Here is a 143,329-nt window from a genome sequence, read left to right on the forward strand (position 1 = left end):
AGACCAGCAAGCCTGAACTTGATCTCTGGCTTCTGCAGGAAGGCTACAACAGTGACCTCAGGAGCCCTTCCCCCAACTCCCCATAGTCTGTATCCACCCAGTTTCTCCTGCTTTGGTCCAGCCTGGTCCACACTCTACCCCTGTTGCCGGCTCCATCTCTCCATCATTCCAGGTTCTTCCTTCCTGTTGTGGACCTGCTTGACCCAACCCATACCTCCCTCACTCCTGCACCCAACCTAGGGGCTATGGTCAGAGCCAGCCTTGACCATTTTCCCCCTTAACCTCTTGTGCCAAGCCCACTTTTGCTCTCCCTCCAAAGCTTCAGTCTCTTGGTGCTCCCCCAGATATCAGGCCATCTAACCCCCAGAGATAGGGCTCAGTTTCTCCTGGACCCTGTGGCTTTTCCCCTGGCCACTGTGGGGACAGATAGCAGGGTCCTCTGGTCTGGTTGCATGGGACAGAGGGCAGAACTGAGAAGAAGGAAGATGGAGAGAGAGTGAATCATGGGGAGAGAGAGAGGCCTGTGAAAAGGAAATGAATGCATACATTTTGGTGAGCGCCAGGATTCTGTGATTCGAGGGTCCCAGAAAGCTCTCCTTACTTTAGTACAGTTTTAGCAGCCTGAGTTAGTACAGGATCTTCATGCAAATAAACACAGTAAAATTGCAAACCCATTAAACTCTAGACACTGTTATTTGCATTGGTTTATCAGTAAGACCTAACAAAGAGCCAGCACAAAGAGGGATAAGACAAAGAGGATAAGATGTTTTATTTACTTTTGTTTTATTTATTTTGGGCTGTGCTGGGTGATGGTTGCTGTGTGCGGGCTTCTCACTGCAGTGGCTTCTCTTATTGCAGAGCTCAGGCTCTAGGGTGTGCGGACTTCAGTATCTGCAGCATGTAGGCTCGGGCTTAGTGTTCCATTATAGGGATATGCCACATCTGGAAGGGCTGGTGAAAGCCTGGCCTGGGCAAGAAGAAGTGGGGGTGATTTTAAGGAACAGGAGGCAGAAGTGTTTGGGGAGATGGGTTGATGAGAGAGGAAAGTGACTTGGGAGAGGGGAGGAAAGGGTGGAAGCCGGTTGTTGACAAGCTGTTCTCTGGGCTTTGACAGTCTCCAGCTCCGTCTGCAGAATGGGTCCAGGCAGGCAAACAGAGCAACGGCTGTGCGGGGTAACTTGGAAGAGAAGCCGGGTGGAGAAGCCAGAGAGGTAGCCCCTCACCCACCTCTCGTCCCCAAAGTGTCCCGCCTTCCAGCCCAACCAGCGGCTCCGGGGAAACAGACAGTGAGCCCTGTGCAGGCGCTCTGGGTTTTCCTTCCTTCCCGTCTATCCTCCTGCATTTCAGGGAGAGTAAAGACCCAGCCGACCCGCAGAGCATGAAGGCCAATCTGGCTGTAAAGTGTGTGCTCACTCGCTAAGTCGTGTGGGACTCTTTGCAATTCCATGGACTGTAGCCCACCAGTCTCTTCTGTCCATGGGATTTCCCAGGCAAGAATACTGGAGTGGGTTGCCATTTCCTTCTCCAGGGGATCTTCCTGACCCAGGGATTGAACTCGCAGCTCCTGCATTGCAGGCAGATTCTTTACAGCTGAGCCACTGGGGAAGCCCAGGGACTTAAATAGATTCATTTGTTGATATACCTATCTAAGTATTTACACATCTTTATAACAGCGTCATTCGTAAGAGCCAAAAGGTGGAAACATCCAAATATCCATGAACAGATGAATGGATAAACAAAATGTGGCATATCCCTATATCGGAATGCTATTCATCCATACAAAGGGGTGAAATTCCAGCAACTAAAAAGTAAAAATGGGTAGATATAACAAAACAAAAATGGATTCAGAGAAACCAGATTTAGATACAGAGAACAAACAAGCGGTTACTAGTGGGGAGCGGCAAAATAGGGGTAGGGAATTAAGAGGTACAAACTGTTAAGTATGACATAAATAAGATACAAGCATGTTATATATAGCACAGGGAATATAGCCAACATTTTATACTAACTTTAAATGGAGAATAATCTATAAAAATATTGACTCATGATATTGTACTCCTGAAACTAATATAATGCTACAGATCCACTTTAGGGGAAAAAAGTGTTATGGTATAAAGTCCTCAGGCTTGGTCATATAAAGTTTTACAGTATAAAAAAGGGGAAAAATTCTGACACATGCACCAATGTGGATGAACCTTGAACAAATTATGAGAGAAATAAGCCAGACATAAAAGGACACATATTGTATGTTTCCATTTACATGCAGTACACAGAATAGGCACATTTGTAAAGACAGAAAACAGGAGCATGGTTTTCAGGGGTTGAGGGCCGGAAGAGGTGAGGAGTTATTGTTTAATGGGTACAGGGTTTCATTTTGGGAAGATGAAGCGTTCTGATAATCATGATAATTACATAACACTGTGAATATATTTAATGCCACTGAACTGTACATTTAAAAGTGGAAATTTTATATTATGTGTATTTACCCATAATGAAAACAAAATAATATGTGGAATATTGTTCAGTTGCTAAATCATGTCCAACTCTTTGTGACCCCATGGACTGCAGCATGGTAGGCTTCCCTGTGCTTCACTATCTCCCAGAGTTTGCTCAAACTCATGTCCATTGACTTGGTGATGCCATATAACCATCTCATCCTCTGTCGCCCTCTTCTCCTCCTGCCCTCAATCTTTCCCAGCATCAGGGTCTTTTCCAATGAGCTGGCTCTTCGCATCAGGTGGCCAAAGTGTCGGAGCTTCAGCTTCAGTGTCAGTCCTTCCAATTAATATTCAGAGTTGATTTCCTTTAGGATTGACTGGTTTGATCTTGCTGTCCAAGGGACTGTCAAGAATCTAACACAATCTGTTCAAAAGACTAATGTTTTCTAATCGGTCTTCCCCATCTCTTCTCCTTGTCCCCATTCTTGGTGTCACTCCTGACCCTAACTCATCATTGGCAGATATCACTGGATCCTTCCAGACATATTTTATAGACATGCTTGTCCTTAATCATATTTCAACTTTAAACAAATAGAATTACAGTGTTTACTATGCTGCAACTTTTTTCACTTGCTAATATCATAGCCATCTTTTTGGTATTTTAGAAAATTATTTATTTACTTTTGGCTGCATTGCGTCTTAGTTGTGATGCACAGGCTCTCTAGTTGAGGCACAAGTGCTCAGTAATTGTGGCCCATGGGCTTAGTTGTCCCACAGCACGTGGGATCTTAGTTCCCTGACCATGGAGCAAACCCATGTCCCCTGTGTTGGAGGGTGGATTCTTAACCACTGGACCACCACGGAAGTCTCCCGTCTTTTTGTTTCTGTATAGACTTCATTCTGTAGAGGGTTGCATTTTGGGACACCTCATCATTTAACTAGTTTTCTCTTAGTAAACATTTATTTTGCCCTATAAACTATGCTGCATAAAAATCTTTATAAGGCACATTAATCATCTTTTATATACCTGTGGGAATATATCTGTTGAGTAAATTCCCAGAGAAGGGAATTCTGGGTCAGAGGACATGTGTGTTAAAAGTGTTTATAGATATTACAAAATTATTGTGCAAAAAGCATTCACCTATTTACATTCCTATCTATGGATTCATTGCTCCTCCCTTTGGCCCTTCCTCATTTCCTTCCTTGCCTTTCCCCTCTCTCCCACTCCCTCTTTCCTTTCTTCCACCTAATGAACAGGCAAGCAAAAGCTTTACCTTTTCCATTGTAACATGGCAAGAATAAAAATAAAATATATATTACAATTTCTCATAGCTTGTTGGTCTAGCTGGTTTTCTGGCATCCAACTCTCGGCTATATTCATCTTTTTGCTTTAATTCATATCATGTTACTACTGTAGGACTTAAGGTATCTTGAAATGTTTGGGGCTTGTGCATTCCTTTTGTCTTGCTGATGCAAGTTTTTATTTAAAATTTTTATTGGAGTATAATTGTTTTACAATATTGTGTTAGTTTTTACTGTACAGCAAAGTGAATCAGCTTTATGTATACATAAAGTGTACATAGAGTGAGTGAAAGTCGTTCAGTCATGTCCAACTCTTTGCGACCCCATGGACTATACAACTCTTGGAATTCTCCAGGCCAGAATACTGGAGCAGGTAGCCTTTCCCTTCTCCAGGGGATCTTCCCAACCCAGGGATCGAACCCAGGTCTCCCGCATTACTGGCAAATTCTTTACCATATGAACCACCAGGGAAGCCCCTCTTTTTTTGGATTTCCTTTCCATTTAGGTGACCACAGAGCACTGAGTAGAGTTCCCTGTGTTCTACAGTAGATTCTTATAAAGTTTAAAATACATCTTTCATCCTAAACAATGACTGCTTTGCTCAGGATATAATTTATTTTTATTTTATTTTTGGCTGCGTGGGGTCTTCGTTGCTGTGCCCAGGCTTTTTCTATTTGCAGCGAGTGGGGGCTACTCTCTTGTTGCGGTGCTGGGGCTCTAGGCACTCAGGCTCAGTAGCTGCGGTTCTTTAGAGTGAGAGCTCTAGAATGCTGGCTCAGTGGTTGTGGCCCATGGGATTACTTGCTCTGAGGCATGTGAGATCTTTCCAGATCAGGGATCAAACCCATGTCCCTTGCACTGGCAGGAGGATTCTTAACCATTGGACCACCGAGGGCGTTCACTCGGGGTATAATTTTTGTTTGGACTTACAATCACACCTTCTTTGTACGAAAATTGCCCTTTAAAACTATTTAGAATAGTTTTAAATTTAGTTTTATGAATAAGTGATACATTTACATGGCTCATAATCCAAAAATATAAGTCGGTGTTAAAAGTCTGTCTTTGTTCCTTATTTTGCATCTGCTATTTCTACCACCTTTCCTATCCTCTGAAACCTTGTGTTTAGTTTCTTATATATCCTTCCAGTGTTTCTTTATGAAAATACAAGGAAATAAATATAGATTCTTATCCCTCTCTTTTTACACAGAATATAGTTTATTATTTCTGCAACATTTTTTCCCTGCTAGTTATTGGCATACCTTGGAGAAGATGGAGAGTTTTCTCATTCGTTTTCATGGTTGTGTATGTATATATGATATTCTATTATGGAGGAACCTTATTTATTTAACTAGTCCTCTATTGATGAGTTTCTCCGATTTAGACTGAGTGGCTGAAATGATACACAATGTGGCAGTGTGGTCCATGCCCGTGCCCAGGTGGCCGTTTGGATGTATACAGGCCAATCTGCAGTGTCAGAGTGGAACTGCTGGGTCAAAAGAGTTCTCTTAATTTTGAAGATGCTGCCAAATTGCCTTCCCAGAGGGGCTGTACCCATTTACAGCATTGTGAAGGATGTGTGAAGTTTCCTCTTTCTCCACAACCTCACCAATTGCATGTATTATCAACTTGTTGGAGTTTTGCCAATCCAATAGGTGAAAATTGATGTCTGTAGCTTTAATTTGCACTTCTCTTGTGAGTGAGTTTGATGATCTTTTAAATCTAATTTTAAAAATTTATTATTATTTACTGAAGTATAGTTGATTTGAATATTACATTGACAATCTTTTTTTTTTTTTTTACATTTGAAAGTCATTTGTATTTCTGTTCTTTGAAGTATTTGCTCATTTTTCTCTTTGGGGTTATTGATAGTCTTCTAGAAGCTCTTTCTGTATTAGGGAGGTTTGACCTTTGTCTGTGATATGAATTGCAAGCCTCCTTCCCTACAGTTTGCCATGTGTCTTTTGGCTTCCCGCATGGTGTATTTTATTGTGGCTTTTTTTTTTTTTTTTTGGTCATTGCTTTAATTTAAAATTTTTTTGGAAATAATTTTAAACTTCAAGTTACAAAGGTAATATGGAGACATTCTTATGCGTGTTTCCCAGCTTCTTCCAATACTGACTTCTTTCATAATCATTATATAATTACTGAACCCAGAAAATTTATATTGACCAACTACTGTTAACAAGTCTATGGAGTTTATTCAGGCTTTCCTAGTTTCTCACCTAATGTTCTTGTTCTGTGGCTTTGTAGTGTATTTCTTTTTAGCACTGAATAATATTTCTTTGTCTGGACAAAGGAAGAGACTGTTTATCTGTTCATGTACTGAAGGACCTCTTGGTTGCTTCCAAGTATTGGCAATTATAAAAAAAGCTGTAATGCACATCCATGTGCAGGTTTCGGTGTGGACACAAATGTTCAATTCATTTGGGCAAACACTAAGAAGCATGATTCCTGGATTGTATGCTAAGTATGTTTAGTTTTACACAAAACTGACAAACTGTCTTCTGAAGTGGCTGTACCATGTGGCATTCCCACCAGCAATGAATGAGAGTTCCCTCTGCTCCACAACCTTGCCAGCATTCGGTGGTATTAGTGTTTTGGATTTTGGTCATTCTATTTGATGTGTAGTCATATCTCTTTGTTTTATTTATTTATTATAATTTTTGGCTGCATCACATGGCCTGTGGGGGTCTTAGTTCCCTAACCAGGGATCAGACCTGGGCCCCCAGCAGTGGATCCTAATCACTGGACTGCTATGGAAGTCCCTTTTCTTGTTGTTTTAATTTGCAATTCTTCATGACATATCAGAATTGCAAATTAAAACAGCAACAACAAAAAAGGGACAGTTAGAACCAGACATGGACAGTTAGAACTGGACTTGGAACAATGGACTGGTTCAAAATTGGGAAAGGAGTACTTCAAGGCTATATATTATCACCCTGCTTATTTAACTTCTATGCAGAGTACATCACTCTAAATGCCAGGCTGGATGAAGCACAAGGTGGAATCAAGATTGCTGGGAGAAATATCAATAACCTCAGATATGCAGATGATACCACCCTTATGGCAGAAAGCAAAGAGGAACTAAAGAAACTCTTGATGAAGGTGAAAGAGGAGAGTGAAAAAGCTGGCTTAAAACTCAACACTGAAAAAAAAGGAAGATCATGGCATCTGATCCCTTCACTTCATGGCAAATAGATGGGGAAACAAAGGAAACAGTGACAGACTTTATTTTCTTGGGCTCTGAAATCATTGCAGATGGTGACTACAGCCATGGAATTAAAAGATGCTTGATCCTTGGAAGAAAAGCTATGACAAACCTAGACAGCATATTAAAAAGCAGAGACATTACTTTGCCAACACAGGTCCATCCAGTCATGTGGACTGAATGTGAGAGCTGCACTGTAAAGAAGGCTGAGAGCCAAAGAATTGATGCTTTGAACTGTGTGGCGCTGAAGAAGACTCGTGAGAGTCCCTTGGACTGCAAGGAGATCAAAGCAGTCAAGAAAATCAATCCTGAATATTCACTGGAGGGACTGATGCTGAAGCTGAAGCTCCAATACTTTGGCCACCTGATGTGAAGAACTGACTCATAGGAAAAGACCCCGATGCTGGGAAAGATTGAGGGCAGGAGGAGGAGACAACTGGGGATGAGATGGTTGGATGGCATCACTGACTCAATGGACATGAGTTTAAGCAAACTCCAGGAGACAGCGAAGGACAGAGAAGCCTGATGTGCTGCAGTCCATGGGGTCGCAAAGAGTTGGATATGACTTTGCAACTGAACAACAAGAAGCTTGGTTCGGACTCCAAAGTCCATGCCTTCTAGAAAGCTGAAGTACTCCCCAGGATCTCCATTGTTTCTCTGGAAATTATATTCTCATATTATCTCTGATGTAAGCTATTGTTTCTATGGATGCTGCCCTGTTCCATGGTTCCAGATGGTAAATTTCAGCCCTTTAGGTATCTACAAAGGGACTAGCTTGCACCAAGCATGTGCGGTAGGGGGGGCTTTACAGAAGATTTTGAGCAGACTTGGGGATGTCAGGAGGACAGAGCATGGGTTAGGGCAGCCGGTGGCACACAGGCAGCTCCGTCGTTAGAGTGTCCTGACTTGGGGGCACCACTAGCTTCCTTCACACACTTTATTGCCTTCCTTCTATTACCTTTTCTCCCTATCTCTCTAGCTCCCTCCTGGGTGCAAGACTCCTGACTCCTGCAAGAGAATTATCCCCATCCTTCAACCTCACCTTGCTCCAAGGGGCTTAGCTGGCCGCCCATAACAGAGCATGACCTGCACAACTAGATTCAGGGGCCTGTTGCTATTTGCTTTTCTGGATTTTCCAGTGCTTTCTGGGAACTCTGCTCTCTAAAACTGAGGTATGGGAATTAGGGCATTTCCTGGTGTGGGAGAGATGAAGGAAGAACAGATGGGGAGTCCGTGTGACATGTGTGGGAGCAGATTGAGAAAGGACAATTTTAAAAGATTCTAATTAAAAAAAATCTGGAGGGACTTCCCTGGTGGTCCAGTGGTTAAGACTCTGCGCTGCCAATGCAGGGGGTGTGATTAGATTCCTGGTTGGGCAACTAGGATCCCCCATGCCATGCAATATAGCCAGAAGATTTTTTTAAAAAGTTTGGAGACGGGGAGGCAATATAAACACAAGGAAAAAAAATCAAATTGTAAATAAGAGTATATAGTGAAGAGTCTCCCCTCTCCACTCTCAGTCCTTTAGTTCACTTTCTTAAAATAACCACTGCTACTGGCTTCTTATTGACTTTTGGGAAATGTTTTGTGCATATATAAGCATAAATTGTATGTATTAAGTGTAAGCATGCTCCCTCTTTAAAAAAGAAATAGTAGCCTGTTATACATAAGGCTTTTCTTTTAACTTTTGAAAATATAACAGTATATCTTTACTATTTTTAATGGAGCCACTTATAAGTATATTATATAAATACACACACATACAAGCACATATGTATTTTCTTGTATTTGAAACCTAGGTGACCCCCTTCATGCACCACCGGTGATGCTTTCTAGGGCATGGGAGTTTCCACAGGGAGAGGGATTCTGGTTGCCAAACATTCCTTTTTTGTTTTTGGCCACACTGCCTGGCTTTTGGGGATCTTAGTTCCCCAGCTGGGGTTGAACCTGGGTCCCTGGCACTGGAGGCGTGGAGTCTTAATCACTGAACCACTGGGGAAATTCCCTGCGAAACATTCTGGAGGTCACATCCCAGGATGTGATGGCAAGCTGGGAGCATTGTTTCTGAGAGCTCAGAGCTGTGGTTGGCTTTATAATTTTTATTTTTAAGTTTTCTTGGCTGTGCCACACAGCACGATTTATGCTTTGGTCCCCTGGCCATGAGGCATGTGGGTGCCTAGATCCCCCACCAGGGATTGAACCTGTGCCCCTTGCATTGGAAGTTCGAAGTCTTAACCACTGGACTGCCAGGGAAGTCCCTGGTCAGTTGTATTCTTGCTCCCAGTTATTTCCTGTCTACTCTGCAGAGGGTTCTGCACACTTGGATGTGAGCTGTGTCCCCGTGGGAGGAATATATTGGTATTTCTTCCTCTCACTGGCTCTGGATTGATCACCTTCCTGGGCTAACGGAAGTGAGAGTGATGCTCACCATGTCTATGTCAAAGCCTCAAAAGCCAAGGTGGGCTTCTTTGCTCTGCCTCTTTGTCCTTGACCATGAGAATGGAGTCAGGGGTGGCTCCTTCAGCCTGGGTCCTGGAACAAGATGGCATATGGAAGACAGCCACAGTTGAGTCACATCTGGTGAGTAATTCGGGCAAGAGGGAAAGCTTCCTCATTGTAAGTCCCTAAAATTCTAGGACTGTTTGTTACAGCAGCCTCACCTAGTGAAAGCTGACTTACGCCAGGATTGTGCTTTGTTACAAAATCCAGGTGACTCTGAGGAAATGATACCTGCTGACACTGGCCTCTGGGTTGGATCTGAGTCTACCACCACTTAATAAAGGAGTTCTGGTTGTTATTACAAGAATCAAGACATGCCACAGGCACAATGATGGCTCTAACTTTGCTCATAGCAGTGCCAATGGCTTCAAACGTTCAGAAAGCCCTTTGGTCATGTATAATGAGGGTCCTAAATAAATTTTACTTCTGGAAATCTAGCCCAAGAAAAAAATTCGAGATATACACAGAGGTCTACTGTAAAGTTATTTGAAAAACTGGAAACAATGTCAATAGCCCATCACAAGGGAAGAGTCTATACATTATTCTATATGATGGACACTATGCACTCATTAAAAATCAAGTAGCTGTGGACTTCCTGGCAGTCCAGTGGTTGGGACTTTGCCTTCCAATGCAGGGGGTGTGGGCTCAATCCCTGCTCAGGGAGCTAGGATCCCACATACCTCAGGATTAAGGGACCACAACATAAATCGGAAGCAGTCTCATAACAAAATCAATAAACACTTTAAAAATGGTTCACACACACAAAAATCTAAAACTAAATCAAGTAGCTGAATATTTAATGAGACAGAGGAGATGTTTGTATTTTAGTACTGAGTGAAAGAAACAAGATAGGAAACTATATCCCTATGACAATTCTAACAAATTTAGGATCACACTGTTTATTTTTGTCTCTTTTTTTCACTTACATTATGTGAATACATATTCCCCCCAAAAGTCAAACATGTAAATATTTCCATACCCATGAGGAAATAAGGAAAAACAGTGGCTATCTCTGGGTATCATTTTCTTGTCTGTATTTTCTGTATTTTCCAAACGTGCTCTGATGAATATGTGCTAGTTTTATAATCAGAAGTAAGTAACTGCTGTTTAAAAATAAGAATTATTCCGGTCACTTCTAGGGCTGTGCCTTTGCGCTGTGGCTGCCCAGAGGCCTTAATTGGGGCTCCTCATCTAAGAATAAGCCTGTGTGTTTAATTAGGTCACTCTCCTGCCGACCTAGAATCTTTGCACAGGGCTTAGCTTGTGCTGCCCGAACTCCTGGGATGCACCCTGCCTGAACTTGGAGCCTCACAGCCAGGAGCTGGGTTGCTGCCTGCCTTTAGCTTAGTCTGAATTTGAGAAATGTATGATGCCTGTCTAACGTATCTTCCTTAAAAATTAACTGGGACCTAGTTATTTTATTGAAGAGAAAATGAAGACTCAGGAAGTAAGTGTCCTACCCGTTTTTGAAAGAAAGTGAAAGTATGAAAGTGAAGTTGCTCAGTCGTTCCGACTCTTTGCGACCCCATGAATTATACAGTCCATGGAATTCTCCAGGTCAGAATACCGGAGTGGGTAGCCTTTCCCTACTCCAGGGGATCTTCCCAACCCAGCGATCAAACCCAGGTCTCCCACATGGCAGGCAAATTCTTTACCAGCTGAGCCCCAAGGTAAGCCCAACAGTTGAGACGTGGCTAGAGTCCAAGCCAATTCGTCCCTGGGTGGGCTCGAACCACGAACCTTTTGATTAATAGCCAAATGCGCTAACCGATTGCGCCACAGAGACTATCCATTTTTGGATGGATATAATCTTGGCTTCCCAGGTGGTTCAGTGATAAAGAACCACTACCAAGCAGGTTTGATCCCTGAGTTAGGAGGATCCCCTGGAAAAGGGCATGGCAACCTACTTCAGTATTCTTGCCTGGAGAATCCCATGGACAGAGGAGCCTGGTGGGCTACAGTCCATGGGGTCAAAGAGAGTTGGACACAACTTAGTGACTAAAACAACAGTCTTGGCTGAGGATAACTGCTGTGTCTGGCAGCTATTGTTCATGGTCCCCTGTGGCCTGCAGGGTCTGTCCTGGGTCACGTACATGGAGGTCCCGAGAGACTGGTGAGCAGACAGGGGACATTGAATGTGCCTGAGAGCCGGAAGTCCCTTAGAGAGGAGCTCAGTTCAGAGGAAAAGGAGCCCAGTGTGACCAGGCTGGTCCTAGAGGACCTCAGCTGTCAGTGGGCCAGCCAGGGCTACTCCACTGATATAGTGTCACTAAAGCCTTTATCCAGGTTTGGTCCTTGTGAGAGTGTGCCATGTGGTGTGCGGTGTGTGTGTGCATTGTGTGTGTGGGGAGGTGTCCACAGTGTTGCCCAACAGAAGCTTCAGTGGATTTGGGGGCCAGACCTCCGCCAGACAGGGACAAAGCAGCTGGAACTGATAGTTTCATTGAATAAACCATTAATAATACGGTTTTTCCTGTGGTCATGTATGGATGTGAGAGTTGGACTGTGAAGAAGGCTGAGCACCGAAGAATTGATGCTTTTGAACTGTGGTGTTGGAGAAGACTCTTGAGAGTCCCTTGGACTGCAAGGAGATCCAACCAGTCCATTCTGAAGGAGATCAGCCCCGGGATTTCTTTGGAAGGAACGATGCTAAAGCTGAAACTCCAGCACTTTGGCCACCTCATGCGAAGAGTTGACTCATTGGAAAAGACTCTGATGCTGGGAGGGATTGGGGGCAAGAGGAGAAGGGGACGACAGAGGATGAGATGGCTGGATGGCATCACCGACTCGATGGATGTGAGTCTGAGTGAACTCTGGGAGATGGTGATGGACAGGGAGGCCTGGCGTGCTGCGATTCATGGGGTTGCAAAGAGTCGGACACGACTGAGCGACTGAACTGAACTGAACTGAATACAGTGCCACCCACTTTGCAAAGTAGGTTTTCATAGTCGTTTCACATCATGTCACTGTTTTATTTTTTGCTTTTGTTTTTTGTAAATTTTTGTTTATGCCACAGGGCATGTGGGATCTTGGGATCTTAGCTCCCCAACCGGGAATCAACCCCATGCCCCCTGCATTTGACTCTCAGAGTCTTAGGCACTGGGCCACCTGGGAAGTCCCTACAATCATGTCACTGTTGAGGGGCTCAGTTGTCCAGGGGGCATGTGGTTCCCTCCCTTCTCAGACTCCATCAGCCTCCCTGGGATCTGCTTCAGCCCTGGATTGCAGGGCCTGGTCCTCTCCTACACTGCTTCTCATCTGAAACCCTCAAGTCCATCATCCTTAACTTTTTTCCTTGAGGTGTAATGTACAGACAGTAAAATACATGAGTTCCTTCTCTTTTTAAAATTTTTATTTATTTATTTATTCCTGGCTGCTCTGGGTCTTTGTTGCTGCACTCCGGCTTTCTTTAGTTTCTGCAGCTGGGGCCCACTCTCAAGTTGCAGTGCATGGGCTTCCCTTTACACTAGCCTTTCCTGCTGCAGAGCACAGGCTCTAGGTGCACAGGCTCCAGTAGTTGTGGAGCACGGGCCTAGCTGCCCCAGGGCATGTGGAATCCTCCTGCCCCAGGGATCAAAACTGTGTCCCCTGCATTGGCAGGCAGATTTTTATCCAGTGCACCACCAGAGGAGTCCCAATACATGAGTTCTTATGCTTGATATTGTGTCCGTGAAATTCCCAAGTTATTGTGGGCAATACAGTTTATTCTCCTTCTAACCCCATTGGATGGATAAGTCACTGTTTATTTATCTCTTCTGGTCTTGATGGGCCTTCGTGTTGTTTCCAGCTTGGGGATTATTGTGAATAAAGATGCCACAAACATTGTTATACATGTCTTTCAGTGGATGCCATGTGAAATTTTTTTTATTGGAGTATAATTGCTTTACTATGTTGTATTAGTTTCTACTATACAGTGAAGTGAATCAGCTACTGCTGTTGTTCAGCCATTCCTTTGTGTCTGACTCTTTGGACCCCATGGACAGCAGCATGCCAGGCTTCCCTGTCTCACAGTTATATGTATACATATATCTACTTCCTCTTGGACTTCTCTCCCACCCCCATCCCACCCCTCTAGGTCATCACAGAGCACAGAGCTGGGCACTCTGGGCTATACAACAGCTTCCCACTAGCTATCTATTTTACACATGGTAATGTCTAAATGAGTTTCCCTAGTGGCTCAGATGGCAAAGAATCTGCCTGCAATGCAGGAGACCTGGGTTTAGTCTCTGTGTTGGGAAGATCCCCTGGAGGAGGGCATGACAACCCACTCCAGTATTCTTGCCTGGAGAATCCAATGGCCAGAGGAGCCTGGTGGGCTACAGTCTATGGGATTGCAAAGAGTTGGACATAACTGAGCGACTAAGCATGCACGCAGTGTCTATGTGTAAATGCTCATCTCCCAGCTCATCCCACCTTCCCCTCGTCCACATATTTGTTCTCTACATCTGTGTCATTATTCCTGCCCTGCAAATAGGTTCATCTGTACCATTTTTCTAGATTCTGCACATTATGCGTTAATACACAATATTTGTTTTTCTTTTTCTGACTTACTTCACTCTGTATGACAGACTCCAGGTCCATCCACATCTCTACAAATGACCCAATTTCATTTCTTTTAATAGCTGAGTGATATTCCATTGTACATATGTACCACATCTTCTTTATCCGTTCATCTGTCAATGGACACCCAGGTTGCTACCATGTCTTGGCTATTGTAAATAGTGCTGCAGTGTCTTTGAACTCACTTCCTGTCCTTCATCTTCTCTGTCACTCATCGAGACCCCAGGTCCTGCAGCCCCACCATCAGTCTAATTCTGTAACCCAATCTCATTGCTTTTTTGGCCAGATCAGATCAGATCAGATCAGTCGCTCAGTCATGTCCGACTCTTTGCAACCCCATGAATCGTAGCACGCCAGGCCTCCCTGTCCATCACCAACTCCCAGAGTTCACTCAGACTCATGTCCATCGAGTCAGTGATGCCATCCAGCCATCTCATCCTCTGTCGTCCCCTTCTCCTCTTGCTCCCAATCCCTCCCAGCATCAGAGTCTTTTCCAATGAGTCAACTCTTCGCATGAGGTGGCCAAAGTGCTGGAGTTTCAGCTTTAGCATCATTCCTTCCAAAGAAATCCCAAGGCTGATCTCCTTCAGAATGGACTGGTTGGATCTCCTTGCAGTCCAAGGGACTCTCAAGAGTCTTCTCCAACACCATAGTTCAAAAGCATCAATTCTTCGGCGCTCAGCCTTCTTCACAGTCCAACTCTCACATCCATACATGACCACTGGAAAAACCATAGCCTTGACTAGATGAACCTTTGTTGGCAAAGTAATGTCTCTGCTTTTGAATATGCTATCTAGGTTGGTCATAACCTTCCTTCCAAGGAGTAAGCGTCTTTTAATTTCATGGCTGCAGTCACCATCTGCAGTGATTTTGGAGCCCAGAAAAATAAAGTCTGACACTGTTTCCCCATCTATTTCCCATGAAGTGATGGGACCACAACAAAGATGCCATGATCTTTGTTTTCTGAATGTTGAGCTTTAAGCCAACTTTTTCACTCTCCACTTTCACTTTCATCAAGAGGCTTTTGAGTTCCTCTTCACTTTCTGCCATAAGGGTGGTGTCATCTGCATATCTGAGGTTACTGATATTTCTCCTGGCAATCTTGATTCCAGCTTGTGTTTCTTCCAGTCCAGCGTTTCTCATGATGTACTCTGCATATAAGTTAAATAAACAGGGTGACAATATACAGCCTTGACGTACTCCTTTTCCTATTTGGAACCAGTCTGTTGTTCCATGTCCAGTTGGTTCCTGCAAAAGGAGGTCTTCACCTGTGGCTCCCCCTTCCCTGCCCTCTGCCCCCATTCTACTGCTACTACCTCTTGCCACTGATATCCCACAGGGTCCAAGTCTCCAGTCCTGTGACCTTGGGCCTCTTCTGACCCTGGTTTTTCTGTAGCACTGTCACTGCTCATGGTTCCTTCTTTCCTCCTGGGGTTGCTGGGACAGCCCTTCCTCCTACTTCTTCCCTGTAAATCTGGCTGCTCCCTCTCAGCTTCTTTTGCTGAGTCCTCTCCTGCCTCGGCCCCCACATGGTTGTTGCCAGGACTCTGTGCTCAGCTTTCTTCTGCTCCTGTCTCTCTGAGGGGCCCACCTGCCACTGGGTCTTCAGCTACCATAGTTGCTCAAGCAACATCCCTCATCCTCAATCTCACGTCCCCAAACCCAAAGGATTTCAAACTCATTTGGTGGCAGCCTTGATTGACCTGACCTGAGGTTGTTTATTGTCTTTGTGGATCTACTTCGTGTGAATGAATATTCATGGCTTGGCAGCAGGAATGCTAATGTATTAGATTATGGGCTGTTGCACCAGACCCCAGCAAGTGTGTGATCATGCATATATACAGTAAATCATGTGTTACCTCCTCAGACTCAGAAAATACTGACTTCTGAGATATATCAGGCTCCAAGGGTGTCAGGTCAGCGCTGGTGGAGCCTGAATGCTCTCTGTAGTTTGTGGACGAAGGCTTTGTCTTAACAAGGCCCTCCCCTTCTTGCTAATATTTCTGGTTTGGTGGTCATATACTCCCTGGTTTCTCAGTGTCTCATCCTCATTTTCCTCCAGGATCCCCTTTGGTTAATCAGTCCCCAGGTCCTGATGAGCCCAGCGACTCCCTGGCCAGCCCTCCCTTACCCTCTCCTCATGAATCCAGGCACTCACAGCTCCTGCCTGGGCCATGGAGGTCAGCTTGGCAGCTCCCCTCATCCTAGCCTGCCCAGCCTCCCCTGCTCTGACACCAGAGAGGCTTTGACACCTCATCCTGCTCAAAACGCTGCCAGGGCTCCCCACCACCTGCGGAGTCCAGGTCAAGCTCTTTTATTAGGGCACAGGAACGTTCCTAATCTGGTCTTGCCCCCTCCCCCACCCGCTGTGGGCCCTGAGAACAGTTGTGGGTTCATGACCCCTCTTTCCCCCTTTTACATCTGCAGTTGCTCGGCCAGGAATTTTTCGTGTGATCTCCGGGGAAGCTCCTGCTCACTTTTCAAGAGGCTGGTGGGCATCACTGTCTGGAATTGCCCTTATCCCAACAGACGTGCTTTCCTGTCCCTCTGGATGGCTGTGTCTGGACATTGTTGGCAGTATTGATTGGCTTGTGTGGGAGGTTGTAGGGGGAGGTGAATGTGGAGGGGTTGGGGGGGATGGGTGTGGTGGGGATGGGAATGGTGGGGGTAGGGTGAATGGTACAGTCAGCACCAATGGGCTCATCCCTTAATGCCCCAAGGCAGTTCAAGGCAGGTGCTCACAATATGCATAAAGGAAAAAAAAAAGAGGTTTTACTTAACAGAGAATCTTAATGTATACATCATTTTCTGTTCTTTTTTCAGTTAGCATAAACATTTCTTGAAATTTCTATGTCATTTTATGTAGTTGAAATTTTATTATCGAAATAAAGATACCAAAGATAAAAAATTAAATATGGTCCTGCATTTTACCCAGACTGTCCCCTGGGTGATTCATATGCATGTTAAGCCACTCTTCATTTGAATTATTTTTTTCATCCTTTGTGTATGTGATTTGTTAATGGTTGACAAGCCTGTGCAAATGCAATTTGGGGTTCTGATTTTCTTTTCCCCATGTGGGAAAAGCATTTTCACATTTTCTGAGTTAATCTTCTTGACCACAATTAGCAAAGTTTGTGTAATAATTTATAAATAACAGAGTCTCCTCTTCTCTAGATGGACATTGAAGGAGCCTCTGATTTTTCATGAATTCTCTCTCTCTTTTTTTTAAATTAAGGTAGAGTTGGTTTACAATGTTATTTAGTTCCAGGTGTACAGCAAAGTGATTCTTTCTCAGTTTCTTTTCCCTGATAGGTTATTGCAAAATATTGAGTATAGTTCCCTGGGTTATACAGTAGCTCCTTATTGCTTATCTATTTTCTGTTGTATATATAGCAAAGTGTGTATGGAGCTTCTCTGGTGATTCAGATGGTAAAGAATCTGCCTGCAATGTGGGAGACCTGGTTTGACCCCTGGGTTGGGGAGATCCCCTGGAGAAGGGCATGGCAACCCACTCCTGTTGTTTGCCCGAAAATTTTCCTTACTAGGAAAATTCCAGACAGAGAAGCCTGGTGGGCTACAGTTCATGGGGTCGCAAAGAGTTGGACACGACTGAGCAATTCTCACACACCCACACACAGTGTGTATATGTTAATCTCAAACTCTTAATTTATCTGTCCCCCATCCAAGAATCTTCTTCTTGCATTTAGCTTTTTCTGTTTTCTGTATACTTTTAGGATGGATTCTCAGAACAGGATGGTTCCAAGGAAATGTACATTTTCATGACTTGATCTGCAAAACCAAGTAGTTTTCTAAAGCAAGTCTCATTTCCCTGGGGGACTGGTTGATGGCACAAAACACTGTGTGCGGGAGGGGTGGTCATTCTAGGAACACGGCCCATTAGACAAGCTGACCTCCCATCCACTCGAGTCCTGCCTGATTCTGTTGCAGGAAGGCAGACCCCTTCCACGGCCCAAAACTGGGCTCTTGTCTAACACTTGGAAATGAATTGTCCAAGGAGACACAACTGCTGACAAAGCAAGAGATTTTATTGGGAAAGGGTGCCCGGGTGGAGAGCAGTAGGGTAAGGGAACCCAGGAGAACTGCTCTGCTGTGTGGCTCACAGTCTTAGGTTTTATGGTGATGGGATTAGTTTCTGGGTGGTCTTAGGTCAATCATTCTAACTCAGAGTCTTTCCTGGTGGCGCATGCATCACTCAGCCAAGATGGATGCTAGCGGGAGGGATTCTGGGAAGTGGATGGACACGCGTTGTCTCCTTTTGACCTTTCCCGGACTCTTCTGGTTGGTGGTGGCTTATTAGTTCCGTATTCCTTATCAGGATCTCCTGTCATAAAACAGCTCATGCAAATGGTTACTATGGTGCCTGGCCAGGGTGGGCGGTTTCAATCAGTGTGCTTCCCCTAACAATTCTATATGAGATGTGGGGCCTGGCCAGGCTTCAGAAGGATTTACCAGATGATAAAACAATAAAACATTGGGATATGACCCTTCTCTCCTACCCTCTGCTCATTTCTACCTTGGGCTGAACTCCTGACAATTCCTGGGCATTTCTGTTCTTACCCCTGAAGTGCATCTGGCTAATGGGTCAAGTGTAAGAGGGACCAGTAGCCCCAGAAGGGAGGTGACTGTTTTCCTCCTTTGCCCCCACAAACTGCGATGGAGTGGTGACTGATTCCCAAGGGCAGGCTACAGAGAACGTGCTAGGAAGTGAATCTCCCCCCACCCCTGCTGCTAAATCTTCCTACCAACCCACTGCTGGTGGGCTTCTCTGGTGGTCCAGTAACTAAGACTCCATCTGCATTCCCAATGCAGGGGGCCAGGGTTTGATCCCTGGTCCAGAGACTAGATCCCAAATGCTGCAACTAAGAGTTTTAATGTCACAACTAAAGATCCTGAGTGCTGCAATGAAGATCAGAGATCCCGTGTGCTGCACCTAAGACCTGGTGCACAGAATAAATAAATATTAAAAAAAAACAGACGGTGCTCATGTTGTCTGTGGTGGTGGCTGACCTTTAGAAGGAGGGGCGATGAAAGGACAGGTGAAGCCTCCAAGGAGTGAGTGAGGTTCTAGAGCAAGTCCTTCACGCAGCCCAGCCTTTGTTTGCCTCTCTAGAAAGAGAGGATAATAATAATGGTGATAATATCTACATCACAGAGCTGAGGTGAGAAGCAAATGAGAAAATGAATTTGGGACACAGTCAGTCCTATACAGACACTGGATATTTCCAGAGGCATGAGACTCCCAAGGCCTGGGGTAGGGTGATCTCAACTTCCTCTTGCACTCATTACATCTATCATTGGCTGGATGTGTCGAATGACTTTTAAAAGCTGAGGTCCTGAAATTTTGTTATATATTAGAGTCACCTTGGTGGCTCAGAAGGTAAAGAACCTGCCTACAATGCAGGAGACCTGAGTTCAATCCCTGGGTCGGGAAGATCTCCTGGAGAAGGAAATGGCTACCCACTCCATTATTCTTGCCTGGACGATCCCATGCACAGAGGAACCTGGAGGGCTAAAGTCCTGGCGGGCTACTCTTTGGGGTTGCAGAGTCGGACATTACTAAGCAACTAACACACAGAGTCACCCAGGGAGCAAAAATGCCCCATGGCTGAATCCTACCCTAGACCAGTTCCATGAGACTCTCAGAGAGGGAGGGGTCCCCCCACTAGGCTGTTACTCAGCACTGGCTTTGGCCATCCTTGGCTTCAATGTGCCCACCTGCCCTTGCCTGACTGCTTCCCATTCACCAGAGACTTCATTTTAATTTATTTATTTTTCTTTTGGCTCCTCTGGGTCTTGTTGTGGCACATGGGCTTCTCTGGTTGTGGCATGCAGGCTTAGTTGCCCTGTGGCATGTGGGATCTTTGTTCCTTGACCAGGGATTGAACCCACATCCCCTGCATTGGTAGGCAGATTCTCAACCACTGGACCACCAGGTAAGTCATATGTCAGAGGTTTTAAAACTCCCTTAGTCATTCCAACTTGCCAGCTAAGGCTCACTCTTGTCACTGAAATATAGTGAGATGGGCATCATGCAACTATCTGAGCCCTTGTGAGCAATGCAGACACCTGGGACCTACTCCAGACCTCCTGAGTCAGAAGCTGCATTTTATTTATTTATTTATTTTCTTTTTTATTTTTTAAAAATTTATTTATTTTAATTGGAAGCTAATTACTTTACAATATTGTAGTGGTTTTGCCATTGACATGAATCAGTCTTGGGTGTACATGTGTTCCCTATCCTGAACCCCCTACCCCCTAGAAGTTGCATTTTAACTAGACTCCTGGATGATTCACATGCATATTGAAGTTTGAGAAGCACTGAACTGGCCTCTGACTCCTGGCTGACCCTTCTTATGTGTCCTCCTCCACCCTGAGCCGTGGCGATCCACCCCTGGGAACATGGGACCAGATCATTCTTCTCTTACACTCCTTTGCACTCATCACCTCCCAGAGAAAGTCTCCACCTGTTAGTGTGGCCTGGAAAGCTGGCCACAGTGAGCCCCAGCTGACACCCCAACTCTGTACCCCAATCAAGCATGTCTGTGACTCCCACATGCTTGCCAGGCTGTCGATCAGCACCCTTGGAGGCAGCCCTTGAGTGGCTAATTCCTCCTCCAGGAAGCCTTCCCTGACCTCCCCTGGGTTCTCTGGGCATGTTTAGTTACTAAGTCGTGTCCGACTCTTTTGTGATCCCATGGACTGCAACCAGCCAGGCTCCTCTGTCCATGGAATTTCCCAGGTAAGATACTGGAGTGGGTAGCTATTTCCATTTCCAGGAGATCTTCCTGACCCAGGGATCGAAACCAAGTCTCTGACATTGCAGTTGGATTCTTTACCACTGAGCCAGCAGGTTTCTCGTTTCACTGTTTCCTATTAACGAGCATTATTTGTCTTCTTTCTTGGACTGTCAGCTACTTAAGGGCAGGTAACACTTTATAGTTTCTCTAAAATTTTTATTTTATTTCTGGCTACACTGAGTCTTCACTGCTGTGCGCGGGCTTTCTCTAGTTGCTGCTATGCTATGCTATGCTAAGTCACTTCAGTCGTGTCTGACTCTGTGTGACCCCATAGACGGCAGCGCACCAGGCTCCCCCGTCCCTGGGACTCTCCAGGCAAGAACACTGGAGTGGGTTGCCATTTCCTTCTCCAATGCATGAAAGTGAAAAGTGAAAGTGAAGTCGCTCAGTCGTGTCCGACTCTTAGCGACCCCATGAACTGCAGCCTACCAGGCTCCTCCGTCCATGGGATTTTCCAGGCAAGAGTACTGGAGTGGGGTGCCATTGCCTTCCAGTTGCTGAGAGCAGGTCTAATCTCTAGTTGCGGTATGAGGGCTTCTCATTGCAGTGTCTTCTCATTGCAGTGTCTTCTCTTGCTGCGGTTCTCAGCCTCTAGGCCACAAGGGCTGCAATAGTTACAATGCTCAGGCTTAGTTGCTCTGTGGCATGTGGGATCTTCCTGGACCAGGGATTGAACTTGTGTCCCTTGCATTGGCAGGTGGATTCTTGAGCTCTGGACCACCAAGGAAGTCCTCTTCATAGTTTAAAATCCAGCTTCTAGCAGAAGCTTGGCATGAAGTAGACACTTAATGAATGCGCGGTGTCTGACTAGATGGATTTATGTGCAAGAAAATATGGCACGTAATACTGAAATGCACCATATCTCTGACTCTCGTGCAGCTTCCCTTTGCCCTGACTCTCTGTGCAAGCCGGCACTCATCCTACCTAGTCCCCTCCTGTCTCTCCTGATCCCAGCAAGGAGAGGTGTGGGTCTCTGTCAGGGATGGAGCCTGCCCCTGCCTGTGGCTCTCAAGCCCCGTGACCTGGCCTCAGGCGTATCTGGCAGGTCTCAGATGACCTTCCAACATGCCCCAGGATGTCACCACCCTTATGACCTAAAGCGAAGAGGAATTAAAGAGCCTCTTCATGAAGGTGAAAGATGAGAGTGAAAAAGCTGGCTTAAAACTCAACACTCAGAAAACTGAGATCAAGGCATCCAGTCCCATCACTTCACAGCAAATAGACGGGGAAACAAAGGAAACAGTGACAGACTATTTTCTTGAAGATGGTGTTTGGCAGCCATGAAATTAAAAGATGCTTGCTTGGAAGAAAAGCTGTGACAAACCTAGACAGCATATTAAAAAGCAGAAACATTACTTTGCCAACAAAGGTCCATTTAGTCAAACTATGGTTTTTCCAGTAGTCATATATGAATGTAAGAGTTGGAGCATAAAGAAGGCTGAGCACTGAAGAATCGATGCTTTTGAACTGTGGTGTTGGAGAAGACTCTTGAGAATCCCTTGGACTGCAAGGAGATCAAAGCAGTCAATCCTAATGGAAATCAACCCTGAATATTCATTGGAAGGACTGATGTTAAAGCTGAAACTCCAATACTTTGGCCCCCTGATGCAAAAGACTGACTCATAGGGAAAGACCCTGATGCTGGGAAAGATTGAAGGCAGGAGGAGGGGATGACAGAGGACAAGTTGGTTAGATGGCATCACCAACTCGATGGACATGCGTCTGAGCAAGCTCTGGGAGTTGGTGATGGACAGGAGAGCCAGGGGTGCCGCAGTCCATGGGGTCATAAAGAGTTGGACGTGACTGAGCAACTGAACAACAAACCTGCCCCAGACCTGTCTTGGGGCCCTCCTGTAGCACCTCAGCCTCTGCCCATCAGGATCACCAAGCTACATGGTTTACATTGAGTCTTGCCCCAAGGCCACAGGTGCGAGGCCTTGTACCATGGCCAAGAAGAGGAGCCCAGAACCAACGTCACCTCTGAAGCTAAATGAGCCCCTTTGTAACTCTTGCCAAAAGCCCCGATCATCACTAACAAGTCTTATGATGAAAATTAGGCAAAGATGCCCACTCCAGTAATCACGCTGCATACTAAGTTGCTTCATTCATGTCTGACTCTTTGCGACCTCATGGACTATAGCCTGCCAGGCTCCTCTGTCCCTCAATCAAGAATACTGGAGTGGGTTATCCTAACCAATCACCTAATGTCAACCTTCTGGCAGGAATTTTCTTTGTCTTGAGGCTATAAAAATTGGCAATTAACCCACAAAAACTGGTCTGTCAGGAGGTTGGCCCACTGCACTCACAGCGCCCTTGTTATCTCTGTTCTTTGTTCTTTTTAAACTCCTTCCCTTCCGAAATGCTCTTTGTCTGGAAATTCTTTTCCAACCCGGGCTCAGACTGCCTCATCAGTTTAGGGACAGGAGGGCACTATCTCCCAGGCCGTGGCTTCTTCTACCTCCTGCCAGCCTCAGATCCTGTGGGGACCCTGGGTCTGCAAGATTGTGTTGGGGTAGACGAGGCCTCACCTCACTCCCTCAAGGGCCAATTTTACCTAAAAGAGGGGCCCCAAACTGCTGTATGATGTCCTGAGGGGGAATGTTGGCCCCTCGCCTCCCTACCCCCATCCTGTGCTCTTGTAGGGTGGTCAGAATGGCTGAGTGGCCAGTCAGTACGCACGCATACACTCACGCCCACTTTCACATCTGCACTCACACCCACACCACAAACTCCCAGACACTTCCTTTATTTTGATGGTGAAAGAGACAGGATCTTGCAAGTTTCCTAACCTCTTACCCCAAATGTCTCCCTCCATGGTCCCCCACCCATTTAGGGGACTGGCCTTTGCCCTGGCTGGGGCAGGATTGGGGCAGAATTCTTTGTGGGCCCTGACTCAGCCCCAGGCCCTTCTTGCAAGTGGAGTCACGTCCCTCCTTATTCACCCGGGGGTGACGGGTGACGTGTCCTTTGGCTGTTGTGGCCACATCAGAGGGGAGGAGCCCCCTTGGGCCAGCCCGGGCTCCCATGGCCAATGGCCTGTAGGCAGAGCCCAGCCTCCACTGTCCTCATGGGTCAATTTCTTTTCAGCCCCTAAGCACTGTGCACACTGTGGGCTACCTGAAATCTCTTTCTCTTCTAAACTAATACAAATCCTACATTTCCAGAAGATCTCATTCAGGATGCCCCTTTGTTTAAAAAAAAAAAAAACAACTTCCTGGGATTTCCCTGGTGGTCCAGTGGTTAAAATTACATGCTTCCAATGTAGGGGGAGCGGGTTCGATCCTTGTTCAGCGAACTAAGATCCCACGTGCCGCATAGTGCTGCCAAGAAAAACAAACAAACAAAAAGTCTTCCTGATGGCTCTTTCCCTTTGGCACGCCCACTGAAGATCCTGCTGTTGCCATGAGCTTCTGCCCTGCCTGGTGTTACTGGTAACATGAAAACAAGCCGAACCCAGAGTCTCACTTCTGCTGAAATGTCCCTGATGCCAAGATCCGCATCTTTGACCTAGGGTAGAAGAAGGCAAAAGTGGATGAGTTCCCACTCTGTGGGCACACAGTGTCTGATGAGGATAGGCAGCTGTCCTCCGAGGCCCCAGAGGCTGCCTCTGTGTGTGCCAACACGTACATGGTGAAAAGCTGTGGCAAAGATAGCTTTCACATCCAAGTGTGGCTCCACCCCTTCACATCACCTGCATCAACAAGATGCTGTTCTGTGCTCTTAGGCTCTGATAGGCTCCAGACAGGTATGCACGGTGCCTTTGGAAAGCCCCAGGACCCAGTGACCAGGGTCCACACTGGCCAAATTATAATGTCCATCTGTACCAAGCTGCAGAGCAAGGAGCATGTGATTGAGGCCCTGGTGTGTGCTAAGTTGCTCAGATGTGTCCAAATCTTTTTGACCCCATGGACTGTAGCCTGCCAGGATCCTCTGTCCATGGGATTCTCTAGGCAAGAATACTGCAGTGGGTTGCCATGTTCTCCTCCAGGGGATCTTTCCTAGCCAGGGATCGAACCCATGTCTCCTGTGGCTTCTGCTTTGCAGGCAGATTCTTTGCTGCTGAGCCACCAGGGAAGCCCTGAGACTCTATTTATGGCCAGATTCAAGTTCCCTGGCCACCAGAAGATCCCTGTCTCCAAGAAGTGGGGGGTTTACTGAGTTTATTAATTATTTTTTAAAAATCTATTTATTTGCCTGCATCGGGCAGGTCTTAGTTGTGGCATTCGAGATCTTTAGTTGTAGCATGTGAACTGTTAGTTGTGTTATGTGGGATCTCAGTTCCCTGACCAGAGATTGAACCCAGGTCCCCTGTCTTGGGAGTGCCGAGTCTTAGCCACTGGACCATTGGAGAAGTCCCGGGACGTATTAAGTTTAATGTAGATGAATTCAAAAACATGGTGACAGAAAAGTGGCTCATCCCAGATGACTGTGGTCAAACACATCCCTAATTGTTGCCCCTGGGCAAATGGTGGGCCTTGTGCTCAGGAGAGCCTTGGCGCTGTCCCCTTCTTATCACACTCACCAATAAATTCTACTTTCCTGTTAAAACAGAATAAAGGCCTTCCTGATGTATTGCTCCACTTCCCATCTCGATCCCTCCACGTACCAGCCACCCCTGTGTGAGGAAGCCTGGTCTACAGGAAGTTTCTGGTGATTTTGAGAGGGTTTCTCCAAACTCAGGGGAACAAAAGGCCCCTCAAACTCTGTACTGCAGTGGACCAACTGTGTGATCTGGAATAATGCCTCCGGCTGAAGGTGGAAGTGAAGTGTGAGTGGTGACTGACCTACCCCATGCCCCGGGCGCCCCAGATCTGGTCACCTTTCTGAGTGTCAGGTGGCCATGGGGAACAAGGTCATCACATGCTGGGCTTGGACACCTTCCAAACAGGCACAGCCTGGGTGTGAGGGTCAACAGGATTGCAGGCTGAATGGTCCTGTTTTTACACTGCCTCTGGGTGGATGGGAGGGGCCCGGCTGGGAGCTCAGAAGAAAGTGGGAGCAGAAGTGACCATTCTAGGTGGTAATGTGGCCACCTTGGACCTCCTTAATTAAAATATATATTTTTAAAAGTTGGAAATAATTCCAACTTTTATGAAAAGTTGTAAAAATAAAACATAGTTCAAAGAACATCTTTATTCTTTTTGCCAAGATTTACCTATTGTGGGGAATTCCCTGGCAGTCCAGTGGTGGTGTTGTTGCTGTTCAGTCACTTCAGCCGTGTCCGACTTTTTGTGATCCCATGGACTGTAGCCTGCCAGGCTCCTCTGTCTGTGGAATTTTCCAGGCAAGGTTACTGGAGTGGGTAGCCATTTCCTTCTCCAGGGGATCTTACCGACCCAGGGATTGAATCTGAGTCTCCTGCGTTTCCTGTATTGCAGGCGGCTTCTTTACTGCTAAGCCAGCAGGAAAACCCCCAGTGGTTAGGACTCCACATTTTTCACTGTTGAGTCCCCAGGTTTAATCCCTGGTGCAGAAACTAAAATTCCACAAGCTGTGTGCCTCCCCCACCACCGAAAATAAAAAAGATTTACCTATTGCTAACATTTTACTCTGTTTGTTTTACCGTTTTATCATCTGTCCCTGCCAGTATGCACACACACAAATGGACACACACACACATATGTGTACATGCATAATTTTTTCCCTAAACAATCTGAAGGTAAGTTACACATGTCATGACCTTCACCCTGAATACTTCGATATTTTCCAAGAATATTTTTCTTGTGGTGTCAACTTTAGAAATTGACCTTGAGCCAGTGCTTTAAGCTGCCGTTGATCGTCTAGTCTTATTCGTTGATCTTATTATGTCCTTGGGTTAAATCCCCTTCCCTGATTGAATATCTGAGAGTAGATACTACAGTTAGTTGGCATGTCTCTTTAGCCTCCTCCTCTGAAACATTCCTTCTGCCTTTGTCTTCCACGCTGTTGAAAAGTCTTGGTGAGGGCTCTAAGCAGAGGTGGGTGAAAATGAGCTAACGTACCTCCTGCAGCCTCCATACTCTTGCCTCACCATCTAACTGTTGTTCATTTGGAATTACCAAGGATGGGACTATTTCACTGAAATATTTTCTTCCCCCCAGATAATTTCTATCCCTTCAACAGTGCCTAACTTCATTTAGTTTGGCCATTTTGGAGAGAACAAACTTGTGTTCCTTTTTAAAAGAGGACATGCTACATCCTTTAAGTCTTTCTGGATGATCCACATCAAAACTCTAAATGGAAATCATCGTGCTTTGTTGCAAAACCAGCAATTATGAACCCTTAGGGCCTGTCTGGGTTTCCCTGGTGGCTCAGATGGTAAAGAATCCATCTGCAATGCGGACACCTGGGTTTGATCCCTGGGTTGGGAAGATACCTTGGAGGAGGGCATGGTAAACCACTCCAGTATTCTAACCTGAGGATTTTCCATGGACAGAGGAGTCTGGTGGGCTACAGTTAATGGAGTCACAAAGAGTCGGACATGACTGACGGACTAAGCACAGCGCAGCACAGGGCCTGTTTACAGCTCTGCACTAAATGATCACAATTACTCTGCTCTTGGGTACTCATTTTTGTATTTTTTTTTTTTTCCTGATTCTGAGATTCTAGTCATCTGCCATTTCTTATAGCTCCTGATACACTTCTAGGGCTTTCCTGATAGTTCAGAGGGTAAAGAATCCACCTGCAGGGCAGGAGACACAGGAGATGTGGGTTTGATCCCTGGGTCAGGAAGATCCTCTGGAGAAGGAAGTAGCAACCCACTCCAGTATTTTTGCCTGGAGAATTCCGTGGACAGGGGAACCTGGCAGGCTACAGTCCATGGGGTTGCAAAGAGTCAGACACAACTGAGCAACTACGCACACTTCTAGCAATTCTTTTTTTCTTTTTACAGTTTATTTTTATTTATTTGGCTGTGTCAGGTCTTGGTTGTGACATGCAGGATCTTTCTTTGTGCTCGGACTCCAGAATGCATGACTCAGTAGTCGCAGCTCAGTACTCCATGGCATGTGGGATCTTAGTTCCCTGGCCAGGTCACCTGCATCTCAAGGTGGATTTTTAACCCCTGAGCCACCAAGGAAGTCTCCAGAAATGACTTCTTTAAATGGCCTTGGGCTAGGAAGATTGATAACCCAACATGCAAGAATTGTTTGTAAAGCAAGAATCCTAAGTGCTTTTTTTCTTTATTAGACACTTTTATTTATTTATTTAAAAAAATCTTTTAAAGAAAATTCACATTTTATTTAGGTTGAAATTAACTATGCAAAATTGATTTCCTTCACTAAAAATACCCACAATATTTTGTGTATTATTCCTAGGTAAACCACAAAACACTTATATTTTTAGGTTTTCTAGGTTTTGCCTGTAAATCAAGATGAGGCAGCAGACACAGTCATGTCTTCTGCACAGCTAATAGCTTGATTGTCATGCCGCATTCAGTAAGTGAAGTGATGGAAAATATCGAAGTTTATCATGAATTTTGGTTTGAGGAAGCCACAAATGTGGCAAGCAAACTTGACATTGAGATGACACTCCAAGGGAAATTTTGCAGAGTTCAGCACAGTAACCTGGAATCTCAGTTTGCCTTTCAGAGCTACGGTAAAGAAACTCTAAGTCTTCTAACAGTGGACTGCATTACTCAGGAACAGAAAGATATATTCTCAGAACAGTACCTCAAAGCTCTTAAAATGCTTATCTCTGGTACCCTCTGTCATGGGGCAGTTTTTTATTTTTAAAGCACACGAGTCTCCTGCTTTTGCAACCCTATGCTTGTTGCAGTCTGAGTTCTCTGCTACATTCTAGGTCGTTGTGGTCCTTGGATGCATAAATCCAAGAAGTGAAGAGGGTATAATATAGACGATTTGTTCTTCCTTGATTATTACTGCTTTCTCTCTTAAAAAAACAGGGGCTTCCCTGATGGCTCAGCTGGTAAAGAACTAGTCTGCCAATGCAAAAGATACAAGAGATGTGGGTTCGATCCCTGAGTTGAGAAAATCCCCTGAAGGAGGAAATGGCAACCCATTCCAGTATTCTTGCCTGGAAAATCCCATGGATAGAGGAGCCTGGAGGGCTGCAGTCCCTGGAGTCTCAGTTGGACACAACTGAGCACCCAGGCACATGCACTTAAAGAACAGAAGGGACACCAGAGACTGTCCTGGCTGACTCCTCCCTCAAATGAGGAGGAGATGGGGACCCAGGGTGGGGCCAGCAGGGTCAGCAGTGGTGTCTGAAGGTTTGAGGGAGAGGGGAGCTGCTGGACACCACTGATAGTGGGCAGGTAACTGCAGAAGGAACCACTGCCTTCTCACTCCTGGTGGCGATGGCCAGTGTGGACAGGGGAGAGCTAAGGGAGCCCAGAGGGGAGCCGCAGGCCCTGGAGCCGGACTGGCATCAGCGGTGAGATGGATGGGGGAGGTGAGGGGATCATGATAAACACCCCATTTCCTGACATACCCCACACAACACAGCAGCCCCGGGACTGACTCCTTCAAATACACAGAGATGATGACACTCAAAACACAGGCAAGCCCCTGCTCTCAAAAGGGAACATCCTCTTGTAGGTGGGCAGTGGCTGACCACATGGAAAACTGACTGTGTACGCTCAGTGGGGGGAGGGGCTCTCCCCCTCCCCCACCCCCAGACATGGTGCTTTGTGCTGCCCACTTGGGACAAACACAACATCTCTGAGCTTGGACACAGTGACCTCGATCAGGAAAGTGACAACCCCACTGATCAGGGCACATCCTTGCTCTTGGGGATGCCCCCAGCACACTCCCACCGTGAGAGGAGCCCTGCACACGCTGGCACTCGTGTTCAGATACACACATGTGCTCAGACACACACAGGCCCAGGGAAGCCCTGGCCCTTGGAGTTTGGGGACATTCTCCTCTTTCCAGGATTTTTGTCAACCGCAGCCTGGCGATGGGGAAGATTGGCTGCAGCTTTGACATGGACTACACTCTGGCTGGTAGCGGAGAGGGGGAGGGGTGGGGGTGGGGGAGTGAGGAATTGGGTGCCAGGGGTGCCGGCTGGGGAATGGGCACCAACGGCCTTGGGTCTGCCCGGCCTGCAGCTTACAAGTCCCCGGCTTATGAGACACTGGCATTTAAGTTGCTGCTGGAGCCCCTGCTGTGCATAGGGTACCTGCACGAGATCCTGCGCTACACCTATGATCCCACCTTCCCCACCAGGTGAGCAGGGCCCGGGGGGCAGGATGCTGAGCCAAGTCCCGGCCCCGGCACCCCATTCACAGCCTCTGTGCCCTCACCCAGGGGGCTGGTGTTCAACGTGCTCTATGGAGACCTGCTGAAGGTGGATGCCCACAGGAACGTGCTGCTGGGCACCCACGGCTTCTCCTCCCTCTCGGAGTAAGGCACCAGCTGGGGGGCAAGGATGCTGCAGGAAAGACGTTGGGGCTGGGGGGTGAGTCAAGCACACAGCAGGGACTTGGCAATGCCAGCTGGAGAAAGAGGGACAGGAGGATGGGGAGAGGTGCGAAGGAGTGGCAGGGCCTGGCCGACCACTGGCGGGCGCTGTGGAGGAGGTGGCATCATGGCACAATGCTCACTTCCTCCCCAGGGCGGAGGTCTGGAGCTTCTACCCCAGCAAGTTCATTCAGAGGGATGACCTGCAGCGGTTTCACATCCTCAACTCGCTCTTCAACCTGCCTGGTGAGGGCTGATGGGGTGAGGGCTGATGGTGAGGTAGTCCCGAGACTGACCGCTCTCCCCACCCCCAGAAACCTACCTCTATGCCTGCCTGGTAGACTTCTCTGGCTGCTCCCGCTACATCAAGTGCGTTCTGTGCCCCTCCCTTCCCCCGCCCTGGGTGACCCAGCAGGATAGTGCTCCCCTTAGGGGCCAAGCCATGAAGTGGGGGCCCCAGCAAGAGGCAGCAGCTCCTCCTGAGGGGTTCCAAGGGCTTCAAGAACTCAGTGGGAAGGCCTTAGATGTGGGCGCCCTCAACTCTATAACTGATAGCCCCAAGGGGTGACACTCAGAGCAGGGTGACACCCCTCCCAAGAGGGCTGGGATGTGAACCCAGTGTCCTGCTCACTGTGGGTGGAAGGAGTCCCGCTGGTAAGGCTCCAGGGTGGTGGTCACCTCAGGGGCCCTTATCAGCCTCCCTCTTGCCTTGACTCAGCTGTGATATGGGCTATCAGCAAGGGAACCTCTTCATGTCCTTCTGAAGCCTCTTCCAGGATGTGATGGATGCCATGGATTATGTCCACCTTTCGGTGAGTGTCCCAGGACCCCAGGCCACACCCAGGTCCCCAGACCCCATAAGGTTTTACTCTGCTTCCGGTTGAGGATGGTGGTCTGGGTTCCTCCATCTTGGATGTATGCGTGTGCACGCATGCCTGTGTGCACATACACACATACACATATGAGCACGTGAACTCACAGCTCTGCTCCCTCCTGCAGGGCTGTCTCAAGGAGAAGAACTTGGAGGACTTAGAGAAATTCTGGAGAAGGATGTGAGTGGCCTTAGGCTAGGGTCATGACTAAACCTTGTCCCCCGCTCCCCCAGGGCAGTGGGGCTGCTCCTCCTTTCCCTGGCTCCTTCTTCAAGATGTAGACGGAGCTCTGCACCCTGGCCTTGTTCCTTGCCTTCCTGCCTGACCTGGGGCCCCCTGCCCAGCCATGGGGCTGAAACCTGAGAACAGGCTCCCAGGGCAGCTCCGGGGAGGCCCCACTGCTGGAGGTGGCTCCTCTCTCTGCCCCAGGCATGAATCCTCATCCTTCTGGACAAGATGCAGGAGGTGGGAAAAGTGTTCCTGGCCACTAACAGCAGCTACAACTACACAGATGTGAGTGTGTAAATGGAGGTGGGTGGAGGGGCGGAGCTCAGCCTCTGGGCCAGAGAACTTTCTTTTCTGGCTCTGGGGAAACTGAGGCCCTGCAGAAACAGTGGGGGTGAAACCCTCACTGCCTGGTTGGTATCTTGGGTTCCATTTCTTGGCCTTTTAAGGTCTCAGTGAAATGTTAGTCACTCAGCCGTGTCTGACTCTTTGTGACCCCGTGGACTGTAGCCAGGCTTCTCTGTCCATGGGATTTCCCAGGCAAGAACACTGGAATGGGTTGCCATTTCCTTCTCCAGGGGATCTTCCTGACCCAGAGATCAAACCTGCCTCTCCTGCACTGCAGGCAGATTCTTTACCCCTGAGCCACCAGGGAAGCCTAGAGTCTCTGTGAAATTATCCATTTCCCCTCCATCTTGCTCCTGTGCTGCCTGGTGTGTCCTGTGGGCTGAGGGCCTTGGCAGCCCCTGGTCCGACCCAGCTAGGTGCCCTAACTCCTGCCTTGTCCTTGCCAGACTATCATGACCTACCTGTTAGGTGCTGGTGAGGTGAGTGCCATGGGCCTAGCTGGTGGAGGCTGTGTCTAGGGCAGGGAGGCCAGGCCACCTTGCTGCAGGTCCCTCCCATGTCCAGCTCTCTCCTCCAGGAGTAACCAAGGGTATGCGAGGGATCGTTTCACCTGAGTGGGCCCGTTGGAATCTCCCCAGTGGGTGCTGGAACTTCCCCAGTGGGTAGAGACTGGTGACTTCAGCCAGGCTATGGGAGGAGCCTGGAGGGGTGGGGAGACCTTGGAAAAGTGACTAGATATTTGGGGAGGGGCTGGATGGGGCAGAAGGGGGTGAGGGAGGGGGTGAGAAGTGGCTTTGGCAGGACTGGGGGTGGGGAGTGCGACATACCTTGTAGGGACCTGGCCGGCTAATGGGTAAGCAGGGCTCCAGCTGGGGGGTGGGGTGGGGAGGAACCTGTGCTCTCGTCCTGTGTCCCTGGGTCTCTGACTCTGTGCTATAAGGGACTCCAGGGGCTGACACAGGCCACTCGACATCCAACGCTGGCCTCTGCTAATAGCTTTTGAGCACTTCCTGCCAGTGTGGCTGGGGATGTTGGGTGGTCAGAGGCCCTGGTTCCTGAGCCTCGGGATGTCCCATCTGGCTGAGAGGCCAGGGCTGAGATGGGGAGCTGGCGAGTTTTCACCAGTCCAGAGCCAGGCATCCCGGTCAGGTGTGGGTGGGGCAGCTGTGGGTGAGGACCTGGCTGAGAGCCTGAATCAGATTTTCCAGGCTGAGCGCATGTGTTGGCACGTGCCTCTCCATGTGCCCCACCACGTCTCGTCCTCCCACCTGCAGGCTGCAGCCAGGCCCTGGAGGTCCTACTCTGATCTGATCGTGGTGAACACACAGAAGCCCCACTTCTTCGTGGAGGCCACAGTGCTGAGACAGGTCAACATGGTAATACAGGGGTCGAGGCCTGTCCTCTGTGACCCATGGACCACACCGTGGGGAGGGAGCCTGCCTCTCAGGCTTGACCTGCCCTTGGTGGTGGCTGCTCTGCTGTCTGTCTGTCCCTGGAGGCAGGGATCCAGGGAGGGGACTCCTTCAGGGCCCTCTGTGGCCCCCTTCTCTCCTCACCCCATAGCTACCCCTGCCAGTCCCAACCCCCCACCGTCTCTGACCAGGGCACCCCTCTGCCCCCTCCAGGACATGGGCAAGCTCTGTGTTGGTACCTACACCGGCCCCCAACAGCACTGAGCTGTCTACTCTGGAGGTACCAGCTCCCCCTTCTCCCTCACTCCCTCCCATTCCTCCTTAGCAACCCACCTTTAACTAGAAGCCCACATCCCAGGCCTGCCCGCCAGGACGGGACTAGGAGCCCCTGTCCTCAGCCTGCTCGCTAGGACAGGAAGGACTGTGAGTGGGCCTGTCCTCCCCTGGTCCGGCAGGGTCATCGAACGTGGTATGTGAGCTGCTCGGGGTGCGGGGGAAGGACATCCTATGCATCGGCGATCACATCTTTGGGGACATCCTCAAGTCCAAGAAACTGCAGGGCTGGCGGATTTGTCTGGTGGTTCCTGAGCTGTCCTGGGAGCTGGGGATCTGGGCCCGAGAGAAGGATGAGTTGTAGGGGGCAGACCAGCAGGGGGCACTGGCCAGCGATGCTAAAGCCTGCAGCATGGTCATCCTCCCCTCTCTCCTATGTGGGGTCAGTAGTGACCATGATCATACTGTCTGCTCTGTGGTTTATAAGAGTGGATCTATTTATTCATGAGGAAACAGAGACCCAGAGAAGTTAAATGTCTTGCCCAAAGTCACACAGCCTGAAGGCATCTGTCCCACAGGGCTCTCCCTGCTCTGCCCTGGGCAGAGTCTCCCTCAATGTAAGGAGAGGGGCAAGGATGTTATGCACACAGCTGGGCCCAGGGTAGGGGAGTGGAGTTAGACTCCAGTGATCTTTCCACCCTGACCTCACTAGCTGAGCTAGGCCCAGGACAAAGTGGGCAGGGCTGTCATGCCCCCTGTCACCTGTCTGCTTTTCAGAGAGAATGGAGATGCTGAAGAGGCTGGATGTGCATCTAGCGGACCTGTACCAGTGAGAGCCCTAACCTTTGACCCCTACCCCGGAAGGGGAGCAGGATGGAGGACCCTGGCAGCAGGGTGCATGCCAGGTTGCTCAGGAAATCACGATCTGTTTCAGACTGGGCTTCCCTACTAAACTGGACTCTGACTCCCTTGAGATGCTCACACTGACCGCTAGGCCCTTCCTCCTGAACCACTGACAGGCCCTTCCTCCTGTCACATGTGGGCACACACCCAGCTCAGTGCCCCCACTGGGTGCCTGCAGAGTGCCTCCCACCCCATGGCATCTGGGGAGGTTGTACCTGGAGACTCTGGGGCCTCCAGCTCCTCTCCTCCTGGGTCAAGTGGCCATTTTTGCACCAGGCACACAGATGGCAGCAGTTACAGCCTGCAACTCATCAACTCCACCAAGAGGGAGATTCAGGTAAGAGCTGGGTGCTGAGGAGGAGGGGATGGGCCTGGCGGGGCGGCGGGTGAGGCATGTGACTCCAGGTGCCTGCCTGGATTAGCTCTTTCCCAGGTCTCCAGAGCCCTGTTATGACTCCCGCAGTCTCCAGGAGTGCCACTGGGCCTTGTTAGCCTGTGCCCTCTGCTGGCCCTCGTGCTGAATGACAGCAGTGTGCTCTTGAAGGGTTGAGGGTCTCCCATCTCCACCATTAACCTTGAGAACTGCCTGTCTCCTGGATTGGGTCCTCATGTGACCGACTGCCTGGCTCGTGTCTGGGGTCAGCCAGACGAAGGGCCTGAGAAGACAGGATTTAGGGTGGATGCGCTGGTGGTCTGGGTAAGGAAAGGACACGTTCCCTAGTGTCATTCCTGACCAGTCACTAGAGGTGGAAGAGTCCCACAGGGGTTCAGGCCACTCGACCTTCCCAGGCCCAGTGGGGACGAGTAGTGCAGGATCTCGGCTGAACCTCTTGTAGGGAATTCAGTGCTTTCATGCCATATGACCCTCCCACAGCCCCTCGAGGGGGACTGGACAGGGATTGCCACCCTTATTTTACAGAAGGGGAAACTGAGGCACAGAGAGGGTAACAAAGATGTCCTTGGTCACTCTGGGAGTAACATTGGACCACTTTTTTTTTTTTTTAAACCTATTTGTTTGTTTTTGCCCTGGGTCTTCACTGTCGTGCATCGACTTTCTCTAGTTGTGGCATGTGGGCTTCTTACTGTGGTGGCTTCTCTTGTCGCGGAGCACAGGCTTAGTAGTTGTGGTGCACAGGCTTAGTTGTCCCCGAGGCACGTGGGACCTTCCTGGAGCAGGGATGGAGCCCGTGTCCCCTGCACTGGCAGGCAGGCAGATTTTTAACCACTGAACTATGAGGGAATGAATGCTTTTCTAGATCCTGAAAGCAGGGCCTGTAACGAGGTGGGGGCCTGCTAGGGGGGTGGGGCAGGAGTGGGGCTGGGTGTGTGGGTCTTACCAGAAAGTAAGTGATGCTGAGAGTGTAGAGCAGGCTGGTCGCTCTCCAGGGCCAGGCAGGAAAGCAGGGAGTGGGACCTGGGGCCAAGCAGAGAGAGCCGCCCCACCTCCCAAAGCCCGGGCTGGCTGAGCGCCGTGGCAGCTCCTTCCTTCCCTGCGGTGGGCGAGGGCCTCAATGTCTTTAGGGGACTGTTTCCCAGGAGGGCAGAGCTGGGCCTGACCCTGGCAGACAGGCTTGCTTGTGGGTGATGCAGGTCCTGGGCGTGGGGCTGGGGGTGGGAATGGGATCTCGAATCAGTGAGCTGCCCCTCTGCCAGAGAGTCAGCCGGGAGCTGGACCTGTGCTACAGTGTGATGGGCAGCCTGTTCCGGTGTGGTTTCCGCCAGACACCCTTTTCCAGCCAGCTGATGCACTACGCCGACCTCTACACAGCCACCTGCCTCAATTTCCTGTACCGCTCACTCAGCTCGCTGTACCGGGCAGCTGGGGAGCTGGTATGTCCCTGTGGAACCTCCCTAGCATCCCTGAACCTCCATCCCAGAAGGACCCATGGATGCTTGGCCCTGCCAAGAGCATTTGAGATCACCAGACCCCCTTCTCCCATCTCCAGGCACAAACGGGCCAAACCCTTGCAGATAACTGTCTGTCTCATAAAGAATGCTCTGGAGGGGTTATGGTTCTACAGATAAGACGCCTCTGCTGGGAAGTTTTCCTCCTGCTCAATTTTAACTCCTGCTTTAAACTGAGACTGCATTATCTCCCTAGTACACATGATACCGCTTTCAAGGAGGAAGGCTGTGGTCCCCTTACCCTCAGTAATCGCAGTACAGTGATCGCAGGGAAAGTGGACCAAACAGCAGACTGCTTAGTAAACACTCCAGCTGGTTTTCCTCTGGAAGACCTGGAAAGCTTCTCAGTCAAGAGCAGGGAAGTGAAGGCGACAGTGATGCCACAGGGTTCATGGGGGGCATGAGACTGACCAGTGCAGAGCTCCCCAGGGCATGCATGTCCCTTCTCCCAACGAGCGGTCATTATTTCCATCTCAGATGATGTACCATCTGCAGTCAAGGATCTAGACTTGAAGCTAGTGCTCTGGGGCTCCGTGAACCCTATTTTTCTTTCCACTCTCAGCTGCCTTCCTGATAATTGAGAGCAGGAGAAACCATTTTATGTTTCTGGGCTGGGTGTTTTTTTTTTGTTTTTTTTTTTTTAATTGATTCTGCTTAATGCTTAATATAACTCAGCAAAGTAGGTTTTCTTCTCATTTTACCACTGGTGAACTGGAAATGCAGAGAACCTAAATTACTTAGGTTCAGACTGCTGCTAGGTAGACTGCAGAGTCAGGATTTGAATCCAGGGCCACTTTGTCCCCTGCGTCACACTGCCACACTGAGCTCTCACTGTGCAGCCTCATCTCATCTCTGGGCTTTTAAATGAGCAGGCTGGAGGATTCCTGTAGGCAAAATGGGGGGTCTGAGGCATCATCGTGCAGTTAGACACCATTGCTAAAGTAGAGACCAGACAGATGAAGAAACGGCATCCGGAGAGCCCAGGTGAAAGAGCTAAAGAAACCTGAGCTTACCCAGCAGTGCTGCCTGGGAGTTTTGAGGAAGTCCATCTGCCAGAAACTTCCTCCTCCTGCTGACCCTCTTGGGCTCCCTTTTCTGTAGCATCACTGGGCAGGAAGCTGGCAGCTGTGGGCAGAGGATGGCGTTGGGGGGTATTGATGTGTAACTGGCGACTCTGGAAGGCCTCAGCACCAATGGCGCTCCTCCACCTCCTGTGTTGGTCCCTACAGGTGCCCCATGAGACAGCAGTGGAGCAAGAAAGGGCTGCTCTGGTTCCTGCCTTCAGCTTCTTCTCTTGCAGTCAGAGGGTGAGTTACTGGAAAGTGAGGGCTGCCAGCTGACTGGCCGGGGAGCTCAGAGACTTGGGGGCCCCTCTTGGGCTAGAGCAGGGGTCCCAGTGGAGCAGTATCAACCCGAGGGGTTATTTGGGAGGTCTGCGGGAGCTATGTTGTCTTCTAGTGCAATCATTCCTGAATATTCATGTAGGAATACATATTATTTTATTATACGTTGCTTTTCATTTCTCATTTGTTATAATTAAGGTATGATATTGATTGTTAAGATTATAGAGACAATCATATTGTCTATGAATCTCAATTCAGAATCAAGAAGAGCAAATGAAAATATTTATTTTTTAATTGAAGTATAGTTGATTTGCAATGTTGTGTTAGAAAGTATTTGGTTTTAAGATGAGGCAGGGGGTCTGAGAGGGCCAAGAACCACTGGCTCTCAGACTCACAGGTCCTGCTCGGCTGACTGAATGGGGTCCCATATCTCCCCACATCTCTTCTGAATCATTCCTCTGACAGATCCATCCTCATTCTGGGAGAGGTGACAGAACACAGACTCTCCCCGGCCAGGCTTCCTCAGCAGGCGACTTTTATGGACACAAAGTGGAGGGGCTCCTTCTTCGCCCGCTCTGTGACTCTGCCCTCTGAGTGGAGACCCAAGCATTCCTGAGTGGCAGGCTTGGCTCCTCACCTAGTTCTGCAGCCCCGAGCCCTGCAGGAGGGTTCCTGTTTCTACCCTGGCATTCTTAGGGCTTCATTTTCAAAATGCCCATCTTATCGGTTCCCTTTAGTGTGGTGGCTCCAAGCTCAGTGTACATTCTTTCCATCAGTGTTTTTCACCAGGTGCCTCCCATATGCCTGACAAAGTAGAAACTGAATTATGAGCCACTTTACTCCTGCCCAGGAGAAGCTCAAAATTCAAGTACATCGATAATATTAAATGGTAAGGACCTAACAGAAGCAAAAGAAGAACTGAAGGTCTTAATAACCCAGATAACCATGATGGTATGGTCACTCACCTAGTGCCAGACATCCTGGAGTGTGGAGTCAAGTGGGCCTCAGGAAGCATCACTACAAACAAAGCTAGTGGAGATAATGGAATTCCAACTGAGCTCTTTCAAATCTTAAACCAGTGGTTTGCAACTAGTTTTTCCCTCCCAACCCACCAGGGGACTAGACCCACTCACTCCCCTCTGTAACTGTGGGTTCTCTGGGGATGTGTTGGTTACTCTATCCTCTCATCTCCATCCCAGCACAGACTAAGGCATTTGGACACATTTTCTACCCCTGGCTGGGAATCACTGTGTGAACCTGGGAAGCTTCCATAACCAGCTTTCTTTGTTTCTTGTAAGGCTGAGGGTAAAGCGAGAAAGACCAGGAGGGCTGCATGGAGGCAGACTGAGTCCAGGACATGGCTGGCATCACCATCCTCTTCTATGAGATATTTTTCAGATAACAGGACAAATATGGGAGAGAGAGAAAGCAACCATATTGAAATCTAAATGTAACAGATCTGGAGCCCAAGAGCCCTTCTTTTAGGGAGGAGGAAGGGGTCTTGTTCTCCCTGGCTGCTGGGCCATTTGTGTGTACTAAGTTGAACTATTTAACCCAGTTCCCCTGAGTGTATCCTTTCTCATCCATTTTTATTTCTACCAATTTCTTTTTAAAAATAGTGTTTCTGTGCACTTTTGATTCTGTTACTAGTAACAACAATGGCTATCGATGACTTCATTAACTGTTCTTTCCAGTCACTGTGAAAGACAGCGAAATAGTCTTTGAACTTGATGTATATACATGCCAAAGTCCTACTTGTGATTTTAAAACTTGATTCTTCATTCTAGTTGGAGCTCCTCCATGGTGTTAAGCCCTCGCCCTTTACTGAATATGAATTCACTTTTCTTGTTAATGGTATCATCTGGAGGCTTTTGTTTTTCAGGCTCTCAGTCGTGTCTGATTCTTTGCAACCCCACGGACTGCAGCATGCCAGGCCTCCCTGTCCTTCTCTCTATCTCCTGGAGTTTGCTCCAATGCATGCCATCCAAACATCTCATTCTCTGTCACCTCGTTCTCCTCCTGCCCTCAGTGGAGGCTTAGAAGGAATAGATGTTTGAAATGAAAGCATGTGATTCAGTTCACTAGTTTTATTTTCTGTGGGTAAATAGGGGAAACATTTGGAATATCTAAGGATAAATAAGGGACAATAGGCCCTGTGCTCAGAGTTCACACTTTTTGACATCTCCTGTGCATTTCAGAAGCTTCCAGACCTTTCATTCTTCTTCCTGTGTTGACTTTTGTGCCTCAGAGTCACCAGGGGCAAGTTTTCCAGGAAAGGACTAGGTACCCCTGACCTTGTGTCTTTATTTTTTAAAGAAACAGAAAGTATATTTTTAGCTGTTTTCAGTCTTTTAAAATATTTATTTGGCTGCACCTGGTCTTAGTTGCAGCATGCAAACTCTTAGTTACGGCATGTGGGATGGACCCTGGGCCTCCTGCACTGAGAGTGCAGTCTTAGCCACTGGGATCCCAGGGAAGTCCCTGGCCTTGTGTCTTTAAACACTAGACTCTTATTAAAGGCCTGCTGCTGCTGCTGCTAAGTCGCTTCAGTAGTGTCCGACTCTGTGCGACCCCAGAGACAGCAGCGCAGCAGGCTCCCCATCCCTGGGATTCTCCAGGCAAGAACACTGGAGTGGGTTGCCATTTCCTTCTCCAATGCATGAAAGTGAAAAGGCCGAGAGGATAGTATTTTACCAGCAAAACTGCTCAGACCCTGGAGTGCATGCTTTTCTTTGAAATCCAGTAGCATTATAAACGGAGAAGGCAATGGCACCCCACTCCAGTACTCTTGCCTGGACAACCCCATGGATGGAGGAGCCTGGTAGGCTGCAGTCCATGGGGTCACTAGGAGTCGACATGACTGAGCGACTTCATTTTCACTTTTCACTTTCATGCTTTGGAGAAAGAAATGGCAACCCACTCCAGTGTTCTTGCCTGGAGAATCCCAGGGACGGGGGAGCCTGCTGCGCTGCTGTCTCTGGGGTCGCACAGAGTCGGACACGACTGAAGCGACTTAGCAGCAGCAGTGTTATAAAAAGTATTTTGTTAATACTACAAAAATGAACACTTAGAATTCCTTCCTAGGGCAGAGAGAATGCAGAAATGGCCTGGGGGACAAGCAGCCTGGCAGAAGATCCTTAAGGGGTCTGAGGAAGAGATGAGGCAGAGGGAGGGGAAAAGGCGTGGGGAGGGGGAGGGCAGACCCGCAGAAAGAAGAGGTGGTCAAGGCCCCTTCCTGTGCTTCTCCTTCTATCTTATCTCTGCTCCTCCCTCAGGTCTCAGGGGCCTCCCACCTCCCTGATCCTCTTTCTCAGGATCATCATACTCTGACATTTGTGATGCTCTAACATGTGTTCCCACTAGACTTGTGGCTCCATGGGGACAGGTCGTTTGGGTCACCATGGTATCTCTGGTGTCCAGTGTCCTGTTTTATTTCATGAGCCACGTAACCTGATTTATCATTACTCTGGGCCGGCATGTAGACTTGCAGGGAAAAGAATGGGCCTACAGATATATCATAAAGACAAGAGGAAGTGGGGAAAGGCTAGACAGCTTTGGATTAGAACTCTGCTCAACTCCTAGGAAGTCATCTGTATTTCTATCTGGGGGTTGTTTATTTGATGCAGTTTGTGTGTGTGTGTTAAAAAAAACAAAAACAAAAAAACCCCATTATGTCAGGACTTCCCTGGTGGTCCAGTGGTTAAGACTCCACCTTTCAATGGAGGGAGTGCAGGTTCAATCCCCGTTGGAGAACTAAGATCCCACATGTCATGCGGCAACTAAGCCCATGTGCTGAAACTAGGGTTGACATATATATGCTGCTGCTGCTGCTGCTAAGTTGCTTCAGTCGTGTCCGACTCTGTGCAACCCCATAGATGGCAGCCCACCAGGCTCCTCCGTCCATGGGATTTTCCAGGCAAGAGTACTGGAGTGGGTTGCCATTGCCTTATCCCATATACATGCTATCATGTGTAAATATTAATAGATAGCTAGTGGGAACCTGCTGTATAGCAGAGGGAGCTCAGCTTGATGCTCTGTGATAACTCTGTGATGACCTAAGGGGTGGGATGGGGTGGGGAGCATGAAGGAGGGAGGTCCCAGAAGGAGGGGATATATGTATATATATAGCTGATTCATGTTTTTGTACAGCAGAAACTAACAATATTGTGAAGCAGATATCAGTTCAGTTCAGTTTAGTTCAGTCGCTCAGTTGTGTCCGACTCTTTGAGACCCCATGAACTGCAGCACGCCAGGCCTCCCTGTCCATCACCAACTCCCCAAGTTCACCCAAACTCACGTCCATTGAGTTGGTGATGTCATCCAGCTATCTCATCCTGTGTCATTCTCTTCTCCTCCTGCCCTCAATCTTTCCCAGCATCAGGGTTTTTCAAATATGTCAGCTCTTCGCATCAGATGGCCAAAGTATTGGAGTTTCAGCTTCAACATCAGTCCTTCCAATGAACACCCAGGACTGATCTCCTTTAGAATGGACTGGTTGGATCTCCTTGCAGTCCAAGGGACTCTCAAGAGTCTTCTCCAACACCACAGTTCAAAAGCATCAATTCTTCAGTGCTCAGCCTTCTTTATAATCCAACTCTCACATCCATACATGACCACTGGAAAAACCAAAGCTTTGACTAGACAGACCTTTGTTGACAAAGTAACGTCTCTGCTTTATAATATGCTGTCTAGGTTGGTCAGAACTTTCCTTCCAAGGAGTAAGCATCTTTTAATTTCATGGCTGCAATCACCACCTGCAGTGATTTTGGAGCCCCAAAAAATAAAGTCAGCCACTGTTTCCCCATCTATTTGCCATGAAGTGATGGGATCGGATGCCATGATCTTATAGTTTTCTGAATGTTGAGCTTTAAGCCAACTTTTTCACTCTCTTCTTTCACTTTTATCAAGAGGCTCTTTAGTTCTTCACTTTCTGCCATAAGGGTGGTGTCATCTGCATACCTAAGGTTATTGATATTTCTCCCAGCAATCTTGATTCCAGCTTGTGCTTCATCCAGCCCAGCGTTTCTCATGATGTACTCTGCATAGAAGTTAAATAAACAAGGTGACAATATACAGCCTTGAAGTACCCCTTTTCCTATTTGGAACCAGTCTGTTATTCCATGTCCAGTTCTAACTGTTGCTTCCTGACCTGCATACAGGTTTCTCAAGAGGCAGGTCGGGTGGTCTGGTATTCCCATCTCTTTCAGAATTTTCCACAGTTTATTGTGATCCTCACAGTCAAAGGGTTTGGCATAGTCAATAAAGCAGAAATAGATGTTTTTCTGGAACTCTCTTGCTTTTTCGATGATCCAGCAGATGTTGGCAATTTGATCTCTGGTTCCTGTGCCTTTTCTAAAACCAGCTTGAACATCTTTAAGTTCATGGTTCACATATTGCTGAAGCCTGGCTTGGAGAATTGTGTGAGATGACTGCAATTGTGTGGTAGTTTGAGCCTTCTTTGTCATTGCCTTTCTTTGGGATTGGAATGAAAACTGACCTTTTCCAATCCTGTGGCCACTGCTGAGTTTTCCAAATTTGCTGACATATTGAGCGCAGCACTTTCATAACATGATGTTTTAGGATTTAAAAGAGCTCAACTGGAATTCCATCACCTCCACTAGCTTTGTTTGTAGTGATGCTTCCTAAGGCCCACTTGACTTCACATTCCAGGATGTCTGGCTAGAGGTGAGTGATCACACCATCATGATTATCTGGGTCATGATCTTTTTTGTATAGTTCTTCTGTGTAGTCTTGCCACCTCTTCTTAATATTTTCTGCTTCTGTTAGGTCCATACCATTTCTGTCCTTTATTGAGCCCATCTTTGCATGAAATACTCCCTTTGTATCTCTAATTTTCTTGAAGAGATCTCTAGTCTTTCCTGTTCTATTGTTTTCCTCTATTTCTTTGCATTGATCACTGAGGAAGGCTCTCTTATCTCTCCTTGCTATTCTTTGGAACTCTGCATTCAAATGGGTATGTCTTTCCTTTTCTCCTTTGCTTTTGGCTTCTCTTCTTTTCTCAGCTATTTGTAAGGCCTCCTCAGACAGCCATTTTCCTTTTTTGCATTTCTTTTTCTTGGGGATGGTCTTGATCCCTGTCTCCTGTACAATGTCACAAACCTCTGTCCACAGTTCATCAGGTACTCTATCAGATCTAGTCCCTTAAATCTATTTCTCACTTCCACTGTATAATCATAAGGGATTTGATTTAGGTCATACCTGAATGGTCTAGTGGTTTTCCCCACTTTCTTCAATTTAAGTTTGAATTTGGCAGTAAGAAGTTCATGATCTGAGCCATGGTCAGCTCCCGGTCTTGTTTTTGCTAACTGTATAGAGCTTCTCCATCTTTGGCTGCAAAGAATATAATCAATCTGATTTCAGTGTTGGCCATCTGGTGATGTCCATGTGTAGAGTCTTCTCTTTTGTTGTTGGAATAGGGTGTTTGCTATGACCAGTGCATTCTCTTGGCAAAACTCTATTAGCTTTTGCCTACTATACCCCAATTAAAAAAACAAAAAAGAGAATTGGTTGTCTCATATTGGAAAGTACAGGACTTGGCTGGCTCCAGGCTTTAGCCCGGGGATCAAATGATGTCACTGGATGTCACCACACTTTCTCCAGCTCTCACGCTTATTCCATTTTGGTGCCATTCTCAGGTAGGTTCTTTTTCTCCATGGGTATAAGTAGATTTACAGATCCCCATCCTATTTCTTTGGCAACTCTACCAGGAAAAGTCTCACTGGTTTTGTGTGAGCCACAACCCCATCGTCCAATCAATGTCATTAGCCAAGAGGTACTGGGTGCTGGTCAGCCTGACCTGGGTCATATGCTCTGGTGGGTAGGGTCCATTCCTCTTAAGCTACAGACTGTGAGCAGGAAACAGGTGGTCCTCAGGAAATTAGGGTGCTGTTTTTTAAAGATAGTTATCTATTTTTATTTATTTGGTTGCTCCAGGTCTTAGTTGTGGTATGTAGGATCTAATTCCCTGACCAGGGATTGAACCCACGACCTCTGTATTGGGAGTGTGGAGTCTTAACTGCTGGACCACCAGGGAAATCCCTAGGGTGTTCTTATTAGAAGGACTGCATGCCCGGCAGGCACGATGGATGTCTTTTATAGCAGGAGTAACCGGTAGCTAGTAAACAGTAATAACTGTCATACCTTCTCCCTTCCTTGTCTTCTGGTTCCCAGGCATTCTGCACCTGATGTCAGCACATAACCCTCCCTATTTATCTTTAGTACTCACACTCCCCTCTCCTAAGAAGCTGTCCCTACATATTAGACTTAATTCTGTTTAAAGCCTGTATCTCCGCCAATTCCCTGTGAATCTTCCTGCCAAGCGATTAAGGGCCTGCCTTCTTTCCTTCCCACCTGCTCTGGTTTCTAGGAACAGTTATTTACTGAACAAGAAGGTTACTGAGAACCTACAAAGAGCTTCAGAACCAGGGTGTAGTTTTCTGCAGCTGCTGTACCATCCACTATCATTTCCACATCCTTTTAGATCTTGAAGATGCTACTTAGTCTAATCAGGCTATTTAAAACCTCTAATTTGTCAGTTTGAAAACTACATGTTATTAGATTCCAATAATTCATCCTGCATTGTCAGAACCCAGAATGGTACCGAGACATCCTGCTAAGAACTGGTAACGGTGAAGTTGCTCTTTTGAGAACTAGGAGGGATGTGCTTGACTCTTGTTGTCTGCTGATTTTGAATATTTGATTTCTCCCAGTCCCATTTTCAGCTTCTGTGCCTTCTAAGCATTATTTGGCCTCACAGATCAAGTGAGTCTATCTATGAGGGGAGGAAAGGGCTGGCTGCAGGGATTCCTGCATTTTCGTTGTGGTGATAGTCTATTTCTCATCGAGAGTTAGTCTATTAGCTGCAGGGTTTTATAGCTCAGTTTTATGAATCTTGTATTTATAAATCTTAGAGATGGCTGCTTGCCTCACAGTGGGAACATCCGCATCCTGGGTGAAGCAAGGGGTTGGATCAAGGTGAGTTCTCCAGGGTAATGGGTGTTCCTTGTGAGGCCTACTGGTGTTTCCCAGTTGATGTTGTTCAGTCACTAAGTTGTGTCTGACCGTTTGGGTCCCCATGGACTGTAGCCTGCCAGGCTCTCTGGTCCCTGGGATTTCCCAGGCAAGAATACTGGAGTGAGTTGCCATTTCTTCCTCCAGGGGATCTTCTTGACTCAGGGTTCAAACCCAAGTCTCCTACTTGTCAGGCAGATTCTTTACCACTGAGCTACTTGGGAAACCAGTGTTTCCACAGACACACCCCTAATTCTCTAGGCCAAGCTACCATCACAGTTTTCTGTAATAAATAAGATAAATAAGCAGGAATGAACAAAGGTTAATTTTTTAAGATAATATAAATATTAAGAAAACACATCTAAAATACATCAACTAGGTCCTTCTGTACATTATATTTACAGTGATTCTGATTGGGAAAGGCAAATGGGGAGTCTCTGGGGCTTAGGTGGTCTTCTCAGGCCAGATGTCCCCTATAGAGCATAGAACTGAAGAGGCAAGGGTCCTCTCCCTACTGCTCTCTGCTACTCCCTTTTACTTTTATCTGAAGCATTTCTGAATAATAAATGTAAACTAGGTTTGAATATAAAAAGCTTAATGACCACCCCAATTCAGGATTGTGTATCATTATAGGAAACCAGGCACAGAGAGGATGGGAATTACCCGTCATCTCCAGGGATCTGTGAGGGAAGTCAAAGATCACACAGAAAAGTCATTTGTGATCTCTGAGCCAAGGCACGGCTAGGGTAAACTCATGAGCTAAATGAGGGCATTTGACCAGATGGTGGGTTACATTCCATCTAAGTGGGGAAGGCCAGTGTCTACGCTCAGGTCTTTCAGGCTGCGAGGACCTGCCCTTTCTGCTAGGGTGGATGCAGGAAGGAAAGTTTATCGTATTGTGGATCTGACCTCCTGATATAAAAAGTAACTATGGTGGGATTAAGGTAGGTCAATAAAATTCAAAAATTTTCTGTACTTGTGGGATAAATTAATATTCAAAAGTTGGAAATTTATGTATGCTGTAAAACTGTGGCCAACTCCAGTCTTAAATAAACCAGACTTTCCTGCAGGGATATAAAATTTGAGAGTAGGTCCTGATGAATTACTTTTCAAGTTCTAGGGGCCCATGGCCTGCATCCACAATGCCTCTCCATTATACAGTTTCTTCCAGGTCACCTGGGTAAGTGCATTTCTTGTCTCATGGAGGCTCTGAAATGTCTCTTAAAAAAGAAAGCACTGAGAAATTATGATTCAGAGACTGGAAACCCTAACGTTACAGGCAAAGCCTCATTTTTGCGGAATATAAAGCACTCAGTCTCTTCCACTTCTAAGAGCTCGTTGAGAGAAGCCACCACGAGGTCGTGTTCCTGCAGCATTTCCGGGTAGCGGGACACGGCTCGTTCAATCCTGGCCGAACGCCTCACGGGTGTGATCAGCTTCATGTCCTGTACCTCTGGCATCCCATATATCCTAAGAGAGCAAGAGGTGCATTTAAAACCCTGTAACTCCTTTCAAAATTCTACTTATTATTTTCTTCTTATTCTCTAATAAAACATGAGAGAATTTCAACGTTGGCTGATACAAGAGATGTATCTAGGGCAGCGCTCATCCTAAGATGGATGTTCCCTGAATGTTAGAATGAACTGGGTGGACTCCACCATCTGTTCTCAGATGGTGTCAGCAGAGGGATTTCATTGAATGAAGTGCTAAGTGTGGTTTTGTTTGAAGTCAACTACTTGGCAGTTGGTGTTTGTTTATTCCATGAACTTCCACAGAGTTGACATCCTTTGGGGAAATTAGGCCTAACACCAAAAAAGGCTGGACTAAAGAATTCAAAGAAACTTTCTAGCTTCGACAGTAAAATCCAAAAACATCTTTGAAGATGGTGGACCAAACCACAGATGGAGACTGGAGCAAATTGGGCATCTTCCTGGTAAAGGCTTTAATGCATTCCTATTAATAGCCTGAAAGATAAGCTGCTGATACTTTCCACGGAGTGAATCCTGGCCACAGGATACAAAATCACAGATTACATTAGTCTTATAAAACTCATAGCCAGTCTGCTGAAAATGCTCCTAAAAATTCCCGAGCCAGTGAGAAGTGGCTTTCACATCAGCAGCTTAACTTCACCCACCCATGAGTGGAGTATAGTGGGGAAATGACACAGCTGAGAGAGGTGTTTAGAGTGGAAGAAGCCCAGCTGTGCTCCCCAGGAAAGTAAGACAAAGAACTGTGGTCCTGGCGCTTTTGTTTGAAATTTTCCTTTCAAGAGCATGAACAATGACATTGATACCCTGACACAGTTCCTTAAATTATTATGGATTCTGTCTTAAACTTCCACTTGTTTTAGAACCAAACACTTGATACATGAGCAAGTGATAGATGAGCAGCCTCTAACTAGTACTGTCCTGACCGCCCTCCTTGTTCTTACAGGTTATCCACGGCCCCTTCCTTCCCATAGCTCCAGAGGTTGCCCTTGCTTAGCAATTAGTGCAGCACCCCCACTCCTGACCCCCAGGAAAGGTGGATGGGATCTGCCATTGCAGGACAAATGAGGGTGAAGGGGGAGGACTGATTTCACGAGGAAGGGGTGACTCCACTCCAATAGCCCTCCTAAATCTGGCCGCTCCTTCCTCACAGGAAGGTCAGATCTCCTTGGAGGTGCTGTGGTCGGGGGGTGGGGGGTGGGTGTGTGTACAAAGGACTGTCTCCCTGGCATGGGCTCTACCCCTCCCCTCCCCCTCTTTCCCTTGACACCAAAGATCGATTAGATCACCAAGTCCTCATATGAGGCAGGAAGTATTCATATCACTAATCTGCTGGTATTCCAGATCTTCGGAGGAGAAACTGACAATTGGATTTAATTTAGACCTGCGAACACAAAAGCTTTACAGTGTGCTTACCGAGGGATTGGGGCGATCTGTAATTTGATACCAGGATGACCATCCTGTTCTGACTTTGTTATTTGGGGTGTTACTGACATCTGTTCACTCTCTTTTGGGGAAAGGCAAGATGCCCCAGATTCCATCTTCTTGGCCAGCTCTTCTATTGATGTTATATTAGTTTCATCAACTAAGGAGTTAGAGGTCATTCCTATGTATATAAGGTGAAAAGGAAAGACTTAGCAATTTAATACTGAAGCTAAAAAAAATCAATACAGTGAAACAGGAATATCTCCATGACTTCCTAGTGATCCTTATGGATTCCATATGCTAAATAAAGAGTAAGTGATTTAGAGTGGGACTTACAAATAGTTTTTCCCACTAAGCTTTGTAGTAACACCCTGCTGCATTAAGCCTCTTCCTAACCAGTCCTCCACACAACTTTTGGGCCTGTGAGAATAGATCCCTGCTACCCTTTCAACATTCTGAATACATCCCCAGTCTCTTACTCACTCTTGAAGGAGCTCCTCTAGTGACTAACCATTGGCCTCTTACCCTCATTCCACACCTTGGGTCAATTCTCCTAGCTTATTAGGGTTAACCCACTTGACCTTCTGATCCCCTCCAACCCAGGGATGACCATATGGCTCTCACCTTGGACGTAGGTGTAAATGTCTTGTGTTAACACAATGTGCATCATAGCCTAACCACCACAGCAACCAAAATGAAGGGAAGGAAATTTGACTGAGACATACTGTGGCTGGAGGCTGAGACCCCAAGAGAGGCCAACATGTGGAAAAGGCATGAATTCCTGTCTCTCTCTCTCTCTTTTTTAATCCTTTAAAGAACACTGCCGTATATTATAAATAAATATCTGAATTGTGGCATTGTTCTCAGTAAGAGTATCATTGAGTATATATATACTACAGCTTATTCCTAAAAGTAATGGGTTAGTTGGCTATAATTCCACATGGCTTGATTGAACTTTTGGTTCCCCAAAGTTCAATCTACTCTTAATGGAAAAAGATTTGTCACCTTTTAAGATTATAAAAGTAATCCATTTCATTTTCTCAAGGTGTAGTCCCCCCAACCCTGATCATATCACAAATATAATTACATATAATGTGCCACTCACTTTATTTGGCACATTTTTCATAGAGGAGTTCTCTAAAGGTTTTGGCCAATGACAGCAATGGTGAATGAACCATGTGAAATGATTCCTGAGATGGCTATGTTTTAAAGGTAGAACATGAATTTGGATGTATCCAGGTTGGTTGGCGTGTAAAAATTAAACACATAACTTAAACTAAAGCACCTCTCTTCTCTGGCTCAGTCTCTCCTGGTAAAGAGCCTCTTGTCTTCTCTCCAGGGAAGCAAGTCACCCTGGTCTAGGATGCTCTGGTGGGAACCTTTGTTTGGTGTTGGAGCAGTATATTTACTTGTAATAACAGAAATCAATCAGCTGATGATGAAAGCTGAAAGGTCCACACCAGGGAAACAAAGAAGTGAGAGGCATTTCAGGAACTTATAATTCTTTCCCTATTTGTGTTCCTCAGTGACCTTTATGTGAGTGGCTAGAGGGAATGAATTTAAATACAAAATAGCAGTACCTTCTGTGGTTCTGTTTCGGTCTTGCAAAATATTAAGGACAACTTCCCGCAACTCTTGTATTGGCTAGAAGGAAGAAAATACATGAATGGTATATTAAAAACATTCATGGAAAAAATGATCCAAGGAATTTAGGATGTTGTTTAACATCAAATAGACTTTTTATAACAAGAATGTTTCCCTTTTTAATCTCTTGTCTAACTATAAGTAACATTTAAAAGGCTTCAGTTTTAGCTTTATAGGAAAAATAAAGGAAGAGAAAAAATACTGGTTAAATGCTGGCATGCTTGACTTTAATGAAGTGATGAATTTATGGAACGTTGTCTATAATAAAATTTCTTTAAATCAAATTAGGTTTCTTATTGACTAACATGATCCCATCAAAGATGTATTCCCATATAAAGACTCTAATCCAAAGATATATAACTAAGCTATATAGAAAATTGATATGTTTTCAGTGTTGTCTTAACTGAATTTTTGTTTTTATCATGATAGTCATATATGTCCATACAGACAACTGAACAATAGGTCAAAGTTAAAAGGGAAAACTACCCATAATCCCATCATCTACATATAACCTTTAGTTAGCATTTTAGACAATTTCCCCCCAGCTTTTCCTTTAATTCTTTTATTTGGTAACGTAATATAAAAAACACTAAACTAAAAGCTATCACAGAAAAGTAATTTTCTGATAAAATTATCTGAGATAGTCTTCCTTCCCTCCCACCCCCTCCTTCCTTTTTAAAGTATGTAAACGATGCTATGAAACAGAACATCACAAATGAACTATACTTTCTCATAGGAACACAGTATTTGGAGGCTGGTCTTACTGACCTGGGACCCTATATCAAATAAATAACAGATATAAACTGAAAATAGAGCACAAAAGCAAAGCTGTCTATACATTTTTATAAAAGCTAAAATACTTAACAGCTAAATGCTTAAGGAAATGGGAATAAATGTACAAAATACATTGCAAAGCATCTTAATTATATAAAACACTTATTAAGTGTATATTTTCACAAGCTTCTAGTTAAAGATAGATTGAGTACACAAATATGCCTAATCCCTCTTGAAACTCTTCTGAAATGATTTTAAAAAGGGGTTAAAAGGAGGCAATAGCCACAGAGAATAGAAGAAATAGCAATAAGGATGTAGAAGGAAGAGGTAGCCAGCTTGACCAATGAAAGAGTCAAATTCTATGCTGGCAGTTTGGCTGAGAAAGAATCTGATTCAACCTCAAAGCCTCTGAAAGGCTCAGGAATTGCTGGAGGGCTCTAGAGCATCTGTCAAAAAGCAGTCACACCTGGGAATTGCCTGGCAGTCCAGGGATTAGGACTTGGTGCTTTCACTGCCAGGCCTGGATTCCATCCTGGTCAGCGAAGATCCCCAAAGCTGGTGGTTTGGCCAATCAGTCAATGAAAACCATTAGACCTCCAAATCTACCCTGCATCCCTGAACTCCATGCAGACTGGTGGCTCTGTCCCGCCCACCTTCATCCCAACAGGGCACCAGGCACATATGCTCCAAGTCTCCGGATGATATCATGCAAGACTGAGGGTGGGATTGTCTGTTGAAAAAAGGGATAAATGAAAGTTTCCATGCTGAAGGTTGAGACTCCCAGTTCCCTTTTCTCCAATAAAGGGGAATTGGTAGCCTGATTCCTGGTTCTCGGGAAGGAGGATAAATGAGCCTTCTTCAGAGAATATGACCAGTCTTAGAAGAAAGATCTCTTAGATCTTTCTTAGATCTTAGAGGGGGTTCCTCAATCAGCTGACTCAGCCAGATCACTCTATGGTAAAGCCTCATCTGTGACCAGAGTTTTTAATAAGTTTTTAAAACCCACTTCATACACATACAAATGGTCCAGTTTCACCAGCATCTGAGTAAAGCCTCTAATGAATAATAGAGAATACAACCTTCAAAAAAAAAGGAGATGAGAGAAGAAAAAGATTGGAGAAGAATCAGGCAGTGCAGGAAGAAAAGGTAACTTGATAGTTCTGGTGGAAGGAGATCCCAGAATGACAACTGATAAAGATGGCAGTGAAAAACCACCAGTTGGCCACTCACCACAACCAGAGAAAGCCCGGCAGTGCAACAGTGAAGACCTAGCATAGCACCCCCCCGCCAAAAAAAGAAGAATAACCTGAGGAAAAGAAATCAACAGAATGTAATGTTTTGAAAGTACTGAAAAGTATAGATAATTATAGAAGAGTTTGGATATACTAAGCAAAGGGAAAACAAGAAAATAACTTCAGGAAAATTAGAAAACCATACTTAAAAGGCAAAGTAACCATAGTAGGTACTACATGGATCAGTATATACTTCTCACCTATTTACATATTATAGGGAAAAGAGTTTTAAAACTATTTGATGCAATCTTTGTTAAATTATATATAGAGATAGTGGTTTTACTAGGTTTTAGAATTACAAGTTATTTCATGAAATGGCTCTGAATGATTGATCTATGGATATTGATGTGTTGGGTTTAATATATTTTTTAGGTTTTTTATGGTGAGGTATGAGTATTGGAGGAGAAGGCAATGGCACCCCACTCCAGTACTCTTGCCTGGAAAATCCCATGGACGGAGGAGCCTGGTAGGCTGCAGTCCATGGGGTCGCTAAGAGTCGGACATGACTGAGCGACTTCACTTTCTCTTTTCACTTTCATGCATTGGAGAAGGAAATGGCAACCCACTCCGGTGTTCTTGCCTGGAGAATCCCAGGGACGGGGAAGCCTGGTGGGCTGCCGTCTATGGGGTCACACAGAGTTGGACATGACTGAAGTGACTTAGCATAGCATAGCATGAATATTGGATTTCTAAGTATTGGATATTGATGTTATACTATAATTTTCTATGCTATTGCCTTCCATAAGTGCACATTTCTGCAATGAGTTTTAAGTGAGACATATTCACTTGACACCACCCTTATGGCAGAAAGTGAAGAGGAACTAAAAAGCCTCTTGATGAAAGTGAAGGAGGAGAGTGAGAAAGTTGGCTTAAAGCTCAACATTCAGAAAACTAAAATCATGGCATCTGGTCCCATCACTTCATGGGAAATAGATGGGGAAACAGTGGAAACAGTGTCAGACTTTATTTTTTTGGGCTCCAAAATCACTGCAGATGGTGATTGAGCCATGAAATTGAAAGACGCTTACTCCTTAGAAGGAAAGTTATGACCAACCTAGATAGCATATTCAAAAGCAGAGACATTACTTTGCCAACAAAGGTCCGTCTAGTCAAGGCTACGGTTTTTCTAGTGGTCATGTATGGATGTGAGAGTTGGACTGTGAAGAAAGCTGAGCTCTGAAGAATTTATGCTTTTGAACTGTGGTGTTGGAGAAGACTCTTGAGAATCCCTTGGACTGCAAGGAGATCCAACCAGTCCATCCTAAAGTAGATCAGTTCTGGGTGTTCATTGGAAGGACTGATGTTGAAGCTGAAACTCCAATACTTTGGCCACCTCATGCAAAGAGTTGACTCATTGGAAAAGACCCTAATTCTGGGAAGGATTGGGGCCAGGAGAAGAAGAGGACGACAGAGGATGAGATGGCTAGATGGCATCACCGACTCAATGGACATGGGTTTGGGTAGACTCTGGGAGTTGGTGATGGACAGGGAGGCCTGGTGTGCTATGATTCATGGGGTCGCAAAGAGTCAGACATGACTGAATGACTGAACTGAACTGATTCACTTGACAAGAAAGTGACTCTATTTGTTTACATGTGACACTATTTTCTAGAAAATAAATATTTTAATTAAAATGTTCATGAAGGACATATTGTACTTCATATTTTGCATATAACTTTATGAAGTAAATTAGAACATTTAACATTACATCATATAACTGCCATTTTGCAAACAACAGAGAACTCATATGAAAGAGGAGTTTTAAGAAGTCACCCATTCAAGACAGATACTTACTGTGGCCCCATTTCTAATGGCCTCTTCGTAGAGCCCAATAACATCAAAGGTGCCTTTGCTTGCCAACAACTTTGCTTTGCAGATCCAAAATTTAGCAAATTTTTCAGCCTCAGGAATACTGGACAAAATGGCAAATACTTCATTAGAAAGTACACCCTGGAAAAAAGAAAAGTACCCAGAGGTAATTGTTACTTGCTGTTATTTTCACATCTCCTAATAGTTACCATAGCAGGTATGTAGAAATCAGTCTGATAAGTGTTTTTTTTTTTAATTAAAAATATTCAATTTTACTGAAGTAGTTTATATAATAAAATGAACCTATTTAAATAGTTTTGAAGAATTTTTGCACTGATGATTAAATTTGAAGAGTTAAGAGACCAAATAGAAAAATGTTTATCATAGCTCAAAGTAAGAAATTGTTCTACCTGTTTATGCAAAACCAAAACCTAACCAAACCCTAGAGTAATCAACCTTCCATGTACTTTTTACATAGTCATAATAAAGTGAACATTGAATAGTGACCAGAATTTCTGCTTAACTAACAGAAGCATAAGGATGCATAGGTGTGAAAGGGTCATGGATGTACATGTGTATGTGTTGGGGATCCATGCACGTATATATGTGTGTGTGTGTGTGTGTGTGTGTGTGTGTGAGTCATTCAGTTGTGTCCAACTCTTTGCAGGTATATATAAAGAAGGTTAAACCACATACAAAGGAACTTTATAATGGCTTCATAGGTTTGGACCCTTTCTGCCTTGTACTGAGAGCAGCGCAGTGACATGGACTAGAAGGAAGATGGGAGCTACTATGCTCAGAAATCCAGGTAGTGGCACACTGAACCAAGTAGCACCTCCTACTCTTCCTGAGATGGGAAAGACACGGGGGTAAGCTCACAGTCAAGAATCACTAATGCCTGAGGAAACCAACACTGCATGAAAGAGGCATAAAACTCAACAACCAGAAGAAAGAACACTGCTGCAAACAGCTGAGGGCGCAAAGAGGAATAAATTTTAAAAGTGTTGTAGTCAGTATCTTCAGAGTGATAAAATACTGCCATCATAAAACTAGAATCAATGTTATGAAAAAGAATCAATAGATGGGCAGAACAGTGGCACTGTTGAAGAATAATCAGTGAGCTGAAAATCCAGCTGTGGAATTCTTCCAGAACCCAGTGAAACAGAACAAAGAAATGATGTATATAAAAGAGTTCTGGAGGACACATCTATACTCTATATTGGATATATTTATAAGATACATCTATATTGGATATATTCCAATATCCATGTAATAGAATTTCTTCAAAGACACAGAGAAAGAACAAAGCTGAACATGCATTGCAGTTATAGAAGAAAATTCCTAAGGACTGAACAAAGAAACAAATGTTCAGACTGCAAGGTCCCCAGAGAGCTAAGCAAGATGGATGAAAAAAGACCCATATTTAGAAAACCAAGGATAAAAAGAAAATCTAAAATTCTTCCAGAGAGGGGGAAAAAAAAACAAGATTACCTACGGAAGAATGAGAGATTGACACAAGACTTTAATAAATCAACAATTCCAGATGCAAGAGAGAAAATCAAACAGTAACTTTCAAATCTTCCGGGAAAAACCATCTGAATTTAGACATTTCCCCCAAACTATGAATCCAACATGAGGATGAAATGATGACATTTTTATAAGCATAACAACTCAGAAAGTTTACCATTCAAAAACCATAAAGTTATTAGTGAATGAACTTTAGAATTCAACTGAAAGACTTGAAACAAAAATAGCCACAAGAAGAATATGATATATAATTGCACACCATGTTTGAACTCATACTTAGCACTTTCTTTTGTGATTCCAAATTATATGCTTTCTTTATGAAATGAAAACTGGATCAAACAAAGACATGAAGAAAAAAAACCCAAAAAATACTGCATGTAAATTGAGTTACTAAATAAAATGGCAGAAATAAAGTTAAACATATATGTAATTACAATAAATGTACATGGGCTAAATGCACTTTTTAAAAGCAGAGAGTTTTCCATATTTTGTTAGAGAAATTAAACTATATATTCATATGAGACATACCTTTAAAAATAGAGAGATAGGGAAAGATTGTAACAACACAAAGCAGGTGTGGCAAGATTAATATCAGACAAAAGAAAAATCAGAGCAAGTCATGAATCTTTATGCACTTAACAACATAACTTTGAAAAATAGAAAGTAAACATTGATAGAAAGACAAAGTGACATTATGAAATCACAGTGCCAGTAAAAGACTTTGGTATATTTTTTTCAGAGAGCAAAAAAAAGCAAGTAAACGAACAAAAAAATAATCATGCTATTTAAAATTTCTAAGTTTGATCTAATGGATATCCATGTAGAATTTTCTATTCAGCAGAGAATACATACACTTTTCAAACACTTTTGGAACATTCACCAAGGCTGATCAGACATTAAGATCAGAAAGAAAATTTCAACAAATTCCATCAAGCAGAACACACATAGGCTACATTCACCAACCATAATGCAGTATAATTAAAAACTGACAGACAGGTAGCCAGAAAAACAAAAACAAACAAAAAAACCAGATACCAACAAAACCAACTACCTATCTGGAAGTTAAAATACTCTTCTAAGGTAACTTCTGGGTTGAAGACCTCAAAATGGAAATATCAAACTAGCAACAAATAAGAATGTGTCAGTTATTGAGCTTCAGTGTCTTAGCTCTAAACCCACCTTTTTTTTTTTTAATTTAATTTTATTTTTAAATTTTACATAATTGTATTAGTTTTGCCAAATATCAAAATGAATCCGCCACAGGTATACATGTGTTCCCCATCCTGAACCCTCCTCCCTCCTCCCTCCCCATACCATCCCTCTGGGTCGTCCCAGTGCACCAGCCCCAAGCATCCAGTATCATGTATCGAACCTGGACTGGCAACTCGTCTCATACATGATATTTTACATGTTTCAATGCCATTCTCCCAAATCTTCCCACCCTCTCCCTCTCCCACAGAGTCCATAAGACTGTTCTATACATCAGTGTCTCTTTTGCTGTCTCGTACACAGGGTTATTGTTACCATCTTTCTAAATTCCATATATATGCGTTAGTATACTGTATTGGTGTTTTTCTTTCTGGCTTACTTCACTCTGTATAATAGGCTCCAGTTTCATCCACCTCATTAGAACTGATTCAAATGTATTCTTTTTAATGGCTGAGTAATACTCCATTGTGTATATGTACCACAGCTTTCTTATCCATTCATCTGCTGATGGACATCTAGGTTGCTTCCATGTCCTGGCTATTATAAACAGTGCTGCGATGAACATTGGTAAACCCACCTTTTATCCTCTGCTTTGTGATACAGAATTCTGTAAGTCTATAAATCACTTTGTTTTGACAGCAGTTCCTTGATGGGCTCAGCCAGTGTGGGGCAGTAGAGGAAGGCTGCAGGCTGCAGAAGAGAGGGGACTTGCTCTTTTTCGTTTGCTTTCATCACCCCAGTAACGGCTCTTCACTCTGGCAGCAGCAGTTGGTTCTAGCCTCTACCTTTTTTACCCTGGCATGCACGGATGCTGCCTCACTGTGCTCCTTCAGAGGCAAAAGCCCCAACTGGGTAGTTAGCATCCTTTTCTCCAGGTCTGAATCCCAGCCCCGTAGGCCCCTCCTGCAGCTCCTGTGGCGCCAGCATCCTTAGAGCTGGAGTCCCATTAACACCAGGGTTTGTCTCTCCCCGCTTCTAGGTTCTGACGTCCCCAACCTCTCTTTGTTCCCCTAGACCCAGTGGATGCTGCTAGCTGCTTCCTATAGTTATTGCCACTGTTACCTGAGATTCATTTCTGCTGTCCGTTCTGTGTGTGGCACCCCTATCTCCTTTGATGATTGCTTTATCATTTCTGTGCACACAGGCTCACAAAGTACTTTACAGGCAGCATCTGTGCCTCTTTGTAATGTGTCCATAGAGTCAGAAGGGACTGGGCATTTTTGACCCCCAAGGGCAGCCATTAATCAATGACCATGGAATGACTAATGCCACAGTTTCCCCCCCGATCAAGACAGCTCTGAGAGATGAGACCGGCACTGTCTCTGGAGCTCCCAGGTGGTTCTGTGACGCAGCGACTCTCCATGAACTCTGCTTGAGACCATGCCTTGCCTGCCATCTTTCTCCTCCTGGTCCCACATCCCCAACTCCCCTCCCAGTTGTCCCCTGGAGCCTCTTCCTAGTAAACTACTTCCACACAAATTCTCCTTGTACGGTCTGCTTCCAGGAAACTCACATAAAACACTGTGAAAGTGATTTTCATACTACATTCTTTCTACTGAGATAGCTTGTGTTTCTGTTTTCCTGACTTGACTCTTAACTGATATGAAACATTACCTAGTCAAACCTGAAGGATAAGACCAAAGCTAAATTTGGAGGCTAGGCCTTGCCTTTTGACTATAGCTTCACCTCCAAATGTCAAATGTGAACTCTTTGGACCTTGATACACAAAGAAGGCAAAGTTCCTTTTGGATCATTCCGGATCCAGACTGCTTGGGTTAATTTCCCAACTTCTCTGGGCCTCAGCTTCATTTATAAAGTGAATATAGTAATAGTTGTTATGATAATTGTATGAGATAATATAAGTGAAGTGCTTAGAACAGTACCTGGCATACCAGGAGCCATTATTTAAGTACGTATCATTATTATTATTACTATCACTCCTCCCTATTAAAAGGAGTAGCTAAATTTCTGCTTAGACAGAGGTTGTCTCCCTGAAACTATACTTAAGAAAAGTGTTTAAAAACCCTAAGACTTGGCAAAGCTTTGGAAGATTATCGTTCTCACTCACCCTTTCAATGAGCTGCAGACATTCTGTCAGAGTGTTGTTAATTTTATTGGACAGTTCAAGTTGTGCTTTCTTTTCTTCCTCTTCTTTTTCCATACTCTTCCAGAATGAAATATTCATTTCCTCTATTATTTTCCTTTTTGTTTTAAGCTCCATAGGAGGCCGTTTATAGATTTTCCCCTTAGATTTCTGCCATTCTTCCAACTGTTTCCTGTTATACAATATAAACAGGGAACAGGTTTAGGGTTTTTTTCTGGTACATGGATAAGATTCTAACATACAATGAGCATAGATTAGCACTGCACACCTTCAACTGCAAAGTCAGGAGAATGTTTTGAAAACAATTTACTAATTGCTATGGAGGCACTGGTTGCTCCCACCCTTCAGAAGGTAGATGCCAGATGGATTACTAGGATTACAACATGTGGTTAGCATCTCCATCTTCAAATTCCTTAATTTCCTGATTGTTATTCAGTCGCTAAGTCATGTCTGACTCTTTGTGACCCAGACTGCAGCATGCCAGGCTTCCGTGTCCTTCACTATCTCTATAATTCCCTGATTATTCTTCAATATTATTCCCTGAAAATTTTTATTTCACCTGTATGCTACTTCTGACAGTTGCTTTCTTAAGACATCCTTCCATCTTCGTGATCACTAACTCAGCACTCCATTTCTCTTCTCATAAGCTCTGTATCTGCCACTCAACCAGATGTTCCAAACCTATATTCTGCCCTCAGTAGGGTCTTGGCCACTTAAAGCGACCCACTTGGCCCAGTTTCTTAAGCCTCTCCTCATGACACAGGACCCCTGCTTCCCCTAAGAAGGGCAATAATTTCAGGGCTCTTTTCTTAGGTAGCTAGTCTCTGATGGCACCAAGTCCTAGGCTGCACCCTCCCCACAGTTCCCACTCTGCACTCCTGCTCTGAGGCAGTCCACAGACGACTGTTGGGGGTGGCACCAAAACATGAGGACCCAAGCATCTGAGTGTAGGCTCTTCAGCTTCTCTAAATCACAACTACACTTTTATGACTCACAAATGTACATTTAAGCCCAGATCACTCCCTAGGCCCCCAAACTGTGTAAAACCCTCTGCCTAATTGATATCTGTTGTTTGATGTCTGGCAGGTATTTAGAATTTAATATCGTCCAAAACAAAGCGCTTGATTTTCATCTCTAAGTCTTTTCCCAGAGCCCTCCCTACATTGGTAAATACTATCCCAACTTACCCAGCTGCCAGGGCCTAATCTAGGAGTTGTCATGAGTAGTCCTTTCTTTCCTCACATCTGACACGTCATCGTATAGTCAGTACTGCTTCTGTCTCCACTGCTACCATTCTTGGTCCAGTGCACCATTACCTTCTGCCTGGAATGCTGCAGCAAGCCTCCTAAGTCACCTCCTTGCTTCCACTCTAATTCTTTTCAAATTTATCCTGTGCACAGCTGCTGGTGATCTTTACAACGTAAACCAGTGTCACTGCCAAGAACTTCTCATGGTTCTTGGTATAAAATTCAAAATGTTCTCCATGGCCAGAGGCACAGAGCAATGCACCCCCTGCCTACTCCTCCAGACTCACATCTCACCACTCTCCTGCTCACTCCCTGCCATCCAGGAGCCCTGGCTTCCTTCCAGTCACCTGACCCAAGCTCATTCCCGTCTCAGGGCCTTGTAATATCAGTCTTTGGTCCTCTACTCAAATGATACCTCCTTGAAGGGGTAATTTTCTGTAATTAATCTTATTTAATCAATGTGTTGATTTTCTATTAATATCTTCTGCACTGGAATGCAAGGTCTGTGAAGATGGAAACCTTGGATGGTCTAGTGCCTAGCATGGTGTTTGGAACACATTAAGTGTTTAACTGCTGTAAAATTCACCTTTTCTGGCACACAGTTCTGTTTGTGTTGACAAATGCATGAATATCATGTCACCATGACTACAATCAAGATATAACACCCTTAAAGATTCCCTGATGTTTCTTGGTGGTCAGCCATGCCACCCACTTCCAGCTCCCAGCAATCACGGATCTGTTTGCTGTCCTTATCATTTTGCTTTTGCCAGAAAATCAGCAACTATTAACGCTCTTAGAATTTGCCTTTTCTAAAGTCAATTCATTCCCAGGACTTGAAAGCCATAGATTTATTATTCTAGTACTTTCCATATACACAACAGAAAAAAACCGTTCCCTAAGAGTAGACTGCGACTGTGTGCACACCACTGTATCTCTCAGTGCCTGACACATTGTAGGTGCTGAAGGAACACCCTAGGAATGAGTGAAGATCTATTCTCTCTACAGACTCCTCCTCTTTTGGTCGTCAATGCTGGCCAATTGTAATCAGACTATCTTATGATCCACTGTAGGTTATGTGGTCTAGATGTGAGCTCCAGGGTAGGGACCCTGGCCTCCTTGTACACCAGCTCCAGGTCTTTGCATTCAGTTTTCTCTCTATTAAGACTTGTCTTTCTTCTGGTCACTGTCCTTTTTCAGCCCAGTTGTCACTGTTGAAAGTACCTCCCCCGACCCTTCTATCTAAAAAAATCATCCCGGCCTCCTTCTCTCAATCACCTCACCCTGAATCAAGTTGTTTATTTTCTGTTTCTTCAGGGGGCAGAGAGCTTATCCGTTGTGTTCAGGGCTGTATTAGAAAATAGATCCTGCCCTCACTTCACTCTGCTACACCTTTTAGCTACCATCTTATTTTATGTGGTCCTTTCGCCCTTGTCAGGAATCTCCTTATTTTCTACTCCAACCAAGTGTACCGAGGTGCTTCTCCTGGGATGTTCACCGCATTGTGAGAATATATATGGTCCTGTGCAGAAAGTGTATGGAGTCCTTTGGCTCAGTTTCAAGCATCACCTATGTTAATGCCTGAGGTCCTGATTTCTACCATCTGAACTCTATGTGAACTACTTAATTCTCTCTGCTTCAGTTCACTTTCCAAAACTTGGCCTGCTCAGACTCATAGAAGTTCCCTGCTCCTTCTTCCCTGATAACCTTTCTGGCTTTACACACTAGTTGGCTTGATGAGGGATTACCATCTCTGCACTTCCTATCTATGCAAGTTCACTACTCTGGCTCCTCCCACCCTGCCTCTGTTCTGTCCCTGTGGGGCAGGCACTTCCTGCATGAATAATCTACCTCTGCAACCCCTACTTCTTGGTCAACTATTTTGCTTGAATTTCTTTAAAAAAGAATTAAAATAAAACTAAAAAATAAATTATTTCAAGCATACAGAAGATTACAGAGAACAATCTCCACCCAGTTCTATCAAGTCTTAATATCTGCTTTGAATTTTTAAGAGTTATAGCTAAAATCACCCAGGAGCCATTATTTATGACCCATTTCCTGACTTTAGCACTCCTGATAGTCAATTTGCCTAGCCATCTTAATTTGCAAAAGTATGGAATTAAAATAAAGTACCTTCGATCCTCTGCTGCAATCTTCTTACATGGATTAGTTTGGGCCCCATTCAGGACTCCTCTTCCACTTATGGTTGGGCCACCAGCTTGAGTCCGGGGAGCTGTCTTGTTTAGAAAACATTTCTGGGGAGGAGCGCTTTTGAACTTGGAGTCCAGAGTCCGCGCTCTTTGTTGACAGCTGTTGTCGCATTTATTCCCAGTGGCTCCATTTGTTCTTATGCTAAGGGTGCTTGGAATGACGGAGTTAAAGCTGCCAACAGTCAAATTTGGCCTTTGGCTTATGGCTTTTGATTTCTGCAGTGCATATGATGTCTGAGGTCTACAACAAGCCTGAGTGGGTTTATGATCTTGCTTAATGTTTGGATGTCTGTGGTTACATCCTCCTTGAAGCACACTGGGGTGTGTACTGGGTTTGCTGTGTTTTACTTTCTGTTCAGTAACAGTGTATGACTGTAACTTAGCTTCATTTGGTCTTTCACACTTACTTCTATTAACCTTTATAGACTTTATGTCCTTAACCACTGTTTTCTTTGTGGCTTGAGTCCTATTAAGTGTCTGGACAAAGTGAGAAGGGAGGGTTTTGGGGGGTTTTCCCCCTGGTCTTATAAGGTCTGCTACTCTAGAGAGTTTCTGAGACTTCCCTGGTGGAACCCTGATTTGTGTTTCTTCAACAAATGGTTTAATAACTCTCTCTTTCAGAGCAGCACTGTTCACTGAGCTTTTGCCCAAGACTTCTCTAGTAGAAGCCAAACTGCTTTTGGTTTGATTAGTTTGGGGCTTATTTATGGTCCAGGATTCAGGATTTGGCTTCCTTTCCAAGTTTGGTAAGTCTTGGGGCAAGTTCTCTTTATTCATCTCTTTTAGACAGCCACCCAGGGATTCATTTTCAACATGGGTATTGTCCACAGGGTCTGTACCTTTAGCAGTTCTTGGATCTGTTACCTGCTGCTTTGTAGTTTTCAGTTTCTGTATATTAAGTGATCCCATGGTTTTTCTTGGCTGTTTTCCATCAGTGGATGATCCAAATCCATGCAGCTGTTGACTATTGCCAGGAGGCTTACCGTTTGGGTTAGAAGAAACACTTTCTGAAGTGAGCCTTTTGCCTAGTTTTGGTGGCTCCAACTTTGGCCTCTGGGACCTGGTGATACTGGCAGGTCTGGACTGCAGTTTAATGCTGATGGATCTTGTAGTTTTGACAGGCAAGGCAACATGGTTGGTAACATCCTTTTTGGGTCCAATAGTCTAAAAAGACAAATAAATTAAAGGTAAAAACATTAGTCCATTGTTTTTAAAGTAAAAAAAAAACCAACTAGTTATTTTGTTGATAACTTAAGAAAATTGATCCTGACTAAACAAAGATTCACTAACAGATGACTTTTATAACTTGAGTTCCTATTAGAAATATATTAGAATTAATAGAATTCTAACAGAATTCTGCAGATCTGCAGTGAACACACAAAAATTGCTATTTAACAAAATAAACAAGTACTTGCTGAGTGCTCACTGTGTCCCAATGATGTATCCTTCCTGGAATTCCAGAAAGATACAAACATACTAAACTTATGTTAGGGTACCTCCTGAGTTCCTCCTCATACTTTCGTTTGTTTTTTTTGTTTTGGTTGTATTGAGAGGCAAGTGGGATCTTAGTTACCTGACTAGGGATCGAACTCGTGTACCCAGCAGTGGAAGTGCTGAGTCTTAACCACTGGATCACCAGGGAAGTCCCTTCCTTGTACTTTCTATTGCTACACTAATTCTCTTAAAACAACACTGCCTTTGAAAGGTCAGAGTGTCACTCAAGGAACACTGTCTCATCCTGGAGATTAGTGGTATGGAGTGGTGGGAGATGCTGGCAGGCCTGAGATACTGTGCGACAGCTCTGAATAAGCATCAAATCTCAGTAGAAAGTGAGTCATATCTGTGAAGTTAGGACAGGGTTTTAAGGTTAGATTCTACATTATTCATAAGTAAATACTTCAGTCATGTGACTTAATTTTGGGTAAGAAAGGGAGGACTAGGTAGCAGAAAAGTGAAAACTAGGGAGGGGTGTTTAGAATTAATAAGGATAAAAACAGAAACAGGCCACTGAGGATTCTACAGCATCCACACTGAAAGTGATTACTTAGAAGGGAGAATTTGTCAGAGATTTATTGACTATCTAGGGAAGGATATGTCAGTGCTAGAGCTACGACTTTCTGTTTTTGGTTTGGTTAAATGATGAATAATTACTATGTAAGTTTCGTGAATGTGTAACCAGACCCACTTGGCATTAAGGGCAAAGGCTAATTTCTACTTACAGATTTAGAAGGTGGAGGATTTGGGCAATTATTCTTGGCTTTTAGGTAAGGCCTAAAAAAGATGAAATAAGATTAATTCTTAGTACAGAAGAATCAGCAAGGCTTGGGAGTACAGTGATTAAAAATATTAAAAAATATTATGGTTATAATTTTAAATCATTAGAATTTCCATGTGGTAAAAAATTCAAAAATTATAATTAATAAAAAGTCTCCTTATCAACCTTTCCTTAGTCCTATTATTCCACTCCTTGGTGACCAGGACCACTCTTACCTATTTTTTTTTCTGTGATCCTTTCATAGATGTCCTATACATAGAGACAACATTCTAACAATATTAATAAAATATGTTTTTCTTCATATCTGCATAGTCTTACTCATTTAAACATCATTCTCTGAACAACGCAATGTGCCAGTCACTAGAGATTCAATGCCAAATAAGTGCTTCTTTAAAACACATGTTTGTTTTCTATGAGTCTGTTTTGCAAATAAATTCATTTGTATTAAATCAGCTACACTTCAACTTAAAAAAATTTGCTTGTTTTTTAAGTGTCTTCAACTAGTTAATTTTTAGGTGAGGAAAGCGATATAAATAAAAGAACATAGAGGCACACATGAAAACTAGCTAGTGAGACAGAAAAATTAAAAAAAAAAAAAAAAAAGAAAAGTAGAGGAGAATTTAGATTCAAACTTCACGGATCATAAACTGCCAAACAGGAACTTTGATCAAGACTTGATGTTTGTTTCTCTGGTCTTGGATGCACATCCCAGGAGGGCAGGGACTGCTTTGTTTTGGTAAGCACCTTATCTCTAGAACCAAGAGGGATTGATACATTATAGGTATTAAGTAAATTGTTGAATAAATGAATTAAGTTTATTTATTTAATCAAGGAAATCAAGTCAAGTAAAAACTCAAAGTAAAAGAAGGCAAGAATATACAATGGAGAAAAAGACAGCCTCTTTATTAAGTGGTACCGGGAAAACTGGACAACTACATGTAAAAGAATGAAATTAGAACACTTCCTAACACTACACACAAAAATAAACTCAAAGGGACTTCCTCGGCAGTCCATTGGTTAAAACTCTGCGCTTCCAATGCAGGGGGCATGACTACGATTCTTGGTTGGGGGAACTAAGATCCCATATGCCATATGGCTCAGCCAAAAAAAGAAAAAAACTCAAATTGGATTAAAGATCTAAATTTAAGGCCAGAAACTAATAAACTTAGAGGAAAACACAGGCAGAATACTCTTTTACATAAATTTCAACAAGATCCTTTTTGACCCACCTCCTGAAGTAATGGAAATAAAAATAAACAAATGGGACCTAACTAAACTTAAAAGCTCTGGCACTGCAAGGGAAACTATAAACAAGATGAAAAACTCAAAGTAAAAAGAAGCTAAAACAAAGGCTGAAAGCTAACTTTGTGAAAATTTGTTTTCACAAGGGAAACTATAAACAAGATGAAAAACTCAAAGTAAAAAGAAGCTAAAACAAAGGCTGAAAGCTAACTTTGTAAAAATTTGTTTTCAACTAAAAATTTAGCAACACGTTGGGGAAAAAAACATATCAGTGCTAAGGTAAGCATGGTGACACCATTGAGATGACAAGATGTCAACAAGAGAGAAAAGTGAGGCCGTCATATTCTGTTCACCTCCAGTCAGTGCTAAGAGGAATACCCAAGCACACTCTCAGGCTAGAGGATGGGGATGTGCAGTTTACAGTGGATGGATTATATAACTGGTTTTCATTTTAGAAAGCAGCACCAGGACCAGGACCATCCCTCTTCCAGCAAACAAAGCAGAGATGGGAGAAGCTTCCAGCATTGTAGGTGCTACTGTAGACCCTTCTCTCTCACCTTGGGAGACTCACAATAATAATGCTTTTAATCTTTGCCAACATTTTTATCACACCTGCACCAAAATACCCTTTTTGAATAATCCTAGGATCCTAATGCAGTCTGAGCAGACTGCAAACAAAAGGGCTATGTTTTGGCAGAGCTTTAAATTGCCATTAGCAACCAGGGCAACAGAGCTTGCATAACTGTGGGAAATAGACTCACTTGGTGTTTTGGCACTTCAGTTTTCCCTTCGCTGCTAGGTACTCCTGCAGCTTTCTCTGCCGCTCTTCTGCAAAACAGGCAAGCAAACAACAGAATTTTAGCTCAAGATTTTAACAAGCTCACTTATATTCTAAAAGAAGGCACTTTTCTGTATGGACTTTGGTGTTGGACCATAATGTTTTAAAGTCCCTAGCCTTACAGACTTGCCTCCAGGTTCACATCAACATTGACAATAAAATTTATATGTCCCATTCTATGCTAAGCTCTTTACACTTACATTACTTCCTTTAATCTGGACAAAAATCCTATAAGGTATTTTATAGTCTGAAATTTAAACATGGATAAATGCTATACAGGGAATTTCCTGGTGGCTCAAGCAGTAAAGAATCTGCCTGCCAATGCAGGAGATCCTGGTTTGATCCCTGGGTCAGGAGGATCCCCTAGAGAAGGAAATGGCAACCCACTCCAGTATTCTTGCCTGGGAAATCCTATGGGCAGAGGAGCCTGGCGGGCTACAGTCCATGGGGTTGCAAGAGTCCGACATGACTTAGCAATTAAACAACAACAACAAAATGGTATACAAAGCCAGATTTTGAAACCAGGTTTTTTCAACCCAGAGCCCTTGCTCATATCCACTGTTCTCAGCTACAACCTATCAAGCTTCGCATGAAGAAATGCTATTACTGGCCCACCTGAGCTGGTGAGCTCAGGGCTTGTTTTATTAATCCCTTCTGACAGGAATGATGATTTTTGCCCACAAACCCTTTCTTTTGGAACTAAGGACAAAATAGGCTAGGCTGGAGGTTCATCGCAAACATCTATCCTGTGAGGGGATGAAAAGTTAGTATTTCTCTCTTTGAGAAGTTTTATCCTGGTAGTGGTGATAAAAGCAGGTCAAAGAAAGAACTATGAGAGTCCAGAGGCAGGAAATGAGTGAGGGGAGCGGGTGATTAGAAAAGGCTAAAATTAAGATGGTTGTGGTGTTGAAAAAGACCCTTGGGAGTCTCTTGGACATCAAGGAGGTCAAACCAGTCAATTTTAAGGGGAATCAACTCTGAATAATCACTGGAAGGACTGATGCTGAAGCTGAAGCTCCAATACTCTGGTCACCTGTTGCAAAGAACCAACTCATTGGAAAAGACCCTGATGCTGGGAAAGATTAAAGGCAGGAGGAGAACGGGATGACAGAGGACGAGATGGCTGGATGGCAACATCGACTCAAGAGACTTGAGTTTGAGCCAAGTCCAGGAGACAGTGAAGGACAGGGAAGCTTGGCGTGCTGCAGTCCATGGGGTCTCAAAGGGTCAGACATGCTTTATCGGCCACACAAAAACAACAGCTATAGGGGGTGCAAAACAACTCAACCTCATTCAAACTGAGTTGCCCTGTGTTTTGATATCTGGTTCTGATCCTTCCCCAGGAGACAGCTGTGTTGAGAGGGCTGATGGAGCTGAGAGATGTGGCTGGAATCCCAGTTCTATGATGTCTAGCCAGTTAGCAAACCTTGCTGTTGCTGAGCAGGTAAAATGGGGCAGAAATGCCCATTTTTAAGGGCTGTTCTGTAAAATGCCTAGGACAGTGCTTGGGCCCTGGGAAACAGTCAACAGGTATTATTGCAGAAATTAACAAAACACTGTTCATTTTGGAGCAGGTGACAGGTATCTGAGCAGGAATATTTAAAAAGTCAACAAAGGGCTCCAGACACATTTAGGAAAGTCAGGGAGCCCAGGACCCTCTGCATCGATGCAGATTTAACCCATCAGCCTCCAGGGCGCGTGTGTTGCAAGAAGACCTCCGTGTCTGGGTGAGACCCGCCTTGACAGCTGTCACAGCCCGCTCGGGCGGGCGGCGTTACCCAGAGGGCCACACCCCGGCTCCGCCTGAAGCCAAACCTGGGCCGCGAGAGCGCTCGGCTTTCCACTGGTTGTGCGATCTCGGGCAAGGACCCTCGGTTCTTTACCCAAACGAGGTGACAATGGCAGCTTTTTGCAGTGCTGCTGCGGGACTCTTTGGGAAGGTGCCTGGAGGCGTGGCCTCGCGCACAGCCTCCCAGCCCCCTAGCCCCGTTTTCTCACCGAGGCCTGGAGCGTGGGCTTGGGTCAGCCCCCGCAGAACCAAAAACGCCCATGGGGAGACAGAGGCAGGCAGGCAAGCGATCGGGTCACTTCCGCTCACTCGGGGTCCTCCCTTCGTCCCCGCCAGTAAAACAGCTGCTGGAGGTCATACTCACCCGCGGCGGCGGAGAGTCCAGGCCGCACCATGATTCTCAAACGACAGTTTTTCTTCAAAGGCCGCGCCTAGAGAGAAAGCCGGAGCGCCGCGCTTGCGTCCGCTCTCATTGGCTCCCGTGGGTTTGAAACCTGCCAATCGGAAGTAGGGGAGGGTGGGCCCAAAGGAAATAGACGCGTTTCGGTTGGCTCTACCCTTCAAGCCCCACCCTGGGGCCATTTGATTGGAAGAATATACAAAGGGCCGTTGGCATTGAAGACGGCTGGTTGGGCGGGAGGCGGAACCCTCCCCACCCCCTTTAAGGATGAGGTGTCTGGGTTGCTGCGGTTTCAGTTACGAGAAAGGTGGCCAGGACAGGGGGCTGCACCCGGACCCCACAGACAAAGCTCCTCCTCCGCCGTTTCAGATCCTAAGGTTCATATAAAAATAGTATAAAACCAAAAAGATTAATTTGGCAGCTCCTCACGAGTATACTTCCTACTTTTTATGGATCTCTGAAGTTAAATGATCTTAGTTCTTAGTACAGCAGTTCCTGGGTGCTCAGTCGCTTAAGTCGTGTCTGACTCTTTGCGACCCTATGGGCTGTAGCCCGCCAAGCTTCACTGTCCATGAGATTCTGTAGGCAAGAATACTGGAGTGGGTTGCCATTTCCTCATTCAGGGGATCGTCCCCACCCAGAGATCAAACCCGCGTCTCTTAGGTCTCCTGTTTGGCAGGATTCTTTGCTATTAGCGCCTTCTCTGGTGGCTCAGAGGTTAAAGCGTCTGCCTGCAATGCGGGAGACCAGGGTTCAATCCCTGGGTCGGGAAGATCCCCTGGAGAAGGAAATAGCAACCCACTCCAGTAGGCTTGCCTGGAGAATCCCATGGGGCTACAGACCCCACCCACTCCAGTATTCTTGCCTGGAGAATCCCATGGACGGAGGAGCCCGGTGGGCTACAGTCCACGGGGTCCCAAAGAAGGGAAGTTATGACCAACCTAGATAGCATATTCAAAAGCAGAGACATTACTTTGCCAACAAAGGTTACAAAGGTCCATCTAGTCAAGACTATGGTTTTTCCAGTAGTCATGTATGAATGTGAGAGTTGGACTGTAAAGAAAGCTGAGCGCCAAAGAATTGATGCTTTTGAACTGTGGTGTTGGAGAAGACTCTTCAGAGTCCCTTGGACTGCAACGAGATCCAGCCAGTCCATTCTAAAGGAGATCAGACTGATGCTAAAGCTGAACTCCAATACTTTGGCCACCTCATGCGAAGAGTTGACTCATTGGAAAAGACCCTGATGCTGGGAGGGATTGGGGGCAGGAGGAGAAGGGGATGACAGAGGATGAGATGGCTGGATGGCATCATCGACTCGATGGACATGAGTTTGAGTAAACTCCGGGAGATGGTGATGGACAGGGAGGCCTGGCGTGCTGCAATTCATGGGGTCTCAAAGAGTCGGACATGACTAAGTGACTGAACTGAAGTGAAAAATTAATAAATAGGAACCCCAGTAGATTAGGGAGACCAGCAGGGGGAGATGTCATATCCTGTGACCATAAGTAAATAAGTGAAAGTTGCTCAGTTAGTCTGACTCTTTGCGACTCCATGAACTGTAGCCTGCCAAGCTCCTCTGTCCATGGAATTCTCCAGGCAAGAATACTGTGAACATAGCAAGCCCCATAATAAGAAGAAAGACTCCTTTTCCCTAACAAAGACTTGCCAATGAAAAGCCAGGGACTCAGTTTATTACAATCCCCTTCCCCCAACTTTCTTTCTCCCCTCTTTATAGAGCATTTTTCTTCACTTGACTTGAATGCGGAGGCTTGCTGTGGTTGCAGACCTCAAACTGCAATTTATGTAATTCTTTATACTGAAGTTGTTTCAAAGTTTAATGAACAAATTATCAACTGCAGGCAGTATTTTCCTTGCATTAGTTTCTACAATTAAAAAAAAATTGTGTTAAAACTTCTCTTTATAAAAAAAGAGACATATTTCCTTCTGAATGAAGTTAGCATCCTGTCAGTAAGGAAGAAGGGGAGATGGTGATTGTGTGGACTACTAACAGTGTTCATCATATTCTTCTCTCTCTGATGTCACTTTTAAGATTTTACCTACTATAAACCTACTGACATCTTCCAAATCTGTATCTAGTTCTAACTTCTCTTGAGTTCCAGACACATCATCATCTGCTCATTTTACCTGGGTGTCCTGCCATTAGCTAAAATCATGTATCTAAAATGGTACTCATTATGTTTTATCCTGGAGCTTAGCACTCCATGCGTGCTCAGTTGTTCACTGGTGTCCAACCCTTATGACCCCATGAATTGCAGCCTGCCAGGCTCCTCTGTCCATGGGATTCTCCAGGCAAGAATGCTGGAGTGGGTTTCTATTTCTTCCTCCTGGGGATCTTCCCCATCCAGGGATTGAATTCATGTGTCCTGCATCTCCCAGATTGGCAGGTGGATTCTTTACCACTAAGCCACCTGCGAAGTATTTCCACCAAAAATACTGATTAAGACACCACTGCTCACCCACTACACTCAGTGCTCACAACCCTGCATCAGGCCACCGCCGACCCATGCCTCTGTAAGAGACTCCTGAATACACATGGGCAAGTCTGGGTCAGTCTCTTTTGGGTCACAGCTCCTTTCTCCTGGGTCCTGGTGCACACAAGTTTCTGTTTGTGCCCTCTAAGAATCTTCTCCAGTCCTGTGTAAGTTCTGGTGTCTCTATTGTGGGGTTAATGGCAACCTATTCCAAGAGGGCTTATGCCATACCCAGGTCTGCTTTACCCAGAGCCCCTGCCCTGTTGTAGTCCACTGCTGACCCGTACCTCTGCAGGAGACACTCAAACACAGTTCTATCTCAGTCTCTGTGGGGTCTCTGGGTCCTGGTGTGCACAAGGTTTTTTTGAGCCCTCTGAGCATCTCTTGGACATGGGGTAGTTCCTCTCGGCCACGCTTCTGCGAGGTCCGTCGCAGCTGGTGTGCTTCTGCCGCATGGTCCATCACAGCCAGTGTCAGTTTTCATTCCAATCCCAAAGAAAGGCAATGCCAAAGAACGGTCAAACTACCACACAACTGCACTCATCTCACACGCTAGTAAAGTAATGCTCAAAATTCTCCAAGCCAGGCTTCAGCAATACGTGAACTGTGAACTTCCAGATGTTCAAGCTGGTTTTAGAAAAGGCAGAGGAACCAGAGATCAAATTGCCAACATCTGCTGGATCATCGAAAACGCAAGAGAGTTCCAGAAAAACATGTATTTCTGCTTTATAGACTATGCCAAAGCCTTTGACTGTGTGGATCACAATAAACTGTGGAAAATGCTGAATGAGATGGGAATACCAGACCACCTGAGGGCCTCTTGAGAAACCTATATGCAGGTCAGGAAGCAACAATTAGAAATGGGCATGGAACAACAGACTGGTTCCAAATAGGAAAAGGAGTACGTCAAGGCTGTATATTGTCACCCTGCTTATTTAACTTGTACACAGAGTACATCATGAGAAACGCTGGGCTGGATGAAGCACAAGCTGGAATCCAGATTGCTGGGAGAAATATCAATAACCTCAGATATGCAGATGACACCACCCTTATGGCAGAAAGTGAAGAGGAACTAAAAAGCCTCTTGATGAAAGTGAAAGTGGATGGGGGAACACATGTATACCTGTGGCGGATTCATTTTGATATTTGGCAAAACTAATACAATTATGTAAAGTTTAAAAATAAAATTAAAAAAAAAAAAGAAAGTGAAAGTGGAGACTGAAAAAGTTGGCTTAAAGCTGAACATTCAGAAAACTAAGATCATGGCATCTGGTCCCATCACTTCCTGGGAAATAGATAGGGAAACAGTGGAAACAGTGTCAGACTTTATTTTTGGGGGCTCCAAAATCACTGCAGATGGTGATTGCAGCCATGAAATTAAAAGACACTTACTCCTTGGAAGGAAAGTTATGACCAACCTAGATAGCATATTGAAAAGCAGAGACATTACTTTGCCAACAAAGGTCTGTCTAGTCAAGGCTATGGTTTTTCCAGTGGTCATGTATGGATGTGAGAGTTGGACTGTAAAGAAAGCTGAGCTCTGAAGAATTGATGATTTTGAACTGTGGTATTGGAGAAGACTCTTGAGAGTCCCTTGGACTGCAAGGAGATCCAACCAGTCCATTCTAAAGGAGATCAGTCCTGGGTGTTCATTGGAAGGAATGATGCTAAAGCTGAAACTCCAGTACTTTGGCCACCTCATGTGACGAGTTGACTCATTGGAAAAGTCTGATGCTGGGAGAGATTGGGGACAGGAGGAGAAGGGGATGACAGAGAATGAAATGGCTGGATGGCATCACTGACTCGATGGACATGAATTTGGGTGAACTCTGGGAGTTGATGATGGACAGGGAGGCCTGGGGTGCTGCAATTCATCGGGTCGCAAAGAGTTGGACACGACTGAGCAACTGAACTGAACTAAGCATCTCTGGTGGGTGTGAGATTTGATTCTAAATGTGACTTTGCCCTTCCTACAGTCTTGCTGGAGCTTCTTTGTGCTTGGACATGGGATATTTCCTCAAAGTCGCTCCAGCGCCCTGCAGCCACTGCTCCGGTGCTGCTCAGCTGCCACTCCAGTGTAGCAATGTGTGCATGGGACCTTTTGAAGGAGGTCACCATTATCTTCATTACCTCCACCATAGTTTGGCCCCAGGTGGATAAAAGGAAGGGAACACAGCCCCAGCCATCAACAGAAAATTGGATTAGAGATTTACTGAGCATGGCCCTCCCCATCAGGACAAAACCCAGTTTCCCCCTCAGTAAGTCTCCACCATCAGCAAGCTTCCATAAGCCTTTTATCCTTCTCCATCAGATGGAAGACAGACTGAAAACCACAGTCACAGAAAACTAACCAATCTAATCACATGGACCATATCCTTGTCTAACTCAATGAAACTATTAGCCATGCTGTGTAGGGCCACCCAAGATGGACGGCTCATGGTGGAGAGCTCTGACAAAATGTGGTTCACTGGAGAAGGGAATGGCAAATCACTTCAGTATTCTTGCCTTGAGAACCCCATGAACCGTATGAAAAGGCAAAAAGATAGGACACTGAAAGATAAACTCCCCAGGTCGGTAGGTGCCCAATATGCTACTGGAGATCAGTGGAGAAACAACCCCAGAAAGAATGAAGAGATGGAGCCAAAGCAACAACAACACCCAGCTGTGGATGTGACTGGTGATGGAAGTAAAGTCTGATGGTATAAAGAGCAATATTGCATAGGAACCTGGAATGTTAGGTCCATGAATCAAGGCAAATTGGAAGTGGTCAAATAGGATATGGCAAGAGTGAATGTTGACATTTTAGGAATCAGCGAGCTAAAATGGAGTGGACTGTGTGACTTTAACTCAGATGCCCATTATATACTACTGTGTGCAAGAATCTCTTAGAAGAAATGGAGTAGCCATCATAGTCAACAAAAGGGTCTGAAATGCAGTACTTGGATGCAATCTCAAAAACAACAGAATGATCTCTGTTTGTTTCCAAGGCAAACCATTCAATATCACAGTAATCCAAATCTATTCCCTGACCAGTAATGCTGAAGAACCTGAAATTGAATGCTTCTATGAAGACCTATAAGACTTTCTAGAACTAACACCCAAAAAAGATGTCCTTTTCATTGTAGGGGACTGGAATGCAAAAGTAGGAAGTCAAGAGATACCTGGAGTAAAGGCAAATTTGGCCTTGGAGTACAGAATGAAGCAGGGAAAGGCTAATAGAGTTTTGCTAAGAGAATGCACTGGTCATAGCAAACACTCTCTTCCAACAACACAAGAAAAGACTCTACTCATGGACATCATCAGATGCTCAGTACTGAAATCAGATTTATTATATTCTTTGCAGCCAAAGATGGAGAAGCTCTATACAGTCAGCAAAAACAAGACCGGGAGCTGACTGTGGCTCAGATCATGAACTCCTTATTGCCAAATTCAGATTTAAATTGAAAAAAGTAGGGAAAACCACCAGATCATTCAGGTATGACCTAAATCAAATCCCTTATGATTAAACAGTGGAAGTGAGAAATAGATTTAAGGGATTAGATCTGATAGACAGAGTGCCTGAAGAACTATGGACAGAGGTTCGTGACACTGTACAGAAAGCAGTGAGTGATTAAGACCATCCGCAAGAAAAAGAAATGCAAAAAGGAAAAAATGGTTGTCTGAGGAGGCCTTACAAATAGCTGTGAAAAGAAGAGAAGCCAAAAGCAAAGGAGAAAAGGAAAGATATACCCATTTGAGTGCAGAGTTCCAAAGAATAGCAAGGAGAGATAAGAAAGCCTTCCTCAGTGATCAATGCAAAGAAATAGAGGAAAACAATAGAATGGGAAAGACTAGAGATCTCTTCAAGAAAATTAGAGATACCAAGGGAATATTTCATGCAAAGATGGGCACAATAAAGGACAGAAATGGTATGGACCTAACAGAAGCAGAAGATATTAAGAAGAGGTGGCAAGAATACACAAAAGAACCATACAAAAAAGATAATCAGGATGGTGTGATCACTTACCTAGAGCCAGACATCCTGTAATGAGAAGTCAAGTGGGCCTTAGGAAGCATCACTACGAACAAAGCTAGTGAAGGTGATGAAATTCCAGTTGAGCTCGTTCAAATCCTAAAAGATGATGCTGTGAAAGTGCTGCAATCAATATGTCAGTAAATTTGGAAAACTCAGCAGTGGCCACAGGACTGGAAAAGGTCAGTTTTCATTCCAATCCCAAAGAAAGGCAGTGCCAAAGAATGCTCAAACTACTGCACAATTGCACTCATCTCACATGCTAGCAAAGTAGTGCTCAAAATTCTCCACGCCAGGCTTCAACAGTATGTAAACTGTGAACTTCCAGATGTTCAAGCTGGATTTAGAAAAGGCAGAGGAACCAGAGATCAAATTGCCAACATCTCTTGGATCATTGAAAAAGCAAGAGTGTTCCAGAAAAACATCTACTTCTGCTTTATTGACTATGCCAAAACCTTTGACTGTGTGGATCACAACAAACTGTGGAAAATTCTTAAAGAGATGGGAATACCAGACTACCTGACCTGTCTCCTGAGAAATCTGTATGCAGGTCAGGAAGCAACAGTTAGAACTGGACGTGGAACAGACTGTTCCAAATCAGGAAAGGAGTATGTCAAGCCTGTATATTGTCACCCTGCTTATTTAACTTATATGCAGAGTACATCATGAGAAATGCTGGGCTGGATGAAGCACAAGCTGGAATCAAGATCGCTGGGAGAAATATCAATAACCTCAGATATGCAGATGACACCACCCTTATGGCAGAAAGTGAAGAACTAAGAGCCTCTTGACGAAAGTGAACGACGAGAATGAAAAAGTTGGCTTAAAGCTCAACACTCAGAAGACTAAGATCATTGCATCTGGTCCCATCACTTCATGGCAAATAGATGGGGAAACCGTGGAAACAGTGAGAGACTTTATTTTTTTGGGCTCCAAAATCACTGCAGATGGTGACTGCAGCCATGAAATTAAAAGACGCTTGCTCCTTGGAAGAAAAGTTCTGACCAACCTAGACAGCATATTATAAAGCAGAGACATTACTTTGCCAACAAAGTTCCATCTAGTCAAAGCTTTGGTTTTTCCAGTTGTCATATATGGATGTGAGAGTTGGACTGTGAAGAAAGCTGAGTGCTGAAGAATTGATGCTTTTGAACTGCGGTATTGGAGAAGACTCTTGAGAGTCCCTTGGACTGCAAGGAGATCCAACCAGTCCATCCTAAAGGAAATCAGTCCTGAATATTCACTGGAAGGACTGATGTTGAAGCTGAAACTCCAATACTTTGGCCACCTGATGCGAAGAGGTGACTCATCTGAAAAGACCCTGATGCTGAGAAAGATTGAAGGCAGGAGGAGAAGGGGACGATAGAGGATGAGATGGTTGGATGGCATCACCAACTCAATGGACATGAGTTTAAGTAAACTCCGGGAGTTAGTGATGGACAGGGAAGCCTGGTGTGCTGCAGTCCATGGGGTTGCAAAGAGTCGGACATGACTGAGCAACTGAACTGAACTGAGCTCATCCACTCTCCAATAGCGGGAAACTGCGAATCATCTTGAACTACTCCTTCCCCATTAATTCCCACATCTAATTCCAAGATCTCTTGGTGTCAACTTTTTCCAACTCAACATACTTTGTATGCATGCTTTTCAAAAGGATTCATTAGTCTTTAATATGGTTCTTAATGTGTGAATTTGTATAAACACATGAACACACATGCTGTGTTTAATACAAGTTTTAAATGAACCAGGGAATATTATCATTCCTAATGCCATTTATGCATACTGACAAGCTAACAAAGAGGAGAGAAAAAGCATAAAATCTGGGTTTAGTTTTGTAAAGTAATACTAATTATAGTTATTTTTATGAATTCTTATCATCTGTTCCTAATTATACCATGAAGTAAACTAATGGTTAAAATGTGCCAGATTTATTTTTTTTAAGCTTTATTCAATTATGATTGATAATGTGTCAGTTCTCATTATTGATGGTAAAGTAACACTATGATTGGATCATAACTTTTAGAACCTAGACGGAACATTGCTTATGTTCCAGAAACAAAAGTTTAGATAATGCTTGTTTCATGGTTGCCAAAGTTAAGTTTATCCCATTTTAGCTAGTAGGATTTGATAGCAGATGAAATTGAATAACACAAGAATGCCAAATCAAGTTTAAAGGCAGAGGAGTGAAAGATTTTGGCCAATTACCATCTCAGACAAACAAGGCAATTAATATAAATTTATTATCATAATCACATAACACAGAAGTTCATGACAATGGAAAAGGCACTTTGAACCAAAGTGCGTTAGTACCTCGGACTCACTCAGCCTGGAAAACACTGACTACTATTATTGAAGATACCTGTTCATACTCAGAGATTGCAAGGAATTGCCATAAATATAATAATATGTTATAAATAATAATATCTTAGAAATAATGCTTATAAATATATATGCATATAAATAATAACTTAAAATAACATTTCATGCTTTGCATTCTTCTTGAGGCTCAGCTTCAAGAAAAATTTTACTTAAATGAACTCATTGGCATAAAATACTGTTGAGGTAGGAGGGCTATAGTCATCATTACCTTGATTTTGAAGATGGTCAAACTGAGACCCCAGAGAAGGCAATGGCACCCCACTCCAGTACTCCTGCCTGGAAAATCCCACGGACAGAGGAGCCTGGTAGGCTGCAGTCCATGGGGTCGTTAAAAGTCGGACACGACTGAGCGACTTCCCTTTCACTTTTCACTTCATGCATTGGAGAAGGAAATGGCAACCCACTCCAGTGTTCTTGCCTGGAGAATCCCAGGGACGGGGGAGCCTGCTGCGCTGCCGTCTCTGGGGTCGCACAGAGTCGGACACGACTGAAGTGACTTAGCAGCAGCAGCAGCAGCAAACTGAGACCCCAGAAACTTATAGTATTTGATAAAGGGTCCATCAGTGGCTTAAAAGTAGAAGCTGAGCAGTTGGAATGAAATTGTGTGTCCACGGCTTATTCCAACTGCTGTCATGGGTATTAGTATTCTTATGCCTTAGTTTACTCATCTATAATATGGAAAGAACCTTTTGTAGCCACAGATAGTAGCCTCAGTCCTCCCAAGATTATTGTGCAGAATAATAATTAAATTGATTGGTAGTTTGCAAAGTATAGGGTGTTCTTTAAATGACAAGCAACATTATATGTTAGTGTTGGACTTTGTGTTCTCTCTTACAAAGAGAGTAAACATTCATTTAGAATTACAAAGGCTCAGCACATGCTCAGCGAGTGACTAACAGTGAAGGGCTCGACTCCTTCATGTACATAGTACATACGGATGGTCGCCACTTTACAAGTAAGTAGAGTGCACAGTCAAGGCTATTTTTCCAATATCTGAAAGTCAGTGACCGAGGGCGGCCCACTTGCCATGTGCACCAATTTTTCTTGCTTTGTGGCAATAAACAACTTTGGATGGGCAACGGATTTGAAGTAGTCCATAGAGCCATGCTTTTCCCAGAAGAAGAGGAGGTTGGTCTCATCTTTGATGATTTTGGGTGTCTCGGGCATCTCCTAGGATACAGAGAACAAAGATCTGTTAGAGAACAAGAAGATGCTAAAAAAAGAAGTGACCTCAATCCTTTGGCATTTGGCCTTCGTGAGAAACACAGCACTTTAGGACTATGACTATGTAACATGATGATACAAGTTCTTCATTTGTTCATTCCCAAAGTGTTCATTACATGCCTATTAGATGTATGGCCCCATCTATTCATAATAATTAATTTCCTTAGTTAAGTGGAGAGAAATCCAATTTCATCATGAAGATTGCCAAGTACACTAGTGTCTCGCTGTATCCTGGCAGGTAGGGTGAAACATCGCCTCTAACACGGGCATAAAGCATTATCAAATTAGTGCTCAAATCTGAGCACTGATGACTCTAAGCCCTGAAAACCTTTTGACCTCTAAATGTCCAAAGCATACTTTGGGAAAATAATTTAGAATTCAGGTGTGTTTATCTCTGTATTTAAGTCAACAATTGAAAGTAAAAAAAAAAAAAAACCCACCTCAACACACAACTTCCCAGGCATATCAGCAGTCCTTTGATATGCAATCCTTTGAAAGGCAATCCTTTCAAGACAATTTTTTGACAGTTGTAATCTCTTTAGATCATACGCCTCTTGTGAGTATGAGAAAAGTCTAAAAGTGCTTTCATGGAAAAACAAAATTCAAATTCTAACTTGAGATGCTTCTCTGTTCTTTTAATCTAAAAGAACTAAACATCCTTTTGAGGTTTCCCTGGGGTTTTCAATGTCAACAAGGATTTTATTTTCCAAACCTATTTTTCTCCTGTTTTTTCCCCCCTATCTCAGTAAATGGAATCTCCCCTCTTCCTTCTGTTGGTTCAATTTCCAAAATATAACCAGATTCTGTCTCCTTCTTTTCACTTGTCTCACAATTCTCCTCACTCACCCCAACTGTTATTACAGCATCCTAATTGGACTCTATTGCCTCCTTCCTATTCTATTCTCCAAGTTAGAAAAAATATACAAAAACAGGACACTTCTCAGTTTGAATTCCTTTCCTCTACTTATCGTTCCTCTTTCGCAGGGTACCCTAGCTTCCAGATCCTTGGGTGTTCCTTCTGATCTTTAAAACTCGCCTGTAACCTCTTGAAGGTCTAGGGCTAGGTGCACTCAGACCCCTCTATTTGGAATGCTCGCCCCATCACCCCTTTGATGGCATACTCCTTTCTATTGACAGCTCTCATCTCACAGGGAGCTCTGTCTAAACAGTACAGTCCTATTTTCTCTATCTCAGCACACTGGTCATTGGCTTTACAGCATCTTGCCCTTTTTTTGCTGGTCATTTGGCTCATCTACTGTCTGTGTCCCTTGGAAGATTGAGTTCTATAAGACTTTGGCTCTCTACTGTCTACTGAGCTGTTTGACACTCTGCTTGAAAACCAGAAGGCTCTCAATAAACAACGTTTGTTGAATGAATTCACGATTGAAGCTACTGCCCTACTCTGTAGACATCACTTTCATCTCACTTGATCCAGGAAAGAAACACATGCATCCACATAAATCCTAGTTAGGGAGGGACTGGGTGGTGAATTATACATTTAGTAAATAAGAGTCATCTACTAGTCAGTGGAGAAACATTTGGCTGTAGTGGGCATGTGTTTATGTCTTTATGTTCGGATGGGAAGGTGGTAGTGGAGATGAGGCTGATGACACAGAAAGCTGGCACCAATGAAGAGAGGGAGGAGGTGGAGTCAGAAGGCCAGGGTTTGGGGCTTGGCTCACAGCTTTTTGCTTTGTACCCTTCGACAGGTGATTCATCCTCCCTAATCTCAGTGGCTTACTGAGTTTCTTAGAGGCAGTCTCCATCGTCCTAACGCCTACTGTCACGTACGTCAGATAAGTGTCAGTAAAGCTCAAAGAGGGATGGAATAAATAGATGCCCAGGAATGGGAGGTGAATAAGGATCAGGCAGGGAAAAGAGCAAGAAGAAGGCAATTTCCCTTTTATGAACTTTGCCACTGCCATCTTGCTCCATCTTGCTGTCTCACAGATCCTGCCTAGAACTGCCTCTGGGGATAGTGGGTCAGAAGTAGGATGGGAAGGTAGATAGGCAGGTGAAACTGTGGTAGGAAGGAAAGAACTGGGTCATCCTGCTATGGGTGTCTGCCTCTTGGGATCATCTACAAATGCATGGGCTGTAAATGAAGGTAAATTGGAGACTGGGAACAACTGACCTTTAGCAAGACAGGTTCGTCTTCATTTTGAGCACTCACAAACAGTTGAGTTTTTGAGATTCTTAGAGTCACAGGAAGCTGAGAATCCTCTTCTGATACATAAGCAACCATGTCAAATTTCACTGGCAAAGAGAAAAGCCAAAAAAGAAAGTAAATCCATTGTATTTGTATAAAATCAAGTGTTCATGAAGATGCTGTGTGTGTGTGTGTGTGTGTGTAGTTATGTCCCCAACTATGATGTAAGTACCTGAAGCTCAGAAATGGAATTTATATTGATATATCTTTGTATCCCTCACAATGTCTGCCATATTTACTAGGCAAGTAAATACCTAATGACTTCAGAATTTTCTATGTTGAACAAATGCTTGCGGGTGGAGTATTATTGAATCTCTTATAATTATGTTAATGGGATAAGACCCTGGAATTTGTAAAGTCATGAGTAAAATGGGGAGATTTAGGGAAGCTGATCCATTCATATGTTGCTAAGAATAGTGAAAAGCAGTTCAGCTTTCCTTAGAGAACAATGCTTAATAAGAGCTGTAAAATTATTTATGCCTAGAAATCCAGCATTTGGAATATGCTCCAAAGAAATACCCTCATAGGAAAAGAAATAATTTATACAAAGACATGTGCAACTGAATTATTTAGAGGAAACCCTGGACACCTGCATAGCAACATGACTGAATATCCTAGCGCCATTAAAAATGGCAAATAACATATACTCTGTCCATATATGGGAAAATTATGTGAAATAATATCAAGTAGGAAAACAATTTATTTTGTAGAACACAAGATAATTTGTGAATGTCATAGAGTAGAAAGCATGTTAGCTGAAATATATCCAATCAGAAACAGCCCTGCTTGTTAGCACAGAGTTACCTCTTTTGATCTCTGGAAATCATTTTGTTTACTGATGACATGTCCTTAAGCTAAAAATATGTGCAACATGGAAGCTGGCTCGGCGTAACAAAATTTCTTGGATCCTAAATTTCATTCTTCAGAACACATGCAAATCTTCCTGTTTTTTTGTTTTTTTTTTTTTTCCCTTTAAAATTATTGGGTGCTTTGCCTCACAATTATGTTATCAAAGATAAGGATTCTTTCTAGTGTGGTGTTATTAGGAAGTTTGATCAGCAGGCTTCTCATTGGCTTCTGAGTAAATCTGGGTAAGTCATTATATATTTCTGAGACTCAGTTTCCTTACCTTTAAAATCTGAGGATAAGAGTGTCTCAGAGAACCAAGGGAGATAATACCTCAGAAAGCTTTTTACTGCACTTAGTGCTTTCAGAGCTAGGACACTGTTAAAGCTTTCAGATTTGGCTGAAGTTTCTGGCTTAACCCAGAAGTTTTTTTAAACCAGGGGTGATGTGCTTCATGCGCAAAGCCAGGAATCTAGAAAGGTTTATTCTTTAAAAGCAGAAAGCTTAAAAGAAATGTAGAAATAAATAGGTGAGAAGAGGGCTTCCCTGGTGGCTCAATGGTAAAAGAATCTGCCTGTGAATGCGAGAGACAAGGGTTCGATCCCTGGTCCGGGAAGATCTCACATGTGGTGGACAACTATTTAGCCACTGCTTGAGAGCCCAGGAACCACAACTATTGAGCCCTTGTGCTGCGACTGCTGAAGGCTGAGTCACCTATAACCCCATGCTCTCCAACAAGAGAAGCTACCATAATGAGAAGCCAGAGCACTGCAACTAGAGAGTAGGCCCTGCTCCCCACAACTAGAGAAAAGCTCTTGCAGCAATGAAGACCCAGCACAGCCAAAAATAAATAAATTTAAAAAAAAATCATTTTTTTTTTTTAAAGATGGGGAGATGAAAGAATTGTCCATTTACCTGCCTCCTCCAGATTATTTAATGTAGCAGCCGTCAGGTATGGACCTGACATATCTCGAATTATACTTTGATTGAGGGCGTCGTTCAGGATGCATTCCTGGTGGATGACTCTCATAAAGTTGTATTTCACGTTACTCTGGAAGCTGTAATGTGCTGATCTGGGCTTGATGATTTCTAAAACCATTATTACAAGCTTAGATTAATGTCCAAGTACAAACACAGATGATGTATCTGCTCTAATACAAGCATACAAAGTAGTTATTGAAGGCACCTGAAGAATATCCCAAGGGAGGTGAGGAAATTGACACAGAAGTGAAATCACCCTACCAGTGGAATTGATTCCAGGATTACCCCTGTGGTTGCTGCTGCTGCTGCTGCTAAGTCACTTCAGTCGTGTCCGACTCTGTGCGACCCCAGAGATGGAAGCCCACCAGGCTCCCCTGTGGTTACTTATCTCTAAAAACTTTGATTCTTCAGGCAATGGAGGTTTTTTTTTTTTAAGAGATCACATGTACAACTTTTTTGGTTGTTTGAAGGTTTGGAAGTAACTGGGAAGACTCCTTGTATTCTTCAACTACATTTTCAAATGAATGCACCCTGAGAAAAGAATCCACTAAAAATTTTATATGTCACTGAGGTGCCAGTATAAATGTCTGCCATCTTTTTGCTTTAAAAAAGTTTTTAAAAGTTTTTTTTTTTCTATCTACCACCTTTCTGAACGGTGGTATGTTTCAAAGCTTTACAAATCTTCATGGCTCTGAATAATTTTACTTCCAGGAATCTTTTATCACTGAGGAAATATATGATGGCAGAAATCAAGATTTATTACAGAAAAGACTGTAAGGAAAGTAATGTAGTGCTAGCAGTGGTAAACTCTGTGGGGTGGTGTGAGTAATTTTAATTTTTTTTCTTGTATTTTCTAATTTTCTAGGTGAACACGTGTGATCAACTGTTACTTTAAAAATATTAGATTTATAATTCATGAAGAGGCTTGTACAGAAAAAGCATGGGAGAAAACTCATGACATCTATAGTCAGGTAGAAGTGATATGATTTGATGCTCTACCCTTACACACTGTGAGATTTTGGGCAAGTCGCTATCTCACTGAGCTTAGTTTCCTCACATATAAAATGAGAATGCAGGGTTGTTTGAAGGTTAGAGACAATGCAATCATTAATAAGTTAGTAGTGTCTGTAGTATTAGCAAAAGTAATAATAACAATAATAGCGAACATTTATTAGGTATTTTCTATGCGCCAGGCATTATTTTAGTTCAGAAGCTAGCAAGTGTTGACTCATGTAATCTTCACAACAAGTAGGGGCTTAGATTAACTCCATTTACAGTAGAGGAGACCGAAGCACAGAAAGGTTAAGTAACTTGCCCAAGACATAACTAGTATGTGGAATAGCATAACTTTAAGAGGTCACTCACTAACGGTATATAATTACTTTCTGCCAATAGGCTAGAAGTCACATGACTTAATCATATGGCCACCAAGTAAGCCTGTGAGCACATATGCAAAGCTCAAGCACCTACTGCTCTCTGCCCTTTGCAGAAGGATAAAAATTAATTTTATTTCTTATAATTATCAGACAAATGGGTGGTTGCCCTCTTGTTACTCTGATTTTAGGTTTTATTTTCCCCTGTACTCTGCTGTCTGCATTTTCTTGAAAACAGAAAACAAGGATATTATTGTGTTTGACCCCTTACCTTCTTCTGTATTATTGGCAATGGCTTCTAGGTCGTCATCGGTGATGAACTGATTTAAACTCAACCGTCTCTTCTTCAGAATCTTCCCACTGGCTGCCACCATCACCACATTCTCCTTGAAGCTAAGCCTGGATGTCTTAGAGGTTTCCGAGGTATCCAGGGACATAAACTTATCCATCTGGTCCTCACGAAGTGGCTCATAGCTTGCATCATAGAAGGACTTCTGCGATGAAGGAAAATAGAAACAGAGAGGCCAGTGAACAAGACTCCTTTACAGTAGGAGTTTTATTCAACAGTCTTAGAGAGAAGAGTGGCCATTTTGGCCTTGGCGATCCACGTTTTATTGGACTTTCCCTCCCCCCCTCTCCTTCCCCCTTTCCTCTGTATCCCTCCCCTTTCCCCCTTTCCTCCCACCTCTCCTTTTAGGATTTCCCTCAAAGGATGTGATCTTGGCAAGGTTTTTTGTCATCCCTCTTCAGACTCAAAAATGAGACCTTGTTATACTTAGTGAAGTAAGTCAGAGAAAGACAAATACTGTATGATATCACTTACATGTAGAATCTAAAAAATAATACATGGCTTCCCTGGTGGCTCAGTGGTAAAGAATCCCCCTAACAAGGCTCACTTCCACAGGAAGCTCTGTGGAGCAATTAAGCCCCTACGCCACAACTGTTGAGCCTGTGCTCTAGCGCCCGGGAACCACAACTACTGAGCTCACACGCCACGGCTATTGAAGCCCTTGCGCTCTAGGGCCCATGCTCTGCAGCAAGAGAAGCCACCCCATGGAGAAGCCCGAGCACCGCAACAAAGAGTCGCCACTGCTCGCCGCAACTAGAAAAAAGCCTGCGCAGCAGTGACCCAGAACAGTCAAACATAAATAAATAAAATTATTTAAAAAATAACTTGAAAATACAAATGAACCCATATACAGATCAGCAATAGACTCACAGACATAGAAAACAAACTTAATGGTTACCAAAGGGGAGAGGGAAGGTGAGGAGGGATGAATTAGGGATATGAGATTAGTAAATTCAAACTACTATGCATAAAATAGATAAGCAACAAAGATTTACTATATAACACAGGAAATTATATTCAGTATCTTGTAATAACCTATATTAGAAAACCATCAGAAAAAAATGTATCACTGTACTCTACTCCTGCAGCTAACATGGAATTGTAAATCAACTACACTTCAGTAAAAAAAAAAAAAAGATGTTGTGATGAGACAGGTCTTCAAGTGATGCTAGTGAGTGACTTAGCCTTCCTGTTAGTTCTTCCCAGAAGGTTAAACGTCTACTTGACAAGGCTCAAATATTTTAGGAATACTCCTTTAGATACAGATACAACTTTTAGAGTCACTATCAAAGACACACAAAGCAGGACCTATACTGTTTTGTGGTCTCTTAGCGAAATAACACAGCATCTGAATGACTGCAGATTTTTTACTTTCAGTTGGCCTGCTTCCTCCACCTCAGCTTCACGGACTATTAGATCTAGAAAGCGATCTCTAATCTCTGGAGCGGATGTTAGAGAGGATATCCACAACATATCATTTAAGACCCCTGGGGAAGTAGCCCAAGGGGGCTGGCCCGGGAGGGCATAAGCAACTTTCTGAGGGAAGGCTGACCCAGGAGATTTCATTCTTGGAGTTTCAGGTTCGTTCTGCTCTGTTCTGGGAAAATCCACTGAGATGAAGGGTGCCATCAGCTGTTAGTCTAGAGAAGGAGCTGGCCTCACTTATCATGAAGAAATGAATCTCTCTGGACTTCTAGTGAAGGCAAAACAAACGCATCTAAGATTCAAGCTGTTGCTGTTCTAGTAGAGAAAATACTGTGTAAGGATAGCAATCTCCTAAGAATTACAGTGATTTGCTTACCTGATTGAGAGAGAGGTGGTCAATTTCAGAACTGTAGTCTTCATTTTCACTGTTAAACAAGATGATGAGAATTTAATTCTGTTTGTTATATCACTACATTCACTGGGCAACATATTTTAATAACCAAACTAGCTTTGGGTAACACACATACATAGCCATTATTGTCATCTTTGAAAATTAAGGATATGCATACACATCCATACAGTAATTTGTACCTGATAATCTGAAATTAGTAATCATCAGGCCAGGCCTTGAACTTTACTTGTAAAAATGAGGCTTGGCCAATTTACTGTATAGCACAGGTACTGTAACCTATAATGGAATATAATCTGAAATACATATATACATATATAACTGAATCACTTTGCTGTACACCTGAAACTAACACAACTTTGTAAGCCAGCTATACTTCAATTAAAAATTTTTTTAAATTAGCTCCCCCTTAACCAAAACAAACAAATAAATGAGGCTTGGCTAACGGATTGAAGAGTGGTAATTGAATTTCAGGGAAAAAATTTAAACTTAAGAGAGAAATCCTTTTGAAGCACTTCATCTGAATTTGAATCAAATAGGTTATTTGTTACACTTTGCTTTCATGTATTCACTAAAACAGATTTAATAATTTATACTTTGCAAAACATGCAGGCAACATTTCCATTGTCTACTTTGTGTTAGTGTGTAGGTAATGTGGAACACTGCATCTGTTTAAGGTATTCTACAAGTTAAACTTTTTATTTATTATCTTTCTTTTGCATCTGAATGAGACTGACTGCGTAGGTTTCACATGCTCAAATTGCTGTGAAGCCATTTCCCATTCCAGATTGAGAACAAGAAGTTTTCCTAAGAAAGGTTTCTCTTTCTGACAATCTATTACTGTAGCAGGGCATGTGAATTTGAATGAAGCTGGGTCTAAGTAGATGTTGAGAACTGCTAGGAGTCAGGAGACCTTAAAAGTAATCTTTCTAAAATGGCCATCTCCCTGTCAACAATTTCATCTTAGTTTACCTACTAGATGCTTAATTTCCCTGAGTCTTCTCTGAATCTGCCCTGACTTCAGAGATAGAACACATCTCTACAGCCTCTGCTGGTCTTGCCCCATTGATAGTTACTGTAATCCTAGCTGAATTCTTTCTTTCTTTTTAAAAAATATTTATTTTATTTACTTGGCTCAGCCAGGTCTTAATTGCAGCATGTGGGATCTAGTTCCCTGACCAGGGGATGGAATCCTGGGTCCCCTGCATTGGGAGCACACAGTCTTAGCCACTGGACTCCCTGGCAAATCCCTCCTAGCTGGATTCTAATGTGCCTTGCTTCCCTCATTAAGTCACAAGAGACAGAATCTCTTTCCTACCTGTAACAGTTCTTCAGGTCTTCAAAGAGGTCAGGGACTTTGGCCATCTTCACTTCTGCAACAGAAAACACCAGTAGCTGTCAGTCTGGCCATTGTGTGAATAAGACACCTGCAAGGGGAACCACCTCCCTTCTAAGACACTTAATGACTGAGCTCACACCCAGCATTCTTCTTTTCACTCCCTTTGAATGATCTGCATTTGTATTTGCCTCCTCTGCTAGACTGTAAACTTCTGTTAGAATCTCAGTATCTCTTAGGCATCCAACCGAATGCATTGCATTTGGTAGGCATTTGATGAAAATTTGAATAAGTAAAAAACCTCAACAAGCATGAAATATTTAATTTATACAGTTGCAAGAGAGAGAAAGAGTTAGAAATTCCCAGTTTTCTCTGAATAGTTTTTGATAGCAGAGAGTACCCCCAAAGGAAGGCTTGGCTGTAATCTCCTGCTCTCACAGGAAACCAGTTCCTCTGTTGCTCAATTTCCCTCCAGCAGAGAGAGAATTATTTTCTGAAATCTGACTATGATTCTAATTCACCCGCCAAACCAGAGAGGGACGGCAAAGGAAGGAAGAGGCTTAAACTTCAGGGAGGGCAATTTGAGAGATCACAGCCAAGGAGGAAAAGCAAAAAATACTATAAGAGCCAAACATGTGATAAGGACGATACCTTTGCTGAACCGAGCTAGCAACAATGAGATGACTGGCTCCCTCGTCTTCGCGTGGAGGCTTGAACTGAGTCAGGCTACTTCGCCTTTTGTCTGCTCCGGAGTGGGCGTGGCCACGATTGCGATTGCGTCACTCAGAATTTACAAGAATTCTGTTTTGTATGTAAGTTCATTCAACCTATACCGGTCCAAATAATGACAAATTATATACTTGAATATAGTGTTTCCAGGAAAAATTCCTAGAGATTCCAGGAGTTTCTGACTTGATTCATTTATTTATTGCTTTTGCTGTTAACAATTTTAAACGTGTGGTCTTAGAAAAAGGGGGAAAGAGCAAGATATTTAAATTTCTAAAAGTATTTGGTGGGGGAGGGAGGGAAAAGTCCTCAAAGCAGAATTGTAGATGGTTAGAGTTGGAGGGGTGCTTAGAAGCTTGTGTTTCGGCTTAATTCGTTTATTGCACCCAGGGGCTGAGTATGAATTGATGGAATACTTGACAGCCCCTGGTAGCTAAGGAGTGGGTCTTGAGGGAAGCCTATCCATCTTTTCTAAAGAGGGACGTTTGCTTGAGTAGCCATAAATCACTCGAATGAGTGTGGGAAGACAAGCTCCCTTAGGACAGGGTAGAAGACGGAAAATCGACAGTCAACCACAAAAGTCAATCCTTTTACTCCTCTGAATACTGTCAGTCTGTTTCAGACAGAAGTGACAGAGCTTTATGAGAAAACTCTATGCCCTGGCTCATGTTACAGCAAAGTTACCTTCTACCAGAGCCCAAGGAGAAGTCTAGTTTCTCTAGGTTAAACCCAAGGTATATTAGGATAGCTGGAGACTCAGGGAGTACCTGGATTCAAGGAAGATTGGGTGAACTTCCCTGGTGGTCCAGTGGTTAAGGGTTAAGACTCCACAGTTCCACAGCAGGGGGCATGGGTTTGATCCCTGGTTGGGGAACTAAGATCACGCATGCCATATGGCATGCCCCCCCCCCCCAAAAAAAAATGATTGGGAGAAAGGAAGGAGGAATTCTTATGCATGAAACTGATTCAGTGTTGCCTGGCTGTTATCATCAAAGACTTTTTAAGTATCCTGAAGATGGCCCAATTCAGGTGGCAGAACACCAGACTCAGCAGATAAATGTTTCCGTTTTCCTGGTTGGAGTTTAAGCCACATAATTTTAAATAAAAGAAATGGATGGGGAGAGTCAAGGAGGAATTTTAAAAAAAAGGTAAAGAAAGAAAGGCAAGGCACCAAAGTGCAACATGTTATTGAAAAGCAAAAAAGCTCAGAACCAGAAGTAAAGTGTGAGTAAGGTATGCTGTTTGGTTTTGTTACTTGTAAATGATAAGGCTGATTTTGTGATCATTAAGGTCTGTCCTAGGTGCAAAGTCTCTGGTTCTGATTCTGTAGCTCAGTTCAGTTCCTCCTGGTCATAGACCTGGTGTTATAATAGTTATGAACAAGAGCCACAGAAATAAATGGTATCCTGGATGCTGTGCTGTGCTTAGTCGCTCGGTTGTGTCTGACTCTTTGTGACCCCATGGAATGTAGCCCACCAGGCTCCTCTGTCCCTGAGGATTCTCCAGGCAAAAATACTGGAGTGGGTTGCCACGCCCTCCTCCAGGGGAACTTTCCAGCCCAGGGATTGAACCCAGGTCTTCCGAGTTGCAGGTGGATTCTTTACTATCTGAGTCACCAGGGAAGCCAATCCTGGATGCAGGCAATGTAAATGTAGGACCAGGCTGGGGTCCAGCTTGGGGATCTCAGAATGGATCCTTTTGTGGACAGTGATGGCAGCCAATTCTCTACATCTTCCCTTTGGGCTCCCCTGGTGGCTCAATGGTAAAAAAGAAGTGGCCTTGATCCCTGGTCGGAAAGATCCCCTGGAGAAGGAAATTGCAATCCACTTCAGTATTCTTGCCTGGGAAGTCTCATGGACAGAACAGCCTGGCAGGCTATAGTCCATGGGGTCGCTGAGAGTTGGACATGACTGAGCACACATACATGCACGTGCTTCCCTTCAGGCAACACAGAAATATTAACCCCGATCACCCCCTCTTGCCTCCTACAGATCTTGTGAGAACTATTACTAAGAAACAATTGCAAAGCACATTGTAAATGTGGGCTGCTATGGAGATGCGACTAAACAAAAATAATAACAGTGCTAATGATGGATTCTGTTTCTTGGGAACCTGTATAGTCATTACTGTAACACTTTAGTTCACTGGAGAAAATATCGTTCATATGAAAATAGTAATTGGAAACTTCGATAGGGAGGACATTTTTAGGCGAAGGCCTCCACTGAAACCCTGAAGATACCCAGTTTCTGGGAGGGATACATACCACCTCTTTGGTAATCCAGGAAAATACCCTTGGTTGTACTGGCAGTGGCAACGCCCATCCTGGCCGATGTCACATCTCAGTTGTAGAAAATTCCTCAAAGGTGGTTGTTGAATTCTTCAAGGAGGGTTTGAACGTTTTTTTCTAGTCAGCCAATTCTGGTTGGAGTCTTTTTCAAGGACGTGACTTTCCTCGAAACCAGTTTTCAAAGAAAGAACAAAAATGTGGGTGAGGTTTAGAGAGTGAGAGGTCCTTGCTTTGTTTTGGGGAACCTGCTTTTCTGTGAATGTGAACAAAACTTGACTTGTGAGTAAGTCTCAGCATCAGAGCCCCTCTTTCTCAGAAACAGAGAGAGAAACCTATGGAACCCCAAGAGTGTTTGGAGGTTGTCCTGCGACTGGGACTTTGGGTGGTTTCATGTTATACCCACTTCTTAATTCTGAGGAGACCTCAACAATCCTTCTTTAGTCCTATTTACCTACATCATTAAAAAATTTTATGGCTCACTTCTTCTGTGGCAGGTATTTTGCTGGGCATCGGTATATTTTCTTTCATGATTCACAAAATTAGGTATGTGGGATAGATGATGTAGTATTTTGGTTGGTGAGTAGATACATTTTACGAGCTTGAAGGCTGTGGGTCCAAAAAGTCACAGTGATACTTTTCATTTGGAAACTGCTTTACGTAGTTCACAAAGAGCTCTCACGCAGGCAGTCTCGCTGACTCCCTGCTTTACCTATGAGAGATATGGATCACCACGCCCTTTTACAGCTGAGGACTCTTGAAGAGGTTAAGTGACCAGCCTACAGTCACAAAACCAGCAGAAGCAGCACTCGAACTCAGGTTTCTGATTCCAAGCCCAGGCTTCTCTTCCCACTGCATATAGAAGGATGCTTATCTCTTATCACCACCAATGCCAAGTGACAGGGCTGAAATGGATTGTTCTTAAAGATCTTTCCTGCTTTAAACAGTCTATCATTCAGTGATTCTGGGGTTCTTTGTAAAAAAAAAAAAAAAGATAAACAAGGAAATGTTTGAAATAGCTTCCCTCTCTTCGTCTCCAATGAAATCTCACTTTTTTCTCTGAAATACAAGAAAGGGGTGAAGGTGATGGGTGTACTCGAGTACATAGTCCTGGTAGAGTCTGGCCGAGGACTTTAGTGATGCTCTTGCTTTTGTACCTTGAAGATGGGAAACATCTATATGCATCATGGGGACCAACTTTAAAATCATTGCAAATAGCGGGATGTAACAGGGTGTCTGAACAAAGAGAGAAATGTAACTCCTCTTTGTGAATTATCGGGGAATGCAGTGATTTCTTTTTAAGAGGTGAAAAGTCTATTCAGAGAAATAAAGTGTGCAGAAACCATCACATGCAGAGATTTTTGTTTTAACTGATGCCCTACGTAGTTGTAATCTGCTTTTTTAAAATTTAAATTTATTTTTAATTGGAGGATAATAGCTTCACAGAATTGTGTTGGTTTCTGCCATATATCAACATGAATCAGCCCTAAGTATACGTATATTCCCTCCCACTTCCCACTCCTATAATCTGCTTTTAAATTCCAGTTAGTGGGAAAGAGGAAAGGATCTAACAGGTAACCTTGTCTTAGATGTTCTGGGTGTTATACTACATTATCTCCTTTAATCCTCTAATCACACCTGTGATATGAGGTCAGTACTCTTATCACATTTACAGAAGAGGAAGTCAAGATCCAGAGACTTGAAGCAGTCTATCCAAGGCTTCGAGGTTACCAAATTGCTGAAACAGGATTCAGAGTCCAGAGTTTCCAGAGTTTCACTCAACCACGAGGGACTCTCTTTCTCTTAGTGTGACCTCTTCCTTTCTTTTGCCCTTGTTGATGTCTACTTTTTTCTGCTTTGTCTTGTTAGTCTGTCAAAGGACCTAGAAAGATATGTTGGAGAAGGATGCACTGCAGACACTCTAAATTAAACTCTTACTTGATCAAAGACAAAGTCACTCAGAGGGAAAGTAAAAAGTCCCAAGGTCACACAGAGACCTCATTATGAGAGTGGGAAGGAAAAATGAAAACTGTTTCTTGATTTCAAAATACCCTACTATCTAGTGCTACTGACTCTTTTTAATTTTATTTTTGGTTGCAATGGGTCTTTGTTGCCACTTGGATGTGAGCTTTCTCTAGTTGCAGGGAGCGGGGACTTTTCTTGTGGAGCACAGGCGCTAGGCATTCGGGTTTCAGTAGCTGTGGCATGGGCGCTCATTAGTTGCGACTTGCTGGCTCTAGAGTGCGGGCTCAGTAGTTGTTGCACACAGGCTTAGTTGCTCTGAGGCATGTGGAATCTTTCCTGACTAGAGATCCAACCCATGTCCCCTGCATTGGCAGGTGGACTCTTATCCACTGTGCCGCTAGGGAAATCTGACCTGGCTCTATGATAAAGAAAGGTTAGGTTAAGAAAAAAATCTTTTTATGGTGTCTCACCAGTATGTGAAAAAGGAATTAACAAAATGAGATTCCATTCAGCGAGCAAAACTATCTGTATTTTCTACTCTTCTGGAAGCTGACAGTAAAGGCATTCATCGATAATCCCCTCAGATCAGTTCAGTTCAGTCGCTCAGTCGTGTCTGACTCTTTGTGACCGCATGAATCGCAGCATGCCAGGCCTCCCTGTCCATCACCAACTCCCGGAGTTCACCCAAACTCATGTCCATCGAGTCAGTGATGCCATCCAGCCATCTCATCCTCTGTTGTCCCCTTCTCCTCCTGCCCCCAATCCCTCCCAGCATCAGGGTCTTTTCCAATGAGTCAACTCTTCGCATGAGGTGGCCAAAGTACTGGAGTTTCAGCTTTAGCATCATTCCTTCCAAAGAACACCCAGGCCTGATCTCCTTTAGGATGGACTGATTGGATCTCCTTGCAGTCCAAGGATTCTCAAGAGTCTTCTCCAACACCACAGTTCAAAAGCATCAATTCTTCGGCGCTCAGCTTTATACAAACTGAGTAAAAGTGTTGTGAGAGCATCGAACAGAAGAGCTAGTCTGAGATTGGGAGTGGGTAGTTCAATGGGAGAGGGAAGAGGGAATATTCCAGGCAGCACAAAGGCTGTGGGGGTCAAATGATGAAATGAAAGTAGGGCATTGAGGCTGGAGCCTAGAGTTGATGGTGGGAAGGGACCTAAGAAGGTGGTGAGATTAGAGGGAAAGGAAAGCAAGAACCTGTCAGACAGGGCCTTGTGTTGGCCCCACTAAGCTCTTTACCCATTTAATTTTGGGCAAACTTTGAGCAAAAAACTAAGATCATGGCATCCAATCCCATCACTTCATGGTACATAGATGAGAAAACAATGGAAACAGTGACAGACTTTATTTTCTTGGGCTCCAAAATCACTGCAGATGGTGACTGCAGCCATGAAATTAAAAGACGCTTACTTTTTGGAAGCAAAGTTATGACCAACTTAGACAGCATATTAAAAAGCAGAAACATTACTTTGTCAACAAAGGTCTGTATCTTCAAAGCTATGGTTTTTCCAGTAGTCATGTATGGATCTGAGAGTTGGGCCATAAAGAAAGCTGAGCGCTGAAGAACTGATGCTTTTGAGCTATGGTGTTGGAGAAGACTCTTGAGAGTCCCTTGGACTGCAAGGAGATCCAACCAGTCCATTCTAAAGGAGATCAGTCCTGGGTGTTCATTGGAAGGACTGATGCTGAAGGTGAAACTCTAATACTTTGGCCACCTGATGAGAAGACCCTGATTCAGGGAAAGATTGAAGACAGGAGGAGAAGGGGGCAACAGAGGATGAAATGGTTGGATGGTATCACCGACTCGATGGACATGAGTTTGAGCAAGCTCTGGGAGTTGGTGAAGGACAGGGAAGCCTGGTGGGTTGCAGTCCATGGGATCGGACACAACTGAGCGGCTGAACTGAACTGAACTGAAACTTTGGGCAGGTGCTCTGAGAACTCAGAGAGCAGAGAGGTGGCTGTGACTTTCTCCAGATGGAGAAATTCAAGTTGGCAGAGTCAGGAAGGGACAGTTTCATGATTGGTTAGCAAATCCTTATTTAGCTGTGATCTCCTCGCTTTGCATAAAGCTTATTTGTTCCCTAATGTATGTGCTTTCTTGTTTCTAAATTCCCTTTCATTCTTCTCTTGGGGTGGTGGTAAATAGGGCTGTGTCCCCTCCTTGCCTTCTTTCTTGACTCTGTGTCCCTTTTTCTGTCTTTCACAGACAAGCTATAGAAACCAGAGCTCATCAGAAAGCTTCCTGTGTGGCAACAGACATGTTTGGGCCTGTTTCTCATTTTCTTCTTTCTGGCTAATTGTGACTGCTTAGTTAGAACTGCATTTTTAAGTAATTTCATTTTCTTTTGAGTCATTTTTTCATAGGAGTCATGTTTATCTCTGGTCTGAACTTGTTTCTCAGTTAAAAAAAGCTTGTATTACTTTTATGGGTTCTAAAACATGCAGATTAAATATTGCCAGGGAAATTTTTAAAAAATGAAGAAAATACACCCCCTTTTAAATTGAATAACTAGAAATATTCATTATTACTATTTTGGTGCATTTCCTTTCAGTCTCTCTTTTTTTCAAGCCATGAATCTATTTGTTTCATACAAATGAGATACTCCAAGTACTTTCATATTTGCTTTCCTGGGATTTAGGGAGTATATATTTGGTAGACCATGTTCATCAAATATTTGTCTCATTTCTGGGGTGAATTAATAAGTGTCTGTCTTTATTTCCTTGTCTCCCTTGCAGTTAGATTAGATACACAGTTTTTCCAGCTAGTGCCCTGTGAGCCGGAAGTGAGACAGGACTTGTCACATCTCTAGGGTGATGCAATCAAGGGCCAGTGTTTGCCACCATCATTGCCAAGTTCCCCTGATGCAGCAACTTCAGAGGTCATGTGTTCCAGAGAGTGTGGTCACAAATGCATGAGGTGTGGGTGGAAAAAGCCTGTGATTAGAACAATCTGCATTAGTGTTAACCGTACTGAGATTTTAGGACTTATTTGTTACCCAGGTATAACTTAACCTATTCTGACTACTACTATGTATGACCATCCTTCCTTTCTCTATCACAAACTCTAAGATGACATATACTTTTCCTCAAAACTCCTCTTTCATACAGTCGATTCCTCCTTGGACAAAAGTGTGTCTTAGAATTCTTCTGGTTACATTCTTCAACCTCTGGGAGATGACTATTCCACTAAGGTCAATCAAGAATATAATCAGATGTTTTCATTTTGGCTGAATTTCAATTTCAGATATAAAGATCAATTAACTGTGAAAGCAAAATAGCCAATGATAAAGTTGAATTAACCTCCCGGAATAGAAACACATAATAATTACATTAAAACTCTAACCTGTATACGATACTTTACAGTTTTTCAAAGCATTTTTTCATCAACAAAACTTTTGAGTTGGCCCAAAAGTTTGTTTGTGTGTTTCTGTATAATGCTATGGAAAAAACTTGAACAAACTTTTGGGCCAACTCAGTATAAGCACTGAATGCAGCTTATTATGCATGCAAATGTTAAATCGCAAAGGTTCCATGCCCAGCATATGATTCTCTCCTCCCTCCCTTTGGCATGAACTCCTGGAAGCTGGAGAGAATGCTCCCTTGATAAGAGCAATTGTGGCCCAGGGAGTGGAGTCGCAGGTGTGGCAGACAGGGCAGTGGGAGAGGCAAGAGATCTTGGATCTGACTCTGACCCTAACCAGTTGGTGACCTTTGGCAATTACCACACATTCCCCAGGCTTTCCTTATCTATAAAAGGAGGAAGTTTTACTGAATGACTATATGGACTTCTAGCCCAGATTGTCCATTCCACATTTCTTGAGTACCCTGAACATGACCGTGGCACCTCTGTGCCCTTGAAATGTTATGTTCCATTGTGTAGAGCCTACACTGGACTCATTCCACACTATGCTTTGGTCAAATCTTTCTCAGTCACACATACAGTTGAATCACAAAGACATATATATATTTTTCATGATTCCAATGGCAAATTTGATTTGTCACTCTGAATATAAATAGAAATAATTTCCTTTTCTAGGACAGAAGTACATAACAGTTGCTGATAAATTGGAAGGAAATGGCAGTTGTACTCTATCTGTTAAGTGATGATGACTCAGGCTTGTTTTCTAGAAAGCTTGGTATACATAGAGGACCATCTGAGTCCTTATTACCCTCAAGAAAAGGAAGTTTAGGTTTCTGAGCCTGAAAGGCTGGACAATTGTTGGAGTATTTTGAAAAAAGATAAAAGAACATCTAAGAAAAAAATATGATCTTAATTTCCTCCTTCCATCCAGGGCTGTCCTCAGTAGACCACCATATTCTCTGCAGGGTTGCTCAAAGCACTGTGACTCCCTTGGGAGAGAAGGGGTAGCCTAAGAGAGCCTGGACTCAGCAGGGGGACCTGGAGGCAGAGGGGAGCAGGTGATTCTATAGAGCACACTTCCATGAAACCTTCCTGGAGCCCTCTTGACAACCTGCTTCACAGATCCATCCCGTGTAAGGCATTGTATTGGAAGCCACATGAAAGAGGTGAAAAAGAACTCCATTGGGCCTTAATAGGCTTGGAACTTGTGGGCAAGACCTGTGCAGATGCTGACAGGACAAGCAGAATAAAAAAAGTGCTGTAATAAGACAGAAGCAGATAGATGGGAAAGGAGTTACTGAAGCTCAGTTGGTAAAGAAGTGAAATGAAGTTGCTCAGTCATGCCCGACTCTTTGTGACCCCATGGATAGTACCCTGCACCAAGCTCCTCTGTCCATGGGATTTTCAAGACAAGAAGTACTGGAGTGGGTTGCCATTTCCTTCTCCAGGGAATCTCCCCAACCCAGGGATTGAACCCAGGTCTCTCACATTGTAGACAGACGCTTTACCGTCTGAGCCACCAGGGAAGTCCAGGTTCCAGTGACCCAGGTTCGATTCCTGGGTTGGGAAGATCTGCTGGAGAAGGGACAGGCTGTCCACACCAGTATTCTTGGGCTTCCCTTGTGACTCAGCTGGTAAATAATCTGCCTGCAATGCAGGATACCTGGGTTCGATCCCTGGGTTGGGAAGATCCCCTGGAGAAGGGAAAGGTTACCCACTCCAGTATTCTGGCCTGGAGAATTCCATGGACTATATAGTCCATGGGGTCACAAAGAGTCGGACACAACTGAGTGACTTTCACTTTCAGGACCTCTGAGGGCTAGATTTTAGCTGTGTCTCAAAGAATTAGATCTAGATAGTGGAGAATGGACAGTACAGGCTGAGGAAATAATGTAAGTAAAAGCATAAGACATTTCATATCTGTCTCCCCTGCTCTGTGTGTGCTCAATTGTGTCTGACTCTTTGTGACCCTATGGACTGTAGCCACCAGGTTCCTCTGTCCATGGGATTCTTTTGGCAAGAATACTGGAGTGGTTGTCATTTCCTCCTCCAGGGTACCTTCCCAACCTGGGGATCAAACCTACAAGTTTGATCCTGTTTGTCTCCTGCATTGGCAGGCAGGTTCTTAACCGCTAGTGCCACTTGGCAAGCCCACTGTGCCCTGGGCAAATTCCTTAACTTTTACAGCTTTAGTTGCCTTATCTGTAAAACAGGACTAGTAATTCTTTAGGAATTTTGGAAAGGTTAAATGAGGTTGTAAGAGTGTTCCGTTTATTTATTTATTTAACTCTTATCTTGAGATTTTTATTATTCAGTTAGCACATTAGCTTAAGGTATAGTTCTGCTACTAAAAGGAGGAATACTGAGTCATTTATTAGATACAGAACTTGAAACCACTCATTCTCCCCAGTGAACTTCAAATTTCTAGTGCATCTGCAGTCAGGAAATGCCAATCAGTTTTTAAAATTAATTTTTAATGGAGTGTAGTTGCTTTACAATGTTGTGTCAGTTTTTTACCATACAGCAAAGTGAATCAGCTATACTTACACATATATCCCCTCCCCTTTGGACTTCCTTCCTATTTGGGTCACCATAGTGCATTAAGTAGACTTCCCTGGTGGCTCAGACGGTAAAGCATCTGTCTACAATGCAGGAGACCCGGGTTCGAGCCCTGGTTTGGGAAGATCCCCTGGAGAAGGAAATGGCAATCCACTCCAGTACTATTGCCAAGTAGAGTTCCTTGTGCTATACAGTAGGTTCCTCCCACTCCCAGAGCATTCAGTTTACTACTAGTTTCCTTTTCCTTCTCCCCAAATGTCCCACATTCTCCCATCTTTCCACCCTTCCTCAAGCTATTCCCGCTTTGGGATTTATTCCGCCTCTTCCAACCATGGAATTAGGACCTTTCTTTCCTAGCCCTGTTCCCTCCTGGACACAGAATGGAAACCATAGATTTGCTGCAGGGAATGTCAAACGTGGCTGGTAAGAGATCAGGTTACAGTCAAAGGAATTCTAAGTTGAATGCAAGCTTGTCTAGAGTGGGTATAGTAGGCTGGAGTAATTATTAAAGGTTATCAGTTCATTCATTCATAGAGGATGGGGATCTTTGATCTGGGAACCTGTTTGAAGCCAGAGAGTGATTAGGAGAAACATGGTTCTGGGAATTCCCGGGCGATCCTGTGGTTAGGACTCTGAACTTTAGCTGCTAATGGTGTATATTCAATCCCTGGTCAGGTAACTGAGATGCTACAAGCTGCATGGCACAGCCAAACCCCTCCCTTCCCCCTGCCCCGCCCCCCAAAAACAACCTCATGGATCATTTCTGCTAGCCAGAAACCGTATCTTGCACACGTGATCACAATTGTGGGTGGTTATTAAGAAAGCTGTCAGGTGGGATGCTATGGAGATGTATATGGGGTAGGGGAGGGGAGAACTGAATCTATTCTTAAAGGGAAACAATGTAATGCATAGAAAGAGGAGGATTTATCCCGATGAATGTGCAAGTAGATGTAGGGAAAGCGATTCACATCTTGAGCAACGAGAACAGCATGCATGTTGGCCCCCAATCTAGAAGGACTATGGTGTATTAGAGAAACTGAAAAAAGGGCCAACTTGGCAGAAGCCAAAAGAGTGAGGGGACTTTAAGTGGCTTGACCTGAGGGTGAAGGGGTTGGCAGGGCTAGGTCATGACTGGCAGCCTTGTAAACACATTAAGGACATCGGATTTACCCTGAAGGCAGTATCGAGATGTTTTGAGCAGGTAAAATCAGGTTTGTATTTTTAAAAGATCTGTATTGTGTTTAAACTGGAGAAATCAAATGAGGGGAGAAAGCTACTGAATCCTCCCAGTAGGAGATGAGGATGGCTCTGACATGGGTCCTGGCAGTGGAGGTAGAGAGAAAGGGTGTATTTGGGTTATTAGAAGGTAGAACCTACAAAACTTGATGATTAGACAAGGGATGTGAGGAAGATAGATGGCTCCAAGAAAACTATCCTCTCGGATGGCTGATGTATTTTATTAACAGTTATCCCTATTGTGGAAGGAGCAGTGAGGGGAATAATGACAGCACTATATTCTAAGATAAATGGTAACGGACTTGCAGAAGAGGCTGTGGAGTGGGAGGAGCCTGTGACTGAAGCCAGTGGGAGTTGGGGCCATATGTTTACAGCTCAGAAAGAGCCAATGGGCTGGAGATGGTGATGTGGAATCCTTAGCAGTGCAAGTCTTGAGAAAGGGTGAGAGGCTCTGAGAGGTGCAGCTGGCGGTCAGAGGGCAGGTGCCTGGGAAAGGGTGGAAAGAGTAAATGGGAAGCCAAGGAAGTAGGGAAAGCATAGAGAGTGTGAGTCCCTGGGAGTCAAAGAAGCTGCCAGCTCTGGTCCATCCACAGGGTACAGTGCAGCTGAAGCCATCGGCTCCCCTGTGGTGTTTCATTGCTCCTTCTAGCTTGTTCTGACCTGTTCCAGCCCTTTCATTTTAGTCACCCCATGGCCTATTGTACCCCCAGCCTTTTCGTGGCTTAGAGGAAAGTGATATATAAAATCTTCCATGCAAAATTTCCAGGACCAAATATAGTGCACCTTGCAGATATTGATGTCTCTTGAAAGAAGAGCTTGGAGAAAGCAAGGTCTTAGGCTGGGCCTGAGAACTGTGCTTTGTGAGGGCTACTGACCCACTGCTGTGCAGTGCTGTGCTCAGTCATGTCTGACTCTTTGTGACCTGGTGGACTGTAGCCTGCCAGGCTCCTCTGTCCATGAAATTTTTCAGGCAAGAATACCAAAGAGGGTTACCATATTCTCCTCCAGGGGATCTTCCCTACCAAGAATGGAATTTGCATCTCCTGCATTGGCAGGTGGATTCTTTACCACTTTGTCAACTAGGAAGCCTTACTAACCCACTGAGAAAAGTAAATACATGAGAATTAAGGTACAATGTAATTTAAAATGTTAGAAATTAACATTGCGCACCGTCATGCTTTATTCAATACTTGGATAAATAATCCTTAAATCCAGCTGAGACTGAAGGTGAAAGAGGAGAGAAATAACGAAATGTTGAAGAGATCAACTGAGAGCTTGTGTCAGAGGAAGGAGAAAAGATTGAAGAGGTGGGTGGGGTTCCCAAGTTGTGGTGGGCATCACTAAGTATAATATCTGAACTTCCATTTATGTCCAAGAAAGAACCCCTGGAGTGTTTGGAGCACAGCAATGCTGCATTGGGGAAATTTCTGACAGTGATTAGCACAGGAAGTGAGTGGGGGTGGAAGCTCAGTCTGCTCCTTCAGGTGAAAAGTGACAGAAGGCTGGGCAGAGGGAAGTCGTGGTGGGACCGGATGGAGAAAATGGATCAGAGAGGCCCAAGTGGGGAAGGAGGAATGGACCCTGATGGGTCCTGGGTGTTTGAGAGAGAACGAGGACTCTACTGTGACATCAGTCTGGACAATAGAATTGGAGAAGTCTGGAGGAGGAAATGGTTTGGGGAGGAAAATAATGATTTATGCTCTAGACAGTTTGAGTCACATGGGGTGGGCTTCACCCATAGAAAGCATTTCCCATATTTCCCCATTTTATTTAGTTCTGCTTTGTCTGTGGTCCTGAGAATTTCTACAAAACAGAACCAGTGGCCTTTCCTTGCAGAGTTTGGAAAGAAGAAATTCATAGAAACAAAGTGAAAAAAAAGGAAGTGACGTATTCTCTGTCTCATAGGCTTGAGGGAGGAGACAGGATCTTCTGAATCTCAGTCTAAAATTTCCTGAAATGTAGCCTGAAAGGTGGTGGACTCCATGTCAAAGCCAAACTTGCAGTATTTAAAAGCAGTGGGGGAATACTTACGTTAATGAATGAATGCTGTTCAGGAAGGAATCATCCATTGAAAAAATGAAAAGGTTACCTTCTCCATGCCAAAAAGTGCTGGTCTCTCAATCATGTCAAACTATGTGACCCCATGGACCATAACCCACCAGGCTCCTCTGTCCATGAGATTCTCCAGGCAAGAATGCTGGAGTGGGTTGCCATTCTTTTCTTCAAGGGATCTTCCCGACCCAGGGATTGAATCCGGGTCTCCTGCATTGGCAGGCACATTCTTTACTGTCTTAGTCACCAGGAAAGCCTCCAAATTCAAATTCAATTCCAAATAAATGAAAGGCATAGACATAAAAAAAAAAATAAATAAAGAAATCATAAAATTATGAGAAGAAAGTAAAGGCAGATATTTACATACTTCTCGGTCTTGGTTGTGGCATGTAGGGTCTTTAGATGGCCTGGAGAATCCCGGGGACGGCAGAGCCTGGTGTCCGACTCATGACTTAGCAGCAGCAGCAGCAGTGAACTCTTAGCTGTGGTATGTGGGGTCTAGTTCCCTCACTAGGGATCGAACCCAGGTTCCCTACACTGTAAGCACAGTGTCTTAGCCACTGGACCACCAGGGAAGTCCCTATTATTACTTTTTAAAACTTCTTTATAAAATAATAATGTAAACTCATTGACTTCATTGAAGCAAATATGTTTTTTCCCTTTTGGTCTGCATTTCAGTTCCTGAACAGTGTTTATGATCCCATGTTATAAAAACAAATAAGACTGGTTGGATATATACCAGTATGTCACAAACAGAAATATTTTGAATTTTGGATTACAGATATTTAAAATTTTATTCTTTGTGCTTTTCTTTATTTAAAGTATTCCAACCACAAACATATATTACTTTTGTTATACTAAGAAAAACATTTAAAACTGTTTAAAAGCATTTAAAACATTAAAAAAAAGTCTTTCCCAATTGCTTATGAAAATTTTACAAGAGCTCTTCCTCTGGCCTTCAGCTTTTGGGGTTTTTCTCTTCTGGGCTTCTGAAGGGGGTGGGTATGCCTCTTTTCATTGGATATGTTGATAGTTTTTTGGGTAGCAGATCATTGTATAAAAGTCCCTCCAGAGTATTCCTCTCCAGTTGGCCTGGGCCCATGTTTAGCTTTACTTAATATTCTGGGAAATCTTCTTTTTCAGCCCTCTTCACTATAATTGAGCCAGGCCCTAGAACCCATTACTTCATTTCCATCCACTTGCGTTGTCTTAATGCAATCTCTTAATGTCTAATTTGGCATTTCCTGTCTCAGTTCTTGAGTTTCATTAAACAGAGACCTTACAAAACTCCTAGTATGTGATCGACCATACCTTACTTCTTAGAATTTTGGAACTGTTTTCCTAGTCCAACTCTTCCTCATGGTAGAAGTAAGTACCTTCATCTGCATTTCTTGCAAAGACTAGGGTGATTTGAAAGATGGGGGTACTTGTAGCTTTGTGAAGCATGCTTCCCTGATGGCTCAGTGGTAAAGGATCTGCCTGCAAATGCAGGAGATGTGGGTTCAATCCCTGGGTTGGGAAGATCCCCTGGAGGAGGAAATGGCAACCCACTCCAGTATTCTTGTCTGGGAAATCCTATGGACAGAGGAGCCTGGAGGGCTACAGTCCATGGGGTCGCAAAAGAATCAGACAGGACTTAGCAACTAAAACAACAAACAACGACAAACTTTGTGAAGCAGCCCACTCTGCAAGTGGACAGCTCTGCTAGTAGAATGTTCTCCCTTTTGGTGAATGAACCGAAGCCTGTAAGTACCTCTGTGATTCCCAGCTGTTGATCCAAGATATATCCGAAAAGATGCACGGAAGTTATGACACCACAGCAGAGCTCTTGAGGAAGGTGATGACATTGATCATATGCATCGCCCCAACCCCCGCCCCCGCCGAGTTTTCTCTGAGTTCTCTTCACATAGCTTGTCTCTCAGACCCCTCACTGAGCTGGTTTCTCTCCTCAGTGAAGACTCAGCTTGTCTGTGGCCCTCCTGAAATATGTGGACTCCTGAGTTCTCCAGGTGTGAAGAACAGTATGGGCTGGCCTTTCTGCTGCTCATGCTCTGCTCTGTCTAATGGAGCTAAGGTGAACCACATTCTTCTTTTAATTACAATTTAAAAATTTTTTATTTTTAATTTTTATTGAAGTATAGTTAATCTACAATTTTGTGTTAGTTTCAAGTGTACAGCAAAGTTGTTCAGTTATACATCTGTCTATCCTTTTTCAGATTCTTTTCCCTTATAGATTGTTAAAAGTATTGCATATATAGCCAGTAAAAACAATGAAATAATGCCATTTGCGGCAGCATGGATGGACTAGAGATTGTTGTACAGAGTGAAGTAAGTCAAACAGAGAAGGAGAAATATCGTATGACATCCCTTATATGTGGAACCTAGAAAGAAACAATACAAATGAACTGACTTACAGAACAGAAAGAGACTCACAGACTTAGAGAATGAACTCATGGTTGCTCGTGGGTTGGGGTGGGTTTGGGGGAGGGATAGTTAGGGATTTTGGTATGGACATGTACACACTGCTATATTTAAAGTGGATAACCACCAACAAAGACCTACTCTATAGTACAGGGAACTCTGCTCAATGTTATCTGGCAGCCTGGATGGGAGGAGAATTTGGGGGAGAATGGATACATGTGTATATATGGTTGAGTCTCTTCACTGTTCACCTGAAGCTATCATAATATTGTTAATGGGCTATACCCCAAGACAAAATAAAAAAATATTGAGTATAATTCCCTGTGCTTTACAGTAGATCCTTATTTTGTATATGCTATGCTGTGCTTAGTTGCTCAGTTGTGTCTGACTCTTTTCCACCCCATAGATTGCAGCATGCCAGGCTCCTCTATGTGGGGATTCTTAAGGCAAGAATATTGGAGAGGGTTGCCCTGCCCTCTTCCAAGGGATCTTCCCAACCCAGGGATCGAACCCAGGTATCCTGCATTGCAGGCAGATTCTTTACCGTCTGAGCCACCAGGGAAACCCAAGAATACTGGAGTGGGTAGCCTACCCCTTCTCCAGGGAATCTTCCCTACCCAGGAATTTAACCCATGTCTTCTTCATCGCAGATGAATTTTTTACCATCTGAGATACCAGGGGAGCCCCTATTTTATATATGGTAGTGTGTATATGTTAATCCCAAACTTCTGATTTATTTCTCTTTCCCCCATTCCTTTTGGGTAACCATCAGTTTATTTTCTATGTCTGGGGTTCTATTTCTGTGTTGCATATAAATTCATTTGTAACACATCCTTTTTTTTTTTTTAATCCTCAACAACTTTGTCTCTAGGCCTGGCGAAACTATTTGTGTTAAGGATTGGGTTGAGAATGATTGAGGAGATTATTGGGAAACTACAACTCCATTCAGCTTTGGTGGACAGATTTCACATAGGCAGGGGTCTTGCGTGGTTAATGCATCTGTGGAGAACTAGTTCCTTCACTTCTTGCTGCAGGAAGGAGAACCTGGGCTTTGGAGTCTGACAGACTGATGTTTTCTAGCATCTGAAATGGGGTACCTCTCCTTATAAGGTAGTTGTGGAAATCAAACAAAAGGTGAGTTTCCTGGTAAAAAAAAATAAATACTCAAAAATATTCAAATTCTCTGCTTTTGCATCTGATGCAGTCCTTAAAATATTTGGAAATTTGCATCTCTCATAGAAATGAAATTTCTGTAATATGATAGAGGAAAACTTTATTCACTGATAAAATTTTGACCAACCATGCTGCCAAGTCGCTTCAGTTGTGTCCGACTCTGTGTGACCCCATGGACTGCAGCCTACCAGGCTTCTCTGTCCATGGGATTCTCCAGGCAAGAACACTGGAGTGGGTTGCCATTTCCTTCTCCAATGCATGAAAGTAGAAAGTGAAAGTGAAGTCGCTCAGTTGTGTCTGACTCTTAGTGACCCCATGGACTGCAGCCTACCAGGCTCCTCTGTCCATGGGGTTTTCCAGGCAAGAGTACTGGAGTGGGGTACCATTGCCTTGTCCCTGACCAACCATAAACTTATGCAAATCAATTGTCCTAAAGTTTCCCATTTTACAGATAAGAAAATGGAGCCCCTGGGAAGTTGAGTGAGTTGTCCATGGCTACTTAACTAATATTTTACTAGATGTTCTGTCTTCTGTGCATCATTGTCTCTGTGTCTGTGCCTTTGGTTAGGCACAGTTTAACCCATAGGACTACCAGTTAGTAACTGATTCCATTTACTGGAAGAAGATTGATCAATCAAGCAACAAGTATTTCCCCTAGGCCTGGCATTTTTCTTGGTGCCAAAGAAGATACCAGTGTACTCTAGACTCTTTAGACCTCACATCACACCTACAAGAATGTCTGCTATGAAAAAGACTGACCATACCAAGTGTTGATGAATATGTAGAGGAATAGAACTTTCATACTGTAGTGGTGAGAATGAAAATGATACAACCACTTTGGGAAACAAGGTGACAGTTTATTCATTTAAACATTTATTTACCATATGACTCAGACCTTCCACTTAGGTTTTTATTTATCTAAGGGAAATGAAAACATATGTTTATACAAAAGCATATACAAGAGTATTTATAGTAACTTTGTCATTATTTGAAAATGGCAAGGACTTCCCTGGTGATCCAGTAGCTAAGACTCCACACTCCCAGTGCTGGGCACCCCGTTCAGTATGTGATTGGGGAATTAGATCCCACATCCTGCAACTAAGATTTGACATGCTGCAACTAAAAATCCCTTGTGCCACAAATAAAATGTGAAGCAAGCAAGTAAGTAAATAAAGATAAATATTTTAAAAGTGGCAACAACCCAATGTCATCAATAAATGAATGGATAAACAAACTATGGTACATCCACACACAGTGGAAAACTGCTCAGCTACCAAAAGGAATAAACTGATGACATACACATCTATCTGGATGAATCTCAGAATAGTTATGCTGAAAGAAGCCAAACCTGGAAGAGTACATGTTGTATGATTTCATTTATAGAAGGTTCTAGAAAATACAAACTGACTTATGGGGCAGTAAGCATCAGTAGTTGTCTGGTGTTGGGGGCTGGTCAGGGGAGGGGGGGATTACACAGGGGCATGAAGAAACTTTGGGGGTTAATGTATATGTTCATTATCTTGATTGTGGGGATAGTTTCACGGGTGTATACCTTTGTCAAAATGATCAGACTGTACTCTTTCAGTGTGTGCATTTTTTTAAACTGGTCAGTCGCATCTCAATAAAGCTGTCAAAAGACAAAACAAAGGTACTCTGGGTCTCAAAATTGTGTGGGTGTAAAGAAACTGCAAAAACAAATAAGCACCTACCGTATTGCACAGGGAACTCTATTCAATACTCTGTAGTAAAAATGGGGACTTCCCTGGCAGTCCAGTTGTTAAGACTCTGTGCTTCCCATGCAGGGGGCATGGGTTTGATCACAGGTCAGGGAACTAAGGTTCTGCATGCCACATGGTATGGCCAAAAAACAAAATAAATATGGAAAGGAATCTAAAAAATAAGTGCATGCATGCATGCTCAGTCGTGTCCAGCTCTTTGTGACCCCATGGACTGTAGCCTGCCAGGCTCCTCTGTCCATGGAATTTTCCAGGCAAGAATATTGGAGTGGATTGCCATGTATATGTATAAATGATTCACTATTCAATGAATCTGAAACTAACACAACATTGTAAATCAACTACATGCCAATAAAAATTAAAAAAAAAAAAAGAAGAAACCACAAAAGCGTAATTCCAGTTTCCCTGACTGCTGTTTCCTTCTGGCCAAGAACTCAGAGTCTGCTCCTGTGTCTTACCCGGCTTATCTTAGAGGCAGAGATAGCTTTGACACTATCTCATATGTAAATTGGCCTGGGAATTACAGTCTCCACAGTGGCACTGATGCTGCTCTTGTTGGGAGTGGCTTGTGATGCTTCTTGAGGGCATGGTGCTGGCCCTGCTGCCGGGTATCAGCAGAGAAAGCTGATGTACAGGCCAGAGGCATGGTCCCTCCAGGAGGGGCTGCCCTCTGAGGACCTGCCTGTGGACAAGCATCAAGGCTATTCTGCATCAGGACAGAAGAGAGCAGATCACGTCCCTACCACCTGCCTCTGTGTCTTGGGTACTTTTTTACCCCCACGTCTCTTGGAGTCTCTGATGAAATAACTCTCCCAAGCCCCTTCTCGTGATTTCCGTGCCTGAACAGAGGCACCTACTAAAGAAGAATGCCACAATGTTTCCTCACCGCAGATTCCTGGGCAGATTCTCCTGCCCCCGCATTCAAATCAGCTCATGCCAATGAGGGACTTCCTGCTGCTTGCCCCACCTGCTCATCTGACCTGCCTGGACCAGCTGTCTCCAAGTACTGACTTGACCTAGGTTTCCACCCGGCCCTCCCATCACTCAGGGCAGGCTCGGTCTGGTTGGCAAACCTCAGACATGAAAGACTTTCCCTACTCCCCACTGCTTCTTCCTAGGCTCCAAATCAGAGAGGAAGGTAGGACAGAGAAAGAAGCGCAAGGAGGAAAAAGTGAAGGAATCGACGCCTCTTTGTCCCAGAGCCATGGGCCAGGCTGAGTAGGACCCATGAGAAACTTTGAATTAGATGTGAGATTGGTATTTTTGCTTCCTCTCCTCCCCTGCCAGTTCTCACCACGAAAATCCTTAAACATCCAGACAAGTTTGAAAAGTAGCACAGGTTCTTCCTGTAGCGCAGGTGGTCCAGTGGTTAAGAATCTGCTTGCCAATGCAGGGGACACAGGTTCCATCCCTGGTTCGGGATGAGTCCACATGCTGTGACTACTAAGACCGTGTGCCACAGCTGCTGAGCCCGGACACCCTGGAGCCCATGCTCTGCAACAAGAGAAGCCACCACAGTGACAAGCCCCAGCACTGCAGGGAAGCAACTAAACCCACTTGCTGCAGCTAGAGAAAGCCCACCTGCAGCAACGAAGACCCAGTGGAACCAAAAATAAAAATAGATAAATAAATTTAAGCAATTACTGTTTATAATACTTCTCCCACCTTCAGATATACTTGGTGTTCCCTAGTTCAAAGACACTTTATTTTACAGCCTTTACAGAATCAATTTGTTGTCTTGTATTAGCATGGGAAAAATGATCTGTAGATCTACTTATTAATTTTTTCCCCTGTTAATGTCATTTTAATTATTGTTTGTTGTTGTTGTTTAGTCACTAAGTCATGTCTGACTCCTTGCTTCCCCATGGACTGTAGCCCACCAGGCTCCTCTGTCCATGGGATTTCCCAGGCAAGAATACTAGAGTGGGTTGCCATTTCCTTCTCCACTTTATTATCCAGATGTTAAATGACTATCATATTGCTGTTCAAAAACACTGAGCCAGGCAGCAACAAATGAGAATTCCCTCACAGCCCTGTCAATACTTCTAAAAAAAAAAACAACTTTACTGAGGTAAAACCAGCATATGATAAATTGCACATGTTTAAATTGTGCAATTCATATGTTTTGATGTACCCATGCAAAACCATCACGACAATCAAGATAGTGAAGGCATTCCTCACTTCATAAGTTCCTGCAGGCCTCTTGATAATTCCTCTCCCCTTTCATTTCCAGCAAACACTGATCTGTTTTCTGTCACTGTGACTTAGTTTACATTTTCTAGAGTTTTATGAAAATAGAATTGCACAAGATGTACTGTTTTTTGGTCTGTTTATCAGCTTTTAAGCAACTTTCCATATTTTAACCTCTACTCCCTTTTTCAGAGATACTAGATGTTGACTGGTTCTCAGTTTTCCCTCTGTTCACTTAAGGTCAGCTTCCACTTGTCCAACTACTGCTTTCCAGCTTTCAATTTTTTTTTTTCTCCCTTGAAGAACTCCTGTGTGAGTCTGGGAACTCTTGCATCTCTATTGTGAATGTGAACTCAGCACAGGGCATGCCAGGGAGCTGTCTGGTGAAGACCAGACAGCTCCCATTGTTGCTGTCTCCTTTCCTGTTCTCTTTGTCCTTGTGGGTTTGTGCCTTTAAAGACCCCTTTAATGCTATTTTAGTGGGTTTGGGAACAGAAATAACGGTAGTGAATGAGTCCATATCTGCCATCTTTATCTGGAATCTGAGACTGTTCAAAAATGAAGATTATTCAAGAGAAAGCTCTGCACTGGCTGGAGGCATCAGCAGGCTCTGACAGCATGTTTGAAGCAGTTGCTGCAGGAAAACAGATGAAAAGATATACTGCATTCTTGGTTTAGAAGAATCAATATTGTTAAGATGACCCTATCACCCGAGGCACTGTACATATTTACCACAATTCCTATCAAATTACCAATGGCATTTGTCATAGAACTAGAACAAATCATTTTAAAATTTGTATGGAAACCAAAAGATCCCAAATAACCAAAACAATCTTGAGAAAGAGCAGAATTGGAAGAATCACTTTGCCTGACAATACCACAAAGCTACAGTAATCAAAACAGTATGGTACTGGCACAAAATCAGACATATAGATCAATGAAACAGGATAGAAAACCCAGAAAACAAAAACAGAAACAAAAACACCCATGCACTTATGTCAGCTAATCTATGACAAGGCTCCCCAAGTGGCTTAGTGTTAAAGAATCTATCTGCCTATGCAAGAGACACAGAAGATGCAGGTTTGATCCCTGAGTTGGAAAGATCCCCTGGAGGAAAAAATGGCAACCCACTCCAGTATTATTGCCTGGAGAATCCCATGGACTAAGGAGCCTGGTGGAGAAGGCAATGGCACCCGACTCCAGTACTCTTGCCTAGAAAATCCCATGGACGGAGGAGCCTGGAAGGCTGCAGTCCATGGGGTCGCTGAGGGTTGGACACAACTGAGCAACTTCACTTTCACTTTTCACTTTCATGCATTGGAGAAGGAAATGGCAACCCACTCCAGTGTTCTTGCCTGGAGAATCCCAGGGACAGGGGAGCCTGGTGGGCTGCCGTCTATGGGGTCGCACAGAGTCGGACACGACTGAAGTGACTTAGCAGTAGCAGCAAGGAGCCTGGTGGGCTACAGTCCATGGGGCTACAGAGTCGGACATGACTGAGCGCAATAACACACACACAACAATCTATGACAAAGGAGGCAAGAATATATAATGGAGAAGATAGTCTCTTCAATAAGTGGTGCTGGAAAAACTGGGCAATTACATGTAAAGGAGTGAAATTTGAATATTCTCTAACACCATACACAAAAACAAGCTGAGAACAAAATCATTTCATGTTGCCATTCGTGCTGTTCAGACTGCCCAATGTACTGGTTATGTTTACTGTTCAGTAAAAGCTCGTTTCTCCTTCCTTCCCTCTCTCTCTCCCTTCATCCCTCCTTTTCTTCTTTTATTTCAGCAGCTGATGTGGGGAAACTTCCCAGGAGGAGAACGTGCCTGCTGTGAGTAAGGGTAAATGAAGACAAATGACATGCTGCAGCTTAGTTTAGGACGCTGTGAAGGTCAAGAGAGGCACCTCAGGAGTCAGTTAAGGGTGAGTCTTCTTGCCAGGAAAAGAAGAGGGAGAAAGGGAAGGGAGTTAAGATAAGCCTCTGAGTAAGGGGATTCTGGGCTTCCCTGGTGGCTCAGATGGTAAAGAACCTGCCTACAATGCAGGTTCAATCCCTGGGTGGGAAAGTCCCCTGGAGAAGGGCAGGGCATTCCACTCCAGTATTCTTGCCTGGAGAATTCCATGGACAGAGGAGCCTGGTGCGCTACAGTCCATGGGGTTGCAAGGGTCAGACACGACTGAGTGACTTACATTTCATTTCTAAGGGGTTCCAGGGCCTGAGGCCAGGAAGAGACTTAGTTTTTATTTTTTGGGCTATGCTACATGACATGTGGGATCTTAGTTCCCTGACCAGGGATCAAACCTATGCCCCCTGCAGTGGAAGCATGGAGTCTTCACCACTGAATCATCAGGGAAGTCCCAGGAAGAGAAATTTAAGAGCGTATAGTTTCTGAGGTGGCAGGAACTCAGCTGATGAGGAGCAGCCTGAAGGCCTGGACTTTTTTGGTGACGAGGTAGAAAGTTCCTTCCTCATACAGAAAAACCAAGTGGCTGATGAGTGGGTGGATGTGGAGGGACAGGTTTGGGAAATAGGTTCAGGTAAAGACTACAGAGTTCGTCTAGATGAGTTTTTGTTATCCTAATCTTAGTAAATGGAATCTAAGGCTTCCTGAGAGTGGAGAGTGGCTGGGAGGAGGAAGGGTCTCTGGGGTTTAGGCCCTGAGAAACTAGGGATCCCCTGCCCAGGTGTCTTTCAGGGGCTCTGCTGGGGTCACTCCAAAGGTAAGAGGCTCTTAGCCCTGCTAGATAGTATCGGCTGAGAGAATCTTATTATAGCATTTACTTCCTTTTCTTTCGATGAAAGTTTAAAGGTCACTGTTTGCTCTTGCAAAGGAAGTTCCACAAATATTCCATGTGCAGCCTTAGAAATAAACAGCATGACATCAAGTTCATTGCAGACTCCCTGTTTTGGGGGAATTCCCAAGGAAGTGGAGGCAGAGTTCTGGGAGAGACAAGACGAATTCGGAGTGATTACTCAGTAGCTGCAGCAGGGACCAGAATTTCCCTGCACGTTTCCCAGGTTCTCATTTGCCAACTCAGCCTAGAGGTATTTCTGTTGACAAAAAAAAAAAAAAAAAAGCTGTGGGTGAAATAATTTATTTTTCAGGCATTGGCCTCCACCCCTGCTTGGCTTGGAGGACTGGTTCCCCTTTGTCTGGGATGGCAGAGGAAGAAGGCCCTGGTGTCATTATGGAGGAAAGGGAAATGGGTGGGTATCCAGGCCTGAGTTCCATCCACTTGTAACTGAGTATCAGCTGTGTAGACATTCTACAGGTTGTATTTTTTCTATGGATGGAGGGTGGGAGGTTAAATGTAAGTTATGCAGCCATACTGCAGGCCAGAGAGTAACATGCCAGAGTCTCATATGTCATTCATCATTTGTGAATAGCTGTGGTATCAGGTTCAAGGTTAGCTCTGGGGAAACAAAATTTCCCTATTAGGCTGAGATACTTCTGAATAGAGAAGCATTTGGAGGGTTGAGGGACTAATGTGTTATTTCCAGATGCTTTGCTTTAAAAATGTAGATTTCTTGGACTTCCCTTGTGGCACAGTGGTTGGCGCATCTGTCTGCCAATTCAGGGAACACAGGTTCTATCCCTGGTCCAGGAAGATTCCACATGCCTCAGAGTAACTAAGCTCATGTGCCACAACCACTGAGCCTGCACTCTAGAGCTCACAAGCCACGACTACTAAAGCCCATGTGCTGCAACTTCTGAAGCCAGAGGGCCCTGAGCCTGTACTCTGCAACAAGAGAACCCACCTCAATGAGAAGCCCACGCACTGCAATGAAGAGTAGCCCTCGCTCGCAGCAGCTAGAGAAAGCCCACACAAAGCAATGAGGGCCCAGCACAGCCAAAAATAATAAATAAATAAAAATTAAAAAAATGTATACTTCTTACTCAGGTGAGGGAGCATGGTGAGTCTGAGCAGGACCAGAAGGACAAGGACAAAAAGAGGAGGGAAGAATTCAGGGTATTAAGTATGACAGTGTGTATTAATTAGGTTGGTATAAAAGTAATTCGGTTTCAAACCGTGAATTTTAAATCATTATAACTAGATTCAAATACATCTTTATTAATCAAAATAGGAACCATTACAATCAACCCATTTTTGCCAATGAGAAATGAGTTTATTTATTCCTGTAGCATAAAAATCCATGCTTTTGGAGTCCACGAACTCATAGAAAGTATTTTCTGCCTCCTGCGGCTTGTGGAAGCACTTTCCCTGCAAAAAGTTGTCAAGATGCTGGAAGAAGTGGTAGTCTGTTGGCAAGAGATCAGGTGAATATGGCAGATGAGGCAAAACTTCACAGCCCAATGCATTCAACTTTTGAAGCATTTGTTGTGCCACGTGCAGTTGGGCATCGTCGTGGGGAAGAATTGGGGTCATATTGTTGATCAATGCTGGCTGCAGACATTGTAGTTTTGGGGGCATCTTATCAATTCACTGAGCATACTTCTCAGGTGTAATGGTTTTGCCGGGATTCAGAAAGCTGTAGTGGATCACATGGGCAGCAGACCACCAAACAGTAACCATCACCTTTCTTTTTTTTTTTTTTGGTTCAAGTTTGGCTTTGGGAAAGTGCTTTGGGGCTTCTTCTCAGTCCAGCCACTGAGCTGGTTATCATCAGTTGTTGTATAAAATCCACTTTTCATCGCACGTCACAATCCAATTGAGAAATGGTTCTTTGTTGTGTAGAGTAAGAGAAGACAATGCTTCAAAATGATGATTTTTTCGATTTTTGGTCAGCTCATGAGGGCATCCACTTATTGAGCTTTTTCACCTTTCCAATTTGCTTTAGATGCCCAATGACCATAGAATGGTCGACATTTTTCTTTGGCAACTTCTCATGTAGTTGTAAGAAGATCAGCTTCAATGATTGCTCTCAATTTGTCATTGTCAAGTTCTGATGGCTGGTCACTATGGTCCTCATCTTCAAGGCTCTCATCTTGTTTGAAAAACTTCTTGAACCACCACTTCACTGTATGTTAGCAGTTTCTGGACCAAATGTGTTGTGTATGTTGCCAGCTATCTTTGCTACTTTATGATCCATTTTGAACTTGAATAAAAAAAGAATCCCTCAAATTTGCTTTTTGTCTAATATCTTTTCTATAGTCTAAAACAAATGTAAAATAAACAGCAAGTAATAAGTTGTTAGCAAAAAAAAAAAGCAAGAAATGAGCATTAAAATGATGTATAACATAACCACATTTATTTAAGAATGTGTTCCAATAGTAAAGAGCAAATTTCAACAATGCAAAATGGCAATTACTTTTACAGGGGAGATGGCTAAATAGAGGGAGAAATGCGCCCACATTTGCCCACCCCTAAGCCCAACTGATGGTCATTTTGTACTTTATTGAAACAACAAAGACAGTAGGGCAGGAACTCTCTTATTGTCCACTTGAAACACCGAGTTCACCTATCTCTGCTTCTATTATGGTGGACGAAGTGTCCCTAGGGACAATGGTCATCTTGAACTCTGGCTTCGACATCTCCCCTCGTGCCCCAGCCCATGGTCTGTTCAGGACCCTTTTCTCAGCTACATCATCCATTCCTCCCTCTTTCCCAGGTCTCTGCCTAAGTTCTGACTTTGTGAATAAGTCCTCTTTGACCCCACATCCCTCTTCAGCCACCACCTCACTTCTTTGTGTTCCTTCCTGGAGAATTGTAATTCTGCCCTTTCTTCCTTCTACTCCAGTGTGATTTCTGTGGCCACCACTCCCCTGATGCCAAAGCCAATCCTTGACTACCATCTTGCAGCTGGTTCTCTGTCCTCATCTGCCCCAACCTATCAGCAGCACTGGACACAGGTGGCCACTCCCTTGTTTTTGAAGTGCTTCCTTGCTTTGGTTTGTGTGACACTTAATTTTCATGGTTTCCCTCTTACTTTTCCTCTGCCCCTGGTTGTGCTTTTCAATCACCTTTGCTGGCTCTTCCTCTCTACCTCTTAATATTGGCATGTCCCAGGCTCAGCTTTGTGTCTGTCTTCTTTAGTTCCATGCTTCATTTACCCTCTGTTTGTCCACTCCCAAGTTTATATCTCCAGCCTGTGTTCATTTTCTCTGAGCTTCAGACATGAACATCTACCCAACTCTTTGCCATCATCACTTGAGTGTCTAATTGATATCTCAAACTAAACATGCCCGAATGAGAATCTTTGACTCATCACCTACTTTAAGCCTGTTCCTCTCTTGGTCTTCCTCAGTAAATAGCACCAAGATTTACCTAGTTAATCTTAAGAAGTTCTCTTTTCAAAAAACTTTTTATTGGAGTATAGTTTATTTACAAGGTTGCGTTCATTTCTGCTGTTCAGCAAAGTGAATCAGTTATACATACCTGTGTATTCACTCTTTTTTAAGATTCTATTTGCAGGTCATTACAGAATAGAGTTTCCCTGTGCTATAATTAGGCCCTTATTAGTTATCTATTTTATGTATAGTAGTGAATATATGTCAATCCCAATCTCCTGAAACTATTTTTTTTTAAAGAAACTATCTGATTCATTAATTTTCCTCATTCCATATCCAATCCACTAGGATGACCATTACTTCTACCTCTGAATTGTATCCAAAATCATTTTTTTTCTTTCTTTGTTTTCCTCTAGAGAAATTTGGATGCAACATATTCTGAGCCACCATATTCCTTGGATGGTGCAGTAACTTCCTAATTGGTCTCTCAGCTTCCACTTCTGCTCCTGGCCAGTCCATTTTTCACACAGTGGTTACAATAATGCTTAAAAAATGTAAATCTGGTAATGTTACATTTTACTTAACATCTTACAATGGTTTCCCAATAATCTTATAATAGCTCCAAATTCCTCAAAATGATTTATAAAACCTGATGATGTTGGTCCTTATCAGTTTCATTTCATACCACTCTCAGTGATGTGCTGAAGCCACTTACATCTGCTTCTGAGATGACTCTGTGCCGGGCTTGCCAACTTCACATTTATTGATACCATATTGGTAGCTTGAAGTTGGCCATGATGGAAGTATTGACACCTTGGAAACTGGTATATGACAAAACCTAAGAATTTTTGTTTTCTCTCAGAGAGTCTCCTCTTTCTCATGATGCTCCAGCCACACTGGCCTTCTAGCTTTTACTTGAACTCATCCATCAGGTTGCTGCCTTAGGGTCTTTATGCTTATATAAAGTTATAGTTCTCTCGGTCTGGATTGTTCTTCCTTTCCATGGTTTGCTTGTTCTTATCATTTAGAGCTTAGTTCAGAGTCATTTCCTGGGAGAGGTCTTCCTTGATGAACCTCCTTGATGAACCTCCTTAATTCTGCTGTGTCACTCGGTTTTATTGCTGACACAGCATTTACCTCTAACTGAAGTAATTAAATTTAAATTTTATTTATTTTCTTTTCGGCTGCATTGGGTCTTCACTGCTTTGTGTGGGCTTTCTCTAGCTGCAGCGAGCGGGGGTTCCTCTTCTATGTGGTGCATGGGCTTCTCATTGTGGTGGCTTCCCTTGTTGCAGAGCTCAGGCTCCAGGCGCCCGGGCTTCAGTGGTTGCGGCTGGTGGGTTCTAGTGTGCAGGTAGCTGTGCAGGTTCTAGTTCTGTAGTTGTGGTGCCCAGACTTAGTTGCCCCAACGCATGCGGAATCTTCCTGGACCCAGGATCCAACCTGAGTCCCCTGCATTGGCAGGCAGATTCTTATACACTGCACCGCCAGGGAAGGCCTAAATAATTTTTTTACATGGTTACTGTTGTCTCTTCACATTAAAATGTTGCCTCCGGTTGCCTCCTAGTACCTAGAACACGGTCTGGCACATGGTTGGTACTCACTAAACATTACTGAATGAATATGTGAACTTTATGTTCTTTATCCTCCTGGGCCTCAATTTCGTCATCTAAAACAGGATCACTGAAGTGATGTCACAAGATGGTGATAGGAGACCCCATTCTCTGTCCCCCAACAAGGATCAACAATTAGACAGCTATCTATGAATGAAAACAGCTTCAAGAGAGCTCTGGAATCCACTTACAAAATATCAGCAAGAAGGTGGAAGAGAAAAAGAGAGGACGAGAAAATCTGAGAATAACCGCACAAAACGGGAAGGAAGAATAGTTCCATTTTGCCTACATCATCCTATCCCTCGAGCCAGTGTTGCACAGCACCAAGAGGGAATTCCCCAGCTTGAGAGAGTCCCCGTTTCTGGGAAGGCGAAAGCAGGATCAGCCACCAGCTTCCCTTTTGGGGCACTACGTGAAGGACTCACTTCATTTTCACCCCACCTGGTGACAAACTACACTTACGTCACATAAAATAGTCATTAAGTGAAGAGCTGTAACAAGACACAAGGTAATTGTTTAATAATAAAGGTGTTAATTCATCAAGAGGATATCATAGTTGTAAACATGTATGCACTTGACATTGGAGCACCTAAATCTATAGGCAAATACTAGCATACATGAAGGGAATAATAGACAACGGTACAATAATAGTAGGGGACTTTCAACAATGGATAGCTCATCTACACAGAAAAGCAGTAAAGACATATTGAACATGAATTGTGCTTTAGAGTAAAAGAACCTAATGGACATATATAGAACATTCTATCCAACAGCAGCAGAATAGATGTTTTTCTTCAAGCACGTATGGAACATTGTCAGCATGGATCATATGTTAGGTTACAAAATGTATCACACATTGTGTATGCTCAGTTGTGTCCAACTTTTGCAACCCCATGGACCCTAGCCCACCAGGCTCCTCTGTCCATGGAATTTTCCAGGCAAGAATACTGGAGTGGGTTGCCATTTCCTACTCCAGGGGATCATATCTTAGCTGATTTTAGAAGACTGATATCATACCTAGTAACTTTTATGAACACAGTGCTGTGAAACTAGGAATCAACAATGGAGGAAAAAGGAAAATTCACAAATCTGTGGAAATTAAGTGATACCCTGAGGAGCAACCAATGAGTCAAGGATAAAATAGAAAGGAAAATAAAAAAATATTGAAACAAACAAAAAAAGAAACACAATATACTAAAACTTACAGAATGAAGCAAAAGCAGTGCTAAGAGGGAAGTATATAGTGATAAATGCTACATTAAAAGAAAGGAAATATTGCAAATAAGTAGCCTAACCTTACATCTCACAAAGCTAGGAAAAGAATGAACTAAACCTAAATTTAGCAGAACAAAAGAGATAACAAATTTCACAGTAGTAATAAGTGACATAGAAATTAGGAAAACAATAGCGGAGAGTGACAAAACTGAGTTGATTTTTTAAAAAGATAAACATAATTGACAACCCTTTAGCTAGATGTACTAAAGGAAAAAAAAAAGAGGATTCAATAAACAAAATTATAATTAAAGAGAGTTTTCAACTGTGATTTCAAATCACAGAAATATGAAGGAGCAAAATAAATGACTGTGAACAATTATAAGCCAACAAACTGGACAACCTAGAGAAATGGATAAAACCAATACAATATTGTAAAGTACAAAAAAAAAAAAAAGAGAAAGAAATAAAAGAAAAGAAATATAAAATACAAAAAAAATTTTTTTAAACAGCCAAAAAAAAAAAAAATAGAGAAATGGATAAATTCCTAGCAAGGTATAACCTACCAGTCTAAATTATGAAGATATAGAAAATCTGAACAGATCAATAATGAATAAGGACTTGAATCAGTAATCAAAAACTTTTCAACAAAGAAAATTCTAGGACCAGATGGCTAGTGAATTCTACCAAATGTTTAAAGAAGAATTAATGCCAATTCTTCCCAAAATCCTTCCAAAAAATATTTAGAAGAGGAGGGAACAGTTTCAAACTCATTTCATGAGGCCAGCACTACCCTGCTATCACAACAGGCTACTAAGAAAACTACAGGCCAATATTCCTGAAGAATATAGATGCAAAAATTCTCAAAAAAATTTAGCAAGCCAAATTCAACAGTACATTAAAAGGATCATACACTATGATCAGGTGGGATTTACTTCTGCCATGCCAGGATGTTTCCACATTAATCAGTCAATGTGAAACACCATAGTAATAGATAAAAGACACAAATCATACAATCATCTCAATAGATGCACAAAAAGCACTGGACAAAAATCTGCATCCTTTAAAAATAGAACTACTGGGGACCTCCCTGGTGGTTAAGACTCCGCAATTCCAGTGTAGGGGGCCTGGGTTCCCTCCCTGGTTGGGTAACTAAGATCCCACATGTGGCTCAGTGTGACCAAAAAGTTGTTGTTGTTGGTTAGTTGTTCAGTCATTTCTTACTCTTTGCAACACCATGGACTGCAGCACACCAGGCTTCCCTGACCTTCACCATCTCCTGGAGCTTGCTCAAACTCATGTTCATTGAGTCAGTGATGCCATCCAATCATCTTTCTCTGTTGCTCCCTTCTTCTCCTGCCTTCAATCTTTCCCAACATCAGTGTCTTTTCCAATGAGTCAGTTCTTTGCATCAGGTGGCCAAAGTATTGCAGCTTCAGCTTCAGCATCAGTCCTTCCAAGACTGGCTGGATCTCCTTGCAGTCTCAAGAGTCTTCTCCAACACCACAGTTCAAAAGCATCACTTCTTTGGTGCTCTGCCTTCTTTATGGTCCAATTCTCACATCTGTATATGACTACTGGAAAAAACCATAGCTTTGACTGTATGGATCTTTGTTGGTAAAGTAATGTCTCTGCTTTTTCATATGCTGTCTAGGTTTGTCATAGCTTTTCTTCTGAGGAGCAAGTGTCTTTTAATTTCATTGCTGCAGTTACCATCTGCAGTGATTTTGGAGCCCAAGAAAATAAAGTCTGTCACTGTTTCCATTGTTTCCCTGTCTATTTGCCTTGAAGTGATGGGACTAGATACTATGATCTTTGTTTTTTGAATGTTGAGTTTTAAGCCAAAAAGGAAAAAAAAAAAAAGAATGAACTATGGTGTGATTCAAATGTCCTTAGACTTCATCAGCCAGAGAATCTATGTTATGTGGGATTCTGCTTGGACTTGCTGATGTGTGACCTCTCCCTTTTCGCCTAATCTCTTCCACTGTTTCAGGAATTTCCCAAAGTCATGGTGCAACCCAGGAGCTTCAGAACAGGTCCACACATGTTTTTGCTTCCTCTCATTTGCACATGGCTTCCTTGAGCTCCGGTGTAGGGGAGGATTTCCCAAAGTTGCTCTACAGTCTGTAAGTTGAGTTGGGAGGGGCCTTCAATACTTGTGCTGGCCTTTGGCTTCTCCTAAGCAGCATGAAACACAAAAACTCTCAACAAGTAGCTCTCTGGCCCTAACTTCTCCCTCCTCTGAGAACACAAAACCAATCTGCCAGGTTGAGCAGAGCATAGATATAACCTTGCTGATGTAACAAAACATCAGATTTGTCTAATCTTTCACCTTTTTAGAGTGGATATTATACATGTAAAATATACATTACCTAAAACATACACACTATACTATATATCACATATATTATGTGTGTATATATGTAATGAATGTATATAATATGTATTATATTACATATATATATACATGTAAATTATGTATACAAGTATCAATATGTATATAGCAAAGCTAGATACAAACTAGGGTAATAATATAGTTCACTATTTTCTCTGGGCAGGATTAATTTGCTATCCTATGGGAAAAAAATGATTCACCACTCATCCATCTTCTGCAGATCAAGATCTAACTCAACACCATCTGGGCCTTGATCAATAGTAAACAGTAAGTTAAACAAAAACACTTTTCCTCTAGAGATTTTCCTGGCGACTTAGTTGTTAAGAATCTACTTACAAGGCAGGAGAAGCAGGAGACCCAGGTTTAATCCCTGGGTAGGGAAGATCCCGTAGTGAAGGGAATGGCAATCCACTCCAGTGTTCTTGCCTGGAAAATTCCATGAAGGGAGGAGTCTGGTGGGCTACAATCTATAGTCACAGAGAGTCAGACACAAATGCAGCAACTTAGCGCTCACGCACTTTCCTCTGGAGAAGGTGTTCAGCAAGCTGACCCATGAGTTTAATCTGGCCTTTTGTTTGTTTTTGTAATAAAAATGTATTGGGACTCAGCCTGTCCATTTGTTACAGGTTTTATGCCAAAGCAATGGTGTTGAGCAATTGTGATGGAGATGTTATGACTCTCAAGCATAAAAGATTTACTATCTGTATTCTTCTAGAAAATAAAAATATTTAGAACATCTGGTGCCTTTTAGGCATGCTAGTTAGATGCTGCTGCTACTGCTGCTAAGTTGCTTCAGTCGTGTCCGACTCTGTGCAACCCCATAGATGGGAGCCCATCAGGCTCCCCCGTCCCTGGGATTCTCCAGGCAAGAACACTGGAGTGGGTTGCCATTTCCTTCTCCAATGCATGAAAGTGAAAAGTGAAAGTGAAGTCGCTCAGTCATGTCTAACTCTTCGAGACCCTATGGACTGCAGCCTACCAGGCTCCTCCGTCCATGGGATTTTCCAGGCAAGAGTACTGGAGTGGGGTGCCATCGCCTTCTCAGAGTTAGATGCTGAAAAGATGCAAATAGTTTTTTGTCTTTTCCCCATTGGATAAATTTTCTCAACATAATGTTTTACTCTTATGCCTGTCTTAAATGGGCAGTTCTGCCTTAGTAAGTCCAATTGTTTAGACTTTAGTGATGTCAGTCAGTAAAGAGAAGGGGTCAGGATATGCGGTAGAGATTTTAACAGAGAGCTTGGAAGAGAAAGGGTGGAGGCAGCTGTGAAGGAAATGGATGGAAGAGATAGGGACATTCTAAGAAATGGTACTCAGGGACTTCTTGGCAGTCCAGTGGTTGAGACTTGGCCTTCCAAATGCAGAGGGTGTGGGTTCAATCCCTGGTGGATGAGCTAAGATCCCACAAGATCTACAGTCAACATACAAAACCATAAAACAGAAGCAATATTGTAATAAATTCAATAAAGACTGTAAGAACAGCCCACATCAAAAACAATCTTGAAGGAAAAAAAAGAAGAAGTGATGCTTGGGCTATGGACACTTTTCATGGGGTTTGTGGAAATAAGCCAAGAATCTGAATTACTTGAAAATTGCTTTTTGTGGCCAAAATTGTGTGTGTGTGTGTGTGTGTGTGCGCGCGCGTGTGCTGGGTGGATGTTTTCCCTACTAGGACTCAGCCCTGAGACTAGGCAGCAGAGTTGTCCATCGTTTGAGATTCAAAGGGGCCAGTGAGAATGAAGCATTCAAGGACTTTTAACAAGTTGGGAAGAAAGAAGAAGCACAGCATCCTGAAGACCACTGGGGACCAGCTTCTCTTTGTGGGGTGACTTCCTGTGATGTTAGTTAACTCTTTTTTTTTTTCTTAAGGTTTGAGTGTTGCTTGTGTGGGAACTTCCCTGGTGGTCCAGTGGCTAAGACTCTGAATGCAGGGGACCTGGGTTGGATCCCTAGTCATAGAATTAGATCCCACATGCCACAACTAAGACCCAGTGCAGCCAAATAAATAATAAAAAAAAAAAAAGGAGCTATTTTTGTGTTTAGAAAAAACTTATTTGAGCCTAAATTTGTTGTGAACTATACCCATTATCGGAGAAGGCAATGGCAACCCACTCCAGTACTCTTGCCTGGAAAATCCCATGGATGGAGGAGCCTGGTGGGCTGCAGTCCACAGGGTTGCTACAAGTCGGACACGACTGAGTGACTTCACTTTCTTTTTTCACTTTAATGCATTGGAGAAGGAAATGGCAACCCACTCCAGTGTTCTTGCCTGGAGAATCCCAGGGATGGGGGAACCTGGTGGGCTGCCATCTGTGGGGTTGCACAGAGTCGGACACAACTGAAGCAACTTAGCAGCAGCAGCAGCATACCCATTATAAATTTAAAAACCAAGATTTTTCTTAATAAATTCAAATTACAAACCTTGCTATTCTATTTTAAAGCTAATTTTTGATAGAGCAATGAGAAAATCACTCTCATTTTTTAAATTAATAGATAGTTATTTCACTGCTTAAAATATTAAATCTCACTAAATATTTAGCTTTTATTTTAGCATAGTAAATTGTGTTTTCCTTAAATATTTTAAGCTATAAATTTATTATACCTACAAATTTAGTAAGTGATTCTTTCAAACACTTCAAAAACCTGCCAGGGGCAGATTTAGAAATCTAGTGAGTAAAGTATTTCTAAACACCTAAGCAATTTCTATAACTCCAAAAAAAGAAAAAGAAAAAAGAAAGTAGTAATCAGGCTCTAAAAATTTAAACACTTTTTACAAACATAATCAAATTTTCTATCCTTCAAATTAAAATCAGTAACCTAATATCAATTACACATTTCAAATTGGAATGGCAAAGTTAATATTTCAAATTCTTTAATGTTTCAATTTTTTAATGGTTTCAGGCACATTAAATAACAAAGACAGTTTACCAGGAAAATCTTAAAAACTTATTTCTAAACTTAATACCAAGGTGACAAAACAATGGATCTTGTTTATATCATCAGTTCTACACTTTTTTTCTTTTCCTTTAAGTACTTTCCCAGTGTTGTTAAACCACTTAACAGAGGGGCACAGATCATAGATTAACTGTCTTAGACGGTGTGTAGGTCAAAGATTCTGACCCTGAGGTTCCTGGGTGAAAGATTTAGGAATTTGATTTGGACCATTGGCTTGAAAATCTGAGCCCATTAGTGACCTCTTTTTGGATAATTCTTGACGCAAACCACAATGTAACACACTCAGTCAACCCTTAGTGTTGGAGTCAGGCTGCTGAGTCAGTGGCAAGCCTTCAGATCAGACTTTTTAGCTGTGAGTTGATTTCACAACTAAGCCCCATGGACGTCTTGTAGGCAATTTTTATCTTAACCGCTTTTCATCTTTTCCCCACCTCTTGTGTATAGATAGAATCTTGCCTGTTGTCTGGATTGTAGTTAATATCTCCCATTGCTTTATCAGTTGCAACTTTCTTTACTACCTGAATTTTTCGCCAAGTGTTCGTTGATGACTGAGATTCTGTCCTCATTGTATTGATTAATGGGAACTTTAATACTCATACGCATAACATTTCAGCATTCTCATGCATTTACTGCCTGTGAAAGTCACTGTTGACAGTCGTCATGTAATAATGAATAAAGGGGAGATGACTTTCAGGGCCTTCTAGAACCTGGTACGACCTTAAAGGAGGTGAAAGTGTGAAAGCGTTAGTCACTCAGTCGTGTCTGACTCTTTCGATCCTGTGGAACATAGTCCGCCAGGCTCCTCTGTCCATGGGATTTTTCAGGCAAGAATACTAGAGTAGGTAGCCATTTCCTCCTCCAGGGGATCTTCCTGACCCAGGGATCGAACCTGGGCCTCCTGCATTGTGGTCAGATTCTTTACTATCTGAGCCATCAGGGAAGCCCAAAAGAGCTGACCGTAAAGCACAGTAGTGTTTGGGGCTTGGCAGAGGAGACTCCACTATAACATACATACATAGTCGGGGCAGCTCAGTCTGCTGGATCTGAGAGTAAGAGTGAGGCAGTGAAATAGTCCTGCTTAGGGAACCAGGAGAGGAGAACCCAGACTGTGCAGGACTAATGACCACAAGGACCTTGACAGCTGGCATCACTGAGCACTCTGAGCTGTCTCATTCAGGAGGCAGGAAAGAGCTGTTCCGTATTTCTATCCTAGGAATGACTGATCTACCTGCTGCTGTACCCATGTATATCCCTGCACACCTGTGCCAAGCATCACCTCCCCTGTGAGCTACTGAAGGTTTTGGCTCCTGTGATTCTCCTTTCTCTCTCCCCTCTACTGACTGACTCATATAAACCTCCCTGTGTGTTATAACAGCTCTTACCTTAAACATAAAAATCCTCTTTTGACCCCACAGCCCCCTCCAGCTACCTTGGCATTTGTCTGGCCTTCTCACTCCCACTTTTATTTCACAGCAGAACTACTGAGAGGAGCCTTGCCTACTCACTGGCTTCACTTGCTCGCCTTCTATTGGATGTGCTCAGTCACTCAGTCATGGCCAACTCTTTGCGACCCCACGGACTGTAGACTGCCAGGTTCCTCTGTCATGGAATTTTCCAGGCAAGAATACAGGAGTGGGTTGCCATGTCCTCAGCTTTGTCCTTGCTTTTTTCTAAAATAAAAGAAAAAATTATTTACTTATTTATCTATGGTTGCACTGGGTCTTCTGGCTGCGTGCAGGTTTTCTCTAGTTGTGAGCGGGGGCTACTCTTCACTGCTGTGTGCAGGTTCTCATTGCTGTGGCTTCTCTTGCTGCAGAGCACAGACTCTAGGACACACAGGCTTCAGCAGTTGTGGTACTTGAGCTCTAGAGCACAGGCTCAGTAGTTGTGGTGCATGGGCTTAGCTGCTCCTTGGCATGAGGTATCTTCCAGGAGCAGGGATCGAACCTGAGTCCCCTGCATTGGGAGGGGTTTTCTTGACCACTGAGCCACCAGAGAAGTCTTATCCTCATTTTTGTTATGGCCACACACCACCTCTTTCTCACTGAATCCAGTGGCCAGGTCCTCATGTACTCAACCTGTCAGCATCCTTGGATTTGGTGGACCCCTCCTTTAATCATTTTTCTCCTGTCATTCTCTTCCTTTTCCTGATTTTTCTCTTCCCTCAGTCTTTCCTCCTCCTCAATGGGAAGCCTTCAAATCAAGCTTTTGAGCTGTGAGTTGATTTCATATCTAAGCCCCATGGACATCTTTCAAATGGCATCCTTATGCAGTTTTTACCTTAACCATTTTCATCTTTCCCTCACGCAATGTAAATAGATAGAATCTTGCCTCCTGTCTGGATTGTAGTTAATACCCCTCTTTGAAGGCTCCATTTCTCCCTTTCCACCTCTCCACGTAGTGCCTCTGGCTCGGTCTTTGGCCACTCTCTCTTTTATAGCTACGTACTCTTAGTAGCTATTCTCACGAGACCCCCGGAATTTCATACCTTTACATGCCAGTTATTTCTGAAGCTGAATCTCAAGGAGTATTCCCATTTTATATTCTCATAGAAGTCTCATATGAAATGAAGTTTTCACTCCTCAAATGAAACTTGGACAAAACAAGACTTCTGGACCACCCTTTGTTCCTTCCCAAATCTCCCCCATTTCCATTAGATACCCCCATTTGCCCACTTAACCAGCTTTCAGATCTGTGAGTTCCCCTTGATTACACTCTTTCCCTCACCTCCCACATTTACTCCATCCGCCAGTTCTGTAGTCACTACGCCAGAACACATCCCTTCCCACCTTCTCTGCTTTTACCCTAGTCCAGGGTAACATTATCTCCTCTGTAGTTCATTGCCACAGCCTTCCAACTTGTCTTTCTGCTTCCACTCTTAACATCCTCTCCTCTGTCCCCAGGGTCCATTCTTCACATGACAGCAAGAGTGATAAAGCCTCTATGACGTCATCCCTTCCGGGTGTAGGATGCTTTGTGTAATACACTAAGTCCTAACTCCTTACACAGAGACCTGGCCCTGGCCTGCCTTCCTGTCCTCCTCTCCAGCTCTCTCTCTCTCTTTTTATTTTTAGAATTTTATTTATTTATGTATTTTTGATGGTGCTGGGTCATCATTGCCTCGAGGGCTTTTCTCTAGTTGTGGCCATCTGGGGCTACTCTCTAGTTGTGGTGTGCGGGCTTGTTGTGGATCATGGGCTCTAGGGCACGTGGGCTTCAGTGGTTGTGGCATGTGGGCTCAGTAGCTGCAGTTCCCGGGCTCTGGAGCACAGGCTCAGTAGAGCAGTAGGGGCTTGATGGCTCTGAGGCATGCAGGATCTTCCTGGACCAGGAATCGAATCAGTGTCTCCTGCATTGGCAGGCAGATTCTTTACTACTGAGCCACGGGGGACATCCTCCAGCTCTCGCTCCTTTGCCCTTTCTGCTTCAGTCATATGACCTTACTTTGATGGGATTCAAAGCAGGCCACCTCCAAGTATGTCACTTAAATGTACTGATTCTTTTGAAATAAAGTTACTTTGGAAACAGTGTAAGAAGAAGGCTCTGACCCTCCTCTGTCCCCATGAATGCCAGAAATACATCTATCACAGAAAGTTACCCTACCTACACCAGAAGGATGTCAGACATAGGGAATATGAGATAAGGAATTCAAGGCCAAGAAAGTTGTATAAACAAATAAGCTTCGTTACTTCAATAGTCTGCTGTCCCAAGCAAAATTCCCTCTGTTTTGTCAAATTTTCTTTGTCTTACAGGTATAACAGTTGCCCGCTTTGGTCATTTCTTTGAGCTATATACCTTTGAGGTTCTTGGATGTGTGCAGTTAAATTTGACTTTTTCTTTCTCTTTTTGATGTCTTTTGTCAATTTCATTACTAGACCAGCTCAAAAGATCCTAGAATGGTAGAGGAAAGTTTTTTCCTCCTCTACACCTCATTCATGCCAAACTGATTTACAGCTCCCCTTAGTTCTCTCCCCTTGGTATGCTGTCCCCTCAAATCTTTGCAAGATTGGCATCCTCTTACATCTCTGCTCAAGCCACCTCCCATAAAATGGCACCTCTCATTGCACCCACCCTTTATTTTCTATCCTAAGAAAGATTGTATCCACCCTTTATTCTCTATCCTAAGAAAGCTTTGCTATTTTCCTATCACTGGTGTAGATGCTAGAGCCGATGACCCAGCCTCCCCTCCACCCCCATTATTACAGAGAAAGAAAAGAAGCCAGAGGTCAAAGTGGCCGCAGGCCCCCACTTCAGCCTTCTCATCACTGTGCGGCGGAACTTGATAAGTGTTGTCACTGCCCTCACCTGACACACTGACACGAGCTGCTGTCACTCTCGGCATCGTTCAACCAGTCCAGGCAACACAGCACCAGGGCAACAGTCCCATGAATGGTGGGAAGGATGCTGGAGTGACCTTCACTTCCCATGTTACTTCTGTATGATCCCTGGCAGATGAAAGTTTTCATACCTTTTGTCTCCGAGGGCTGGTGGGATGGGGGCACAGGGGCTGGAGGTGAGGGGCTGGAGAGAAAGAGAAGCACTGGCCCTTTCAAACAGCTTGTGGGGAAACGCAAGACAAAGTTTGAGTTTAACAGACTCAAATAACAACCATAACTCACACCTTAGTTTCCAAAGGGCCTTTCCTGCCTCAGCCCACCTGGGCCCCTCTGTCTCTCGCTGCCCCAGTTGCCAGAAGGGAAATTGTTCTCAGAGGCAGTGATGTCCTGAGTCCCAGGCCCGTGGCACCTTCCTTGCACCTCCCAGTCTTACTTTTCCTTGTCCACATCCTGCATTTCATGGTTTTATGACCTGCTCTCAGAGAGGGATGTGAATTTTCATGATTACTGGTGTAAGCAAACAGTCATGCTTTTGCAAATAAGAAAAGCAGTACTTTTGGACTTCCCATGGAAGTTACTTGGCTTGCTTCCACACTGCCCATTTAGGAGCCAGGATGTGGGTGGGATGTGATAGGAATTGGGAGGAGGCTCTGACTGTGGTCCCACACCCCTGGGCGGGCATCTCACCAGTTCTCTAGATCATCCTCACCCCGGTGTCCAGTTCAACCAGATGGTTCTGAGTACTTCAGCAAGGTTGTACCAGGGAGTAGGGAATGGGTAGGGAGGAGGTCTACCCGAAGGCACAGTCTTATCCTTGTCCCTCTGACCGGGATGCTGGCACAGTCACCACCCCCAACCTGTCTTTCAGACCAGACATGCTCCCATCCACCATTGTATCATCTACCTTCCCGCACCTGCTTACTGCAAGCCAAGCTTATGGGATGAGCCACGCCCTAACCCTATGTTAGCTTGACACAGAATCCAGTAGATCAAATCAAAATCCCCAAGCGCTGGCCCCCTACTCTTCAAGTACCTGGATAGGATCTCCTTGAAAGATAGTTGGAGCTGTGGTGGTGGAGAGTGCAACCTGCTGGAGGGGCAGACAAATTGAATTCCCAGTTCATTGGAGAGACTTCTTACTTCCCGTTGTATTTCCGGTTGAGTTCATGGTGGGTGGGAGGGTGTCAGCTCTCCTCACTCAAACCCTCTGAACCTTTCCCTTTCCTTTCCAACAGACTATTTTCATTTGTTTTTCTCTTTATGACTTACTTCACTGTGTATGACACGCTCTATCTGGGTCCATCCAGGTCTCCAATTTTGTTCCTTTTATGGTTGAGCAACATTCCATTGTATATATGTACCATGTCTTTAGCCATTCATCTGTTGATAGACACTTGGGTTACTTCCCTGTCCTTGCTATTGTAAATAATGCAGCTGTGAATACTGGGATGCTTCTATCTTTTACACATACATGTAGAATCTAGAAAAATGGTATAGATGATCTTATTTGCAAAGCAGAAACAGGGACACATATGTAGAGAACAAAGGTATGGACATCAAGGGGGATTGGGAGATTGGGATTCTCGTTTATACCCTACTGATACTATGTATAAGATAGATAACTGATGAGAATATACTGTATAGCACAGGGAGCTCTACTCAGTGATCTGGGTGACTTGAATGGGAAGAAAGTCCAAAAGGAAGGGGCTATTGCTGTACAGTAGAAACTGTCACAACATTGTAATGCAACTATACTCCAAAAAAAAATTAAGAACAGCAAACAAAAAAAGAAGGCATGGAATGAGACACACAGGAAATAGGCCACTTTTTTCCAGGATAAGGCTCCTCAGTGCAGAGGAGGAGAGCTGGTTTTGGGAAATAACTTGTCCACAAACCAGGAATAGAACAGCCCTTGGAGGCTCTATTTTAGTCTTTGTCTCAGGTCCAGGAATTGAAACAATTAAAATACAATATCTTAATAAAAAATATTAAAATGTAAGTACATATATATATGTATAATTCATGAATATATTCCTCTTGTAAAAAATTCAAACATTATGAATAAAGTTGAAGTTCCTCTTGACGACCCTCTCCCAGCCCCATCCCACTATTTTCAGCCTGGTCTGTACTCTCTAGGGCTCTTTGCCTTCCATACTCTTAGAATTGCATGGTTATGCATTTTACTTCTTTTTCCAAAAAAATTTATTTATTTATTTGCTTGGCTGTGCTGGGTCTTAGTAGTGGCACCCAAGATTTTGGACCTCTGATCTTCACTGTGGCATGCAGGATCTTTTTTTTTTTTTTTTTTTTTTTTTTAGTTTCCACATGCAGGATCTTTAGTTGCGGCATGTAGAATCTAGCTCCCTGACCAGGAATCAAACCTGGGTCCCCTGCATTGGGAGCACAGAGTCTTAGCCACTGGGCCACCAGGGAAGTCCAGATTATACATTTTGGATGGGCAGTGTTTATTCTTCTTTTATATGAATGATCTCATTCTATGCTTCGAGTTCTGCAGTTTGACTTTTGCACACAATGATTCACCTGGATCTCTCTCCTTTCAGTGCTCTCATTTTCTTTTTAATTTGCTGTGTTTTATTTAAGGTTTTTCCTAACAAAGGATGTTTAGCTTGTTTCCAGTTTACTTTTTCCTAAACAATTCTAAAGTAAAAGTCCTTAAACTTGCTTCTTTAGGGAAGACATCCAGTAGTGGAACAGTAAGTCATGTTAAAAATAAATTAGGCACTGTCAGGACTTCCCTGGTGGTCCAGTGGCTGAGACTCCATGCTCCTAACGTAGGAGATCCGGGTTTGACCCCTGGTCAGGAAACTAGAGTCTATGTGCCACAACTAAAGATCCTGCATGCCACAGTAAAGTTTGAAGATTCTGCATGCTGCAACTAAGACCTGGCACAGACAAATATGAAAATAAATATTAAAAAAAATAAATTAAACATATCAGTTTTCTCTCCAAAATGGCTATACCAATTTACTCTCACATAGATGATTTGCAGGGCTTCCCTAATAGTTCAAGCACTAAAAAAATCTGCCTGCAATGCAGGGGACACAGGAGACTCGGGTTCAATCCCTGGGTCTGGAAGACCCCTGGAAGAAGCCATGGCAACCTACTCCAGTGTTCTCGCCTGGAGAATCCCATGGACAGAGGAGCCTGGTGGGCTATAGTCCATGGGGTTGCAAAGAGTCAGACACAACTGAAGAGACTGAGCACCTACACACAGATGAGTGAGACGCCTTCACAGTTTGTTGGTTTTCTTGCTGGCATGTCCTCTCTGTGGGGCCTGAGAGTAGTGGGTGGAGTTGAACCAAGGAAATGGAACAATACCACCACTGGGGCTCCCAGAGGGCACATCTGCTTTCTCCCCCAAGGCAGCCACCTGCCTCCCAGGAGTCCTATTCCGTGTTGTGGATGGGTACCACTTGGATGCCTGCTCCTGACAGCCGTCCCATCCTTTGCACGGCAGTTAGGAAGCAGACTGAGCTGGGAGAGAGGCTTTGCTGGGTTGCAGGGTCTAGTTCCATCCACGTCTTCTGCCCTGGCTTGGAGAACTGTGAAGAAGGAGGAGAGGGTGTTGGGAGCGAGCCACTGAGGACCGGCACATTGTTTTTCCCCAACTAAGTCATATGCCATTTCTCCCTTTTTTGTTTTGATAGAAGGCTTTAAAAACTAAGACTATTTTATTTGAGTAGTTAATATATTCACATGATTCAAAAATCAAACAATATAAAAAGTATTGAAAGAAATGTCCTGCTCCCACCCTTATCCCCTTGTATCTTATTCCGCAGCCCCTCATGTACTTTTTATTTTATTTTATTTTAACTAAAGAACATTTATTTGTTTTTCACCAAGACTTTATCTTGAGGACGTAACTAAACTGTGCCTCCACTCCCCACCCCAACTTGAAGGAGGATTAGTACAGTGGATGTTATAAAGCAGGTATGAACAGTTTGAGAGACTGGAACCAATGTTAACTGACAAAAGCCAACTTCCATCTAAATCATCATAAAAATGTTTAAGTAAAAAAAAGGGGGGGGGGCAAAGGGGTTTTCAGATTTATCTAATACATTCAATTCTGGCTAGGGTATACCAAAATGGAAACAGGATAACTATAATATAAAACTTCCACTACAGCACACTGCACACACCTGTGTTTCAAGCCCACCCCCGTTCCCCTAATGCTTGCAAACTCAACTATTTCCCAGCCTGTTGGGCCTGTCGACAAAGGAGCACATAGATCTTCTCTTTAATCCAATCTTTGTTATAAGGCTGGTATGTCTGGGTATCAGCTCGGTAAACAAGGCAGCTGAGGTCTGCCAGGTCATCAATAAAATCAAACAACTGACTGATATATGTGATAGAGGGGCTGTTGGGATTCATTCTCTTCAGATGTTCTTCATACATTTTACAAACACCTTCCATACACTCATTCACAGATTCATAGTCAGCGTAAGTTCTGCCTTCTGGCCTCTTGGTAGGCTGTACCAGCAAGACGGTGTGAGACATCGCGCCAAAGTCTCCCGCTGCAGCCGATGGCGACTCCGCCGCCGCACCATGACTACTTTTTAAATTTGTTATGTATCTTCCGGAGTTCTCAAAATCAGATAAAAGACATTGGAAGGGACCGCCTTATTTCTTTTTAAACTTTTTATTTTGTATTGGGGTGTAGCTGATTAACAACGTTGTGATAGTTTCAGGTGGACAGCAAAGGGACTCAGCCATACATATACATGTATCCATTCTCCCCCAAACTCCCCTCTCATCCAGGCTGTCGCATAACATTGAGCAGAGTTCCATGTCCTAATCATTAGAGTATTGCCTTATATATTTTTTTCCTGCCTTTTGTTACATAAAGCTGTGTTCTTAGTTGCTCAGTCGTGGCTGACTCTTGTGACCCCATAGACTGTAGCCTGCCAGGCTCCTCTGTCCATGGGATTCTTCAGGCAAGAATAATGGAGTGGGTTGCCATTTCTTCTCCAGGGGATCTTCCCGACCCAGGAATTGAACTCAGGTCTCCTGCATTGCAGGCAGACTCTTTAATGACTGAGATTTTAGGGAAGCCCACATAAAAGCTAGCACACTATAAACACTGCCTCTTGTTCTTTTTTGGTTTTCACAATATCTTGGAGAGGATTCCCATAATTCGTTCTATGAATGTCCCATAATTCATTCTACAAATGTCTCGCAATTCATTTAGCCAGTCTTCTTTGATAGAAACTTGAGTTGTTGCTCATCTTTTGCTGTTACAAGTGATGCACAATGAATCATTTTGATCATTAATGCACATGACTGTATGTCCATTTGTAGGATAAACCCCCAAAAGTGAAATTGCTGGGCTATAGGTGGATGTGTATTTGTAATCTTCATAAATACTGTCAAATTTTCCTCTGTAGGAGTTGAACCCATTTATTCTCCTCATACATGCACTGTAATGTTCAGGAGTGAGCGTTTCCCCAGTCTTCCCAACGGGGTGTGATGTTAAACTTTTGGTATTTGCTAATCTGATAGAAGAGTGTAATCTCAAAGTGCTGTTAATTCAACTTTATTCTAAGTAATACGGAGCATCTTTTACTTTGTCCAAGATTAAATGGTATTTCCTTTTCAGAGGACAACCTATTAATATACTGTTTTATTAAATTTCTGCCTATTGTTTTGATGGATTTTCATGATTGCTTTTTTCTACTGTTTTGTGGGAACTCTATATGTTAGGCAAATTATCTCTTTGTCTGAGATTACAATTCCTTTTTTCCCCCTGGGTTGTTTTTGTGTTTTGACTGGTGACTTCTGCAAACCTGAAAGTTTTCTCTTGGCCCCATTCATTCTTTTATCCTCCATGCCTGTGTTCATACTGGTCCATCTATCTAGGCTACTCTCTCCTTTTCTTTGTGTGGGGAACTCTTGCTCATCCTTTTAGGCCTGATTCAAACATCATACAAGTTGACCCTCAGTCTCCAGAGCAAGTCTTGTCACCCCTCTTAGCTGCTCCTTTCATACTTTGCCATGTCTCTACTTGTTATGCTGTCTTATTTTTAAAAATCCACCTTCCCTATCTAACTAGGAACGCCTTCAGATCAGATCAGTCGCTCAGTCGTGTCCGACTCTTTGCAACCCCATGAATCGGAGCATGCCAGGCCTCCCTGTCCATCACCAACTCCTGGAGTTCACTCAGACTCACATCCATCGAGTCAGTGATGCCATCCAGCCATCTCATCCTCTGTCGTCCCCTTCTCCTCTTGCCCCCAATCCCTCCCAGCATCAGAGTCTTTTCTAATGAGTCAGCTCTTTGCATGAGGTGGCCAAAGTACTGGAGTTTCAGCTTTAGCATCATTCCTTCCAAAGAAATCCCAGGGCTGATCTCTTTCAGAATGGACTGGTTGGATCTCTTTGCAGTCCAAGGGACTCTCAAGAGTCTTCTCCAACACCACACTTCAAAAGCATCAATTCTTCGGCGCTCAGCCATCTTCACAGTCCAACTCTCACATCCATACGTGACCACAGGAAAAACCATAGCCTTGACTAGATGAAGCTTTGTTGGCAAAGTAATGTCTCTGCTTTTCAATATGCTATCTAGGTTGGTCATAACCTTCCTTCCAAGGAGTAAGCATCTTTTAATTTCATGGCTGCAGTCACCATCTGCAGTGATTTTGGAGCCCAGAAAAATAAAGTCTGACACTGTTTCCACTGTTTCCCCATCTATTTCCCATGAAGTGATGGGACCGGATGCCATGATCTTCATTTTCTGAATGTTGAGCTTGAAGCCAACTTTTTCACTCTCCACTTTCACTTTCATCAAGAGGCTTTTTAGTTCCTCTTCACTTTCTGCCATAAGGGTGGTGTCATCTGCATATCTGAGGTTATTGATATTTCTCCCGGCAATCTTGATTCCAGCTTGTGTTTCTTCCAGCCCAGCATTTCTCATGATGTACTCTGCATAGAAGTTAAATAAACAGGGTGACAATATACAGCCTTGACGTACTCCTTTTCCTATTTGGAATCAGTCTGTTGTTCCATGTCCAGTTCTAACTGTTGCTTCCTGACCTGCATACAAATTTCTCAAGAGGCAGATCAGGTGGTCTGGTATTCCCATCTCTTTCAGAATTTTCCACAGTTTATTGTGATCCACACAGTCAAAGGCTTTGGTATAGTCAATAAAGCAGAAATAGATGTTTTTCTGGAACTCTCTTGCTTTTTCCATGATCCAGCGGATGTTGGCAATTTGATCTCTGGTTCCTCTGCCTTTTCTGAAACCAGCTTGAACATCAGGAAGTTCACGGTTCACATATTGCTGAAGCCTGGCTTGGAGAATTTTGAGCATTACTTTACTAGCGTGTGAGATGAATGCAATTGTGTGGTAGTTTGAGCATTCTTTGGCATTGCCTTTCTTTGGGATTGGAATGAAAACTGACCTTTTCCAGTCCTGTGGCCACTGCTGAGTTTTCCAAATTTGCTGACATATGGAGTGCAGCACTTTCACAGCATCATCTTTCAGGATTTGAAATAACTCAACTGGAATGCCATCACCTCCACTAGCTTTGTTTGTAGTGATGCTTTCTAAGGCCCTCTGGACTTCACATTCCAGGATGTCTGGCTCTAGGTCAGTGATCACACCATCGTGATTATCTGGGTCATGAAGATCTTTTTTGTACAGTTCTTCTGTGTATTCTTGCCATCTCTTCTTAATATCTTCTGCTTCTGTTAGGTCCATACCATTTCTGTCCTTTATCGAGCCCATCTTTGCATGAAATGTTCCTTTGGTATCTCAGATTTTCTTGATGAGATCCCTAGTCTTTCCCATCCTGTTGTTTTCCTCTATTTCTTTGCATTGATTGCTGAAGTAGGCTTTCTTATCTCTTCTTGCTGTTCTTTGGAACTCTGCATTCAGTTTTTTATATCTTTCCTTTTCTCCTTTGCTTTTTGCTTCTCTTCTTTTCACAGCTATTTGTAAGGCCTCCCCAGACAGCAATTTTGCTTTTTTGCATTTCTTTTCCATGGGGATGGTCTTGATCCCTGTCTCCTGTACAATGTCACGAACCTCATTCCATAGTTCATCAGGCACTCTATCAGATCTAGGCCCTTAAATCTATTTCTCACTTCCACTGTATAATCATAAGGGATTTGATTTAGGTCATACCTGAGTGGTCTAGTGGTTTTCCCTACTTTCTTCAATTTAAGTCTGAATTTGGCAATAAGGAGTTCATGGTCTGAGCCACAGTCAGCTTCTGGTCTTGTTTTTGCTGACTGTATAGAGCTTCTCCATCTTTGGCTGCAAAGAATATAATCAATCTGATTTCGTGTTGACCATCTGGTGATGTCCATGTATAGAGTCTTCTCTTGTGTTGTTGGAAGAGGGTGTTTGTTATGACCAGTGCATTTTCTTGGCAAAACTCTATTAGTCTTTGCCCTGCTTCATTCTGTACTCCAAGGCCATATTTGCCTGTTACTCCAGGTGTTTCTTGACTTCCTACTTTAGCATTCCAGTCCCCTATAATGAAAAGGACATCTTTTTTGGGTGTTAGTTCTAAAAGGTCTTGTAGGTCTTCATAGAACCGTTCAACTTCAGCTTCTTCAGTGTTACTGGTTGGGGCATAGACTTAGATTACTGTGATATTGAATGGTTTGCCTTGGAAACGAACAGAGATCATTCTCTTATTTTTGAGATTGCATCCAAGTACTGCATTTCGGACTCTTTTGTTGACCATGATGGCTACTCCATTTCTTCTGAGGGATTCCTGCCCGCAGTAGTAGATATAATGGTCATCTGAGTTAAATTCACCCATTCCAGTCCATTTCAGTTCGCTGATTCCTAGAATGTCGACATTCACTCTTGCCATCTCTTGTTTGACCACTTTCAATTGCCTTGATTCATGGACCTGACATTCCAGGTTCCTATGCAATATTGCTGTTTACAGCATCGGACCTTGCTTCTATCACCAGTCACATCCACAGCTGGGTATTGTTTTTGCTTTGGCTCCATCCCTTCATTCTTTCTGGAGTTATTTCTCCACTGATCTCCAGTAGCATATTGGGCACCTACTGACCTGGGGAGTTCCTCTTTCAGTATCCTATCATTTTGCCTTTTCATACTGTTCATGGGGTTCTAAAGGCAAGAATACTGAAGTGGTTTGCCATTCCCTTCTCCAGTGGACCACATTCTGTCAGATCTCTCCACCATGACCCACCCATCTTGGGTTGCCCCACGGGCATGGGTTAGTTTCATTGAGTTAGACAAGGCTGTGGTCCTAGTGTGATTAGATTGACTAGTTTTCTGTGAGTATGGTTTCAGTGTGTTTGCCCTCTGATGCCCTCTTGCAACACCAACCGTCTTTCTTGGGTTTCTCTTATCTTGGGCGTGGGGTATCTCTTCACGGCTGCTCCAGCAAAGTGCAGCCATTGCTCCTTACCTTGGACGAGGGGTATCTCCTCACCGCTGCCCTTCCTGACCTTCAAGGTGGGATAGGTCCTCTAGGCCCTCCTGCACCCGTGCAGCCACGGCCTTACCTTTCTGGTTTCTGTACTCCCAGCCCCTACGACATAACACTGGCTTAAGATGCGTTTGTTGAATAAATGAATAGAGAAACACTTGGCAGCTGTTACCACCAGCCCTTACTCCCTATAATACTTTAGCTGATCCTGTTTTTCAGAGGAAACTTGTGTGCCATATATACTTTTGTTGAATAACAGAAGTGAAAGGGAAGGGTGTTTAAGCTGGTCTTTGCTGGCCAGTGATGTTCCTAAGCACTTTGCATTCAGTAATGAGGAGTGGGTTTCTAATTCCCCAAGGAGATGGCTCATGACTCCATTCATCTTTACTCTTCTACATCAGATCCGAGACAAGTCAATGACCATGTGGAAAAAACATTTGTTTTCAGTGAAATTTATTTCAAAATCATTGAACAATCTGATCATTCTTCCCTATTCATAAATGCTATGCTATGCTAAGTCACTTCAGTCATGTCCGACTCTGTGTGACCCCATAGATGGTAGCCTACCAGGCTCCTCCGTCCATGGGATTTTCCAGGCAAGAGTACTGGAGTGGGGTGCCATTGCCTTCTCCGCTATTCATAAATAATTCTATTTAAATAATCTGAGCTTGTATGCTTTCAGGCTTGGTGAAAGGACTTGACAGAAGGATGGCACTCTAACCCAAAGGAAATTGGTTCCGTAGTTATTGAAGGCTAGGATTTTTCACGGATGCGCCTGCTTCTAGGCCCCCTGGAACTAAATTAAATAGACTAACCCATCAATAAATAAATAAATAAATAGTTAAGCGGTTGCTCATCAGAAGCTGGGTGCAAAGGACAGAGGATTTCTTTGAAACTAGTGTGCCATGGTTTTTGCCAGGCTGACTTTGAGTGAGTAGAAGAAATGAGAGAGGGGTGGCTCAGTGGATGGGGTCCGAGGATGGGCTCTGGGAGGAGGAGATTTTTCCTCCCGGCCATGTGGAGATCTCTAAGCACTAATGCAGGGAAGGCAGTCGGGCATGGATCAGACAACAGTGAAGTTCAGGCTGCAGCTATGTTCTTCCCTTCCCTTCTGCCAGTCCTCGGGGTTATTCAGCCCACGTGGACTCCCTGGGTATGGCTTTCTTTAGGGAGAGAGGGTTTCCATTCTGAAGTCAGTTATATCCTGGCCACCTCTAAAATGTCCCAGGAAGACGGGCCTTTCTTCGATTTGAGAAGTGCTGATGTACCAGTTAGGGTACAGGACAGACTCAAATTCAACTGTATTCTTGATTTCTGTCTTGTAGAAGACAAATCGCTTTTCCATATTCCTCTTGGGGTAGACTTTGGGGTCTACTTCCTGCAGCAAAACAGAAATAAACATCTTTAAGAAGGAAAGGGCAAAGACATTCTACCCTGGTCTGGACAAAGTTGTTTTCTGGGTCATTTAAAAATGGATTAGCAGGGCTCAGGTCCAGGAGCCAGACTCCTGAGTTGTCTTTGTGACCCCGGCCTTCTGTGTGGTGACAGAAGGCACACTTATCCTTCTCTGAAACTTAGCATCAAAGGCTAGGGTGTATAATATAGGTGGAACTGTTTTCAAAAGTGAAAATTAGGTAAAAGCTTCTAGGTGTAGCTAGTTTCCAGGGACTTATCCTGTGTTTTTCCTCATGGCTCTGGCTAGAATGACTTCAAGTTGGACATGAAATTTTTGCTGGGAAAACTGGTGGGAAGAGGAGGTGTGATTTTGGGAGTGTAGTGGAGATGGCAGTGACTGGTCCCTTGAACCGATTAAGTCCTCAAAGTGTCATCTATCAAATGGTGGCTGTTGTTTAGTCACTCAGAAGTGTCTGACTCTTATGTGATCCCATGGATTGTAACCCACCAGGCTCCTCTGTCCATAGCATTTCCAGGCAAGAATATTGGAGTGAATTGCCATTTCCTACTCCAGGGGTTCTTCCCGACCCAGAGGTCTAATTGGAATCTCTTGCGTTGGCAGGCAGATTCTTTACCTCTGAGCCACCACGGAAGTCCCATCAAATGGAGGAACTCTAACAATGTATAATCTGTTGGGTGGCAAGACGGAAGAAAATCTGCAGAATAATTTACTTTTTGTGTAATGGGAGTGAAAGCTACATGCATTTGACACTTACATTAAATTGATTTCCATTTATGCAAAATTATCATGTAGATCTACTCCCAGAGGTTCTGGGGAAGGGGGAAATTTAGTTGTCTTTGAAGTAAGTGATGGCTAGGGATGCCCCAGAAGAGCCTGAGAAGGGCCTTCAGCCCCTGGTATTCACTCACCTCCAGCTGCAGGGTGGGCGTATCACCTTTTTTCACACAAGACAGGTATAGATTCTTGTCCTTGATACCCAAGGCCACAGGAATCTTGTTGTCTCTTTCCTCTCCTTGCACGAAGCTCATGCAGAACACCACTGGGGAGAGGAGAGGGGTCTTGTGGTCAGGGATATGGCACTGCAGGGTCAGCCCAATCCCTGGACCCCAAGCCCAAGATTCATACAGTATAGCATCCTCTGTGGGAACCCACACTGAGGTTCTTATGGCAACCCACACTGAAGTTCCTACAGCCTAACAGAGAGGGTAATCCCACAGATCATAGCAGCTTCGGTTTCTTGAAACAGGTTTTTCCCTCAAATGGTCTGGGGGCTTCTCAGAGACTCCTCATAGTGGCAATGAAAAATCAGGGGGTCTAATTTTTAAAAATAGGAGAAAGCTCTCATGTCCCTGGCCAGTCCACAAGAATAGAACAGTATGATCAACATGAAAATTGAGAAAAGAGATAAAGCTGGGCTCCTGAAAGACACTGGTCATGGATCTGTTTCAAGACTATAAACAGGAAAGTGGGAAGAACCTGGGAAAGGAGAAGCTTAGCTGGGAAAAGGCATTCCAAAGAAAAGACATGCATTTTTAGTCTTCCTTAGTTATAGCTGTCTCACTTAGAGGCCCGAAGGTCATGCTCACAACACTGTTCTAAAGAAACAGGGTTGTCTTGGCTTGGTTGAAACCAGGATGCTTTCCCTCAGGGATGCCTCTCTTCAAGGTCAGCACCCTTTGAAGAGAACAGTCTGGCTGTTCCTTTCAGCTGCCCCCTTGGTTATGCCCCTGCATACAGGGTTCAGCCATAGTGGCAAAGTGCCAGACAGATTCCTGCAACCCGTGGGCCACCCCTGGACTTGAAGCAATGCCAGTGACATGGGCTTGCCTGGTGGCTCAATGGTAAAGAATCTGCCTGCCAATGTAGGAGACACGGGTTTGATCTCTGGTCTGGGGAGATCCCACATGCCACAGAGCAACTAAGCCTGTGCGTCACAGCTACTGACACTGTACTCTAGAGCCCATGAGCCATCTACTGAAGCCCCCTCACCCTAGAGCCCATGCTCCACAGCAAGAGAAGTCACTGCAATGAGAATCCCATGCACCACAGCTAGAGAGTAGCCCCAGCTCACCACAAGTAGAGAAAAGCCCTCACAGCAACAAAACCCACACAGCCAAAAATAAAGAAAAATTTAAAAATAAAAAAGTTGCCAGTGACAGTAGAGAGATATAAATTCCTGCTTGTCAGTTAGGTTTCCCTCTAAGGAACCATCTGGTTTGGGATGGGAAGGATGTTAGGGGTGAGGGGGCAGGGTTGAGAATGAGGATGGACAAATTATCTCCTCACCATTCTAGTTTCAACCCCAACAACCGGAAGAAAGAACCCACAGGCAGTTAGGTCATGTCCATCAAATGACCTCTAACAGAAGCACTGCCATTAAATGACTCGGCTGGGCAGTGGTCCTGGGGTTGCTGGAGCACTCTAATTTCTCAGAGTCACCTCTGTTGCTGAAAAATGAATGTACTAAGGGACTCAATGTGGTCTCATCACTAGAATCCAAACAAAACATTTGCATGTCCTTCATTATTGTTGTTGTTATTTAGTTGCTAAATCATATCCGACTCTTTGCAACCCCCTTGGCTATAGCCCTCTAGGTCATGGAATTTCCCAGGCAAGAATACTGGAGTGGGTTTCCATTTCCTTCTCCAGAGGATCTTCCTGATCCAGGGATTGAACCTATGTCTCCTGCATTGACAGGCAGATTCTTTTCCATTGAGCCATCTGGGAAGCCCCAGCATGTTCTTTATTATATGCTATTTCACTGCCATGGATCATTTTCCTTAATGGTCTGCTCTGTTGAAATGTAGAGAATTAGCAAGCAACGAGGAGGCCAAGAAAAGAGACAAAGTCCCCAAGTACCTTCTCGGCTCATTTCCTGTGAGAGGAGGTGGAGAGCCTTCAGCACACATGGGCTAGCCAGCACCAGGGATTTTTGCTCTCTGTCCTGGAGTTTGCACTTTACTGACTGCACGGGTGCGTCACACAGAAACTCGTCGGAGGACGTTTCGAAGATGACAGGCTCTGAAATGTGGAGCACAGACCTTGTTTAGGGAGATTCCCAGGTGATTATGGGAGGCAGAATTTGTTTCCTTGGAGAACATCTGAGCATGCCTAGCTGATGCTTGATTACATCAGTGGAGAGGAAGTTGGGGTGGGTCAGAACACTGGGCCTGGCACCCTAAGATGTAGGTTCAAACTTCAGCTCTATTACTTGCTGTGGATGAGCCATGGGGTCACTTATGTAAAATGGTGGTGGCAACAGATGTGGCCCAACAAGGACATCCTGAGATTCACAGGATATAATGTAAATGAAAGCATACAGAATGACTGGCTGCTTTGCAAATATGAGTAGTTATCAAGGTCCTATTTTAAGAATAGTTTCAACAACTAAAAAGGAGAGTGAAACCATCACCAAGTTGGATTCTATACAGTAGTGTATTGAAATATAACATTTTGGGTACCATTTTATGCAAGTCTGTAAATTCGGAAAAAGCTTCCATAATTTTAGGATGCATAGCATGATTAGCCAGTTACATCATTATTTCATTAAGGAAGAATTCCTTAAAAAGTCTTTTAAGGGAGCAAATCAATCTGATGGAAGACAAAACAAAAAAAAGACTGGTTTCAACTGAAGAGATGATTAACTGAGCTTCTAGATGTCTCTGTTTTCCTCTCATTACTGGGCCCTCTACTTTTAAAGGGTTTCAGCCTCGGGGATGGGGGAGTGTTAGCTGTTGAGTTATGGCCTCTGAGAAGGAAATGACCAGCGATCTCATGTCTGCCCTTAGCTCTCATTAGGTACCTTCTTCAAAGATGAATGAAAGGATGCTCCTCAGGTCATCATCATGGAAGACATGTGCGTAGGCACTGTTCCTCAGCTTCTCCATGGCCACGATGACCGACACCACCTGCCTGAAGCTTTTGTTGTAGAGCTGGTGAGAAATCTGCAGCTGGATGTTTCCATCTCCCATGGAACCGAGGTCCAGGTGTTGGATGCAGCTCTGTGAAGAGACCAAAGAAGTCAGCATGGGAAGGTGGTTGGGCCAGACAACTTCTGTTTTGATGCGAGAGAGGAGGAAGGAGGAGATTCATGCGTGCTCAGCCACTCAGTCATGTCCAACACTCAGAGACCCCATGGGCTGTAGCCAGGCTCCTCTGTCCATGGGATTCTGCAGGCAAGAATACTAAAGTGGGTTGCCATTTTCTCCTC

At 43.9% G+C, this 143,329-nt stretch overlaps 5 protein-coding genes, 1 non-coding gene and 1 pseudogene across 7 annotated transcripts in view; 2 read left to right on the plus strand and 5 right to left on the minus strand.

Moving 5' to 3' along the window:
- Nucleotides 1-11,159: 11,159 nt before the first annotated feature.
- Nucleotides 11,160-11,233, minus strand: TRNAN-AUU (transfer RNA asparagine (anticodon AUU)). Its single transcript has one exon. It is a non-coding gene; the product is annotated as a tRNA-Asn (tRNA).
- Nucleotides 11,234-24,260: 13,027 nt separating this feature from the next.
- LOC129623801 (60S ribosomal protein L10-like) lies at nucleotides 24,261-25,273 on the plus strand (annotated as a pseudogene).
- Nucleotides 25,274-29,121: 3,848 nt separating this feature from the next.
- NT5DC4 (5'-nucleotidase domain containing 4) lies at nucleotides 29,122-37,572 on the plus strand. Its single transcript, XM_055541727.1, is given in 15 exon segments — nucleotides 29,122-29,198; nucleotides 29,699-29,769; nucleotides 29,875-29,992; nucleotides 30,074-30,169; nucleotides 30,372-30,472; nucleotides 30,541-30,595; nucleotides 30,945-31,038; nucleotides 31,226-31,278; nucleotides 31,491-31,611; nucleotides 32,946-33,058; nucleotides 33,275-33,363; nucleotides 33,539-33,713; nucleotides 34,138-34,185; nucleotides 34,536-34,596; nucleotides 37,394-37,572. Coding segments are annotated over 15 exon segments (1,383 nt in total). The 3' UTR covers nucleotides 37,505-37,572.
- Nucleotides 37,573-45,981: 8,409 nt separating this feature from the next.
- On the minus strand, nucleotides 45,982-68,907 carry CKAP2L (cytoskeleton associated protein 2 like). 2 transcript variants are annotated; one of them, XM_055540277.1, is made up of 9 exons: nucleotides 68,772-68,907; nucleotides 66,542-66,608; nucleotides 64,483-64,534; nucleotides 62,187-63,427; nucleotides 58,774-58,981; nucleotides 53,955-54,110; nucleotides 50,031-50,094; nucleotides 48,442-48,631; nucleotides 45,982-47,008 (listed from the first exon to the last, which is right to left on the minus strand). In XM_055540277.1, exons 1-9 carry the CDS (start codon nucleotides 68,800-68,802, stop codon nucleotides 46,783-46,785), a joined length of 2,235 nt encoding a protein of 744 aa, XP_055396252.1. In that variant the 5' UTR covers nucleotides 68,803-68,907; the 3' UTR covers nucleotides 45,982-46,782. The 2 variants fall into 2 exon arrangements, with proteins under 2 accessions (XP_055396252.1, XP_055396253.1); XM_055540278.1 differs by lacking the exon at nucleotides 64,483-64,534 and having other exon boundaries at nucleotides 68,772-68,838.
- An 8,652-nt stretch (nucleotides 68,908-77,559) lies between these two features.
- On the minus strand, nucleotides 77,560-88,549 carry IL1A (interleukin 1 alpha). The gene is made up of 7 exons (XM_055539101.1): nucleotides 88,494-88,549; nucleotides 87,825-87,879; nucleotides 86,474-86,522; nucleotides 84,595-84,817; nucleotides 82,885-83,058; nucleotides 81,049-81,170; nucleotides 77,560-78,860 (listed from the first exon to the last, which is right to left on the minus strand). Exons 2-7 carry the CDS (start codon nucleotides 87,869-87,871, stop codon nucleotides 78,669-78,671), a joined length of 807 nt encoding a protein of 268 aa, XP_055395076.1. The 5' UTR covers nucleotides 87,872-87,879; nucleotides 88,494-88,549; the 3' UTR covers nucleotides 77,560-78,668.
- A 43,871-nt stretch (nucleotides 88,550-132,420) lies between these two features.
- Nucleotides 132,421-132,831, minus strand: LOC129622426 (enhancer of rudimentary homolog). The gene has a single exon (XM_055539102.1). The coding sequence runs from the start codon at nucleotides 132,784-132,786 to the stop codon at nucleotides 132,475-132,477; it is 312 nt and encodes a 103-aa protein (XP_055395077.1). The 5' UTR covers nucleotides 132,787-132,831; the 3' UTR covers nucleotides 132,421-132,474.
- A 5,325-nt stretch (nucleotides 132,832-138,156) lies between these two features.
- IL1B (interleukin 1 beta) overlaps nucleotides 138,157-143,329 on the minus strand; it is a 7,680-nt gene continuing 2,507 nt past the window's right edge. The window contains exons 3-6 of the mRNA XM_055539103.1: nucleotides 142,922-143,120; nucleotides 141,979-142,140; nucleotides 140,028-140,158; nucleotides 138,157-139,080 (exon numbers count right to left, since the gene is read on the minus strand). Of these exons, the coding sequence (XP_055395078.1) occupies nucleotides 138,868-139,080; nucleotides 140,028-140,158; nucleotides 141,979-142,140; nucleotides 142,922-143,120 (705 nt within the window). The 3' untranslated portion in view covers nucleotides 138,157-138,867. The remainder of the gene's footprint in view (nucleotides 139,081-140,027; nucleotides 140,159-141,978; nucleotides 142,141-142,921; nucleotides 143,121-143,329) is intronic.

This window comes from Bubalus kerabau, chromosome 11, assembly GCF_029407905.1.
Source record: "Bubalus kerabau isolate K-KA32 ecotype Philippines breed swamp buffalo chromosome 11, PCC_UOA_SB_1v2, whole genome shotgun sequence".
Classification (NCBI taxonomy): domain Eukaryota; kingdom Metazoa; phylum Chordata; class Mammalia; order Artiodactyla; family Bovidae; genus Bubalus; species Bubalus kerabau.

What these genes read in the sequence shown, in the direction of transcription:
- LOC129622426 (XM_055539102.1), bottom strand. Translation starts at nt 132,786, where the DNA reads ATGTCTCACACCGTCTTGCTGGTACAGCCTACCAAGAGGCCAGAAGGC.
- IL1A (XM_055539101.1), bottom strand. Translation starts at nt 87,871, where the DNA reads ATGGCCAAAGTCCCTGACCTCTTTGAAGACCTGAAGAACTGTTACAG. An exon ending in TGCCAATAATACAGAAGAAG is followed by an intron (nt 83,059 to 84,594) that starts GTAAGGGGTCAA and finishes TAATGGTTTTAG; the next exon opens with AAATCATCAAGCCCAGATCA. An exon ending in ACGAACCTGTCTTGCTAAAG is followed by an intron (nt 78,861 to 81,048) that starts GTCAGTTGTTCC and finishes TCTGTATCCTAG; the next exon opens with GAGATGCCCGAGACACCCAA.
- CKAP2L (XM_055540277.1), bottom strand. Translation starts at nt 68,802, where the DNA reads ATGGTGCGGCCTGGACTCTCCGCCGCCGCGG. An exon ending in CTGAAGTGCCAAAACACCAA is followed by an intron (nt 64,535 to 66,541) that starts GTGAGTCTATTT and finishes CATCTTTTTTAG; the next exon opens with GCCTTACCTAAAAGCCAAGA. An exon ending in CCATTAGAAATGGGGCCACA is followed by an intron (nt 50,095 to 53,954) that starts GTAAGTATCTGT and finishes TCTTCCTTCTAG; the next exon opens with CCAATACAAGAGTTGCGGGA.